At 48.3% G+C, this 144,179-nt stretch overlaps 4 protein-coding genes and 2 pseudogenes across 5 annotated transcripts; 1 reads left to right on the forward strand and 5 right to left on the reverse strand.

Moving 5' to 3' along the window:
* Positions 1-9,451: 9,451 nt before the first annotated feature.
* Positions 9,452-66,694, reverse strand: GASK1A (golgi associated kinase 1A). Its single transcript, XM_055414511.2, has 5 exons — positions 66,390-66,694; positions 27,775-29,061; positions 11,825-11,947; positions 10,641-10,744; positions 9,452-10,061 (listed from the first exon to the last, which is right to left on the reverse strand). Exons 1-5 carry the CDS (start codon positions 66,390-66,392, stop codon positions 9,851-9,853), a joined length of 1,728 nt encoding a protein of 575 aa, XP_055270486.2. The 5' UTR covers positions 66,393-66,694; the 3' UTR covers positions 9,452-9,850.
* Positions 66,695-94,051: 27,357 nt separating this feature from the next.
* Positions 94,052-108,019, reverse strand: ZNF662 (zinc finger protein 662; annotated as a pseudogene).
* LOC129547630 (enolase-phosphatase E1 pseudogene) lies at positions 100,400-101,179 on the reverse strand (annotated as a pseudogene).
* A 7,862-nt stretch (positions 108,020-115,881) lies between the features above and the next one.
* On the forward strand, positions 115,882-117,381 carry CYP8B1 (cytochrome P450 family 8 subfamily B member 1). The gene has a single exon (XM_055414529.2). It carries the CDS (start codon positions 115,882-115,884, stop codon positions 117,379-117,381), a length of 1,500 nt encoding a protein of 499 aa, XP_055270504.1.
* A 2,040-nt stretch (positions 117,382-119,421) lies between these two features.
* Positions 119,422-122,064, reverse strand: LOC148774052 (atypical chemokine receptor 2-like). Its single transcript, XM_088831606.1, is given in 2 exon segments — positions 119,422-121,887; positions 121,889-122,064. Coding segments are annotated over 2 exon segments (1,140 nt in total). The 5' UTR covers positions 121,964-122,064; the 3' UTR covers positions 119,422-120,822.
* A 12,495-nt stretch (positions 122,065-134,559) lies between these two features.
* Positions 134,560-141,702, reverse strand: LOC129548095 (atypical chemokine receptor 2). Of its 2 annotated transcripts, none has more exons than XM_088831607.1 (2): positions 141,616-141,702; positions 134,560-135,791 (listed from the first exon to the last, which is right to left on the reverse strand). In XM_088831607.1, exon 2 carries the CDS (start codon positions 135,760-135,762, stop codon positions 134,632-134,634), a length of 1,131 nt encoding a protein of 376 aa, XP_088687733.1. In that variant the 5' UTR covers positions 135,763-135,791; positions 141,616-141,702; the 3' UTR covers positions 134,560-134,631. The 2 variants fall into 2 exon arrangements, with proteins under 2 accessions (XP_088687733.1, XP_088687734.1); XM_088831608.1 differs by having other exon boundaries at positions 134,560-136,776; positions 141,616-141,701.
* Positions 141,703-144,179: the final 2,477 nt, after the last annotated feature.

A 144,179-nucleotide genomic window follows, 5' to 3' on the forward strand; every position in this document is an offset into this window, starting at 1 on the left:
GGGTGAAATGGGTGAATGGAGTCAAAAGATACAAACCTTCAGTTATAAAATAAGTCATAAGGCTGTAATGTACAGCATGGTGACTATAGTTAATAATACTGTACTGCATATTTGAAAATTGCTAAGACAGTAGATCTTAAAAGTTCTCATCAAAAGTAAAAAAATTCTGTAACTATGTATAGTGATGCATATTAACTAGACTTATTGTGGTGGTCATTTCACAATATACAAATACTGAATTATTATGTTATACACATGAAACTAATATAACTTTGTATGTCAATTATGCTTCAATAAAAAATTAAATGCTAAAAATAGGGAAGGATGTAATACCTAGTAGATGACTTACCATCTGTGGTATGAGGGAAGAGGTACTATCATACACTACAGATGAGAATATAAATCAATGTGAATAAGTCAGGGACTACATTGGGCTATTAGCAGCAGAGGGCAGACTATACATACATACATACAGTTGCTAAGTTGTGTCCAACTCTTGCGACCCCATGAACTGTATCCCACCAGGCTCCTCTGTCTCTCCAGGCAAGAATACTGGAGTGGGTTGCCATTTCCTTCTCCAGGGGATCTTCCTGACCCAGGGATTGAACCCAGGTCTCCTGCATTGTAGGCAGATTCTTTACCTCTTTACTGACTGAGCTACAAGGGAAGCCTGGTGTAGTTTAAAACAATTAAGACTTTGTTTGCTCAAGTCTGAAAAACAGCCCAGAGCTGTTTGAAAGCTCTAACAGGGCTTTCAAGGACCCAGACTCATTTGCCCTTCTTGCTTCCCCATCCTTAGTACACATCGCCTATCCTCAAGGTCATAAGAAGCCTGCTGCAGCTCCTACCATCACAACAGAGATCCATATAGGAAGAGGAAAAAGGACAGGAAGCAAAAAAGGACTTTCCCAGAAGTCTCATTCAAAACTTCTGCTTACATCTCATTGGCCACTCCATCAGCATGGAAGGCCCCAAAATGTAATGTTTTGATTATTAAGGGAGTTAGGGTGAATGGATATTGGGTAGATTAGTTGCAGTCTCTGCCATGAGGTGCAGCCTTTTTGGAGGACAATTCAGAAATAGCTATTAAAATTTTAAAATTTAAATGTACTTACCTTGACTCACAAATCCCCCTGCTAGAAATGTATACTGTAGATGTATTCTCATATGTGTGCAACTGCTTACACACCACAGGTTGTTTCTTCCAGCAGGAAAGGATTCAGGGACATGCATTTTCACTAAGGTAATGTCTCAGTGAATATCAGGCTCTGACCCATAATTTAGCAAGTTCTCTTTCCAAGGAGGAGGTGGGTAGAGACAGGGAACAGGAGAGTAGGTCGTGAATGCGGAGTGGCGGGGGGGTCCATCTCTTAGCCAAAGCAGTGAAGTGGATAGGAATCTGCCTTCCAGTGCAAAGGACACAGGCTCGATTCTTGGTCTGGGAAGATTCTATATGCTGCAGAGCAACTAAGCCCATGAGCCACAACCACCGAGCCCAGGTGCTGCAGTTACTGAAACCCAAGTGCCTAGAGCCCATGCTCTGCAACAAGAGAAGCCACTGCAATAAGAAGCCTGCACACCCCAACTCAAGAATAACCCCTGATCCCGCAACTAGAGAAATTCTGCTCACGGCAATGAAGACCCAGCACAGCCAAAACTAAATAAAATAGTTTTTAAAAAACTGGAAGAGTTCCTCTTTCATTTTTCTTCCTGTGGTCCATTTCACTTCTCCTGGAGTGTCTTTCTGTGAAAAATGACTCACTTCACTCACCACTGACTCTAGGGCAACCTGGAGCCAGCCCTTTATGGGACTCCAGAGTTGTCTGTTGTTCTTGACTTGGTTTCTGCTGCGTATCTCCATCTGCCTTCACCAAATTTTGATCCACTGTCCAGAGGCAGCACGACTGAAGAATGCATTACATACAGGTGAAGCCTCAGAAACTCAGCAAGACAGATAACGCCTCTGCCTTGCAAGGATGCCCTGGGTGAACTCACTTGCTTAGTTACCCAACGAGACTCTATTTTTTCTTTTCAAACTACCTAAACAATCCATGGTGTACCACATACAAATTCTAGCCAGAGAATATCTGCTGACGAGGACAGTAGGTGATTGGAGGAGGTCCAGCTACAGGCAAGTTGAGTTTCACCCAGACGCTACGTGGAACAGCGCTGCTCACAGATGGGAGTCTCCTACTGAAGCTCAGGGGAGCTCTGGGTCTCTGCTTCTACAGGGGGAAGATCAGAATTCAACAATTCCCTTCCTTCAGCAAATACTCTGTGCAATACGTCGTTTGGGGTATGTATCAGCGTTCAGGGTGGATCTTCAGTGTGTGTTTTCAGACTACATAACCTCAGAGAAGGCATCTGGGCCAAGTTCCCTTCATCAAAGACAAGACTGAAGGCTTGCTGGCTTTGCTTCCTTTAATTTTGGAAAAACCCTTCTAGCCTGACTGAATCTACCTGATTCATAGCCAAGCTGGAAGGGGACAATCATCTGATAGACATTCTAAAGAATTCTGGAGGAGAAGATCTGTTTGTCCTGCTCTCATCAGACTCCCATCACCCACTCTCTCGTTCCCAGGAGGAATTGCCAGTCCTGGGCCGGATCTGGGATGAGAGAGTGGAGGCCATACCCTTGAACTTACTGGGTTCCGTACTTTGTTCTTCTGTCAAGAACTTGATCCTGGCTTATGAAAGAAACATTTTGCAAGAGCAGGAAGAGTACTGAGGCTGACGTCAGCAACGTGACCTGAAGGGCAGGTAATCTGTCTCACTGGCACGTGAAGGGTCATCACGCTCAGAGAAGGGAGATCATTCCTGAAGATGACGGAGGAAATTCTTGAAACAAATCAAAGACAGCTTGTTGGAGCAGAGAAGTCATTCCATTCCTGGGGCAGGGAAGGAAATCCAACACAGCCTGCTCGTTTCACACTCCTGCCTGTAGGGTTTGCACAGAGAGCTCCCTCCTTTGTTTCTTCTCCAATGTCAGACTGCGGAAGCCCAGGGAACACACTGGAAGCTGCATGGATGATTTGGATCATCCCCACCTACGGGAATCTGCCACTCCCCTATGACATTCATTTGCTGTATCATTCTCTTAAATCAGGTTCCCCCAAAATAAGAATTTGAGGGAAAGCAGTTTGAGAAGTGATACTAGGAAGCTCTAGCCAAGGGTTGGGGAAGTGATACAGGGAGGTAACAAAGATAATATGGGGAATTATTAATCACACCACCGCTGTGGGAATCAGTGGCTGAGTCCCACTGGCGACCTCTGGAGACTGAGGAGAATCTGCCTCCCAGTCATCTTGAGTGAGAGGGGTGTGAATGGAGGCTTTAACTCTTCACCTCCTATTCATTTTGCAGGAACTGCTTCTAGGAGTCTCAGAACCTCCTTCTGCCCCACATCTGTGGAGAAAGACCTCAGATGGAGAATCCCAGGCACTTTTCTTAAGAAGCTTTCACTGTACCAGGGCTGGGGGGGTAAGGATGAGGGGTTGTGGTCAGCCTCCGCTGTGCTTTTCCTTCTTTATTCACTCACTCATCACCCTGTATGGAGCCCTGTGCCAGTTCCTGGAGCTGCAGTGGAGAACAAGGCAGACACTATCTGCCATCCCCTGGAGCTTAAAGTCCAGCAGAGAAATCCAATGCTGATTAAATAAGCATGTAAAGATGTAATAAAATCACATCCCTTGAAAAGGGAGGTGGAATAAAAGAACTGAGAGCTCTGGGAAAGGACAGCAGGAAAACATATTCTGGTTGGCGATGTCATGGAGGGCTTCTTTGAGGAGGATGTGAGAGTTATCTAACTAGAGATGGCAGAGATATGGGAAGAGAATTTCAGGCAGAAGAAATAGCATGTGCAAAGGCCCTGAGGCACCAGAGACCATAGTAATAAAGTTAGAGGTCAAAGAGCAACAGGAGGAGTTGGAGGTAAGTAGAGCTGAAGAGGGGAGCATGAAAGATACCGTGCAGTGCTGTGTGAGCTGTGCTCAAGCCAGAGCTGTGCTCTATTCTGGAGCAGTGGGAGCCACTGAAGATTGTTAAGTTAGGAAGTGACATAATCAGACTTTAAAATTTAAGAGATAGCTTAAAAAAAAAAAAAAAGAAGAAGAAGAAGAAAAGATAGCTGTTGAGCAGAGAGTGTGTCAGAGTGAGAAAAAGTGGGAGAAGTCATGAAGTCAAGAGCTGATGTTAGGATTTCCGCTGCAGTCCAGAGTAGCAGGGACTGGATTTATCCTCCAGCCTGAAAGAGTTATAAAATTGGACAAAGCATATGAAACAGTGGTTTTGAAAACATCAGGCATGCTTAATGATGCACAGTGAGAATAAAATAAGCCAGAGTTTACGATTTCCCCAGCTTACTGCATGGAGAGTTTCTAGTCCACACAGCCAAAGAAAAGAAAACAAGGCTGAGTTCTGAGCTGAAAGAGCTGAAAGTCTTGGTAGTCAGAGTAGCCAGAGTTAAAAGGGCAGAGTACTGGAGAACAGAGATCTCAAACAGAGAGCGTTCCAGCCGTAAATAAGAATGAAATGATGCCATGTGCAGCAACACAGATGGACCGAGAAACGACCATACTAAGTGAAGTCAGACAAAGACAAATCTATCACTTATATGTGGAACCTAAAAAAAAAACGACACAAATGAACTTATTGACAAAACAGGAAAAGCTTCACAGAGAAAACAAACTCCTGGTTACCAAAGGGGAAAGGGGGAGAGGGATAAACTGGGAATTGGGGATTAATGGATACCCACTACAATATATAAAATAAACAAGGATCATCTGTATATGGATTCAATATCTTGTGATAACCTGTAATGGAAATATCTGAAAAAGAAAAAATATATATGCATATATCACTTTACTGTATTTCTGAATCACTGTAAATCAACTATACTTCAATTTAAAAAATAATAAAATAAAGGGGGAAAAAGAGAAAGTTCCAGAGCTCAGGAGAGGGTCCCCCCCTTAAATTTTTGGTTGAATATTGATCAGTGTATGTGTATGAGGAAGCTCCCAAAGGCCAAAGAAAGAACCACCTAAAGGGACTGAAGGGAAGAGTACCCAGAGCTCTCACGGGGCTGAGAGATTTCAAACCTCCCTCTGAATAATTAGTACAACAAGAGAAGATAAAATCACTGACAATGTAAAAGACTTGAATATGTAATAAAAATGTAGAAGATTAATCAGTAAAGATGTAGAAGACAACCAATTTGATCTAACTGATATTTAAAGAATACCCCCAAAGAGTAGAATATTCATTTTTTAAAATGCACACAGACCATTTATCAAGTCAGACAACATTTTGGTGCATAAAATAAGTTAATAAACTTAAAAGGATTCACGTTAAAAGTAGGTTCTCTCACCAAAGTGAAATTAAATTGGAAACCAATGATGGAAACATACTTGGAAAAGTCCCCAATTTTTGAAAACTAAATAACACATTTATAATTAATTCATGGATCAAAAAGTAAATCAGAAAATATGAATGAATGAAAACAATAACCCAACATTCTAAATTTGTGAGATGTCACTAACAGTAAAGAGAAATTCATAGCACTAAAGGCCTAGGTGTTTTTAAAAATGTTTTCAAATTGATGACTTCAGTGTCTACCTTGAAAAACTTTTAAAAAAATGTACAAATTAAACCAATAGTAAGCAGATGAGAAGGAAATTGTAGATCAAAAAGCAGTAGAAATAGGAATAGAAAACAGAAAAACAAGAGAGAAAAACCAGTGAAAATATGAATAAAATTGGTAAGCCTTTAGCAAAACTGAGCAGTATAAAAATAAAAATTAAAAGATTACCAATACTATGAGAGAGGTGACATCATACAGATTTCACAAATATTAAAAGACTGATAAGCAAAAGTTGGGACTTCCTGGCAGTCCAGTGGCTAAGACCCACACTCCCAACACAGGAGGCCTGGATGCAATCTCTTGTCAGGGAATTAGATCCCACATGGCACAACTAATGATCCCACATGGCACAACTGAAAATATCTCGCTTGCCACAATGAGCTAAGACCTGGTACAACCAAATAAATATAGTTTTAAAATAAGGGAGAGTTACGAATAATCTAATGCCAATAAGTTAAAAACCATAAAAACTTGAAAGATAAAAAAGTATCAAAATTCTAGAAGAATAACTTGGAAAACCCTATAAAATATCTAAGACAGAAATATTAATAATTGGACCTAATCAAAACAAAAAAACTTTTACTCTTCAAAAGTCACTGTTAAGAACATGAAAAAGCAAGTCACAGATTGAGAGAAAATATTTGAAAACAAGTATTTGACAATGGACTTGTGTTTAGAATATAAGTATGCATGCTCAGTTGCTTAATCATGTCCAACTCTTTGTGACCCCATGGACTGAAATTCACCAGGCTTCTCTGTCCATGGAATTCTCCAGGCAAGAATACTGGAGTAGATGGCCATTTCCTCCTTCAGGGGATCTTCCCGACCCAGGGACTGAATGCACATCTCCGTCTCCTGCATTGGCAAGAGGATTCTTTACCACTGTGCTACCTGGGAAGCCTTTTTAAACATAAGACATGATACCATAAAACTCCTAAAGAAAGCACTGGCAAAATATTCTCTGACATAAATTATACCCATGTTTTCTTAAGTCAGTGTCCCAGGCCAATAGAAATAAAAACAAAACTAAACAAATGCAACCTAATCAAACTTACAAGTTTTTGTACACCAAAGAAAACCATAATAAAAATTAAAACGCAACCTATGAACTGGGAGAAAATATTTGCAAATGATGCAACTGACAATGGCTTAGTTTCCAAAATACAGCTAATATAGCTAATATAACTTAACAACAACAAAAACAACCCAATCAAAAAATGGCAGAAGACCTAAAAGAACATTTCTCCAAAGAAGACATATAGATGGCCAAGAGGCAAATGAAAAGACGCTCAACATTACTAATTATTAAAGAAAGAAATGCAAATCAAATCTATAGTGATATATCACCCACACCAGTCAGAACAGCCATCATTAAAAAGTCTACAAATAACATGCTGGAGAGGGCGAGGACAAATGGTAACTCTCCTACACTTGTTGGTGGGAATGTAAACTGGAACAGCCACTATGGAAAGCATGGGCCTTCAAAAACTAAAAATAGAGTTGCCATATGATCCGGCAATCCCACTCCAGGGATTCAGATAAAACTATAATCCCAAAAGATACACGCACCCTAGTGTTCATAGAAGCATGATTACAATAGGCAAGAGATGGAAAAAATCCAAGTGCCTATCAATTGGTGATTGGTTTCATGTGATAAATAAATGCTGCTGCTGCTGCTGCTGCTAAGTCACTTCAGTCATGTCCGACTCTGTGAGACCCCACAGACGGAAGCCCACCAGGCTCCCCCATCCCTGGGATTCTCCAGGCAAGAACACTGGAGTGGGTTGCCATTGCCTTCTCCAATGTGTGAAAGTGAAAAGTGAAAGTGAAGTTGCTCAGTCGTGTCCGACCCTTAGCGACCCCATGGACTGCAGCCTACCAGGCTCCTCCATCCGTGGGATTTTCTAGGCAAGAGTACTGGAGTGGCTTGCCATTGCCTTCTCCGGATAAATAAATGCAATGGAATATTATTCAGACATAAAAAAGAATGAAATATTTCCATTTGCAGCTACAAATGGACCTAGACGATATTATGCTTAGTGAAGCAAGCCAGAGGAGGAAAGATAAATATTATATCACTTATATGTGGAATCTAAAAATTAACACACAAAAGAATCTACATATAAAACAGAAACAGACATAGTAAATATAGCCAACATAGTAAATAAACTTACAGATAGAGTAAACAAACTTATGGTTACCAAAGAGGAAAGGAGGTGGGAGGGATAAATTTGGGATTAACAGATACAAACTTTTATACATAAAACACGTAAACGACAAGGATTTACTGTATAACACCGGGAATAATATTCAATATCTTATAATAACCTATAATGGGAAAGAAGCTGAAGAAAAAAATATATATAACCGAATGACTTTGTTGTATACCTGAAATCGATACAGTACTTAAAGACAGTAAATCAACTATCCTTCAGTAAAAATTAAAAATCGCTTTCCCTATCAGATGAATAAAAACAATAAGTTTGAGAACATCAAGTGATAAGGAGGTGTAGTGAAACAATTAGTCCCCTACCCTCTGGTTAGGAATGTAGACTGGCACCACCATTTTGAAAGGAATTTGGCAGTTTCTTTGAAAATAAAGAATGACCATTAGCCCATTTCTACTAATGCAGAAATCCACTCATGGAAATATAGCAGGCAGAAACACCTGCACATCATGCAAAGATGTTCATGGCAGCATTGTCCAGAATTGGTGAAAAGTTAGAGCCATCTAAATGTTCACCATGATGAGAACAGCTAAATGAAATATAATATGCCCTGCATGGGAGTTCCTTGAGATCATAAGTAAGAACTGGGTCAACGAGACGGCAAATACAGGACATAGTATTGGGCTGCAAGTTCATTCAGGAAGTGCCAAAGTAACGTCCCTCCGGATGCTCTCACTTTTTATCCTGTTCAGTTCAGTTCAGTTCAGTCGCTCAGTCGTGTCCGACTCTTTGCGACCCCACGAACCACAGCACGCCAGGCCTCCCTGTCCATCACCAACTCCCGGAGTTTACTCAAACTCATGTCCATCGAGTCGGTGATGCCATCCAGCCATCTCATTCTCTGCCATCCCCGTCTCCTCCTACCCCCAATCCCTCCCAGCATCAGACTCTTTTCCAGTGAGTCAACTCGTCGCATGAGGTGGCCAAAGTATTGGAGTTTCAGCTTCAGCATAAGTCCTTCCAATGAACACCCAGGATTGATCTCTTTTAAAATGGACTGGTTGGATTTCCTTGCAGTCCAAGGGACTCTCAAGACTCTTCTCCAGCACCACAGTTCCAAAGCATCAGTTCTTCGGCGCTCAGCTTTCTTCACAGTCCAACTCTCACATCCATACATGACCACGGGAAAAACCATAGCCTTGACTAGATGGACCTTTGTTGGCAAAGTAATGTCTCTGCTTTTTAATATGCTATCTAGGCTGGTCATAACTTTCCTTCCAAGGAGCAAGCGTCCGCTTCTATTATTTATGAATTTGTTTTTAGTGAGCATGTATTACTTTTACAATTCTTAAACCAAAACATAAATGAACAAAAATTGAACATCTAAAGGCTATGGAGTCAAAAGGTTCAGGGTTCCACTTCTAGGAGCTGAGTTCACTTTCAGCCGCAGTTCTGGGCCACAAGTACAACTCACTCAAGATCCTGGATGAGGCTCATATCACGTGTGCACGAGGCAGGTCCACATACCATGCATACATTCCCACACACCCACACACCTACACACACACACACACACACACACACACACACACAGTGGTCCAGCTCTGCGTGTGCATGTGCAATGCATGACTTCACAGTATCTGGAGCAGTTCATAGAACATATTTGTGTATTTATTGGTGCAGGAGAGTAAACAGACAGCTGAGCTGGCAGAAAGGAACGTGATGAGATTTAAAACCCAACACCCACCACCTCCTCCACCAGCCCAAGCAGGCGACACATCCCACGGCGTCCATGGTGCCCTCCTGGTTTCTGACTTTTCCCTTTCGTCTTCGAGACATTTTCAACACAAGAAATTGTGGCCATGAGGATGGGCACTTATCCCCTCAGGTCATGTAGTGAGTGACTCGCCTGCAGTGAGGTGAGAGTCGCGCCAGGACAGGGACCGGGGTGGAGTGGGCGGGGCTTACGAGTCCCCCCAGGACGTGGGGTGGGACTGGGCGGGGCTTACGAGTCCTGCAAGGACACGGGCTGGGTGGGCGGGGCTTACGGGCCTTCGTCTGGGAAGACTGTCAGGTTGTGCGTCCGGATGTGGTGCAGCAGGACCTGTGCTCGCTGCTCCAGGGTTTGGAGGACTTGCTGCAGGCCCTGCCGCCCACCTTGGCTTTCCCAGAACACTGGGTCCGTCTGCAGAGACTTGAGCAGCATATTCTGTAGACAGCCTGATTCCAGAACCTTCATGACAGGCTCAGGAAACCTGGAGGAAGGTCCCCCAACCCCGGAAAGAAAAGAAGGGCAAAAGCTGGCTTAGAGAGTTTCCATGAACTTGCACAGCTGAGGACCCACAAAGTCCCGGGGACCACCTGCTGACTAGTTGTCCGGGGACCCTTCCACCCACTCTGCTGTGACAGCAGACTTGGGATGAAGCTTTTGATGGGTCCCAGCCCCCCAGGAGGGCGAATCCACTCTGCTGGCCTGAGCAAAGTGAGAAGGAGCCCTGGGAAGGGCGAGGTGCAGCAGGACTGCGCAGGGAAGGTGGCTACCCGGCCAGCTCCCTGCCAGGCAAGGGAGCCTGCCCACTCAGCCTGCCCACTCCCCAGCAGGGCAGCTCATGCTGTGCTCTGGATACCGGGGAGCGGGCAGCCCATCCTGGACTCCAAGGGCCCACTGACCGTTAGCTTTCCCAGGACTCCCCACATCCGGCTGAGGCTCATCAAACAGCTTCCATCTGTTGGGCAATGGATTTCTTGGGAGCCATGGTTCAAGGCCCGTGGGGTCTACGACAGGGCCCCTCAGCTCAGTCCCTGAACCTCTGCCCAGCCCCTTCAATACTCACCCATCGATGCCCTCGAGGAGCCGGAAGTTCAGCTTGTGCTCCGGGTGCTGAAGGCGGCCAGCATTATCAATGTAGACCAGACGAGCGGGGTCACTGCTCCGGACCTCGGGGAAGAAGATGGACAGGGACAGAAGATGGACGCGGTGCCCCAGGGCTCTGTCAGAGTGCAGCGGCTCAGGGGCCCCTAAGCTGTCAGTCACACAATGCACCCTGCTCCTCGCCCAGTCAGTTCCCCCACCGCACAGAGCAGTGAGCTCTTTCCACCCGGTGCTGTGCTCAGGGCGGCCGGGCACCATCTCTGATGAACCCGCCCAGCAACCCTGGGGCGAACGGCCACTGATACCAGCCCCATTTTACAGCAACAGAGGCAAAAAATGTCAGGTAATTTGCACAAGGTCACACAGCTAGTAAATAGCTGGTTGGCTCAAACCTGGACCCGTAGCCCCATGTGGCAGCACCATCGGTGAGACCACAAAGTGGAGGCAGTGATTCCTGTTCTGGTGACTGAAGGGGTGAGGAGCCTGAGGCCGGGCGGCCTGACGCTCAGTCCCGGGCACCATCTGATGGCTCTGCTCCGTGGCCAAGGGGAGGCAGCGAGCACACCAGCCTCACTGGGGGAGACAGAGCAGCCCTTCCCCAGGGTGGTGCTTTGCCCCGCCTGCAGGAGCAGCGGCTCTTCTGCCCCACCAGCCCCTCGCTGATGGTCTCAGCACATGGCTTCCCACCCTGGGTTCTAGTTTTCCCTGGAAGCAGTGTTTCCCAACACCCCCAGCCTGTGAGCCGATAGGGTCCATGACAGATCCCTGTCACTGCCACCAACCAGACATGCAGCCTTGGAGGGCCCCTCCCCCGCTCCAGGTCACAATTTCCACGCTTATTGGCACAATGAGGATGCCCTACTAGACGCACACATTCCACCCTCAGCTGCCAGGACCCGAGGGCGTCCCTGGAGTCTTTAGGGGCTGGTGACACTGGCTCCAGCCCATCCCATCCTCAGCCACAGACTCCAAGCTTCATTTCTGTCCCTTCTATATATTAAGGCTTCCTGGAAACATTCAAAGGGTTCTGCTGCCGAAAAGAACAGGATTGTGACACCCAGAGTCACGTGACCTCTGACTCTCACCACCAGCATCTGCTGATGGACAGACAGGAAGACCCGAGTCTGGGGTGACCCAGGGACATACCAGGATGTGGACCAGCCGCAGCTCCCCGGGGTTCCGGCATTTCTCTCGGAGTCTCTCTTCCACACAGGGGTCCGAGGGCTCAGGCTCGAAGCCGCAGCAATAGCGATCCAGGCGGTCATGCACCTGTGGGGGCACCGTCCTCTGAGGCAGGGGGGTCTACCACGTCCAGCACTCGGGCCTCTTGAGCCCTGGGGCCACCCTGAGGGATCTCGGCCCTGGTGAGCTCGGCTGCTGGCCCCCAGCTGTGATGGGCTTCTGCTTGCTCCTCTGGCCAGCTCACCCTGCACTGGGAGGGCTTACTCACACTGCATGGATTTCCACCCAACATGAGGCAGGTGGGATCTTAGTTCCCTGACCAGGGGTCGAATCCACTTCCCCCTGAAGTGGAAGTCCTGCTGCGGTTTAACCTATACTACTGGCCCTGAGCTCCAGCCTGGGGCCTCCCAGTGCAGACTATCTGTCCACCTGGGGAGACTCACACGTGACCACTTTTTCTTGAAGAAGCAAATGCTACTTTAGGGATTCCTCCTTTTGGGGGGATAAAAAGATTTTAATGACCGTCCAGGCAGCTCCTGACTCTCAAACAGCTCTTCCACCCTGCAGGAGGCCTGGATCAGAGTCAGGAAGGACAGCATTCCTTTTCCTGACTCACCTGACACTGGAGGCCTAAGGTGGCAACAATGACAGAGTCTCTCCCTCAGAGATGATCATGAGAGATGGTCTCTGTCCCTGGTTCCTGGCACAGAGCTCATAAAACCCCTGCAATTGGCTCTGTGATACGAGTGCATTTTGATATTCATAATAAACCCTCCGACCACATCAGAGTTTAATAAGATGACTCATGGGGCCCTGAGATGACTTCAGACTGATTGTCAGATGGACAAAGAATAGAGAGTGGGAGCTTTCCACCTGACCCTCCAACCTCAGAGAAGAGTAGGGGAGCTGCAAACTGGGTTACAGAAACTTCTGAACTATGTTCTAGGGAGAACACACCCACACACCAGGAGGGTGATGCTCCCCAACTCCACATACGGGGTCATGGACTTGGGACCTTTCCAGACTTCACCGCACACACCTCTTCTGCTGGCTGTTCAGTGACATCCTTTGTAATAAATCAGATCACTGAAGTAGTGTTTTCCTGAGTCCTTTGAGCCATTGTAGCAAATTACTGAACCCGGGGATGGGAGAGTCATGAGAACCCCAGATTTTTAGCCAGTCGGCCAGAAGTATGGGGGGCTCAGGACTCGTCACTGGCATCTGAATCAGGAGTCCTGTGGAGCTGAGCCCTTAGCTTGTGGAATCTGACATTGACTCCAGCTGGATAGAGTCACCCAGCTGGGGGTGGAAAGTTGGTGGGCTCAGAAGAAGGCATCACTCAGAGGACCAGCAACATCACTGCATCTCTGTCTCATCCAATTCTCACTGCAGCCTTGCAAGGGAGGCATTATTGCCCCAGTAATACATGGGGACATGGACCCCAGACCTCCCCAAGGTCATCAGTCCAGCTGGGGTTTGAACCCAGGTCTGCCTGGCTGGAGCCCAGCACTCTCGGATGTCCTCCACTGCCTCCTGAAGGTCAGGGAGAGGGAGCCACTTAGAGGTCAAGTGAGGTCCCCATCATTACACTCATTAAGGCTAGAGAGGAGTTTTCAAAACAGTGAAGGAAGAAAAGAAGGAACCGTTAAATCTCAGAGCCCACTGTCCTCCTGAGGCAGCAGCAGGCAGGCACCAGAGCTGTTTGTATGGTCCTTATTCATCTTCTGGGGTCGCCTCTCAGCCAACCCAAGCCGCAGCCCCGGTCCAGCTTTGGCCAGCACCACTGTCCTGTCTCCCTTTGCCAACCTCTCTCCACACATGGCAGAGGGGCCAGGGCCAGGGAACACATAGACGACAGACCCCAGGATGCTGCATTCATCAAAGCCAGGCCAGCCACCTCGCAGTCCACTCAGCTCAGTTCAGCGCTGGCCAGTGGAAGGTCTCACTCCATTTCCATATCCCTTTGGAGGTAACTCTTGCGTGTTCTGAAGAAATACAAAATTGATTTCCTTCTACACAAGCCAGAAAATAACTATAGCGCTATTCACCAATCAACCTCATGAAACCAGACGTCCAGAAATGAGACAGTGTTGAACAGTCCCAACTACTATCCCCAAACATTATTTTCCCCGTTTCACAACAATTCAGTGCGGAGAAGTCACATCCCGGGCCTAGACCATTGCCCCAGACAGGCTGAGGGCCTTTCTCTAAGGCCGCATCATGAGTGTTTCCAGGGGCAGTGGACCAAGGACATCACTGACACCACTGAAAAGGCATGTTTAGCCTGGAGGACCGGCCTGGCTTGGCCATGATACAAACAGCCAGAGCCCCATCCATGCAACGAGCCTGTTAAACAAGCCCCTGAGGTGGACAGTCACTGCTTTAGCCTCCCGGACTTTGAATAACAACAGCTACAAGTTAACAGAAAATTCTGGTTGGAAGTGACTTTAACCATAGGGGAAATTAAGATCTACAGCAGGAAGTCTCAAGAGCCTTGCAATAGGACAGGCATGGGGGGCACCTTTAAGCAGTTCCTATTGTCATGATTGGAGAAGGCAATGGCAAGTCACTCCAGTACTCTTGCCTAAAAAATCCCATGGATGGAGGAGCCTGGTAGGCTGCAGTCCGTGGGGTCGCTATGGGTCGGACACGACTGAGAGACTTCACTTTCACTTTTCACTTTCACACATTGGAGAAGGAAATGGCAACCCACTCCAGTGTTCTTGCATGGAGAATCCCAGGGACGGGGGAGCATGGTGGGCTTCTGTCTATGGGGTCACACAGAGTCGGACACGACTGAAGTGACTTAGCAGTAGCAGCATTGTCATGATAAGGACTCGGTTTCTTTCTACTCTTCATTCTACCTCACAATGTTAAGGACATCCCTGTGTTGTCTCAGAAAATCTGTAGGTGGCTCCTGTGGGTATGTTTTTCCTTGTGAGGGTAGTAAGTCACTTCAGTTGTGCCCGACTCTTTGCAGCCCCACGGACTGTAGTCCGCTAGGCTCCTCTATCCATGGGATTCTCCAAGCGAGAATACTGGAGTGGGTTGCCATGCCTCCTCCAGGGGATCTTCCCAGCCCAGGGATTGAGCCCGTGTCTCTTCTGCCTCCTGCACTGGCAGGAAGCTTCTTTACCACTAGAGCCACCTGGGAAGTCCCCATGTTTTTCCCTGTTCATGTCCAAAGAGAAGGAGACAGAGAGAGAGAGACAGGAAGGAGGGGAGGGGAGAGACAGAAGACCTCCCCCAACAACCATGGAACAGCAGTCCTTCCTTTCAGTCTGATTGGACCAAATCTGGACACAGGCCCATCCCTTGTCCAGAGGCCACCACTGGAAGATGGTGATGTACTGACCTCTGAGCCCAGGAATGGGGAGAAAGGCAATCACACCAGGGCCCTGTGCAGAAGAAACAAGAGCGCTCCACTGGGTCCACCAGAGCCCCCACGTCCTCACTGTGGCTCCTACAGAAGTGTTGACAGGACGGGGCTGAGGACAGAACCCTGTGGCACGCCCCCAGAGACCTCCCAACCTCCCAACAGTTTTTACGTCCACCCGAAGGTAGAAACACGCCCGTATATTTCTCCATATTGTCCTAGAACTCGGCAAGGGGTGGGGTCCTCCACGCATTCCAATGCACACCCGTCCTCAGCAGGAGCCCTCCAAGGCTGCCAGCACAGAGGTTTAGAGCAGAGATCAGCAAGTTTTCCCACAAAGGGCCAGACAGTAAATATTTTAGGCTTTGCAGCCCATACAATCTCTGTCACAACTACCCGACTCTGCCTGTGTTGTGCATATTGTACATATTCTAGATAATATGCAAACAAATGGCCATGGCCATGTTCCCCCCCCAAAAAAAAAAACTATTAACATACACTGAAATCTGAACTTCATAGAATTTTTAGATGTAATGATATATTCTTTTGATCTTTTCAACCATTTGAAAATGCTAAAACCATTCTTAGCTCATGGACTGTACCAAAAAAAAAAGAGAGGGGAATTTGGCCTGAAATCTGGGCCATGTCTGTGACCCTGGTTTGGAGCTCACAGGATCTGGGGGTGAATCATGGCTCCACTATGTCCTAACTCTATGACCCGAGGAAGTTATTTCACCTGATACTCCCTCAGGGCCTCACTGAGGACCACACAAGGTGAGGGTGGTTGTCATGGAGAGACCTGGAAGGGACAGGCCTAAAGGCCTGGAGGAATCTCAGGGATAACTCCCTCTGAAAGCCCTGGCCATAGCCCTGTGAAGCAGTCTAAAATAAAGCTGTGTCATGACAGTCTAGCCACTCTCCTCTACGTGTGTGCAAGGCCTGGTTTCTGGAGCCCAGACAGATCTGTGAGACGGAAACCACCTGCCGAGTCATCTCTGGTTGGGAGAATAAATGCCAGGATGGTTCTAGCAGGACTGAAATCCAGCGACTGCTCCGATCTCACGTCATGTCTGATGGCACAGCCAGCCAGACCCCCTTCCTCATGCCAAACTGCCTGTCGGCAGGCCATTCTGTGCGAATTTTAACTGGGTGTGGTGCTTATTTCCAGAAGAAGCTACAAGGACTGTTGGGCCATATGACAGGGGCGGCACTGGTGCCCCCAGATGTACACCCGTTTGAATGTTGAACAGGGAGGGGCTGGCCAGGCCCAGGTGCCAGTGTGAGTAATCTGTCACACTGTCTGGGAACTTTTTTCCACTGAAGAGCAATTCAGTTGAAACAGTTGAAACAGCAGCAGCCAAACAGGACCAGGCTTAGGTTTCATTCCCACATCCTAAGGCATCAGGATTTCTTCTTCCCCCTTTTTGACAAAATGAGCAGTTACCAAGAAAAAAATCATAATCTTTGGCAGTTTTGGCCTTCTAGCAGTGTCGTGTGCTCATCAAGTTTGTGTTTAATTTGATTTAACAGTCGTGAAGCCCTTACTCTGTGCTGGGTAAGGCTCTGGATGCTTTACCTATCACAGCTCATTTAACCCTCCCAGCAGCCAGGAGGCAGGTACAGTTATTATCTCCATTTCAAAGATGAGGAAACTGAGTGACAGAGGCTGGAAAGCATGCCTAGGGCCCACAGAGTGAAAGCGGTGATGCCTAGACTCAGACCCAGGCAGTCTGGCTCTGGCCACTGAGTTGGACTGGGTGGCAGGCACATACGTGACACTAGAGGTCACAAGTGCCTCGACACAAAGATGCAGTTCACCTGGACCCCCAGCTCCTAGCACTTTCTCAGTATGGGACCCAGCTAAGGTTTTCTGAGTGCAAGAATGAAGGAACGAAGCGCGTGGCTGGCTGACAGCAGGAAGGACAGTGGGGGAGGCCTCCACATGAGGACTGGCCACTGAAAGCCTGCCCCTCGCATGAGCCTGACAGGGGGAGGCCTGCCTTTGGGGGCCCCCGAACAGGACATCTAGTGGGACAAGACACTGCAGTTTGCTAAGAGGGACACCAGGCTGAGCTGTGAGGTGAGGACGTCTGGGAGTTGCCCAGCACAGGGCTCCAGGGGTGACCCAAGTCCTCTCACCCATCCACCAGGCTCCTGGGCCAAGACTTCAGCCAGTGCCAGATCCGAGTCTGGTGGATTCCAGAAGAACCGCCTGCTGCCCCTGGTGGCCCGGGCCCCCTGTGTAGGACCCTCCCCCACCTGGGGACAGTCACAGGCCCAGGGTCTTCTGGATTGAAAGGGTGGCTCTTGGCTGGGTCAGCTCGCTGCCAGACAGCCCCAGGGTGGCAGCATCTCTGTCCGAGGAGGGCAGCATGCTGGCCCTGCACTGAATTCTGTTAGAGAATTCGTGAGGCTCTGAGGAGGTGAGGGTGTGGGGAGGAGTGGGTTACTTCACACTGACTCTTACCATCCTCTGATGACTCTCTCTGCAGTACTCCCCTTGTGTCCTGACAGAGGGTAGCCTCCCCGGAGGCCCTGGGCAGGGGGACCTCTGGATGCCTCATCTGCCCCAAGCCGGAGGCCAGAGGTCACAGCACCAGCTCTGGATGTGGGTGAATATACCAGCTGGTAGGCTTTGAGGAGATGGTCTGAGAATTATTATTTTAAAAGACAGGCGTGCGTGCTAAGTTGCTTCAGCCGTGTCTGACCCTTTGTGACCCCTCTTGACTATAGCCCACCAGGCTCCTCTGTCCATGGGATGCTCAAGGTGAGAATACTGGTGTGGGTAGCCATGCTCTCCTCCAGGGAATCTTCCCGACCAAGGGATCGAACCCACATCTCTTACATCTACTTGCATTGACAGGTGGGTTCTTTACCACTAGTGCCACCTGGGACGCCCCGCTAAAAGGACTGCTGCTGCTGCTGCTAAGTCACTTCAGCGTGTCCGACTCTGTGCGACCCCATAGACGGAAGCCCACCAGGCTCCCCCGTCCCTGGGATTCTCCAGGCAAGAACACTGGGGTGGGTTGCCATTTCCTTCTCCAATGCATGAAAGTGAAGGCGCTCAGTCGTGTCCAACACTTCGCGACCCCATGGACTGCAGCCCACCAGGCTCCTCCGTCCATGGGATTTTCCAGGCAAGAGTACTGGAGTGGGGTGCCATTGCCTTCTCCCGCTAAAAGGACTAAATCACTCTAAATTTTAAACATCAACACAAAATCCAGCACCTGTGAAATGATGTATAGACCACAGCAAAGTCCAGTTCCAACCAAGAAAGCTACAATGAGTCACCATGGGAAGACCTTTTCCAGAAGTCAGTCCCCACATCAATACATTAGACGGAGGATGTGTGTAATCTGTGACCTCCTACACTGATACTCAAAAGGCATCTGATGTAATGTTTACATCCATTCTCGACAAGAAAAACTCTTAATAAGGCAAGAATAGCAAATAGTTCTTCAGCCAAAAGTCAGCATGATGTTTAATGGTGAAATACTAGAAAGTGTCCCAAATCTGTAGAGACAAGTCATGTCCAGCGTCCCATTACTATTTCCCATTGCTCTGGAGGCACCATGCTTGTAGTGAGGTTAAGAAAAATGAAAGATGAGGCAATGAGAACACAAAGTGCATTCGTTACAGAAGAAATGACCATATACTTGGAAAACCCAGGGCAACTGTGAGAAGCATTATGAAGTGAATGAGTAATCAGTAACCAAAATATGATTTGAAAACAATATCCTTCACACAGACCAGGAGCTACGGGCCAGAATGTGTTGAGACAGGCTGGGACCCTTTTCCAGAGAGCTTGCGCTTGCACCTGGACAAATGCCTCCCCAAAGAACGAGCAACGGAACTCAAAGAAACTATAAGGGACTCAGGGACTTCCCAGGCGACCTGGTGGCTAAGACACCATGCTCCCAATGCAGGGGGTCCAGTTTCAATCCCTTATCAGGGAACTAGATTCCACATGCCGCAACTAAGATCTGGCTCAGCCAAATAATTATTTTTTAAATAAAGGAACTACAAAAGATTAAAACTAACTGCTCACAGGCCCAATGGGGCAAATTATGAACAACAAAACACATAAAGGTCACAAACAAACTGCCACTTCTGGGGAGCTGGGAGCAAAAGCGAGGTACTGCTGTGATCCCTGCTCACACCACCACGGAGGGAATGGGCAGGGCAGGTAAGCCACATCTTCACTCTCACTCCCTTTCAGGGACCGGCTCGCCTCTGCCTTGGGAAGTGAGCCAAGGCAACAATTTCTTGTTTTCACTCCTGAGCTACAGCTTGAGCCCCAGTAAAGCCGTACCTGAACTTGTCAGCCAACTTCTTATCAATTTTTGTTGATCAAAGAGTCCAGAAACCTCGGTTAGCAACAATATAATAGAAGGAAAAGATGCCCTTTTCAGTGGTCACAAGATGAAATATCTGTTTCATCCCAACCTGAAAGCGAAGATCCAGCTCAGGAAAACATAAAGATGCTTCTGAGGAACAGAAATAAAAGGAAAGACACAGCCTGCTCTTGGCCTAGAATGACCCTGTATCTTAGGATGTAAATTCTCTCTATATTAGTCCACACAGATTTCATTTGATTCCAGTGGAGTCCCAGGAGGACTTGGGAAGGCAAAGGAAGTAACAAGCTGACTGAGAAGAGTATGCAGGAGTATCGGGAAAAATCTTTAAAAAGAGCAAGGAGACCAAGCACTCCCAGTCATTAACATAAAATATAAAGTGTGATAATTAAAACAGTGTGATTCTGGCACACAAATAGACAGACCCTTTACTGGAACAGAAGAGTCCACAAATAGACGTGCGTACATATGGAAATTGCCTATATGGAAAAGGCAGCATTTCAAATTGGGGGAAAGAAGGATTATTCAACAAATGGTGCTGGGACATGTGGGTTGCCATCTGAAAAAAAAAAAATTATTTTGCACCTGATCTCTTACTCCAAAATAACTTCCAGATGGATCAAAAATATATAAAAACACATGGGAGGATTTTTAAAAAATAACCCTGAAATGAGGATGGCCCTTAAAAACATAATACACTAACCTAGAAGTCATGAAAAATAGCTTGATAAGTTTAACGGCATAAAACAATTTTTTAAAAATTTCTGCACAGCAGAAAGACTAGAAACAAAGTTTTATGACAGTTGAGCCTGAGAGAAATACCAGAACTCAATGAAAACAAAAGACTGATTTTCTTAATCTATAAAAAAGCTCTTAGAGTCCTTAAGAAAAAGACCAACAATCCAACAGAAAATAGAGCAAAGAATATGAACAGTTGGAAAATAAAGATTTTTAAGAAATCTAAGCAGAGGCTAAGGCAGGAGGAGAAGGGGACTGCAGAGGACGAGATGGTTGGATGGCATCACCGACTCAGTGGACGTGAGTTTGAACAAGTTCCAGGAGATGGTGAAGGACAGGGAAGCCCGGTGTGCTGCAGTCCATGGGGTCGTGAAGAGTTGGACACGACTGAGAGACTGAACAGCAACAAAGCAGAGGCAGGAAGAGGGCGAGGCAGGGAAGTGCTGTCGGCTGTCCGGATGTGCAGAGCAGGCTCACCTGACATGCGCACTCCTGAAGGTGTTTGCACTGGAGGCCCCTCCCCTGCCACGTGAACTCATTTTCTATGGCCACATGCAAATGACCACCAGCTTAGTGGCTTAACATAACACTTACTAGCTCACAGTTCCTGTGGGTCGGGAGTCCATCCCTTTCTGCCGGTACTCTACCCAGGGTCTCAGGCTGAACTCGAGGTGCTCCATTTTTTTTGTAACTCAGGCTTCTCTCCCGTGCTCAGTCAGGCTGCTGGCAGAAACCATTCCTTGTGGTTGTAAGGAGATCTCAGGATCCTTCCAGAGGCCTCCCTGACCCATAGCAGCACATAGCCTGGCTGTTTACTCCTCAAGGCCAGCAAGAAAATCCTGATGCTTCATCTTTGAAAGACTCTCCTGACTGGTTCAGGCCAATGGGAGAGTCTTCTTTCTGATTAACTCCAGATAAACTGATGAGTACCTCAATAATAATGTAATAACTTTGTATGGTGACAGATTGAAACTAGACTTATCTTGGTGATCATTTCATAACACACAGAAATATTGAGCCATTAGTTGTGTACCTGGCACTAACAGAGTGCTGTAGATCGATTATGCTTGCTTGCTTGCACGCATGTTCTTTTTGACCCCATGGACTGTAGCCTGCCAGGCCGCTCTGTCCATGGGATTTTCCAGGCAAGAATACTGGAGTGGGTTGCCATTTCCTACTCCAAGGGATATTTCAATCGAAAACAAATAAAAATACCCAAAGATAACTGATTGGTAACTTAATCACTAAAATAAGATTCCATCTTATTTACAGGTCTCATTCATTCTCAAGGGCAGGAGTGCACACTAAGGGGCTGGGTATCTTGGGGACCATCTCTGAATTCTGCCGATCACACGCGTCCTAATCGAGGCCCTGCTCTTAAGTATATGTAAAGATGCTTGATGTCGTTCCTAAAAACCCCTGTCTGGTGGGCTGCTTCACCTTCCGTGACTGGCCACACCACCTGTGCAGAGGAAGGAGCTCTGCACCCGTCTCTTGGGTCTGCTGTGGGACTTGAAGGAGCTCATACACGGGCACCCCATAAAGGTGCTACGATTACATTTCAGGTCTCCAGCTGGAAGCTTGAGAGGTCAACAGAGGTCATGGATCTGGGCTCCTCTCTAACAACACCTGATGTTCAGGAAGGCCAAGCCAGAGAAGAACGACGTGAACCATAGATTTGCACTCAAAACAAGAAACAAACACAGGATCACAAATGACTGAACCTGGCCCCCCAAGAAGGAAATGGGCCAGCCTCATCCAGAAGAGACCCAGAAGAAATGACTTTTCCAGAGTCAGCTGAGTCAGCAAAGAGGGCAAAAGCATGCCCTTTATGGCCAAACTGAGGCGGATCTGATCCCAGCTCCAATGCTTAAGGCTGCAGATTACTATGGGCAAGTTCCTTAGCCCATCTAAACCTCAGTTTCCTTATCTGTGGAACGGAGCTAAAAAATACTGTCCCCTCTCAGGGCTGTCACGCATCAACACATGCGAAGTGCTGGCACAGTGCCTGATGCGGAGGGTGACAGGCGACGTCATATGCCATCATCTGTTCTGGAAGCATGAGTTAATTACATGCCCGTTCAAGGGCTGGACAAACGATTGTCACAGTTTTCCACCTCTATATCTATGGGACCCGAAAAGAAAAGGAGAAGGTTTTGGGATTCTTTTTAGTCTAGAGGAAGGAGTGGTATTTGAGCAAGCAGAACACAGCAGCACCTAAAGAGGAACTCAAACAGAGGGCCTGGATTCCTCCATTCATTTGTTCATCCTTCCACCCACTCGTTCAAAAGGTGCTTCTCTAGGATCTAACCAGGAGCTTGGCCCCCTGCTAGGCACTGCAGATGTGAACAAATCAGAGAGACAGAAGTGACCAAATACATAAAATAAAGCTTACTGTGCTGGGAGTCAGAAAGGACATAGACAGTTCAGTTCAGTTCAGTCGCTCAGTCGTGCCCGACTCTCCGCGACCCCATGAATCACAGCACGCCAGGCCTCCGTGTCCATCACCAACTCCCAGAGTTCACTCAAACTCATGTCCACAGAGTCAGTGATGCCATCCAGCCATCTCATTCTCTGTCGTCCCCGTCTCCTCCCGCCCCCAACCTTTCCCAGCATCAGAGTCTTTTCCAGTGAGTCAACTCGTCGCGTGAGGTGGCCAAAGTATTGCAGTTTCAGCTTTAGCATCAGTCCTTCCAATGAACACCCAGGATTGATCTCCTTTAGAATGGACTGGTTGGATCTCCTTGCAGTCCAAGGGACTCGCAAGAGTCTTCTCCAACACCACAGTTCAGAAGCATCAGTTCTTCGGCGATCAGCTTTCTTCACAGTCCAACTCTCACATCCATACATGACCACGGGAAAAACCATACAGGACAGCATGAAGTAAAAAGAGGATAACAACAGAATGTGGAGGTCGGGAGAGTGGAGGCCTGGGGAAGAGAGTGAGAGGCTTGTCTGAGGCGCCGCACCTGAAGAAACTAACCAAGGCCACATGCCAAGAGGCGGGGCTGAAGACAGCAGACAAGGATGGATCTCTGGGTCCCTGGAGCTCCTGATATCAAGGGCACTGAGATGCTCTGCCTTATTCTAGTGGAGAAGGGACACAGTCTGACTTATTGTGCTCTCTGCCTGAATAGCTCTATGTGAACTTCTGAGGTCTCCCTCTAACTTCCAGCTGCTATAGGCTCTGCCTGGGGGCTTTCTCCAAATGCCATGGAATTAACACCTCCAGGAGCTGCTGCTGCTGCTGCTAAGTCGCTTCAGTCATGTCTGACTCTGTGCGACCCCATAGACGGCAGCCCACCAGGCTCCCCCATCCCTGGGATTCTCCAGGCAAGAACACTGGAGTGGGTTGCCATTTCCTTCTCCAGGAGCAGCCCTCACCAAAGACCAAGGGGAGATCTGGCTATCAATACCACGTGTCCCTCACCTCTTGGTGGGCTAACTCTGCACGTGTATTTTATACCATTTCTCAGAGTCTTCCCATGGATCAAGCCCCAGTCACCCACAGCGGTGCCTTGTTTGATGACATGCCCTCTGCTCATCTTCCCAACGAGTGTTTCCTGGGGTCCCCTCCCAGAGGAACTCCCGCACTGGACCCTGGTCTCAGGGTCTGCCTGGGGGGAATGGAAACCAAGACATCACTCCAGCTTCTGTAAGGAGACCTGGTTGGAGGGGACGAAAGTGGAGATGTTAGGGAAGAAGAGTCCAGGTAAAAAAGGATGGTGGCCCGCACCAGGATGGCGGCACCTGAGGCTTTCTGGGGTCTGGATTTTCCAGAACGTGAAGGCCTTGCATCAGCGGAAGTAGCAGGATGACTTCCATGAGCCAACACACCCTCTCACTGTCTTGAGTTCTCCGCAGCTGCTCACCCCGGGCAGCCAAGCACATGCCCTCCAAGATGAAGCAGGGCGTGAGAAAAAACAAGCCTCTCTAGAAGGAAAAGAGACAAACGTGCCCATTCCTGTCCCCACCCCCCACACACACGTCCTTCCCACCCTCTGGCCTCTGGGCAGAAGGCCCTCTTGAGTCCAGGCACGACTGCCCACTGATTGTTCCTGGCTTCTGCTCAGTAGGGACCTGGGTTCCTGGGCTGGGAAACCCACAGCCCCTCCTCACTCCAGCCTGCCCACGGTTTCTAGGAAGGCAGCATCCGCCAGCCAGGGGTGTTTGACTTGCCTGGTGCTCGGCAAACCCAGGAAGAGGCGGCACGAGGCCAGCTGAGTGGTGTCCACACGCCCGCCTGTGTGTGCTCTGGCGGCTGAACCGTCCATCCCACGGCTGCACTTGGCAGCTGAGGAAGCGCTTCACACCGCAACCTCCAAAGACAGACAGAGGGGCTCTGTGTGGGCAGAAAGGGGCTGCGTGCACATCAGCTGGATGGGGGGTCACAAGGAGGGGCCTCAGGGCTCAAAGTCCCGGATGTCCCAACAAGCACCCCTTTTTCCTGCCCTCCCCCATGGCCGGCTGAAGAGGATGATGTGAGGAGGAGGGTGAGCTCTGGAGCCAGACCATCCAGGCTGGGTCTCAGCGCCACCGGCCATGAACTTAGCCAAGTCACTTAACCACTCAAGACCTCAACTGTCCACCTTCAAAACAGGGAGAAACCGAGTATCTCTCTAGCAAGGCTACCATGAGGACTGGAGGAGTTAATTCCTGTAAAGTGTTGGGGGCAGTGCTTGTGTATTACTGAGCTTGGGCCATCGCCAGGCGCTGTATTAAATATATTACATGAATGACCCTGTATGCAGAAACCACACAGGGTCAGTGGTGTCATCTGATGGAGGCCAGGCTCCCCCAGAGACAGACCTCAGCCAGGAACTCAGAGCGAAAGCAGTTGATCCATCAGCTAATTCAAAAACATAAGCAAGGATCGGGAGAGGGAGACAGGGAGGACCGGCAATGAGCTCTGTGGGTGACCGTGGCTCAATCCTGGTAGGGGACTCTGAGAGACACGTGGAACATGCCCTACAGAGCCACCCCAGCCAGGGAACCAGGGCCCTTACAGACCACCTCCCATCAGTCATAGGACGGCTGTTCCTGAAGGGAGTGTGGCCAGCTCTTCAATTTACCCAGGACTGTAGTCTGTGGTCTGGGAAATGCCTCCCTCCCAGGCTAGAGAACAGGTCACGCTGTCTGGAGGGCACTAATCCCTAGCCCTCAGCCTGTCACACACAGGCACAGCAGGCTCGGGGCCCAGAGCAAGCCTGCATACAGGAGCTGGTGATTAAGAGCTACCACATACTCAAGGGGCAGAAGGCAGGGACACCCGGTCCCGTTTAGAGAGAAGTGAAGTTCAAAAAGGCCGGCTAGTCTGCTCAGGGTCACATGGTGGGACCTGGCCAGTGGGCAAGGGGGTTCAAACTCAGATCTGTCTGGTGTCAAAGCCCATGCCAACCACCAGGCCCCATGCTCCTCCCTCCCCAAAGCAGCCACTAGACACAGACTCGAGGAGCTGGAAGTATTGAGGAAGGCCAGCTGGTCCAGTGACAGGAGACAAATACCCACAGGCAGACAGATAACATCCAAGGTTTGGGGGTGGGTGTCAGACAACAGGGCTTCCCAGGTGGCTCAGTGGTAAAGAATCTGCCTGCAATGCAGGAGATGCAGGAGACACAGCGTAGAACCCTGGGTTCTAGAACATGGGTTCAATCCCCGCGTCTGGAAGATGCCCCTGGAGGAGGAAATGACAACCCACTCCAGTATTCTCGCCTGGGAAATCCCATGGACAGAGTCTGGCAGGCTACAACAGTCCGTGAGGTCGAAAGAGTCAGACTCGACTTGGTGACTAAGAATGCACACAGTCACACCAGACAACAGGAGGTGTGGTCTTTGGCAGAAAGGGGTGCATGGTAACCTTTAAAGGGTCAGCGGCCATTTAGCTCAGGCTCATTTCTGCTGCGTGGGAATGGAGGCCCCATGTTACTAAACCATCCAGTGTTTCAAAGGAAGTGGGATTTTCATGAGAAATCTCAAAGTATTAAATGTGGTCTGAGAACCTTCTAAAATACATTTCCAACCAAACGTGTTTGAACCACACAGGGAGCATCAGTCCCTGGCTACCAGTTATGACGTTGAACTTGACCCATGGCTCATCCAGTCACCCCAGCAGGTAAATTTAGGGCGAGTATTGATCTCTTCCCTCAACAGAGGTCCCTACAGGAATGGGGCTCCCTTTGTGTGCATACGTATCCAACCACTGTGTGCTTGAATCTTTTTTGTCTTTCTTTCTGGCCGCACTCCCCCACTCATGTCTCCACAGCTGACATCCAGCTCATAGGTCCCGGAGCAGCCACATCAGGTGTCAACAGGCCACTCAGTAAATATCTGATGTCTGCAGTCCCCCTGGTAAGCCCTGTGCCCTAACTGCCCAACCCCTTCCCTAGGACACCCAAAAACTCCAGGGTTAATTTCTGGCACAGCAGGGACCTCAGCTGGCCCTGTGGTTTCCTCCTCTCTCCAGGGTCCAAGCGGGTCCAGCATCATCCCTTTACTTCTCCCCTCTCTCATTCTCTCTTTCCTCCACCTCAACTCTCTTTTTTGAATTATGCAACCAGCTTGAATCCTTCTTGATTCGAGGATAAATGTTTAACTACCAGCTCTCTGGCAGTAGGGAGGAGTCCTGATCTGTAGAATTCCCTGATTCCCAAGGTATAACTACTCCTGCCTGCATGCGTGCTAAGTCACTTCAGTTGTGTCTGACTCTGTGTGACCCTATGGACTACAGCCTGCCAGGCTCCTCTGTCCATGGGATTCTCCAGGAGAGAACAGTGGAATGGGCTGCCAGCCTTCCTCCAGGGATCTTCCCAGCTCAGGGATTGAACTTGTGTCTCTTATGACTCCTACATGGGCAAGCAGGTTCTTTACCACTAGCACCACCTGGGAAGCCCCATAAATACTCCTACCCTGGCCTGTTTCAAGCTACCAACAGGCATGAATGTGGAGTCAGCAAGAGACATGCGGTAGCTCAGCACTACACAGTATTTACTAGGTAGATGCAAAGAACCTCAAGAGCTCAGATAACAATAAAATGTAAAATAATTGTGAAGTAATGGGTTCAGAGTATTGATTACCTTTGTTTCTAATATAACTTATTATATTGTTGGTTTACGTAATTTCAACTTTAATAATGCCTGTGTTTCACAACAGGATCATAAAATGCCTGAAATTCAAGAAAGAGTCCATACGAACTGGCTTTCAGCACACCAATGGATGAATGAACACAAGGCAGAAAAATAACAAAAAAAGGGTGCTGGGTGGTCAAAAGACAAGGATTAAAATAAAAAGTTAAGCATAAAAAAAAAAAGGTAAACAAACAAACGAAAGCAGAAGACAAGGGTTAGGGCGAGAGTCACCATCCACCCTCACGCAGGCCTCCAATGTCTCAGCTCACCTAGAGTCCTCGCCTCCGCGGCGCCCCGCCCACCCCTCCAGGCCCCGCCTACCTGCAGCAGGAAGTCAAAGAGGGCCAGGCGTGCCCACTCGGCGTGGTGGATGCCCAGGCATGGGGCATGGTTGGGTCGGCCACAGCCACGTGCCAGCAGGGCCTGGTACTGCAGCCAGCCCAAAGCCAGAGAGTTCTGGTCATCCTCCGGGTCACCCAGGTGCTGCACGTCAGGCGCCCACCAGATGACTGGCCGGGCGCCGCCGTCCGTGTAGCGGTAGGGCAGCAGCGGGCTGTGGAAGTGCCTGGCCACCGCGGGCAGGCTCCGGCGCAGCCCCAGCACGCGGTCTACGTGGAAGGACAGGACCTCGGACAGGTCCCCGCGCCTCTTGATCAAGCCACAGAGCCCCTGGGAGCAGAGCTGACTGAGCCCAGGAGCTGCATCCTGAAGGACCCCCTCGCTGGAGAAACCGACTAGCAGCACCTGCCCATGGCCGGGCACCCGGGCTTTGCCCACCACCTCCCCCTGGGCCAGAAGCTGGAGGGTCTGCACATCCTGCTCTGTGAGCCACGGGGGTACCTGCTCGCCGGTCCTGAAGCCACTCGACAGCCCAGGGGTCTCAGTGTCACACCAGACAGACCCTTGCAGCTCCCTAACAGAGCCAGGCCACCAATGAGCCCCTTTGGTAGGGGCAGGACCCCTCACTTGTTGGCCACCAGTCCAGGCTCTGTTCCCCACTCCTGGCAGACCTCCACCTTCTGGAGGAGGCTGGAGGGTCAGTCCAGCAGTAGCTCTCCGAGTCTGTAAGGCTGACATGTCATGCCCTGTGAGGAGGCCACCGGGGGTGCTTGTTTCATTTGGTGCCTCCGGGAGGGGACCGTGGTGCCAGGGTGGGTCCACGTCTTTGACTCCTGGACCCCTGACTGCCTCCCCCTGCAGGAGCACAAGATGCCGGGTACTGAGTCTCAGGTCTTCTGGAGGTGCCAAAGTAATGTCAGTCCCGATCCTCCCTGGATGGCTGCTCTCCTTCCCTGGGGACGGTCTGCTGCTGTCCACGTGCCCTCTGTGGCCGTGCTCCTCAGCACACACAAGGCTGGAGCTCCCGGGCAAGGCCCAGCTTCTCCTCAACCTTCTTGCCTGCTGCCTCCAGCTGGAGCTCAGAGCCTGCCGACTCTGGGGGGCAGGGGCGTCAGCCACCCCCTGGGGCTCCATGGGGCCAGGGTCTGGGCCAGTGGCTGGGCGCTGTGGGGGCAAGCGGGTGACAGTCACCACAGACAGAGTCGTTAAGAGGCAGAATGCCATCGCCAACCGCCTCTTGCCACGCAGCTTTCTCCAGAGCCAAGATGCCTGGGGGATGAGGGTAGAAAAAAAAAAAGCTTAGGACCTCGAAAACATCAGCCCTGACCCGCAAAATAATGGGATGGTGAATGAAGGAACATCTTGGGCGAACAAGGAGGGAGAAGAGTGAAGCCTGGGCCAGGGGGTGGAGGCCGTGACACCCAGCTTTCCTCAAGACAGGAGCGGGCGGCTGCGCTCCTGCTTCAGCGCTCAGCCCTCTCTGTCTCCCAGGACAGGCCTGCGGGGAGACCAGGCTTCTCCCCTCTGAGTAAACTGCTCCTATGACTCAGATCTCCGAACATGGTAAGAGCATTTCCCTATCTGTTCCCCACGCCGAGTGCTGGCCCCTGTCTTCTCGTCTCCACGTCATCCCCCTCTGTGGGCTTGCAGTGTCTCCCACAAACATGCCCGTCCCTTTCCGGGGCACACAGCCACCCGGCTGCAGATGGCCTTTCCCAGCCTCCCTGGCAGCCAAGTGTGACCCTGGGACTAAGTCCTTGCCCAGGGCCTGAAGCAGCCACTTTTATTCGCCCCATCTGTTCAAAAGGAAGTTGGCTGCCCTGGCTCGCCTCTCTGGGCCCATGTGTGGCCGAGTCAGCTTGAAACGGTTGGCAAAGGACATATCCTGGGGCAGTAGTTTTTCAACACGTGGTCTCAGGACCAGCAGCGTCAGTACCACCTGGAAACTGATTTGTGGGCACCAAGGGGCCACCAGAAGGAAGGAGCTTGGGAGCTTGCGTGAGCCCATGGGGGCAGAACTGGCAAGGGTTGTTCAAGCCACTGTACTCTGGGGCCCCTGTAACTGTGAGCCTGGAGCACCACCTCCATCCACCCCCCGCCCCCCCCACACACACACTCCAGCAGTGACATCAGTCCAGGCACCCTGACCCTGGACCAGAGCTGATGGGGCCACCCAGGACCCTGACCTTCACAAGGCCAGACAGCCCCTCAGCCCCTACCCTGCCCCCAGGAACCAGAGCTTGTGACAGGTCAGCAAGGTTGACTTTGTTCTGGTCATGAACCTGAGGTCAGGGGCACATGGCAGACCAGCTACCGATGACAGCACTGACCACAGTCTACTGTGAGTGAGTCTGCAGGGAGAGAGGACAGACAGCCCCAAATCAGACACCAGATGGGAGGGAGCGCCTGCCCAGCCACCGAAAGCTTCCGGTTCCTGTTCCGAGCCTGGCCCAGCTCTGTGTTCTTCTCTCACTGGGTGGATTTAGCCCAGTTCCATCACTTGAGATTCCATACATGTTTAGTCTTTGTTCTGCCATGATATTTCATGGTATATTTTCTGTATTTATAATTTTTGAAGTCTTTCACTATGTTTTCAGTTACCTTGACTTTTTTCATGGTGCATATTCCTTATGACATTTAAGAAACTTTTATTTGAATCCTAATAATTGGACCCTTCATGACTATATACCCTTAAATGTCTGGTTCTTTAAACACCAGCTCTTAAATCCTAGTAAGAACGATTATAAAATTAGCATATTTCCTCTTCCCCATTCCCTACCATTCGATCGCTATTCAGTTTTCATCATTGTGCTGTGCTTAGTCACTCGGTCATGCCTGACTCTTTGTGACTCCGTGGACGGCAGCCCGCCAGGCTCCTCTGTGCACGGGATTCTCCAGGCAAGAATACTGAAGAGAGTTGCCATGCCCTCCTCCAGGGGATCTTCCCAACCCAGGGATCGAACCCAGGTCTCCAGCACTGCAGGTGGATTCTTTACTGTCTGAGCCACCAGGGAAACCCTTTAACCATTAGTATTATCTTTTTAAATGTTTGCCTTTGTACAATTAAAAATGCTTACATTTCGACTATATTTTGTCAGCTTTAAATGACAGTCTTTGGCTCATGAATAGCATGTTTATTGTTTCTCCCACCTTTTCCTTCATTCACCTTCCAAAGTTTTATATTTGTGTCATTTCTGTATTGTTAGGATATAAATCATGTCCCTCCTACTCTATTACTCCAATATACATATTTCTTTGGTCTTAGTTCTTCAGTTAGGTATATTCTTTGCATACTCCTGTCCCCTTTGCCCTAGTTTTTCATTATTTATTGGTTGATTGAAGTTAAAACTCCATAATTTTCTCAAGAAGTACTCATGGGAACAATAGTCTCTGGGTTCTTACATGTTCAAAACTATTTTTCTATTGCATTCGTACCTTAAAGAGTTTGGCGAGATAGAAAATACTGCTCACAATTACCTTCTTGGAATAGCTTGTAGGTCCTGCTCTACAGTTTTCTAACATCAGATGATGCTGTGGAGAAATCTAAGATTCGACTGGCTCCCTGCCTAGGAGCCCTAAGAATTCTTTCTTTTTCTTCCTTTTTTCCCCCATTGTTTCCCCAGCTTTAACGAGGTATAACTAACAAAAAATAACAACTGTGTATATTTAAGTTATTGAACATGACGATTTGATACACACATAGACTGTGAAATGTTCACCATAGTTAGTTAACACGTCCATTCCTTTACACAGACCTTTTCCTGTGTGTAGTAAGAACGCTTAAGATCTACTGTTTTTGCAAATATCAAGTAAATGATACAGTATTACTAACTACAGTCACCATGCTGTACATTAGATCCTCAGAACTTATTTTATAGCTGAAAGTCTTTTTTTTTAAAAAAGATTCTACCTGGCGTGCTGTGATTCATGGGGTCGCGGAGAGTCATGACTGAGCGACTGAACTGAACTGAACATACAAATGATACTACACGGTATTTGTCTTTCTCTGTCTGGATTATCTCACTTAGCTCAATGTCCTCCAGGTTTATCCATGTTTGCTGCAAATGGCATGACTTCCTTCTTTCTTTCATAGCTGAATAATATTGCGTCATATGCATGTATGCATTTTCTGTATCCATTCATCCATTGAGAGATGCATAGGTTATTTTCATGTCTTGGCGACTGTGAATAAGGCTGCAGTGAACATGGCAGTGCTGATATCTATTCAAGATATGATTTCTTTTCCTTCAGATATATCCTCAGCAGGGCTCCTCCAGTTCTGGAGATCTTCCTTATTTGGGGCTCCAGGGGCCTCCTCTCTATGGAAGATGCTTTTGTGCCCTGTGTTATGTTCCCCTGGACCCCTGGCTGATGCCAGCTTCCCTCACAGTGGACAGTCCCCCCTGCACATTGCCAGCTTCCCACCTCAAGCCCCAGAATCATTCCCTGCTTTCTTGCCCACTATCAGGGAGGCACAGAGGAAATTAACACCTTTAGGGACAACCCTCAACCAACAGAGGACAAAAGTCAGTGGCTAGGGCTTCCCTGGTGGCTCAGTGATAAAGAATCCGCCTGCCACTGCAGGAGACTGGTTCAATCCCTGGTCCGGGAAGATCCCACATTCCATGGAGCAGCTAAGACCATGTACCACAACTAGTAAGCCTGGGCTCTAGAGCCAGGGAACCACAATTAGTGAAGCCCGTGCACCCTAGAGCCCGTGCTCCTCAACAAGAGAAGCTACCACAAGGAGAAGCCCACACACGCCAGCTACAGAAAGCCCAAGCAGCAACAAAGAGCCAGCACGGCCAAAAACAAATGGATTTTTTAATGCTATAAAAAAAAGTCAGTGGGTAAACACCCAGCCTCCATCCTTCAGAGAGACAATTCTGAATGGCATTCTATATATTGCCACAGGATATGCCCCCAAGGGATTGAGCCTCTAGTCTATAAAACAGATGGCCCTTGTCTCTCTCTAAGATGCCTTTCTTTAGTGGATGATCCTTTTGAAGTGAGAGTCTAAATTGTTGTCCTTATTTATTAGATATGTTTTAATAAGGATTTTATTACTACTAAAAGCACACAGAGATGTGTAATACACTTCCCAGGTGGCCCAGTGGTAAAGAATCCATCTGCCAATGCAGGAGCTGCAGGAGAGGTGGGTTAGATCCCTGGGCTGGGAAGATTCCCTGGAGGAGGAAATGGCAACACAACTCCAGTATTCCGACCTGGAAAATTCCATGGACAGCAGAGCCTGGGGGTCGCAAAAGATTTGGACACGACTGAAGCGACTGAACATACATGTGGAACGCTTGCATAGAGAAGCACTGTGAAAAACGGAAATAATGCAGCTGGTCCTCCATAATCATGGGCTCCACATCCCCAGATTCAGCCAACTGCAGGTCCCATTACTGATGTTAACTTTTCAGTTGGTTATGAGTTATTCTCTCCTTTAATCCGTAAAACAATGTAGGGAAACGGGAATGACTCAATTCCTATTGTACAGAAGAGAAAACAGAAAAGTCCAAAGTGCTCACTTGCCCAGAATCACAGGCTGGCCAGAACAGCATTTTTAATTAAAAGTAGGAGTGGCCATGGACAAAGAAGTCTGCTTGGGTTTCTTTTTCTCCCTTCTGAAAAGAAAAAAAAAATAGGTTTTCAAGTTGGATTCATAGTCTAGATTCTCAAAGTTCTGGATGCCACTAGGGAAACATAAATCATCTTTTTAAAATGTTTCAAGAAGACAGGCTGTTTTGATCCTTCTCTTGGCCTCACTTGGCCTTGGACAACCTGGGGAAAGCTGGCAATTGTGCAGTTGTGCAGAGAGAAAGGTTCAAAATGACTGTGAGCAGATGTCCCTGCAGGGCCACCCAAGTAAAGCTTGGGGGGAAAAAAAAATACCTGCTTTGACCGAACTGTAAAAACATCCTCTGAGGAGAAATATTCAGCTGAAAAATACAGAGCACATCAGAGAAAGGCGTAAAGAGAATGATGCCTCATGTCCTAGAAAGTCAGCTGATGGAACCTAACCGCCCCCACCGCTGCACACGCGCCAGCGGAACCCGCCCCCCGCCAATCTAATACATGATGGGAGACGCGCTCGCGATGCTGGCGGCAGGAGGGAAAGAAGATGGTTCTACAGTTGCTCTGCGTCTCCTCCTCAAATCCTCCCACCCTTTCACCAAGACTCCCCCTTGATTCCTCAGAGAAGATGCCCTCTTCCCCAGCAGCCCCACCCGCTCACAGCTGCAGAGGAAGAGGGGTGGAGAAAGAGAGGAGCCAGAAAAGCTCTGGGGAAGACACATTCAGATTCCAGATCAGCTTGTGGCCCTTCTGGGCTGTGTTACAATCGGTAAGATACACAGCCGCTCTGCCCTATTTCCTCCGTTATAAAACGGGGGAAAACGAGATAATCCCTCCTTACAAAGATTGACATGAGGAAAATAAAAGAGTCAAAATATAGAAAGGTCCCACTACATGGTTTGGTACATTTACATGGTGGGATCGGGGTTTCTGTCCCCGCTTTCTGAACTCCTATTTTCCAGCGATCTGAAAAACATCCAGCACCACTCCTTCCTGGAGTTTGGCATATTGCAATGGGGACATTTGGGAGCACAGCTCAAGGTAGAGACAGAAAGAGAAACTCTTGCATCATAAAGCCACAAGTGTAAGCTAGGAGAAGGCCACCTGGGCAGTAAGAAAGGTCTCGCGCTGCAAAGCCTCCGTCCAGAGATAACCCAGGATGGGACAGGAAGGAATCACTTGGGTTTAAAGTGTGTGGGGAGCTGAGGAGAGAAAGGGTGGGAGCTAGGAAGGACACATGCACGAAGGCTAAAAGGAACGACAGAGATTTGGGGTTCCCTAACAACTGTAGGGGGGCTTCCCTGGTGGCTCAGTGGTAAAGAATCCGTCTGCCAATGCAGGAGATGCCAGAGACGTGGGTTCAATCCCTGGGTCAGGAAGATCCCCTGGAGTAGGAAATGGCAACCCACTCCTGTATTCTTGCCTAGGAAATCCCATGGACAGAGGATGGTCCACGGGGTCACAAAAGAGTCAGACACGACTTAGTGACTAAACAACAATAGTAGGAAGGGGATCCAGGGGAGTAGTGAAGGGCCCAGCTCCGTGAGAAGCTGCGCTGGGCTGGACACAGGAGTCACCACCAAACTCCCCATCATCGGCTCCATGAGGCGGTGAGACGGCTCTTCAGCATGAAGTAAAAGACGGCATCACAGATGGAATCGCTTGTTCCCTATTCTTCCTCCTCATCCTGCCACGGCTTCTCTGAATGTGGGACATACTTCTTCACTGTCTTTGACCTTGGTCGTGTGACTTGCTTCTGCCAGTGGAATGCAAGTGGACAAAACACAGGCTGCGTCCTGCTGGCGGCTTCGCCTGTGCTTGTGTGGTGCTAGCCACCTTGCAGACTCGTGCTCCACCATGACAGGAGCATGTCCCAGGCGAGGCACCGGAGCAGACCTGAACCCAGTGCCCAGCCTGGACCCAACCCAGCCACACCCACTGGGCCCGGTGAACCCACAGCCCTGCAACCAAGATGAGGGTGTACACCGTTGGGAACCATCGCGACTGTGGGCTGTTTGCTATGCAGCGTGATCAAAGCGAAGCCTAACTCGTTCAGATCCTTGGGTGACTTCTTTGGGGCTCAGTGTGTGCCCTTGCTCAGAAAGCAGGAAAGTGGTTTAATAATCAAGCAGGGCGCCCTCCCCTTGACTAGTAAGGGCAAGGCGGTATCACTACAGAGGCATGGCTGGCTCTGACGATGATGACAGTGCAGCCAGGTCACAGACATATTCCATGATCAGTGTCCCCCCATGACATGGGCAGATGGCCCGGAGGACCCCTTCAGTCAAATGAAAACTGGAGAGGCCTTTTGAGAAGAACTTTTGGGAAAAATTCCAACATATGCTGGTAGCCTTTGCACAGACACAGTTTGAGAAGCCAGAAACATTTGGGGAAAAGGACTCGATTACAGTTTGTACTGAAACCACCAGCGGGAGACTCTTTCTCATTTCTGACGGGCCACAGGGAAAGAAATTCCCTTCTACTTTGGGAAAATTTGTCAGGACTTGGCCTCACTTTGGGGCCCTACTTATCCCGTCCCCAGACCACCTCCCAGAATGTCCTGCTGTGAACCCTGACAGCCCAGGGCTGTCACAGGAACTGGCTGGCAGGGATGGAGGCAGAGCCATCTTTTCTCAACTCCCAGAGGTCAAAAAAAGATGACAAAAACCCGGTCCTGTGCTGAACTGCCATGGCAGGTGGCATAACACGCAGGGCAGGGCCAGTGGGGAGAATGTAGAGACTGCGTGGTCCTCTCCCCAGCACAGCAGACAGAATCGCAGAGCACCTGCGAAGTGCTTCTCGATGGAGGTGTCCTGGGTGGGAGAAGGGGTGGAGAGAAGCCACATGATGTACGTGTATGCAGGGAGGGGACGGATAAAAGTCACAGTTGGCCCTGGTTTAGTCTCCACCAAAGGAATGACAGCCCCTCTGTCATTTCCCCCGACCTCTCCCCTCAATGACACAACCCCCCTGGCTGATCGCTGGTTCACCACGACTCAGACTTTGGCTGAGACTGGCAGAGATTTTGCAATGTGGAATTTCTGTTCCATTTTTTAAAGATCAGCCAAATGATTTTCATAACAAAACCATGGCCGGGGTGAGAGGGAATACATAAGCATATTTTCAGAGGGCTGGATTAAAACCACATGTTGATGCTGTGAGTATCACCGCAGGCTGGACCTGCTCAGATTCTGCTTCCCTTGGCTGAACTCAGAATCTAACCCCAGGAAGGGAGAGCTGGGTGGGCACAAGACTCTGGGGGCAAAGCGACAGGCAGGGCTCACTGGACCTTCCCGGCACACAGCCTCCCTCTCCCAGGGGATCTCTGGGCCATGGAGGCTGGAAGCATTTGTTCCACTGTGGGCAGAACCCCAGGCTGCCTAGCTCCTAAGCCACCACCCCGCCAGGCCCCTTGCTCAGCTCCTTTGCAAGCTGTGATTTTCCCTCCACATCAGCAACTTCAAGATAAGAAAGGACTTCTGCCCCTGTAATTTCTGGCCCGGCCAATCTCCAGGAGGGGGAAAACCCAAAGGAATGATAACTAACATTTATTCAGTGTTCACTATGAGCCTGGGACTGTTTGGAGAACTTTACTTCTATTAACTCATTTAATCTGTATGCCAGTCTTATGAGATAGGTATGAGGATTATTATCCCATTTTACAGTGAGGAAAACAAGGCACAGAGAATTGAGGGGACCCAACCCACTCCAGTGTTCTTGCCTGGAGAATCCCAAGGACGGGGGAGCCTGGCGGGCTGCCGTCTGTGGGGTCACACAGAGTCGGACACGACTGAAGTGACTTAGCGGGAGCAGCAGCAACGCTGACAGACAGCAGCATCGTGAGGTGAACCCAGGCCAACTGGCTCCACAGCCAGTGACCTAGTAGCCGGGTCACCCTGGAAGGGGGCTGCCGTCCACAGCCCTTGCCCCAGTCCTGATTCCGGGGGACCACACGGGGCCTTGGGGGTGGGCCCTGCTCTCAAAGGCTTAGCTTTTTGGGACTGGTCAGCTCAAGTGTAAAATGAGGCGTGAGTGAGGTCAATGCTAGGTGTCAGCCTTTTTGCACTGGTTAAATTGAGGGAAAAGACTCTGATGCTGGGAAAGGTTGGGGGCGGGAGGAGAAGGGGACGACAGAGAATGAGATGGCTGGATGGCATCACTGACTCTATGGACATGAGTTTGGCTGAACTCCGGGAGTTGGTGATGGACAGGGAGGCCTGGCGTGCTGTGATTCATGGAGTCGCAAAGAGTTGGACATGCCTGAACGACTGAACTGAACTGAACTGAAAGTGCTTTCAGGCTATATTTAATTTTCTTTCAAAATGAAAATAACTTTGTTGTGTCTCATGTCCTACTTTAATAAACAGAAGAATATCAGTTAGAAAATGCCACCATTTGACCCACTCCAATCTGGGCATATTTGAGAGGTAACATCAGAAGCGGGTTTCTAATAATCTGTTATCCTCAAATTAGGTCTAGGGCTTCATCTCAGAACCACGCAGGTGGTTCTCCTGCCCCTTCCAAAAGAAGATGGTGCCAGAGTTCCTTTCAGCTCAAGCATTCTGAAGACTGTAGCCAGGAAATTGAACATATCTGACTTGAGAAGTGAATGTAGCAGACCTTATCAACAATAGCCACTTACCAAGCATATACCATGTACCAAGCACACTCAGAATCTCACAAAGTATGTCCTAACATGATGAATTTGAAACTGCAGAAATTAAGAGTTACAGACTTCCTGACTTCAGACTATACTACAAAGCTACAGTAATCAAAAGAGTACGATACCAGCACAAAAACAGAAATACAGATCTATGGAACCGGATAGAAATTCCAGAAATAAACCCACACATCTGTGGTCAATTAATCCATGACAGACGAGGCAAGAATATGCAATGGAGAAAAGACAGTCTCTTCAATAAGTGGTGCTGGGAAAACTGGACAGTTACATGTAAAAAAATGAAATTAGAACATCTAACACCATACACAAAAATGAACTCAAAATCAATTAAAGACCTAAACCAGATACTATAAGACCAGATATTATAAAACTCTTAGAGGAAAACACAGACTGGACACTCTTTGACACAAACTGTAGCAATATCTCTTTTGGGTTCACCTCCTAGAGTAATGGAAACAAAAACAAAAATAAACAGCGGAACTTTATTAAGCTTAAAAGCTTTGGAAACCATAAATAAAATGAAAAGACAACCTACAGAATGGGAGAGAAAATTCACATATGACACAACTGATAAGGGATTAATCTTCAAAATACACAAACATCTCATACAACTCAATACCAAAAAAAAAAAAAAATCAAAAAATGAGCAGAAGATCTAAACAGACATTTCTCCAAAGAAGACATGTGCTATGCTAAGTCGCTTCAGTTGTGCCTGACTCTAAATGATGCTATGGACTGTAGCCTTCCAGACTCCTGTGTCCATGGGATTCTCCAGGCAAGAATACTGGAGTGGGTTGCTGTGCTCTCCTCCAGGAAAGAAGATATACAGATGGCCATAAAGTACATGAAAAGATGCTCAACACTGCTTATTAGTATTAGAGAAATGCAAATCAAAACTGTAATGAGGTATCACCTCACACTGATCAGGATGGCCAGTTACTTACAACTGCCTGCCTGGAAACCAGCACGATATTAGAGCGCTGTGAAGCGGAGGATGCAGGGAGAGTCAGGTGCTGTCAGTCTCTCCTGAGACCCTTGGGGCGCCAGTGTGGGGTTTCAAGGCACCTAGGGCAGGCAACTTCCTCCAAAGGGATGGTGGCATCAAAAGGGATGGAGGCAGGCAACTTCCTCCAAAGGGATGGTGTAGGGCTGTGGTATGGAAAAGTGCTCCTCCCTAGACAAAATCTGCTACATCACAACCTTAGCCTTTTATTCTGACCACCCCTATCGGCCAGGCGCTGGACCAGGAGACAGGGATGTGAACGCGAAGAAGGCTTGGCTCTGTCCTTAAGCAACTCACTGTCTCACGGTGCAAATAATACAATTATTTGCCCTCAACCAGTTTTGACCACCCAAATTCTTCCACAGAACTGGCCTTGCCTACTTCCAGGGCATCTATCTACCTAAGCTTGAAGGGGTGCAGTCAGAGTACGGAAAGCCAAGGAGCAGCTGGTTGTCACTCCCCAAGGACTCCACCACATCACTCATCTCACACTTGTTTAGTGTTTTCCACTACGTGGTGAGAAGGATGCTGTTCCCAGACATTCTCACAACCCTGGAAAGGAAGGAGGAATTCTCACCATGCCCATTTTTTACAGATGAAGAAATTGAGGTTCAGAAAGACTCAGTCATTTGCGCCAGGTGGCATACCAACTAATAAAAGAGCAGGGATTCCAACTCTTTTGGAATCCCAAGTGCTTTCCCAGCACACAGGAGCCAGGCCTGGGAATACGGGAACACAGGACAGAAGGATCAGCTAAGGCCCTCGGTGCTTATCCAAAAGCATTCCTGATGTTCCCAGATGACATGGGGAAGCCAGTTCCAGGAAAGGGCTTTAGAAGACCTGAGGAATTCCTGGATCTGTCTCTTCGTTACACGAGCTGGGAACCTGATCCCAGGTGAGACACAGGGGATGATGGGCTTCCTTCTCCCTCGGTGAGTACTTAGCAAAGAAAGGCAGGGTCCTGAAGGACACCCTGGAGGAGCTGGACTCTCTTGGTCCAAACACCGCTCCATCACTAATGAGTGTGTTACATAATGTCAGTTTCCTCCCCTGAAAAATGGGTGTGACAATGGTACCGACCCCAAAGAGTTGTGGTGAATTTTACTAAAGTGCTAAAAACAGGGCAGTGCGTGTATTTTGATAGCGATTACGTAGCACTATTCTTTAGCCCCACAATCATTAAATGCCTGCAGCACTTTGCGTCTCCAGCACCTTCTTTAGGTAGCTCTCCATTACCTCTGTCGCTCCATCTGCGCACAGCCAGTAATGGTTGGGCCGCAGCACTCTGAGGACGGGTAACACGGCTGGCTGAGAGGAAGGAGCATGAGGAGGTCTCGGGAACTGATGCCTCCTTGGAGCTACCACTTGCTCAAGTGACCAAAGCGCAGCCTCTGGCTCCAGTTCTGCAGGCCCAGTGTGACTTCTGCACATCAGCTGTGGAGCCCTGGAGACAGTTAAGCTCTACTGGAGAGATGCCTGCCATGAGGAGAGCTCAGCCATAAAATGCCTTTAAGACTGGTCCTCGGGAGGGCTACAGCAAAGCTACCCTTGGAATCAGGCTTCTCAGCTAAAGAATCTGCCTGTAACGCAGGAGACACGGGTTTGCCCTCTGGATCAGCAAGATTCCCCAGAGGAGGGCATGGCAACCCACTCCAGTATTCTTGCCCGGGAAAATCCCATGGATAGAGGAGCCTCATGGGCTATAGCTCCATGGGGTCACAAGAGTCATACATGCCTTAGCAACTAAACAATAACAAACCCTGGACTCTGAAATAGAAAAATTAAACCTTTAATTTTGCCTTTAGCAAGTTTATCAGATGGGCAATCTGTGGGTTGAATAAGAAATAAAGGGGCCTTGCCATGGCAGGGGGAGTGGGGATGTCATGGGACATTTCCTGACAATCACGGGGCATAAAGTCCATCCCAGCAGGTTGCCTGGGTCTCAAGAGGATGAGGGAGGAGCTGGGCAGCCAAGCCTGTGGCAGGGATGGAACCGTCTTGGAGGCACAGAGGCCCTCCCTCCAGGAACCTCCATGAGGTCATCTGTAGCCAACATGATGGAGCACCTCCTGTGCCTGGTCCATGCCAGCTATTTGACCCGTGACAGCTCGTCTACTCCCAGCAACCTCCTGTAGGGAAGGCATTGAGGAAACTGAGGCCCAGGGAGTTCAGGTCACGTCCTCACAGCTTCATAGCTAAGTGGCAGAGGTGGGATTCAAACCTGGGTGCAGCTGACCACATGAGTGTGTGAACCAGACTTCTGTCCCTGCTGCTACAGAAGCCTCAGAGAACAAGAGTTATTTCTGTCTTCACCACCATTCTCCAAGCAAGAAAGTAAACCTGGAAAGTTGGCCTCTTCCTGCCAAGAGAGAATAAAAGCCTCTGCTTTCAAAAGCCAAGGCTTTCAGAGGTGAGTTAAGCTGGGCTTTCTATCTGATGTTGGGTAACTGACCTGGGGGCTGGCTTGGAGTCAAACAATTCAGTTTAGAAAAGCAAAGCTGTGTTCATCTAAACATAGTGGATGAAACACCGGTCATTCCTCTCCGCCTCACAAAAAACAACAGTAAAAAGCTCTTTAAGGGACAAACTGATAAGGATAAAGAGAACTGGACAGGAGGCATTGATTAGGTAAAATTTGGGAAGTTAGAAAACAGATGAGTGAGTGGCAATGGCCTTAGGGGACCACGAAGTCTGAATTCTAAATGGAAGGAGAAGGGCAAGATTTATCATGATTTACCCTGCAGAAGTCACCCCAACACATCCTGAAACTGGTGCTACCAAAGCACCTTCAGAGGTGGCGGTGAAGGTGAATCAAAACAAGATGATTGCTGGAAAGTCTACTTCAGAAGAAGCTAGTCTCCCAGATCCCTGGTTGCATGCTGCTTGGCACGTCTGCACCCCGCTAGAGATCTGGGGAGAGAAAGCCAGGGGATCTGGATGTGGGGAGAATCTGGCCCAACGGATGGCGGGGAACTGTACTGAAGACAGCAGTTTTAAGACAGCATTTACATACTGAACATTGAAAGGTTGTAGGGTTCGGGCTACAGTCCATGGGATCCCAAAGAGTCGGCCACGACTGAGGCAGTAATTGCACATGCGTGAACACGTGCGCACACGCACACACACACACACACACAAGGATCCCCCAAGCAGCCAAGGACTCCTATTGTAGTGAACTCAAATATCTGCAATTCCCTCCCCACCCAGACACAGACACTCATTTGCATTTCGATGGATCCACCCTAGCGTGGCCTGGCCTTTCCCTGAGGTCAAGGAGACAACTTGTGGCTGCAGACATTAAAAGTCGAAGCTTCCACAGCAGGGGTTACTTGAGGCTCTCTAAGCCACCAATTTTTAGAAAAGGCAGAGGCACCAGAGATCAAATTGCCAACATCTGCTAGATCATGGAGAAAGCAAGAGAGTTCCAGAAAAACATCTATTTCTGCTTCATTGACTATGCCAAAACCTTTGACTGTGTCGATCACAATAAACTGTGGAAAATTCTGAAAGAGATGGGAATACCAGACCACCTGACCTGCTTCTTGAGAAACCTGTATGCAGGTCAGGAAGCAACAGTTAGAACTGGACATGGAACAACAGACTGGTTCCAAATAGGAAAAGGAGTACGTCAAGGTTGTATATTGTCAGTTCAGTTCAGTTCAGTCGCTCAGTCGTGTCCAACTCTCCACGACCCCATGAATCACAGCATGCCAGGCCTCCCTGTCCATCACCAACTCCCGGAGTACACTCAAACTCATGTCCACAGAGTCGGTGATGCCATTCAGCCATCTCATTCTCTGTCGTCCCCTTCTCCTCCCGCCTCCAACCTTTCCCAGCATCAGAGCCTTTTCCAGTGAGTCAACTCATCGCATGAGGTGGCCAAAGTATTGCAGTTTCAGCTTTAGCATCGGTCCTTCCAATGAACACCCAGGATCGATCTCCTTTAGAATGGACTGGTTGGATCTCCTTGCAGTACAAGGGACTCTCAAGGGTCTTCTCCATCACCACAGTTCAAAAGCATCAATTCTTCGGCGATCAGCTTTCTTCACAGTCCAACTCTCACATCCATACATGACCACGGGAAAAACCATAGCCTTGACTAGACGGACCTTTGTTGGCAAAGTAATGTCTCTGTTTTTTAATATACGATCAAGGTTGGTCATAACATTCCTTCCAAGGAGCAAGCGTCTTTTAATTTCATGGCTGCAATCAGCATCTGCAGTGATTTTGGAGCCCAAAAAAATAAAGTCTGACATTGTTTCCACTGTTTTTCCATCTATTTCCCATGAAGTGATGGGACCAGATGCCATGATCTTTGTTTTCTGAATGTTGAGCTTCAAGCCAACCTTTTCACTCACCTCTTTCACTTTCATCAAGAGGCTTTTGAGTTCCTCTTCACTTTCTGCCTTAAGGGTGGTGTTATCTGCATATCTAAGGTTATTGATATTTCTCCCGGCAATCTTGATTCCAGCTTGTCCTTCTTCCAGCCCAGCATTTCGCATGATGTACTCTGCATATAAGTTAAATAAGCAAGGTGACAATATACAGCCTTGATGTACTCCTTTTCCTATTTGGAACCAGTCTGTTGTTCCATGTACAGTTCTGACTGTTGCTTCCTGACCTGCATACAGGTTTCTCAAGAGGCAGGTCAGGTGGTCTGGTATTCCCATCTCTTTCAGAATTTTCCACAGTTTATTGTGATCCACACAGTCAAAGGCTTTGGCATAGTCAATGAAGCAGAAATAGATGTTTTTCTGAAACTCTCTTGCTTTCTCCATGATACAGCGGATGTTGGCGATTTGATCTCTGGTGCCTCTGCCTTTTCTAAAACCTGCTTGAACATCTGGAAGTTCACGGTTCACATATTGCTGAAGCCTGGCTTGGAGAATTTTGAGCATGACTTTACTAGCGTGGGAGATGAGTGCAATTGTGCAGTAGTTTGAGCATTCTTTGGCATTGTCTTTCTTTGGGATTGGAATGAAGACTGACCTTTTCCAGTCCTGTGGTCACTGCTGAGTTTTCCAAATTTGCTGGCATATTGAGTGCAGCACTTTCACAGCATCATCTTTCAAGATTTGAAATAGCTCAACTGGAATTCCATCACTTCCACTAGCTTTGTTCGTAGTGATGCTTTCTAAGGCCCACTTGACTTCACATTCCAAGATGTCTGGCTCTGGGTCAGTGATCACGTTATCGTGACTATCTTGGTCGTGAAGATCTTTTATGTACAGTTCTTCCGTGTATTCTTGCCACCTCTTCTTAATATCTTCTGCCTCTGTTAGGTCCATACCATTTCTGTCCTTTATCGAGCCCATCTTTGCATGAAATGTTCCCTTGGAATCTCTAATTTTCTTGAAGAGATCTCTTGTTTTTCCTATTCTGTTGTTTTCCTCTATTTCTTTGCATTGATCACTGAGGAAGGCTTTCTTATCTCTCCTTGCTATTCTTTGAACTCTGCATTCAGATGCTTATATCTTTCCTTTTCTCCTTGGCTTTTTGCTTCTCTTCTTTTCACAACTATTTGGAAGGCCTCCTCAGACAGCCATTTTGCTTTTTTGCATTTCTTTTCCATGGGAATGGTCTTGGTCCCTGTCTCCTGTACAATGTCACGAACCTCCGTCCATAGTTCATCAGGCACTCTATCAGATCTAGTCCCTTAAATCTATTTTTCACTTCCACTGTATAATCATAAGGGATTTGATTTAGATCATATCTGAATCGTCTAGTGGTTTTCCCTACCTTCTTCAATTTAAGTCTGAATTTGGCAATAAGGAGTTCATGATCTGAGCCACAGTCAGCTCCTGGTCTTGTTTTTGCTGACTGTATAGAGTATCTCCATCTTTGGCTGCAAAGAATATAATCAATCTGATTTCGGTGTTGACCATCTGGTGATGTCCATGTGTAGGGTCTTCTCTTGTGTTGTTGGAAGAGGGTGTTTGCTATGACCAGTGTGTTCTCTTGACAAAACTCTATTAGCCTTTGCCCTGCTTCATTCTGTGCTCCAAGGCCAAATTTGCCTGTTACTCCAGGTGTTTCTTGACTTCCTACTTTTGCATTCCAGTCCCCTATAATGAAAAGGACATGTTTTTTGGGTGTTAGTTCTAAAAGGTCTTGTAGGTCTTCATAGAACCGTTCAACTTTGGCTTCTTCAGCTTTACTGGTTGGGGCATAGGCCTGGATTACTGTAATATTGAATGGTTTGCCTTGGAAACGAACAGAAATCATTCCGTCTTTTTTAAGATTGCATCCAAGTACTGCATTTCGGACTCTTTTGTTGACCATGATGGCTACTCCATTTCTTCTAAGGGATTCCTGCCCACAGTAGTAGATATAATGGTCATCTGAGTTAAATTCACCCTTAGGAGAAACGTCTGTGCCACAGACACGAGAGACGCCGGCCCCGGGCGCAACCGACCACGCAAAGAGGCGTGGCCTTGAGGAGCTACCCCACGTCCAATAGGTGGTGTCTGCGCGGGTGCAGGAGGGCCGAGAGGAGCTACTCCACGTTCAAGGTCAGGCCTTGAGTAGATACCCCTCATCCAAGGTAAGGTGCAGCGGCTGCACTTTCTTGGAGCAGCTGTGAAGAGATATACCATGATCAAGGTAAGAGAAATCCAAATAAGACGGTAGGTATTTGCAAGGGGGCATCAGAGGGCAGACACACTGAAATCATAATCACAGGAAACTAGTTGATCTGATCACATGGACCACAGCCGAATGTGGTCCACTGGAGAAGGGAATGGCAAACCACTTCAGTATACTTGCCTTGAGAACCCCATGAACAGTATCAAAGGGCAAAATGATAGGATACTGAATGAGGAATTCCCCAGGTCGGTAGGTGCCCAGTATGCTACTGGAGATCAGTGGAGAAATAACTCTAGAAGGAATAAAGGGATGGAGCAAAAGCAAAACCAATACCCAGTTGTGGATGTGACCGATGATAGAAGCAAGGTCTGGTGCTGTAAAGAGCAATATTGCATAGGAACCTGGAATGTTAGGTTCATGAATCAAGGCAAATTGGAAGTGGTCAAACAGGAGATGGCAAAAGTGAACATAGACATTCTAGGAATCAGTGAATTAAAATGGACTGGAATGTATATTATCACCCTGCTTATTTAATTTATATGCAGAGTACATCATGAGGAACGCTGGGCTGGAAGAAGCACAGGCTGGAATCAAGATTGCCGGGAGAAATATCAATAACCTCAGATATGCAGATGACACCACCCTTATGGCAGAAAGTGAAGAGGAACTAAAAAGCCTCTTGATGAAAGTGAAAGAGGAGAGTGGAAAAGTTGGCTTGAAGCTCAATATTCAGAAAACAAAGATCATGGCATTTGGTCCCATCACTTCATGGGAAATAGATGGGGAAACAGTGGAAACAGTGTCAGACTTTATTTTGGGGGACTCCAAAATCACTGCAGATGGTGATTGCAGCCAAGAAATTAAAAGATGCTTGCTCCTTGGAAAGAAAGTTATGACCAACCTAGATAGCATATTAAAAAGCAGAGACATTACTTTGCCAACAAAGGTCTGTCTAGTCAAGGCTATGGTTTTTCCAGTGGTCATGTATGGATGTGGGAGTTAACTGTGAAGAAAGCTGATCGCCGAAGAATTGATGCTTTTGAACTGTGGTGCTGGAGAAGACTCTTGAGAGTCCCTTGGACTGCAAGGAGATCCAACCAGTCCATTCTAAAGGAGATCAATCCTGGGTGTTCATTGGAAGGACTGATGCTCAAGCTCAAACTCCAATACTCTGGCCACCTCATGCAACGAGTTGACTCACTAGAAAAGACTCTGATGCTGGGAGGGATTGGGGGCGGGAGGAGACAGGGACGACAGAGAATGAGATGGCTGGACGGCATCACCGACTCGATGGACATGAGATTGAGTGAACTCCGGGAGTTGGTAATGGACAGGGAGGCCTAGCGTGCTTTGATTCATGGAGTTGCAAAGAGTCAGACATGACTGAGTGACTGTACTGAACTGAACTGAAGCCACCAATAGGTACATCCTGACAGCCTAACCTCAGGTTCTCTGTCGCTCACCATCCCCTGCCCCAGGCCCCATGACTAGCAGGCGTGTGGTACCCAGGAGTATACAACCTGGAAATACAGGGCAAACTCAGGGCAAGCGGAGCCAATTTTGATCGCCGGGAAACTGAATCCAGGGGATAAATTCAAGCAGTCCTGAATCAGTTTGTGCAGCGTCTTGGTAGGTCTATAAGATCCTGCAATCAACTGCACTTAGCAGCACTTGGGCTTCCCTGGTGGCTCAAACAGTAAAGAATTTGCCTGCAGTGCAGGAGACCTGGGTTGAATCCTTGGGTCGGAAAGATCCCCTGGAGAAGGAAATGGCAACCCACTCCAGTACTCTTGCCCGGAGAATTCCATGGACAGAGGAGCCTGGCAGGTAACAGTCCATGTGCTTGCAAAGAGTAGCAACTTTTCACTTCCCTAGCAGCAGCCAGCTTAATCAGTAACGGATCCTCATAGCGTTCCTCCCTGCTTCTCTGTGTGTTCACTGAGATGGCACTCGTCTCCAATGAAACAGCAGCACAAAAGCCTTCTGCCTCAGGCTCAGCTACTGGGAAACCAGGAGAAGACAAACCAAGACACATACTTGTGAAATTTCAGAACACTGGGGGAAACACCCTACAAGTTCCCAGAGTGAAAGAAAAAAACCAAAACGGGTTTTCTACAAATAATCAAAGGTAATCAACAAATCAGAATGGCTCTGGTCTCATTACTGCAGTATTGGAACACAGCTGAGCAAATCCTTCAAAATCTGACAGAAAATTGTTTCTGGCTTAAAATGTATATTCTGGTTTAGATTATATATATATATATTCTGGTTTAGAATTTTATACCCAGTCATACTCATTGGTAAAGACCCTGATGGTGGGAACAGTTGAAGGCAAAAGGAGAAGAGGGTGGCAGAGGATGAGATGGTTGGAGAGCATCACCAACTCAGTGGACATGAACTTGGGCAAACTCCGGGAGATAGTGAGGGGCAGGAAGGCCCCGAGTGCTGCAGTCCATGTGGATGCAAAAGGTCTGACACAACTGAGCCTCTGAACAACAACCACCCAGTCACACTATCCATCGATTGCGAGGGTGAAATAAAAGCAAGTTTACTCCTCAGCAACTGTTTGCTTGAACCAATGTGGCTGTCAACACAGAAACAAAGTCACGCCTAAAAACCAAAGTGCAGTGGGGTTCTGACTGCTGAGGCAGTTAGATTCTGATGGAGTGAATTAGGCAAAACTGAAGTCTAGATCAACATTTCTTTTGAAAATTCCTTAAGAAAGAAATTTACACACATCCATTTTTCTCCACCCTTAGAACAGAGGCTGAGTCTTTAGTCTCCAGCAAATAAAACCAAAGAGTTGAGAAATTCCCGTAACACACTCAGCCTCTGAGACCATTGGTCTTGAGAATCACCTGGACCATCTCACAAGGGATTCTGGGAGAAGAGAGTCTGAGAACAGACCCACCTAGCTCCATTCGCAATTGGAAGAACTAGCCATCATGGTCAACAAAAGAGTCCGAAATGCAGTACTGGGATGCAATCCCAAAAACGACAGCATGATCTCTGTTCGTTTCCAAGGCAAACCATTCAGTATTACAGTAATCCAAGCCTACGCCCCAACCAGTAATGTGGAAGAAGCCGAAGTTGAACGGTTCTATGAAGACCTACAAGATCTTTTAGAACTAACACCCAAAAAAGATGTCCTTTTCATTATAGGGGACTGGAATGCAAAAGTAGGAAGTCAAGAAACACCTGGAGTAACAGGCAAATTTGGCCTTGGAGCACAGAATGAAGCAGGGCAAAGGTTTTGCCAAGAGAAAGCACTGGTCATAGCAAACACCCTCTTTCAACAACACAAGAGAAGACTCTACATATGGACATCACCAGATGGTCAACACCAAAATCAGATTGATTATATTCTTTGCAGCCAAAGATGAAGAAGCTGTATACAGTTAGCAAAAACAAGACCAGGAGCTGACTGTGGCTCAGATCATGAACTCCTTATTGCCAAATTCAGACTTAAATTGAAGAAAGTAGGGAAAACCACTAAACCATTCAGATATGACCTAAATCAAATCCCTTATGATTATACAGTGGAAGTGAGAAATAGATTTAAGGGACTAGATCTGATAGATAGAGTGCCTGATGAACTCTGGACAGAGGTTCGTGACATTGTACAGGAGACAGGGATCAAGATCATCCCCATGGAAAAGAAATGCAAAAAAGCAAAATGGCTGTCTGAGGAGGCCTTACAAATAGCTGTGAAAAGAAGCCAAGCAAAAAGCAAAGGAGAAAAGGAAAGATATAAGCATCTGAATGCAGAGTTCCAAAGAATAGCAAGGAGAGATAAGAAAGCCTTCCTCAGCGATCAATGCAAAGAAATAGAGGGAACAACAGAATAGGAAAAACAAGAGATCTCTTCAAGAAAATTAGAGATTCCAAGGGAACATTTCATGCAAAGATGGGCTCGATAAAGGACAGAAATGGTATGGACCTAACAGAGGCAGAAGATATTAAGAAGAGGTGGAAAGAATACACAGAAGAACTGTACAAAAAAGATCTTCATGACCAAGATATTCATGATAGTGTGATCACTCACCTAGAGCCAGACATCTTGGAATGTGAAGTCAAGTGGGCCTTAGAAAGCATCACTACCAACAAAGCTAGTGGAGGTGATGGAATTCCAGTTGAGCTCTTTCAAATCCTGAAAGATGATGCTGTGAAAGTGCTGCACTCAATATGCCAGCAAATTTGGAAAACTCAGCAGTGGCCACAGGACTGGAAAAGGAAAATGGAAATCTTCATTCCAATCCCAAAGAAAGGCAAAGCCAAAGAATGCTCAAACTACTGCACAATTGCACTCATCTCCCACGCTAGTAAAGTCATGCTCAAAATTCTCCAAGCCAGGCTTCAGAAATACATGAACCGTGAACTTCCAGATGTTCAAGCTGATTTTAGAAAAGGCAGAGGAACCAGAGATCAAATTGCCAACATTTGCTGGATCATGGAAAAAGCAAGAGAGTTCCAGAAAAACATCTATTTCTGCTTCATTGACTATGCCAAAGATTTTGACTTTGTGGATCACAATAAACTGGAAAATTCTGAAAGAGATGGGAATACCAGACCACCTGACCTGCCTCTTGAGAAACCTGTATGCAGGTCAGGAAGCAACAGTTAGAACTGGACATGGAACAATAGACTGGCTCCAAGTAGGAAAAGGAGTATGTCAAGGTTGTATATTGTCATATTTAACTTATATGCAGAGTACATCATGAGGAACGCTGGGCTGGAAGAAGCACAAGCTGGAATCAAGATTGCCGGGAGAAATATCAATAACCTCAGATATGCAGATGACACCACCCTTATGGCAGAAAGTGAAGAGGAACTCAAAAGCCTCTTGATGAAAGTGAAAGAGGAGAGTGGAAAAGTTGGCTTGAAGCTCAACATTCAGAAAACTAAGATCATGGCATCACTTCATGGGAAATAGATGGGGAAACAGTGTCAGACTTTATTTTTTGGGGCTCCAAAATCACTGTGGATGCTGACTGCAGCCATGAAATTAAAAGACACTTACTCCTTGGAAGGAAAGTTATGACCAACCTAGATAGCACGTTAAAAAGCAGAGACACTACTTTGCCAACCAAGGTCCGTCTAGTCAAGGCTATGGTTTTTCCAGTGGTCATGTATGTATGTAAGAGTTGGACTGTGAAGAAAGCTGATTGCCAAAGAATTGATGCTTTTGAACTGTGGTGCTGGAGAAGACTCTTGAGAGTCCCTTGGACTGCAAGGAGATCCAACCAGTCCATTCTAAAGGAGATCAGTCCTGGGTGTTCATTGGAAGGATTGATGCTAAAGCTGAAGCTCCAATACTTTGGGCACCTCATGCGACGAGTTGACTCACTGGAAAAGACTCTGATGCTGGGAGGGATTGGGGGCGGGAGGAGACAGGTACGACAGAGAATGAGATGGCTGGATGGCATTACCGACTCGATGGAGGTGAATTTGAGTGAACTTAGGGAGTTGGTGATGGACAGGGAGGCCTGGCGTGCTGTGATTTATGGGGTCGGAAAGAGTTGGACATGACTGAGCGACTGAACTGAACTGAACTGAGCAATAATTAACCAGATTTCTAATCAGCAGAGTTTCCAACTTGTGTATATGTGTCCACGCACTCGGTCATGTCCGACTCTGTGGGACCCCACAGACTGCAGCCTGCCAGGCTCCTCTGTTCATGGGATTCTCCAGGCGAGAATACTGAAGTAGGCTGCCATGCCTCGTCAAGGGGAACTTCCTGACCTAGGGCTTGAACCTGCATCTCTCACATCTCCTGCATTGGCAGTTGGGTTCTTTACCACTAGCGCCACCTGGGAAGCCCAGTTTCTGGTAATCAGAAGAATCCAAAAAGGAGAGAAGGGTGTGATGTGTGACCTTAAAAAAGGTCAGGGAGCTGCCTCAAGGGCAGCTGGGGGCCTTGAGGGGACCCACAGCCTCAGGCAGGAGAAGGGTGTCTGAGGAGAGGCGGCAGCCTGCAGGACAAGATGAGGAAGTGAGCTGACAGTCCAGCTGGCAGGAGGCCTGGAGCCCGCAGGTTCCGTCTCCAAAGTAAGCGTGGCTGCCCTCTCACTGGTCACATAAATTTTAAAGAGTAATATCGCCCCAGATGCCCCCAGTGCCAGCCCTCTCATTACAACCCCAGAGCCCCACCTGCCCCCACCTTACGGTTACCTGTCACCTCCCTCACTCCTCACTGAAACTCCTGGCAAAATCAGGTGTTCCTGGAAGTCAGGAGCCGTGGCCCCCGACCCCACCTTAAATCCCAGCTCTCCTCTTTGGAAGGGATAAAGTCACCCGGTGCCTCCCCCATCTGCACTTTGTGTTCACGAACAAATAAGCAAATGCCGCAGCCCCTCCCGCACACTTGCTAACGGCTGTGTGAGCTCGCTCAGCACCGACTCTTGTTTCCTAACATCCGTCTCCTTTTCCTTGGCTCTGACTGGCCAAGCCCTTTTCAGGCTGGATGTGACCACATGCTGTTTGCATTGAGCTCTACCCAAAATGATCCCTTATTCTGGACCATAGATCACCAGGTTCCACCGAGAGAAGCAGCCAGAAGGGCTACGTGCCTCTCCTCTGCGTCCTGACGTGGAACTTCAGACGGTGCCTACCCCAGGCAGGCAGGCTTTCTAGGCAAGCCCCCAGTGCCAGAGCCCTGTTAGAGTTCTGCCACGGCAAAGATGTGGTGCTGGGTGTTCCCAACACTGGGGCACCTGGGAAGCGTATCTGATGGACAGACCGGGAGAAGGGCAGAGGTGGGGAAAGGGAAGAGGAGCCAAGCAGAGGGCGTTCCTAGGCAGGGAAGTGTGGATCAACTCCATCTCTCTCACGGGACAGGCGTCCCCTGGGTCTCTCACCAATGTATGATGGCACCTTGGGGTCTGAAAGAATGTGATTTCCCCCGTGTGCAAGGAAGCATAAATTTTAGTAAGGGAGGTATGTCCCGGGCAAGACTTTAAAAGGTAAAGCTAGCAAGGAGGAGAAATTAGTCTTCGAAGGCCTTATGCCCCCATTCTACCCACTACATCTAAAATGAAATTGTCTATAACCTCAGCCATTTGTTGGATGGTTATACAGTTCATCTCTTGGGACCAGCACTCTCAAATAAGGAGTGTAGGAAGGACAGTGTTTACAAAGTATTAATTCTTGCTTGCATTCCAGCCTCCCCCCGCCCCTCCCACTCCCCACTGCAAGACCCTGAACTGTACTCTTATTCCTGTATCTGGGAATGGTACAGAAGAATGTTACCAAAATGTTACAAAAAGATGCAAAAAGTTAAACCTTCCAACTTCTGACATGTGAAATAGAATGTAAATACACGGACTTGTAGATGAGGCTACTGTCTCTGGGCCCAGAGCAAGACAGCAGCTCACCAGGCTCACCCACCACCAGCCCCTGGATGATACACAGGTTCAGAGCCAGGCTGCGAGGATGTTGATCCCAGCTCCACTGCATCCTGGCTGTGTGAACTTAGGCCTCCACTTCCACATCTGTCCCAAGGCAATACGAATGGCACCCCTCTCAGAGGGTGGATCATTCATTACCGCATTGGGCAGATAGTCCTGAGCCAAGCCCTGCTCCAGGCAGGAGTGAAACATCAAGAGCAATGGTGACATTCTGGTGGGGAAAGAATGTGACTTATCATTTCAAAGAATAACATCACTCCTAAGTGCTGCGAGAATTGTATGAGCTATTGTGTGAAAACATGCAAGATAGGAGCTGAAATATAATTATGTTTGCTCATAACTGATCATGGGGCTCCTCAGGTGGCCCGAGTGGTAAAGAACCCGCCTGCCAATGCAGGAGACATAAGGGACGTGGTTTCGATCCCTGGGTCAGGGAGATCCCCTGGACAAGGGCATGGCAATTCACTCCAGTATTCTTGCCTGGAGAATCCCATGGACACAGGCTCCTCTGCCCATGGGGTCGCAAAGAGTCAGACACGACTGAAGCGCTGAGCATGCACACATGCATAACTGATCATACTTTTCTAGCAGGACCCTCGGGGTTACCTCCGTGGCAGGGTTCCTAGCACCTGCATTGAGAACACATGCCTGCCTGATCTGCTCCCAAGGGGCTAAACAATGTGTCCATTATCCCCCCTCCCTGCTGCTGGTTGCTCTGCTCCAATCTCTACGTTGATTGTATGTTGGGGTTTTCCTAGCCCTGCCGGCTGCCCCAGGAGCCTTCTCCACACCCCTGACTGAATTACCATTTTGTTCCAGCTCACAAGAGCACTAGTGTGGAAACACCGCAGACCAGATGGAATTTTCGAGACCCTGTCATTTGTCGGAAATTTTCTCTGGCTGCCTTGGTATTAACGGCCATACAGTTTTGCTCTCAGGCCTGGGAGTGGGGAATGAGGCTGAAAAACGAAAGCAAGTTTCTCTCTGGGCCATTCTGTTCCAGCCTTCCAGAGATTTCTATTCTCTGGCTGCTCAGAGGCCAGGAACACGACCCCAGAGAAGAGTGGGAGAGGGGGGCAGGTCTGTGTCCTACATACACACTTGCCCCCAATTCCAACCAAGCTCCTGGCAACAGGGGCGCTGAGCCAATTACGGCCACTGAGGGGAAAATCCACCTGACGCTGCTTTAAATCCATCCCAGTCACGGCAGGTCGTATGGACTTCTCCAGAATCAGACCTGGAGGAGAGTTCGTAAACCGGGATCCTTGGGCTGAATCTGGCCTGCAGATGTGTTTTGTTTGGCCTGAGAGGTTTTAAATAAATTTGAGCCAATGTTTTAAAACCCAGGATACTTCCCATAAAAATCCAGATTTCCAGCCTCCTGTGAAAAGGGAGAAGTTGAGCCACAGCCTGGGCTGGAGCGGAGGGTGGCTCCCTCTCAGTGATCGCGCTCTGCCATCCACCAGGGGCTCCTCCGTGCCCTGACATGTCTCCCAGTTGCCTTTGGAGTCTCACGTGCTTCGCTGTTTTTCCAAGAATGTAAACACTTCCCTGAGCACAGCTCAATACAACCGAAGAAAACAAAACGTAGCTGGGCCCTGTCTCCATTACACCCAGCCCACTTCTGCCGCTTAAGCCACCAGCCTGGGCGTCATCGGACCTTCCGCTGATACTTCCTGGGCCAGATCGGCGCTGTCCAATACAAGAGCCATGAACCACCGGTGGCTATTGACATTGAAACTCGTTAAAATTTAACATTTCCATTCCTGGCTTGTACTCACCCCGTTTCAAGTACTCAGCAGTCACCCGGGAGTGGTGGCCAGCGAGGTGACGGCGCAGAGTAGAACGTGTCCATCTTCTCAGAAAGTTGTACTGGACTGGGCTCTGGGGACACTTGCTGAGTTCTAGCTTGGGCCGCCCTGGGCGCCCTGGGCGCCCTGGGGAGCTGCCGCCTTGCAAAAGGTTCACTACCTAACCAGGGAGAAAGCCATTGCCCGGGACAAGAGATGAGAGGAAGCACCCCTCAGTGTCACGGGGACCCTCTCAGAGCCAGAGAAGAGGAGCAGGTCTGTTTTCATGATAAAAGAGAACACTCTAATAGCCCCTCATGTCTCTAGTCCTAGGTAGTCTCCTCAGAAGCTTCCAGAAAGGGGGACTCCTTCAGCCCCTCATGGAGAGGCTGCTTTGATGTCTGCTGCAAGCTCTGGAGGTGCCCCAAGTAAAGCACGGAGTCAAGATGGGCCTCCAAGCTGGCGCTCCCTGGCAGGACTTCTCCCCCCAGCGCTGGCCTTCCCCATGCCCAGCCCCAGCTCCGACACACCCTGCCGCCTGTATCTCCTAGCCTCATTGCCTCACGGCCCTCTTCACCCTCTCCCCGAATCCATTCTCGCCCGTGACCAGGGCTCCTGCTTCCAGCCCCTGCCCTTCCCGCCCTCCCCACCCAACCCGAGTCTAAACAAGACACTCCTGGGACCCACACCCTCCGGTGACACGCTACACAAGAAACTCATTTCCAAGAATATTTACTTGTAACAGAAAATTTCCACAGATGCTACCAAAACAAAACAGCTGCGAACTAAGTGGTAGAATTTTCAGGTTGATCGAATGGAAAGAGACTCAGGTTTGCGGTTGCAGTTGCTGCTCAGTCGCTCAGTCGTGTCTGACTCTTTGCGGCCCCATGGACTGCAGCGCGCCAGGCTTCCCTGTCCTTCAGTATCTCCCGGAGTTTGCCCAAACTTAAAGTCCATTGTAGGGCTCACCTTGAAGTCCTTCATATATATGAACTGCATGACTTGGCAGTTAGAGCATCGCTGATCTCTAAATTACTCTATTTACTACTCTCTAAATTGGATCCAATGATAGCAGCCTTAACACTTGAAGGATTGAAGATTCAACACGATAATGGAGAAGAAGCTACAAAGCCCAACACAAACATTTGTTGTTATCAGTTCTAAGGTGAATGATCTCACAGCCAGCACAGAGGCCAGCACTCACTAGAAGTTTGCTGAAGGTTATTTTTTAATGACCTTGGAGTAGAAGCTGAGGAAAGACATTTTTTAGACAAAGGGGGTTCTTGGCATATTTGAATATCAGATTGCACAGACAACCATCTATACAGAAGCAGAGTTTCCAAATCCTTTTAGCACCAAAGATTAGTGCTACTTCAGCCACCTGGTGAAGCCATGGCTTTCTCAGGATGCTTTTTTTTTTAAATGTACAAATAAAAACCAGAGGGTTACAAAGGCAATCAATTATACTGAAATATAGTCATCAAAATATTCCAAAAAAAACAAATCTGTGATATAATAATACATGTGCTTCTTTATTAATGCATTAAATGATGAGATCTATCAACTCATCTAATAACAAATGCAGTTTCAAAGTAGTGAAGAGTGAAGACTATATTTCAGAGAATCTGCTTCCACCTCATGACATAAAATCTCTGTGATTCCTCTTGGTGACTAAGTCACAGGTCTTGCTAACGCCACGGTGGTTAGCGCCTACATTCATTCTTGAAGAAATGCTGAATTTCAGTTAGAGACCAGTGAAAATAAAGATGGAACTTTTCATTATCCAAGTTTAGGGCTCTTTTGCATTCTAGGCATGGACCACGTCAAGACTCCTTGAACTGGTACCATGTGATTCTGCCTTTTTCCGGTTCACCATCATACGGAGAGACCCACCTGGCTGATACAAAGGCAGGCCCTTTACAGTACCTGTTCCCTAGGGGGAACTAGGGAACAGGGATCCCCCCAACACCTGCTCCCCTGATGCACGGAAGGTTCCTACTAACAGTCCTAGTGGCCCAGGCCTTTATACATCTCCAGCCCTATCTGTTGTCCAGAGACAAAATAATAATCACAGCTCCCACTGAGCACTTACCCTGTGCTGATGACTACTGTATGATTTATGCTCATGATAGCATTAACACACGATCCCACAAGGAGGTGGTGTTCTCTTAGGGGAAACTGAGGCTGAGAGGTAAAAGGATCACTGACTTGCCCCAGGTGGTAAGCAGGGTTTGAATTCAGTTGTTCCGGTTAGAACTCCCCTCTGAACCCTTCATGCTTTCATACCAGGCACTGGTGCAGGCCCTGTGACAATTACAGTTTAAGCCCAGGGGACGGATGAGTGTGAGCAAGGAACAGGTGAGTGTGAACAGGAGCCTTTCCTGACACCCAGAGAGGCGACCGAACAGGGTGGCATTGCCCAGACATCCCTACCCTCTCCCCAAAGGGAAATGAGGGGATTTTAACTAGAGTTTCAGGAGACTGTTCTGAAAGGAAGGAATACAATAACATCTTTGTAGCTGCAAGAAGATCTCTGGGGCAGCAGGAACTGTGTGGAGAGCAGGGGGCGGGGGTGAGACTGAGCTGGGCGAGCTGGCTTGTGCAGGGCCTGCAGACCGTGGCCGGGTGTGCTGTCCAGGAGGCCACCACTGCCGGCGGCCAGTCCCCCAGCCGGGATCCGGGTCCCCCCACAGGTACACACTGAGCTTCTGTGTGAAGAGACAACAGAGCCGCTCTGTCCTGGAGAAAGAGGCCTGTGTGTCCCACCCACCCTCCTCCCTGCACGGGGATGAACATCCGAACGGCCCATTCATAGGCCATCCCAGCCTCCCGCCCTCAAACGGGCCACAGCCTCCACCTCCACGGGCCCAGACATCCCAGGGAGCGCGACCCACAGCCCTCAGCCCACCTTGGACAGCGCGAGTCCATCACTCCTCCCCACGCCCCTCCTTTCCACTTGGCTGGAAACCCATCATCACGTGACCCCTGGGGCTGAGGTCCCTTCATTTCCTTTGGAGGAAAGCATGAAGGGGGTTGTGAATCCTGTCACTTTTGAAATTTTGACCCTCTAGGGTTACAGGTTTGACTGCAGGTCGGTCTTCCCTTTCCACCTCAGATAAAAGGCCCCAAGCATCTAAAAGTGCTCGAGCTATGTTTTAAATCGTGGCCAGAACAAAAAAGGAAGGCATGGCCTCTGCCTTTAGTCTACAGTCCAGACAGGAACATGACCACAGACAACATTCCTCACTGAGTAACTAGCTGGGCTGTATTAATAGATGTTTCTGCGGGAGGTGTAAGTCGCGGCATGTATATATGAAGGAACCTTGGCACGGAGGAGTGGGCACATATGGATCTTCTCCTTTCAGGACACGTGGAGACTGAGACAGAAGAGACGGAGTGTCTTGAGAATTCTACTAGTACATTGGAAGGCACCTTAAAGCACTGATGCAAAACCAGTCTGGACAGAAGCAAGGCAGCTGCTGGACAAGCCAAGTTTGCTCTGCTGATAAAGCTCCCCCAGCAGGACCACCAGGCAGACACGGGACACAGGAAGCGCAGAGAGGCGGTGGCATCAGCCCTTGGCTGCCAGGCCAGTGCAAGCGTCACTGCTCTGCCGCACGCTGCTGAAACCCAGCTTGGAGCACCGTGCCCAGCACAGCCCAACCCCGTGTCCCCCGGCTGGCATGCTCAGACTTCGAGGGGCACCTGTGGGCTCCTGCAGGTCCCCAGGGGTGAAAGGGCCTCCCTGGGGCCGTCCCTTTTGTCTTTGAACCCCAGTCTCCTCATGTGGCATCCATAAACCTCCGGCTCTTAACGCTGATCTTTTTTTCTCTCCTTTTCTCTCCTTTCGTCCTAACCTCTCAGCTGTCTTTGGCCAGTTCTTTGACTGATGGCATTTCTGGAAAAAATCCCTCCATTGGCTCCTGAACATGGAACCATGAACCTGCTGCCCCAGCCAAGATGGAAGGATGTGATTTTTCCAGATGGTTCTGGAAGAGGTTGTTTGCTCACTGCAAGCAAACGCCCTTGAAAGCCAAACAAAAACTGCCCGCGAATAAACAGCATGGGACTCAGCCCCTTCCTGCGGCCACTTAGCAGAAACCCAAGCCCGAGCCCGAGCCCGAGCCCGTGGCAGGCGGGGCAGTTGGGCCAGGTGCAGCCCTGCCCACCCTCCAGCAGGACCTGGGGGCCACAAGGAAGGGGACCCTGGTGGCTGCGCTAGCTGAGAGGATGCCAGGGTGTTGCAGGCAAGGTGGGTATAGTGGCATGAGTGACACTGTACTCATTTTCATTGCAATTATCTCTCCTAGTTTTATGATTATAATGGCAAAACCAATTCAGAGGATTAAGGGAGAAATGTCAAACACTTCACCGTGACTCTAAGAATATACCATAGTGATCTATTTTATAGAACTGAAATGATTAGAATCATTTTTAAATAAGTTATTTCTATATCCCGTTACTCCTAAGGGTGGCTAGTTATAGGACCCCAGTGTTCTTTTTTTTAACGTGTCAATTTATTTGGCTGCACCAGGTCCTAGTTGGAGCACTCAGGATCTTTGATCTTCACTGCAGCATGCAGGGTATTTAGTTGAGCCATATGGGACCTAGTTCCCTGACCAGGACTTAAACCCAGGCCCCTTGCATTAGGAGCTCGGAGTCTTAGCCACTGAACCACCAGGAACGTCCCAGGACCCCATTGCTGTCAATCAGTCGCTAAGTCATGTCCAGCTTTTATTGTGACCCCATGGACTGCAGTACGCCAGGCTTCCCTGTCCTCCACCCTCTCTCGGAGTACGCTCAAATTCACGCCATTGAGTCGGTGATGCTACCTCATCATCTCTTCCTCTGCCGCCTCCCTCCTCTCCTTTTGCCTTCGATCTTTCCCAGCATCAGGGTCTTTTCCAATGAGTCAGCTCTTCACATCAGGTGGCCAAAAGACCCCATAAGATAAGGGGTCTTATCTTTATGACGAAGAAAGAGGAGCAAGGCACAGAAGCCTCTGTAGGCAGATGCCCGAGCAAGAAACGGAAGTCACTCTTGACTTGCCCTCAGGTTGCCAAGGGCTGGAGGTTCTCCTGCCCGAATATCCCCCACACTTGCTGCCTCCAGCCACGCCTCCCTCTGGTCCACCAGGGTCAGGGGTCACGACTATTCCCAGACGCTGCCCCTCTACCCGCCCCCTACAGCCTCGCCTCCCTGGGAAACCGCTCTCTAAAATGCAAACACAATCCCACCTCGCCAAGCTCAAAAGCCTTCCCCTTGCCTCCTCTGTTCTCAGGGTGACAGCACAAATCCCGCCTCTGGCTGGGGGGCCCACTCGTGTCCCCTTTCCAGGTTCTGCCTCCAGCCCCATTTCCAGAAGGTTCCCCCCAGCATCCTCCCGACCAGCTTGGACAGCTCACTTTTGCCTTTCGGGCCTTGCTTATGCTGTTCCTTCTGTTAGACTGCTTTTCCCTTTTCTTGTTGTTATTTTTTTAAACTATTTTTTAAATTATTTTTTCAGTAAAACTAAAACTTTTGTATCCAGTTCTATGAGTCTTAGCATGTGGATAGGACCACCACCCACCACAATCAGGACACGACAGTTCCATCACTGCAAAATCCTCCCTCGAGAATTCCACAGCCACCGGGAGTGACAGTCAGGCCCTGGCCCTGGAGACCCGAGTTCTTTCAGAACCGCTCAAGGCCTCGAGGCCAGCGGAGGCCCCTACAGCTTCCCCATCCTCCACATCCTCCCTCCTGGCCTCTCACTCTGGCCCGGCTCACCCCACAGTTCGCCAGCTGCCGCCTTACAGCCCCTTCTGGCCCCTCTCGGCAAGCATTTACGGAGCCCCCAGGCCACTTCCAAGGATATGTGTACATGGTGTGCGGGGCATACAGGGAAGGAGGCAGCCTGGGGGTCGCCCACAAACCTGGCTCCATCCTCACCTCGGCCCAGGTGGCCCATCAGACACAAACCTGTGCAGTAGGCACATCCAGACGACACAGGGACTGCACCCTGAGCACCCCAGGTGGAAACACTTTAGCAGTCATATCAGAAAACTAAGCCAAGCAAAGACAGCCCCACTGGCTCAGGGGCCCAGGCCTCAAGGAAACAGGAAGCGCTCTGCTTCGACATCAGCACCTGGGTGGGGAGGGAGGGCTAGCCCCCAGGCCTCTTCTGGGGGACAGTCAGCATCTTGGAGGAGGAGCTGGGGCCCATTTCTCCCCCTTGCCCCTGACACTAAGAAGGACGTCATTTCTCGTGAGGCCTATCCCCTCCTCTAGACTATCCCTTCCAACCACTGCTTCTGGACCAACTCCTGCTTGGGCTGGTTGGGGCCAGGGGTTGTTTAAAGCCTCTGTTTCCCGGGCCAGCCCTGCAGAGCCTGGTTTCTGTATGTAGCAGGAGCTGCTCGGTGAGCCGGGTGCCCACAGGACAGGGTATCGAATTCCCCGCAGGTTCCAAGGAATGGAAGTCCTGATTCCCAGTTCTGATTCCAAAACTGGTTTAACTGCTTCTCCAGCTGAGCCTGAGAACCTGAAGGCTTCACCCAGACCTCCTGCAGGGTCATCTGCCAGGGCGCCCGGACCTTAGACCTCGGGGGCTGCAGCTGAATGGGGCTGCCTGCTCACCCAACCAACACTCAGCAAGGAGGCCCAGGGCACACAGACACGGCAGGCATCTCCCAGGGACTGGGTATCGGTGAGAAGAGAGATCTAAAAGGAGCAAGAAGACTATCACAGGTTAGAGAAGAGTCCCAGGAGCACCTCCTATCCAATAGTCGGCATTAGATAAAACACATCAATGACTTCCTTACTGTTTTAGGTCCTGACAAAAAGAAAACCTATTTTTGTGGGCTCCTTATACCCATTTGTATAGCACCTTTGGGGTACCATGGGGTTTCACCTCTGAGATTACTTTGCTCGTCATAGCAACCCCTAGGTATAAGCCCATTTTATAAATGAGGGGCCTGAGATTCAAAGCACTGGAGTGCTTACTCAAAGCCACACAGTAGCCTGGTCTGGCACAAGCCTCATTCTGATTTCAAACCATGTGCCTCACAACCCCCCCACCCCCCCTCCCCCGCAACTCCAAGCTGCACCAGAGGCCTCAAGGATGTGACGAACGGGGAGACCTGGAGACCTGGAGAAGGTCACACTGCTTCTCCAGCCCTAGCCCCTTCACCTAGAGATTCCCTTCCAGGTCTTAACCTCTAAGGACAGGAGCTCTTGGTTCTTCCAAGGAGAACTGAGCCGTGCGTGGGCTTCCCTGGGATGCCCTTCTCCCCATGACTGCCTGATGACATGCTCATAGCAGAGGGAAGACAGACAAGAGCAAAGTCCTCCCACACCCACACTTCGGGTCCTCGAGGGTGGCTGCTGTAAAATCGTCGATGAAGAGTCTGAATCAATTTGCTCTTGTGCGACTGTTTGATTCCCATTTCCATGGATGATCAGAAGCTGGCCCCAGGCCATCGAAAACAACCCCAAAGTGGAAATGACCTCAAGTCCACAAGCAAGGAGAAGATTATCAGAACCACGGTATTGAGAATTCCCTGGCAGTCTAGTGGTTAAGAACCCACCTTGCAATGCAGAGGGTGCAGGCTGTATCTCTGGTTGAGGAACTATGATCCCACGTGTCACAGAGCAATTTGGCCCATGTGCTGTGCTTAGTCGCTTCGTCGTGTCCGACTCTTTGCGACCCCATGGACTGTAACCCACCAGGCTCCTCTGTCCATGGGGATTCTCCAGGCAAGAATACTGGAGTGGATTGCTGTGCCCTCCTCCAGGGGATCTTCCCGACCTAGGGATTGAACCCAGGTTTCCTGAATTGCAGGCAGATTCTTTACCATCTGAGCCACCAGGGAAGCCCAAGAATACTGGAGTGGGTAGCGTATCCCTTCTCCAGGGGAACTTCCCGAACCAGGGATCGAACCCAGGTCTCCTACATTGCAGGTGGATTCTTTAATGTCTGAGCCCATACAGTGCAACTACTGAGCTCACGCACCCTGGAGCCCACTCTCTGCAACAAAAGATTCCACGTGCTGCAACTAAGACTTGACACAGCCAAATAAAGAAACAAATATTACAAAAATAATAACCACGGTACTGAGCATTGAAAGTAGGGTGATGAAGACCTTTTTAGAGATGTACACATCGCAAAAACACACTTTTTGGATAGAAACTGAGGTAAGACAGATTGCAAAACTGCATGTTCTGTATACAAGTCTTAAATAATACTCAAAGAGAATAGAGGATACACCAAAATGAGAACCATAGTTACCTGTAGAAGTTGGCAGTGTGACTGTTATACAGAATGTACTGTATTTCACATATATTGTTATCACATGTTTTTTTATCCCCAAGGACCAAAAAGAAAAAAAAATTAAGTTTGCAGTAATTAACTCCTATCAATATTTTTCATCCAAGCTCAAAGTCTTCAGCATACACCAAGTCTGCCACCATCACTGTAAGGAAAGTGGCAAGGTGGCAAGCATCGCACTCTTAGCTTTAGAAATAGACACACCAACCCCTGGCTGAGACTCACAGCCCCTTCATGACAATCAAAAATGCCCTCACAGGTCCCACAGTTCAGTGTTCACTTCTGAAAAAAGGACATTCGAGGATTCCAGACATTTAGTTTACATTTCTAACACAGACTTTCCCATTTTATGTACCTTGAGTGATCAGTAATATGATAGTGTTCAAAAATTACTGAATATACAAACAAGCTGGGGGAATTCACATTTCAGCTTTAATGAATTAAAAGAAGTTTCTCTGTGGGAGGATCCTCCAAGAAAGGCGTATAACATATATCGTTTCCCAGCTGAAGTTCACTGAAGCCTTCTATTTTAGGACTGTCTCTAGGAGTAGCACTTCCCTGGTGGCTCAGGTGGTAAAGAATCTGCCTGTGATGCGGGAAACCCAGGTTCGATTCCTGGGTCGGGAAGATCCCCTGGAGGAAGTCATGGCCACCCACTCCAGTATTCTTGCCTGGAGAATCCCATGGACAGAGGAGCCTGGAGGGCTATATAGTCCATGGGTCACAAAAGAGTCGGACATGACTGAAGCGACTTAGCATGTACGAGCAGCAGTTCTACAGATGCAGGGACAGCTGCTGCTGCTGCTGCTAAGTCACTTCAGTCGTGTCCGACTCTGTGTGACCCCATAGACGGAAGCCCACCAGGCTCCCCCGTCCCTGGGATTCTCCAGGCAAGAACACTGGAGTGGGTTGCATAAGCGCAATTCCTCTTCCCTTCAGTCCTTAAGCCCTGTGGTCCTCAGTTCTGGGTGCACAGTGGGACCATCCAGGGAGGCTTCATTTTAAAATATCCCTTGGTCTGAGTCCCACCTTGGATTTGGTCTAGGAGGGTCAGGGCTGAGTCAGGAGTACATGAAGGTGAGGGCTGAGAATGACTTCCCCCACCTTTTAGCTACCCACACTAACAGGAGGTCCACACCAGGGCTGGGATCCAGTCTCAGAATTATTTAGGCATCATCCATTTGGGGAGCTAAATGGCACCTCAAAGGGCATCCAGTTCAATCTCTCACTTTACAGAGGAGGAAATTGAGGCCCCCAAAGGACTCACCCCTGCCCCCGCCTTTACTGACTCCTGCCAATGCCAGATTGCTCTCAGGCTCCCCCAGGCCTCTGGACCACAGGACCCTTCAAATCTCCAAGCCCATTCTATTACCCTGGCTGACCATTAGGCTCCTCTCTGGCAAGTGGACCCCAGCACAGACAAGTCCCAATTTGAGTTCTGGTCCCGACGTGCCCCAGAACTGAGGGTGAGAAGCCAGGAGCCCGCTGGCTCACAGGAACAGGAAGCCTAGCCCGGCTGTGGAGCAGTCATCCTACCGGGTTGCCCAGAGGCTGCCCGAGCAGAAGCCAAGTATCTGCTCCCTCCTCACGGCCTCCACTGCAGGACGCCCCAGAGGCTCTGCCATGGACAGAAGACCGCTGTCCACAGCAGTACCGGCCTGAGTGGGTGGCCTTGGCCTTGCTCTCTTCTGTAAACACTCCGGCCCCTGAACAGGGAATTCTGTGGTTAAAAAAAAAAAAAAAGAAATCTCCACACTTTTCACATCCTGTACCTCTGATCGCTCACTCCCCTTTTCCAACCTTAAGACTCCATTATTAATTTCTCTTTCTAGTTTTGAGAGGGGGTGGAAATCTCTGAGGATTGGGGAGAAGGTGTTATGCAAGGTAAAGTGAAATACACAGACACATACACACACACACACACACAGCCTCCCAGGCCTGTTCCCTGAGCTCCCAGCTCATGGTGACCAGCCCTCTACCTCTGGTCCTGTCACTGCCAGGACATCGGGGCCCACAGGGAGCTATTCTTCCAGAGACCATCCATCCTGCAGAGGAGTGTCTAGGGGCCTTCTAACTCCAGGCCCACAGCTAAGCTCCTTGAGAAGTATCTCCACTGAGCTCCAAACTGCTCTCTGTGAGTATAGCGTGGAAAAGCTGTGCATGGAAGCAGACAGGAGAGCCCCTCCGGGTTCAAACTCATCTAGTAGCTGACATCCCCTAGGGAAGGCCAGCGAACTGAAGGAGGGTGGGGTGGGGGCTGCAGGCAGCTTCTGTGTGTGTGTTCAGTCTCTTCAGTTGTGTCCGACTCTTTGCGATCCCATGGACCGTAGCCCGCCGGGGTCCTCTGTCCATGGGATTTCCCAGGCAAGAATACTGGAGTGGGTTGCTGTGCCTTCCTCCAGGGGATCTTCCCAAGCCAAGAATCAAATCCATGTCCCCTGTATCTCCTGCACTGCAGGCAGATTGTTTATAGCTGAGCCACTGGAAATAACCTGCGGGTAGCTTCTAACCTGGAAGCAGAGCTGAGCAGCCAGTGCTGAGGGAAGCCCCTTTTCTGGGGCTGCACCTGTGCTTTAGTTAAGCTGCCTGAATCATATTCTTTAGGGTCTGTATATCCTGCTTGTTAATGTCTGTGAGCTTTATCAATGGGAGGGCTGCTGTTCACGAGGTCCCCGACTTCATGAATGATGCCCTCCAGTGCACCCACATCTGTCCTATGGTCCTGGGAGGTGGAGCCAGGTGGGGATCTGGGAGACAAGCATCAGAACTTTACCAGGGCAGATTTAATTCTATGATAGTAAGGGCAAGGCACTACTTCTTAAAACATGACTCACACAGAAAGAAGCTAACAGAAAATTCACATGCATCTTTCAGAGGAGTAAAGCGATTTCAAAGGCGTCTCACCCCTCAGAGGCTGCCTCGGGTGCCTCAGGGAATCCTCTCCCTGCGCTGCCCTGGGGACTGGATGGAGCGAGCGCGCCGGTGCCAGAAGCTTACGGTGCAGCCAGGATGTGCAGGTCCAAAAGGAAAGCCGCCGGATCACCGTCTTCCCCGCCAAGGGAAGCAGAAAAGCCGATCGCCCCTTCCTAAGTCCCCGCCCTCCTGCAACTTTCAGGGAACAATTCAGGCCCCAGGAAGCCGCGCCGGCTCCGCGCGCCCGGAGCGGGTGCGGTGCCCGCGGCCACCTGTCTGGGTGCCCACCTTCCCACCCGCCCGGCCGCGCGTCCCCGCCCGCGATTCCTACCATGTCCCCCGCGGAGGCTGGAGCGGCTCCGGGGCGCACTCAGCCCGCTCGCCAGCTCATCCCACCGGCCCGGCCCGCCCCTGGCCCCGTGGATCTCGGGGCTGCTCTGGACGCGGGTTCGGGACCGAGGGGCCACAGCTCTCTAGCGGCCAACTCCGGGGCGGGCGGGCGCGGCGGGATGCTCTGCGGTTAGGCTTGGTACAGGAGGTCTGGGCCAATGCACACGCGGGATCTGCGGTTCTGCGCGACCCTTCCCGCAGCCTCGAGCCCTCCGGGATCGGCTACGGACGGCCGCAGAGTGTGCGAAGTCCGTGCCTCGCGGTCCGGCCCAGCCTCCCCACTTCCCCGAAAGCGCGGGAGGGGGGGCGCCTTTCACAATAAAAGCCCTGCCTGGGGCTCGGGCCGCCGCCGCCGCCGCCGCCTGGAGCAGGAGCCAGGTGCTAGGGAGGACCGGGCCGCGCCGGCCGCCGGTGATGGGAGAGGGGCGAGGGGCCCTGCGCCAGGCCCGGAGCATCGCCTCGATCTCGCCTCCAAGGGGTGCGGTGTCCAGTGAGCCCGAGGCAACCTGGCGGGGTTCCTGCGCAGGGTCGCCCAAACTATCGCCCCTGCAAAGCCTCAGAAAGACAACTTTAACTGGCATCTCTTAGCCTTGTTTGGGCCGGGTCCCCACGGCTGATTTGGAAGGAAAAAAGGAGCATCCCTTGACTACTTCAGGTCATTAAGGAACAGTTAATCAGTGCTTAAGTCCCTGCAGCAAGCCACTGACACCCACCTCTCCGCGAGGGATGTGTACACAGTGCCTTGTGTCCCTTGGACCATCCATGGCCAGCTGTGGCGCAGTCCAGCAGGACCGGAGGATCTGTGCTCCCTGCTGGGGCGATGACTGGGCCCGGAACCCTCAACCCCCTCTGTTCATGGCTAAGTGACCTTCTACCTGTGTCTGGACCTCTTTGAGACCAGTGTTCCTAAGCAGCCCAATGCTTGCATCCCGGGATTCTTCGCAGCCTGCGGGCAGGAAGGTGGAAGGTGGGGAGGGAGTCAGAGGAGGACTCAGAGAATCTGGGAACCAGGCTAAAATATTACTCTCCAAGACAAAATGGTAAGAGTCATCATGAGATTGACAGAAACTGGGGTCTCCCCAGGAGTTCCCCGCTACACAACGCTTTGAGGTTGTCACTAATGACAGTCTCCTTAAATTGGGGGTGTGTGGTGGGGATACAACAGATGGAAAGGAGTGTATTTCTTTCAGTCCTTAAGTTCCAGATGTTTTCCAGAGGTTATTTTATTTCACCATCACAAGCAATCCTAACAGAGAGGATTTATTACCACCTTTTTTCAAATAAGGAAACTGAGGATTAAGCAGTTGAAGTCACTTTCCTGAGGCCAGTCAGTTAGCAGTTTAGCAAACCAAAGCCTATCTGTGAGAGCTCGCGAGAAAGATGAAGAAATGGATAAGCCAGGCAGGAGGCTGGATGCAGGGATGAAAACCGCAGTTTGTGTCTAGGGAGGATGGGGAGAACTGAGAATCTGAGTGCAGGCTGAGGAATGTGGAGGAAGAGGGAGTGGGACAGACAGTATAAACTTTTTTGTGTTTTGTCCAGATGTCTGGGGAGACAATGTGGTCTTCTGAGTCTCCTTTTCTGACTGTAACCCATGTGAGACGTACATTCTTTGTCCTGACTTTTTATACAAACATATATGCATAAATGTAACTAAAACAAAATTTTATAAATCATTATTACATGTGGTGCACTCCAATATTTTCTATTCTATTCCACCTTAATTATTTTTAGTGGTGGTCTCTAATCAGTACTGGGTTTCCCAGGTGCCTCCGTGGTAAAGAATCCACCTGCCAATGTACGAGACACAGGTTCGAAGCTTGGGTCAGGAAGATACCCTGGAGAAGGAAATGGTAACCCACTTCAGAGTTCTTGCTGGGAAAATCCCATGAACAGAGGAGCCTGGCGGGCTATGTCCATGGGGGTCGCAAAGAGCTGGACACAACTGAGCGCACACACAGTAAGCACTATATCCCCCAGTATCCACTAATGGAAAACACTGTGCTTCAGAGCAGAACACACACTTCTTTCTGCTGCCAGAGTTCCGTGGTTCTTTTACAGAGCGCACCTATAGTATAGAAAAGGAATTCTAGAGGCTCACACTGGTCAGAACATCCATCCTTAAAAAGTCAGAAAATAAATGCTGGAGAGAGTGCAGAGAAAAAGGAACCTTCCTGCATTTTTGGTGCGGATGTAACTTGGTGCAGCCAATATGGAAAGCAGTATGGAGGTTCCTCAGAAAATTCAAAATAGAATGACCGTGTGATCTAGCAAGCCCTCTCCTGGGCATATACGTGGACAAAACTATAATTCAAAAAGATCCTTGCACCCCTACACTCATAGCAGCACTGTTCACAATAGCCAAGACACGGAAGAAATCTAAGTGTCCATCAACACACAAATGGATAAAGAAGATTCGGCACATATATACAATGGGATGCTACTCAGCCATAAAAAAGAAGGAAATAATGCCATTTCCAGCAACAAGGATGCAACTAGAGATGATCATGCTGAAAAAGTAAGTCAGAAAGAGACAACTACCATACGATATCACTTATACGTGGAATCTAAAATCTGAACTATGGCACAAATGAACCAAACAACAAAACAGAAGCAGACTCACCCACATAGAGCAAACTTGTGTTTGCCAAGGCGGGGCCAGGGAGGGATGGACTGGGAGTGGGGGCTTGGTAGATGCAAACCATTACATTTAGAAAGGATACACAACAAGGTCCTGCTGTTCAGCACCGGGAACTACATCCAATCTCCCAGGATAAACCAGAATGGAAAAAGAACGTGTGTATGGGTATAACTGAGTCACTGTGCTGTTCCCCACAGACTGACACAACATTGTAAATCAACTATACTTCAATTTAAAAAAAATACGTCCTTTAACCCTCTTTCTCAGTGAGGTCTGAGTCATACTGGCATTGGTAGGATAATCATTCTTGTTTTTATTATCTGATCTCTTAGAAAACATGATATTCACAATGTCAAAAATTAGACCAGCACTATCTCAATACAAATGGAATAGTTAATCCACAAGCAAAATGAAAAATAGACTGTTACTGCTCAAGGTTGCAACACATTTAAGGTGGACCCACAATGAAGTCTCCATTTCTGTGAACCGTAAATCATGGCTGCCAACATCGATGGTAAGGGGGAAAAAATAATCAACAGCAACTACAGAAGGCAGGTAATCTATGCTAGATCTATTTGACAATAAAAACATTGTTGCTTTTACCCCCTATTTTTCAGGCAGCCTTACATTCTCCCCCAAACGTACTGCAAGGAGATCCAACCAGTCCATTCTAAAGGAGATCAATCCTGGGTGTTTATTGGAAGGACTGATGCTAAAGCTGAAACTGCAATACTTTGGCCACCTCATGTGACAAGTTGACTCGCTGGAAAAGACTCTGATGCTGGGAAAGGTTGGGGGCGGGAGGAGATGGGGACGACAGAGAATGAGATGGCTGGATGGCATCACCGACTCTGTGGACATGAGTTTGAGTGAACTCCGGGAGTTGGTGATGGACAGGGAGGCCTGGCGTGCTGTGATTCATGGGGTCGCGGAGAGTCGGACACGACTGAGCGACTGAACTGAACTGAACTGAACTGAAACTTCTATAGTCATTACCAAAAACTGGGACTTTTTGTGTCTAGAGGAGGGGTTTCCTGGGATGCTAAATTGCAGTGCTAAAACTGAGACAGTATTGAGCAAACCCAGGAGTTAGTCAACCCTTTGCCTAAAGGAAGCTCAGAGTCTGTATCAGGTATGTCAGCTTCCAGAATGGATGAGTTCAACTAGTAATTAGCTACACTTACTGAGCACCCACATGATAAGGTATATATAGTCCAAGGTCTTTATATGTGCATTTAATTTTTAAAGAACATTTATGACAGTCCCACAAGCAGCGGTTACAGTCTCCATTTTACAGATGGAAAAACTGAGACTGAAAATCCAGGCTCCACCACTCATGGACTTGAGGAAAGCTGGGAAATGGATTTTCGTCCTTGCCTTGGCTGGAGCAAAACCATATTTGAGTAAACTAAGGGTCAGACACACTGGCAAAGAGGAGAGAATCTGGTAAGTCGAAGGGAAAAACAACGGATTACCGAGGGCTGAGTTAGGGCCTGCCAGTCCCAGAGTCCTTCACTCCCTCCAGATGGCTCCTTTAGTTTCTGGAACATTAGGACTTTGTTTTATTAAGAGTTGCATCCCTTATGTGGTCATTCTTAAACTTGTTTTCTAATGGCAGGTCAGAGAATATTTAGACTCAAGGCACATGACCAGGGAATTAACTCATTATTAAAATGTTTAAATATGTTTCTGACCCTGTATTCCAAAATTGTTGTCTGAAATTACTGCTCCAGAAAGCAGTGACTATTGGCCAGCTATTTAACAGTTACATTACTTGTAAGATGCCTTCCCTCTCTATTCTGTAGTCTCCGTGAGAATTGAGAAGAAATAATTTACATAAGACACACTCTTTAAGTGTATTACTATTGGGGCTGTCAAGGAGCCACACTTAGTTTACTACCATGGATAAAAAAATTGTGTCAATACTGTATTCTTTTCTGAAATTCTATCACTAGTTCTCACTTATAAAACAGTCACAGCTCAGCCAAGTGGGACATATCATATGCAAAGGCTAATTTCCTGGCCCAGCCCAAGGAGTTAAAGATAATCAGTATCTCATTTTCATACTTATTTACCTTGTTTTCCAGGTGTAGGCAACAAGGTAAGTGTTGGCTATTTCAGATTTATTATCTCCTCATCACCATAGCTGGAGAAGGAAACGGCAACCTACTCCAGTATTCTTGCCTAGAGAATCCTAGGGAGGGCGGAGTCTGGTGGGCTGCCGTCTATGGGGTCACACAGAGTTGGACACGACTGCAGTGACTTAGCAGCAGCAGCAGCAGCATCACCGTAGACCTGAGTAATCCTGTAATGGGGAACACAGCGTCATCACTCATGTTTGATGGCTAAGAGCTCTCAAGCCCTTTCCCCTCCTCTCCTATGGCCCCACACCTGGACAGGGCTGCAAGAAACACTGCTAGCTCACTCCCTTGGGGCCGGGGGAAGTCCAAACCATGCCAGCTCCTGCAGGTGCATGACTTCCCACACAGAAAGAGTATCTGAATGGCTAAGAAGGATATGAAAATGCTCTTCAACATCATTAGTCAATATGGAAACATAAATTAAAGCCACAATATGGGACATCTATGCTAACACCAGAATGGCTAATATCAGAAACTACGGAGCAGGAGACTGTAGACTCTCATACACTGCATGAAGGAGGATACATCATTATAACTACTCTGTGAGGCTTTTGGCAGTTATCTGGTAAAGCCGAGACATGCCTAACCTATGATGCAACAATTCCACTCGTAATTAATTAATTAATTAATGCAAAATTATATAAACCTATCTATCTATAGCTATTCAAGAGACATCCATGAATGTGAAAGTGAGAGTCGCTCAGTTGTGTCTGACTCTTTGCGACCCCATGGACTGAATTCTCCAGGCCAGAATATTGGAGTGGGTAGCCGTTCCCTTCTCCAGGGGATCTTCCCAACCTGGGGACTGAACCCAGGTCTCCCCGGATTCTTCACCAGCTGAACCACAGGGGAAGCCCAAGAATACAGGAGTGTGTAGCCTACCCCTTCTCCAGCGGATCTTCCCGATCAAGGAATCGAACCAGGGTCTCCTGCATTGCAGGCAGATTCTTTACCAACTGAGCTATCAATAGGTCAGTCAAAAGATACAGATAAAAGAATATTCGTAGTAGCTTTATTTACGAAAGCCCCAGATCTGAAACCACCCAAGTATCCATCAACCAGTGGTACATCCAATCAATGGAATGAACAGGAATCAGAAACTTTAAAAAATAATATCCAGTTCTTTATTACTTCAATTTATTTTTTATTTCTTGGTCATGCCAGACAGTATGTGGGATCTTAGTTTCCCGACCAAGGACTGAACCCGTGACCCCTGCAGTGGAAGCACAGAGCCTTAACCACTGGACAGTCAGGGGATTCCCAGTACTCAGCAACGTTAAAAAGCCTCTGCAGACTTCCCTGGTGGTCCAGTGGTTAAGAGTCCACACTTGCAATGCAAGGAGCCTGGGTTGGATCCCTGGGTGGAGAAGTTTCACATGCTGTGTAGCACAATACAAAAAAAAAAAAAAAAAGAAAGCCTCTGCTAAACGTAACAATATGGATAAATCTCACTGACAAAATGTGGTAAAAGAGCAGAGGCTGAATTATTCTATTTGTAATCTACGCTAACCTACAGTAATGGCTAACCCTCCTTGGGAGGCGGTGTGCTGGAAGGAGACACGAGGGAGCCCTCTGAGCTGTCGCTGGGTCGGAGGCATAATGTTAAAGCTTTCCTCCACTGGAGCCCGCCTTGCTATGCTCAGGCCTGCTTACTCTTACATAGCAATACACTGCAGCCATTTCTGTACCAATAAAAGTAGTTCTCTTTCATCAATTTTAAGTTGCTGTCACCTCTTTAATTATTCAACATACTTTCAGGAATCTTGTCTCCCTCAGGGCAAGGGCACATTCTTACAAATCACATGAAGAAATAGAATTTGCAGCTCTGGAGACAGTCAGATCCTGGTTTAAAACTGAATTTCAACACTTTGGTCTAAATAACCTTAGACAAATAACGTACCATCCAGCCTCACTTTCCTCACCTATAAAATGGGGATATAATGCCTACCTCGTGAAGTTTATTAGAACAGTTTTAAACAGACAATGAACGTAAGGAACTTAATACCTATTGGGCACTCATCGAATGACAGCAGCTGTCTTCTCTTCCAGCTGCACCAAGGCCTTGCTCACATAGCCTTCAGAAGAGCTTCGATCATTCTCCTACCTTGTTCCTGAAACCAAGAGGCAGTCCAGAGGATAAATGTGGGGCAGCACCCAATCAGCAGGCTTCCAAATGCCAACTGCCTCTTCTTGAGGTCATGAGACAATGTTTCAGTTCAGTTCAGTTCAGTTCAGTCGCTCAGTCGTGTCCGACTCTTTGCGACCCCATGAATCACAGCACACCAGGCCTCCCTGTCCATCACCAACTCCCGGAGTTCACTCAAACTCAGCTGATCATATTGAAGACCTGGGGAAGGGGAAAAAGAAAATTCTAACCAAATAAACATATTAAACATGAAAAAAAAAGACCTGAGAATGAATTCCAGTGAAGTATGGCCATGGGTAACTTGATTGCCCTTGCCAGTCATGTACAGCAAGCCCCTCAATGGAAGAAAAATGACAAAACACACTGAACTCTGAAGCTGGCAGGTGGAATTTCACAGAGATCATCTAGGCTGGTACCGAAATTGTGAGTATGACAGAAAGGTTTTAAATAATGAGGATGTGAACAAGTAATAGCACCATTCCATATGGAAGCTGTTCTGGGCTTTGATTCAGCCTGGAGTTTTTCCGAGTTACTGGATGATGTCCTGGCAGCAAAAGGGTGGAGAAGAACAAGACGCTAAGGGAAAGAGGCAAAGTTGGGCCCACAATCTCGAAAGAAAAAGATTCAAGGCTCTGAGATTGCTGTGTCTCTAGGGTCTACAAACTTCACAACAAGCATGAGTTCGGAAACCTCTTCTCACAGGCATTTTAAACACCTGAACCTGAAAAACACTCAAAACACGGTACAATGAAGAAAGGAACATATAATCACAAAACGGGAGAGGGAAATTAAAGGAAAAAATGTGAGGAAACGGTGCCTTAGATTTCTTTTGGAGATGGGAAATGTGTCATAGCAACCACAGAGAACAGCATGGAGGTTCCTTAAAATCATAAAACCGGAGCAAACAGTATGTCTGGTAATGCCATTACTGGCAAAGTATCCGGAGAAAATATTAATTCCATGACACATGCACCCCAGGTTCGGTGCAACACCGTTGACATAGGCCAGGACATGGAAGCCACTGAAATGTCCTTGGAAAATGGAACAGATACAGGAATTTCAGTCCATAGGCACAATGAACTACCACTTAGTCATAAAAAAGAAAACTGAAGATGAATGATGTCATGGAATCCATAGAACCATGGTGGAGCTACACGTGATCATCCTAACAAAATTAAGACACAAATAGAGATAGACAAGAGCTGATATCACACACAAATCATATGGGAACTCACATACAAGCTCAATTACACACTGAGGTAGAGTCCCGGAACAAAGAGAAAACCTATATTTAAAAAGGGGAAGTGTAAAAGGAAGGAATAAACTAGGTGCTTTGGATTCACACATCAACACTTCTATACATTAACACAAAGTTTTGCTGGGCACTCTGGAGTATTCCTCCTGGAATAAGAAACAGAAAAATAATTCCCATTTCCAAATGTAAAAATGAAGGAAGGATCTATCCACCTTAAACCAAAGCAACGATGAAAATACCGAGATACCAGGAAAAAATAAGATTAAATGCAAAAAGGAAAGAAAGAAAAATGACTACCATCTCTACTAGAGGCCTCCGGGTTCTAGGCTGGCGTCACATTTCTGGAGCCTGAGCCACCTGGACCCTGCCGGGGCTGAGGGAGCTGAAGAGGATGCGCAGGCAGGTGGGAAGCCAGGACCAGCGGGGTCTCTACCATCAAACTGAGAAGCCAACCTGAAAATCCAGACGGGTCGACCTACAGCAAACCCATGCCAGGTGCACCCAACACCTGGCGGCCCCCCTGGGCTGCAAGAGCTCTTAAAAGTCCCCGCTCCACCTGTCCTGAGAGTGGGGCTTCCATCTCCCATCACCATTCTTAGAGTTGCCCCGCCTACAAGCAGCAGCATCCTCAGCACGGCGTTTTTGAAGCGGTTGGGATATGGCTTCCAGGGTGAAGGGGGCGCGTAAAGAGGCCAGGAGACACAAGCCCGTGAGTCTCTGTGCTGGCACATTGCACTCTAATTACAACCCACAAACAGGCCTTTCACTAAGGCTCTGGTTGCCTGAGCAAGCCGAGGTGGGCTGGCAACGTGCTGCCGCCTTGTGGACACTTTCCGGAACTGCAACCTGGCACCCAGGGCTGATGGATGCGGCATTCACAAGGCGTTTTTAGGGGCTGTCAGTGTCACCTGCGGAGAAGGCAATGGCAAGCCACTCCAGTACTCTTGCCTGGAAAATCCCATGGATGGAGGAGCCTGGTAGGCTGCAGTCCGTGGGATCGCTAAGGGTCAGACACGACTGAGCGACTTCACTTTCACTTTTCACTTTCACACACTGGAGAAGGAAATGGCAACCCACTCCAGTGTTCTTGCCTGGAGAATCCCAGGGACGGGGGAGCCTGGTGGGCTTCCGTCTATGGGGTCGCACAGAGTCGGACACGACTGAAGTGACTCAGCAGCAGCAGTGTCACCTGCCCTCAAGACATCAGCAGAGATGGGTATCCGAAACAGGATTCGGAAACGGCAGATATGCCAGAAGCCCACTGCAACAGGTAAACTGACTCACAGCGTTTACTGAAATATACAAACACGGGAAAACAAACTCAAACATGCTCATCCTCAGGGAAACGCCAATCAAAACACCACCAAGGGCTTCCGGGGTGGCTCACTGCCCAACAATCCGCCTGCAAGGAAACGCCAATCAAAACACCACCAAGGGCTTCCGGGGTGGCTCACTGCCCAACAATCCGCCTGCAAGGCAGGGGACACCGTATCAGTTCCTCATCTGGGAGACCCATATGTCGGGGGTCAGCGAAGCCCGAGACTCACAACTACTCCAGCCCCCCGCCCTAAAGCCAGGGCTCCCCAGCAAGAGAGGCCACCACAATGAAAGCCTGCCCACCGCAAGGACAGAGGAGCCCCCGCCTGCCGCGCCCAGGGAAAAACCCGGGCAGCAAGGAAGACCCAGCACAGCGATGGAATCAACTGCCTAAATAAATAAACACAGAAGAATTCACCTCTATAGAACAAATGTATTTTTCTGGGGAAAAAAAAGAGAGAGAGAGAAATGTCATCTCTTATCAGTCAGAATGGCCATCTTCAGATTGTCTACAAGCAAGACATGCTGCCGAGGACCTGGAGAAAAACGTGCCTCCTCAGCTTTTCCAGAGATGCAAACTGGTCATAACCACCAGAAAGAACAGGATGGAATTTCCTTTAAAGTCTAAAGCGAGAGCCAGCAGATCTGGTAATCTGACTTTTGCCTGAATCCCCGGAGAAAATCTTAATTCTAACACACCTGAACCCCAAAGTTTGGTGCAGCCCTGGACTTAGGGGAGATCATGGAAACCATGCAGATGTCCTTTGACACTGGAACAATACAGGAATTTCTGTCTATAGAGGCCCTGGACTCTCACTCAGCCCCAAGAAACAAATGTGACAAAGAATGACATAATGACATTTGCATGGACATGGTGGACATGGTGGAGCTAGACATGGCCACGTTAACTGAATTACTGCAGAGAGAGAGACAAATATGATACCAAGTCATTTATTGAGAGAATATGAAAATTGTCACGTATAAACTCTTTATACACCAAGCCTGGAGAATCCCAGGGATGGGGGAGCCTGGTGGGCTTCCGTCTATGGGGTCACACAGAGTCGGACACGGCTGAAGTGACTTAGCAGCAGCAGCAGCAGAGGGTCCCAGAACAAAACAAAAAACCTCTGGTTACAAAAGGGGAGAGGTAAAATGAAGGGATCAAAGAGCTGCTCTGGTGACATATGCAAACTCATATATTCACAGGAAGCTCAGCTGGCTGCTCTGGACTATTCCTAATGGAAAAAGGACGATAAAAAATTCACAATGCCACTAGAAAAAGTGCAGCTGCAATTCCCCTCAAACCAAAGCAATGATTAAATCACAAAGGTGCCAGTAAAAAAATAAAAGTTAAATGAGGAAAGGAAAGAAAGAAAGAAATATCTAATATACTCTCGAGGCCTCCGGGTACCTGGTTGGCATCACATTTCTGGAGCCTGAGACCTCTTGGATCCTGAGGCTGGACCCTGAGGGGGCTGAGGGAGCTGAAAAGGATGCCCAGGCAAGTGAGAACCCAGGACACGCAGTGCCTCTTGCCCTCCAGCTGGGACCCCAACCTGCAAATCCAGACGGGCCAACCTACAGCAAACCCATGCCAGGTGCACCCAACACCTGGCGGCCGCCCTGGGTTACAAAAGCTCTTAAAAGTCCCTGCTCCACGTGTCTTGAGAGTGGGGCTTTTACCACCAGCTTCCATCCTTAGTGGAGAAGGCAATGGCAAGCCACTCCAGTACTCTTGCCTAGAAAACCCCATGGACGGAGGAGCCTGGTAGGCTGCAGTCCATGGGGTCGCTACGAGTCAGACATGACTGAGCGACTTCACTTTCACTTTTCACTTTCACATATTGGAGAAGGAAATGGCAACCCACTCCAGTGTTCTTGCCTGGAGAATCCCAGGGACGGGGGAGCCTGGTGGGCTGCCGTCTATGGGGTCGCACAGAGTCGGACACGACTGAAGTGACTTAGCAGCAGCAGCAATCCTTAGAGTCACCCCACCTACAAGCGGCAGCATCCTCAGCACAGCGGTTTTGCAGTGGTTGGGATATGTCTTCCGGGGTGAAGGGAACGGGCAGAGAGGCCAGGAGACACAAGCCCGTGGGTCTCCGTGCTTGCACACTGCACTCGAATTTACAACCCATTAACAGGCCTTTCAATTAAGGCTCTGGTTGTCTGAGCAAGCCAAGGTGGGCTGCCAACATGCTTTCGCCTTGTGGACATTTGTGGGAACTGCAACCAGGGCTGATGGGCACTGCGCATTCCCAAGGCGTTTTTAGGAGCTGTCCATGTCACCTGCCCTCAAGACATCACCAGAGGTGGGTAATCGAAACAGGATTTGTAAACCGCAGACTTGCCTGAAGCCCGCTGCAACAGATAAATTGACTCGCAGAGTTTAGTGAAATATAAAAACACGGGAAAACAGGCTCAAACACAGGGAAATGCCTATCAAAAGACCACTGAGGATTTCCTGGGTGGTTCACTGGTAAAAAATCCACCTGCCACGCAGGGGACACCATACTGATTCCTCATCCATGAAGATCCCATATGGTGGGGATCAACAGACCCACAACTACTTCAGCCCCCCACCTAAGAGACAGTGCTCCCCAACAACAGAGGCCACCACAAGAGAGTCTGCCCACCCCAAGTACAGAGCCCCCGCCTGCTGCCGCTAGAGAGAAACCTGGGCAGCATAAAACACCCAGCACTGCCGAAAGAAGTCAACTGAGTAAATAAATACACACAGAAAAATTCAACTGAATAAAAGAAATGTATTATTTTGAAAAAAAGAAAAAGATAAAGAGAGAAAGACATGTAATATCTCAGCAATCAGACTGGCCATCCTCAGATTGTCTACAAGCAATAAACGCTGCAGAGGGCCGGGAGAAAACCGTGCCTCCTCAGCTTTTCCAGAGATGCAAACCCGGTCACAACCACTAGAAAGAAGAGGGTGGAATTTTCTTTAAAGTCTAAAGCCAGAACTAGCACACTCCTGGTGGTCCAGTGGTGAAGAATCCGTCTGCCAGTGCAGAGTATATGGGTTTGATCCCTGGTCCAGGAAGATTCCACATGCTTCAGGGCAACTAAGCCGGTGTGCCACAACTACTGAGTAATATTGATCCCAACACACCTGAACCCCAAAGTTTGAAGCAGCCCTGTTGACATAGGTGAGAACACAGAAGCTTCCTAGATGTCCTTGGACACAGGAAGGATACAGAATCTGGCTCTACAGAGGCAATGGACTCTCATTCAGCCTTGGGAAGACAAGTGAAATTATATCTAATGACATTTGCACCAACATGATGAAGCTAGACATGGCCATCTATCTGATCTAATGCAGAGAGACAAAGCCAAATATGATAGGATACCACTCTGAAAAGTGACACATATAAACTCGTTATACATCGAGTAAAGGGTCCCAGAATAAAACGGGAAACCTATGGTTATGATAGGGGAGAGGTTACAGGAAGGGATCAAAGAGGTACTTTGGATTCACATATGCAAACTCAAATATATTCACTGGAAGCTCTACTGGGCACTCTGGAATATTCCCAATGAAAGAAGAATCTGACACCAAATCCACACTTGCACATGAAGAAAAAAATATCAAGTTGCTGTTCACCTCAAACCTCAACAATTAAATCACCTAGATGCCATCAAAAAATAAATGGTTACATGAGGGAAGGAAAGAATGAAAGAAATGCCTACCATATTCCCCTGAGGCCTTCAAGTACCTGATTGGTGTCATATTTCTGGAGCCTGAGCCCTCTAGGATCCTAAGGCTGGACCCTGCGGGGGCTGAGGGAGCTGAAAAGGATGCCCAGGCAAGTGGAAACCCTGGAACAGGCAGTGCCTCTTGCCCTCCAGCTGGGACCCCAACCTGCAAATCTAGACGGGCCTACCAACAGCAAACCCATGCCAGGTGCACCCAACACCTGGGGACCCCCTGGGCTGCAAGAGCTTTTAACAGTCCCTGCTCCACGTGTCCTGAGAGTGGGGCTTCTGCCTCCCAGCTGTCATCCTTAGAATCGCCCCACCTACAAGCAGCAGCATCCTCAGCACAGCAGTTTTGCAGCGGTTGGGATATGTCTTCCGGGGTGAAGGGAACGGGCAGAGAGGCCAGGAGACACAAGCCCGTGGGTCTCCGTGCTGGCACACTGCACTCGAATTTGCAACCCATAAACAGGCCTTTCAATTAAGGCTCTGGTTGCCTGAGCAAGCCGAGGTGGGCTGGCAACGTGCTGCTGCCTTGTGGACATTTGTGGGAACTGCAACCAGGGCTGATGGGCACTGCACATTTCCAAGCGTTTTTAGGCGCTGTCCATGTTACCTGCCCTCAAGACATCACCAGAGGTGGGTAATCGAAACAGGATTCGTAAACCGCAGACTTGCCTGAAGCCCACTGCAACAGATAAATTGACTCGCAGAGTTTCAGTTCAGTTCAGTCGCTCAGTCGTGTCCGACTCTCCGCGACCCCATGAATCACAGCACGCCAGGCCTCCCTGTCCATCACCAACTCCCGGAGTACACTCAAACTCATGTCCACAGAGTCGGTGATGCCATCCAGCCATCTCATTCTCCGTCGTCCCCTTCTCCTCCCGCCCCCAACCTTTCCCAGCATCAGAGTCTTTTCCAGTGAGTCAACTCGTCGCATGAGGTGGCCAAAGTATTGGAGTTTCAGCTTTAGCATCAGTCCCTCCAATGAACATCCAGGATTGATCTCCTTTAGAATGGACTGGTTGGATCTCCTTGCAGTATAAGGGACTCTCAAGAGTCTTCTCCAGCACCACAGTTCAAAAGCATCGATTCTTCGGCGATCAGCCTTCTTCACAGTCCAACTCTCACATCCATACATGACCACGGGAAAAACCATTGCCTTGACTAGACGGGCCTTGGTTGGCAAAGTAATGTCTCTGCTTTTTAAAATACTATCAAGGTTGGTCATAACTTTCCTTCAAACATGGAAAAACAGGCTCAACACAGGGAAATGCCAATCAAAAGACCACTGAGGATTTCCTGGGTGGTTCACCGGTAAAAAATCCACCTGCCACGCAGGGGACACCATACTGATTCCTCATCCATGCAGATCCCATATGGCAGGGATCAACAGAGCCCGAGACTCACAACTACTCCAGCCCCCCACCTAAGAGACAGTGCTCCCCAACAACAGAGGCCACCACAAGAGAGTCTGCCCACCCCAAGTACAGAGCCCCCGCCTGCTGCTGCTAGAGAAAAACCTGGGCAGCATAAAACACCCAGCACTGCCGAAAGAAGTCAACTGCGTAAATAAATACACACAGAAAAATTCAACTGAATAGAAGAAATGTATTATTTTGAAAAAAAAAAAAAGAGAGAGAGAGACATGTAATATCTCACCAGTCAGAATGGCCATCCTCAGATTGTCTACAAGCAATAAATGCTGCAGAGGGCCGGGAGAAAACCGTGCCTCCTCAGCTTTACCAGAGAAGCAAACTGGTCACCATTACTGAAAAAAACAGGATGGAATTGACTTTAAAGTCTAAAACAAGAGGTAGGACATTCCTGGTGGTCCAGTGGTGAAGAATCTGTTTGCCAATGCAGAGGACACAGGTTTGATCCCTGGTCCAGGAAGACCCCACATGCTCAGGGCAACTCAGCCTGTGCCTCACAGCTACTGAGTCTGCACTCTCCATCTGGTGCGCCCCGACAAGAGAAGCCACCGCAACGAGAAGCCCATGCACCAAACGCTAGAAAACCAAGGTGCAGCGTCAGCAAAGACCCAGCGCAGCCAAAATAATAAAGAAAGAAAGAAAAATAATAAAGAAAACCAAACCAAGGAGATCTGGTGATCCAACTTTTACTAATGTCTCTGGAGAAAGCATTAATCCCAACACACCTGAACCCCAAAGTTCGGTACAGCTCTATGGACACAGGAGAGAACACGGAAGCCTCCAAGATGTCCTTGGACTGGAACGATACAGGAATTTGGCTCTACTGAGGCACTGGACTCTCACTCAGCTCCAAGAAAGCAATGTGACAAAGAATGAAATCATGACATTTGCACGGACATGATGGAGCTAGACATGGCCACACTAACTGACCTACTGCAGTGACGAGAGAGAAAAATATGACAGGCTCTCACGCACTGACAGACGATGAAAACTGGCACATACAAGCTCCTGTACACCAAGTAGAGGGACCCAGAATAAAGCAAGATGAAAGGCAAGAGGCAGGGGTCAGAGAGTTGCTTTGGATTCACATATGCAAACTCATATGTATTCACAGGAAGCTCAGCTGGGTGCTCTGGAATATTCCTAATGGAAAAAGAACTTGAAAAAAATCCACATTTCCACTGGAAAAGGAAAATGGAGCTGCTGTTCCCCTCAAACCAAAGCAATGATTAAATCACCTAGATGCCAGTAAAAAATAAAAGTTATATGAGAAAAGGAAAGAAATGCCTACTATATTCCCCTGAGACCTCCGCATCCTGGCTGGCATCACATTTCTGGAGCCTGAGCCCTCTTGGATCCTGAGGCTGGACCCTGTGGGGGCTGAGGGAGCTGAAGAAGATGTGCAGGCAAGTGAGAACCCAGGACAAGCAGTGACTCTTGCCCTCCAACTGGGACCCCAACCTGCAAAATCCAGATGGGCCGACCTACAGCAAACCCATGCCAGGTGCACCCAACACCTGGCCGCCCCCCTGGGCTGCAAGAGCTCTTAACAGTCCCCGCTCCAGGAGTCCTGGCAATGTGTGGCTTCCACCTCCAGCAGCCATCCTTAGAGTCTCCCTGCCTACAAGCAACAGCATCCTCAGCACAGCGGTTTTGCAGCAGTTGGGATGTCTTCTGGGGTGAAGGGGATGGGCAGAGAGGCCAGGAAACACAAGCCCGTGGGTCTCTGTGCTGGCACACTGCAGTCTAATTGCAACCCACAAACAGGCCTTTCACTAAGGCTCTGGTTGCCTGAGCAAGCCGAGGTGGGCTGGCAACGTGCTGCCGCCTTGTGGAAAATTTTTGGAACTGCAACCTGAGACCCAGGGCTGATGGATGCAGCACATTCACAAGGCGTTTTTAGGGGCTGTCAATGTCACCTGCCCTCAAGACATCACTGCAGCAGGGGTAACCGAAACAGAATTCAGAAGTGGAAGTCATGCCCGAAGCCCACTGCAACAGGTAAACTGACTCACAGCGTTTACTGAAATATACAAAAATGGGAAAACAGGCTCAAACATGCTCAACCCCAGGGAAATGCCCATCAAAACAACACCAAGGGCTTCCGGGGTGGCTCATTGCCTGCCAATCCACCTGCAAGGCAGGGGACACCATATCAGTTCCTCATCTGGGAGACCCATATGTCGGGGGTCAGTGAAGCCCGAGACTCACAACTACTCCAGCCCCCCGCCCTAAAGCCAGGGCTCCCCAGCAAGAGAGGCCACCACAGTAAAAGCCTGCCCACCGCAAGGACAGAGGAGCCCCCGCCTGCCGCGCCCAGGGAAAAACCCGGGCAGCAAGGAAGACCCAGCACAGCGATGGAATCAACTGACTAAATAAATAAACACAGAAGAATTCACCTCAATAGAACAAATGTATTTTTCTGGGAAAAATAGAAAAAAAAGAGAGAGCGAGACAGAGATGTCATCTCTTATCAGTCATAATGGGCATCCTCAGACTGTCTAGAAGCAATAAATGCAGAAGACGTGGAGAAAACCGTGCCCTCCTCAGCTTTTCTGTGAATGCGAACCTGGTCGCAGACACTAGAAAGAACAGGATGCAGTTAACTTTAAAGTCAAAAACCAGAGCCAGACTTCCCTGGTGGTCCAGTGGTGAAGAATCTGTCTGCCAGTGCAGAGGACATGGGTTCGATCCCTGGCCCAGGAAGATCCCACTTGCTTCAGGGCCACTAAGCCCGTGTGCCACAACTACTGAGCTTGAGCTTCCCAGTCAGTGCTCCATGACAAGAGAAACCAATGCAACGAGAGGCCTGTGCACCACAATTTTAGGAAGCCAAGGTGCAGCAGCCATGAAGACCCAGCGCAGCCCCCCAAATAAATAATTTCTTAAATAAACAAATAAGTAAAACCAGAGCAGGCAGACCTGGTAATCCGACTTTTGCCCACGTCTCCAGAGAAAACGTTAATTCCAACACACAGGAACCCCACAGTTCGAAGCAGCCCTGTGGACATAGGTGAGAATGTAGAAGTCTCCCAGATGTCCTTGGACACGGGAAGGACACAGGAATTTGGCTCTACAGAGGCAATGGACTCTCACTAGCCTTAGGAAGAGAAGTGAAATTGGACCTAATGACATCGGCACCAACATGATGAAGCTAGACATGGTCACGCTACCTGATCTAACGCAGAGCGACAAGACCACATACGATAGGACGCCACACGTGAGAGAATATGGAAAGTGACAGACTGGTTATACACGCAGCAGAGGTTACCAGAGAAAACAAGAAACTTTTTGCTACAATAGGGGAGAGGTTAAAGGGAGGGATCAAAGAGGCGCTTTGGGTTCACATATGCAAACTCAAATATATTCACAGGAAGCTCTGCTGGGTGCTCCAGAATAGTCCCAATGGAAGAAGAATCTGACAACGGATCCACATTTCCACATGAAGAAAAAAAATCAAGTTGCTGTTCACCTCAAACCAAAGCAACGATGAAATCACCTAGATGCCACCACAAAATAAATGGTTACATGAGGAAAAGAAAGAAATGCCTACTATATTCCCCTGAGGCCTCTGCGTCCTGGCTGGTGTAACATTTCTGGAGCCTGAGCCCTCTTGGATGGTAAGGCTGGACCCTGTGGGGGCCGAGGAGCTGTAGAGGATGCCCAGGCAAGTGAGAACCAGCAGTGTCTCTTCCCTTTGGACTGGGATCCCAACCAGTAAATCCAGACCGATCTGCCTACAGCAAACCCATGCCAGGTGCACCCAACACCTGGCGGCCCCCCTGGGCTGCAAGAGCTCTTAATAATCCCTGCTCGACGTGTCCTGAGAATGGGGCTTCCATCTCCCATCACCATTCTTAGAGTCGCCCCGCCTACAAGCGGCAGCATCCTCAGCACATTGGTTTCGCAGCGGTTAGGATATGTCTTCCGGGGTGAAGGGGACGGGCAGAGAGGCCAGGAGACACAAGTCCGTGGGTCTTTGTGCTGGCACATTGCACTCGAACTCACAACCTACAAACCGGCCTTTCACTAAGGCTCTGGTTGTCTGAGCAAGCCGAGTTGGACTGGCAACGTGCTGCCGCCTTGTGGAAAATTTCCGAAACTGCAACCTGGGACCCAAGGCTGAAGGGCACTGCACATTCACAAGGCGTTTTTAGGGGCTGTCAATGCCACCTACCCTCAAGACATCACCAGAGGTGGGTAACCAGAAGCCCACTGAAACAGGTAAACTGACTCACAGGGTTTACTGAAGTATACAAACACGAGAGAGTTCAAGAGACACAAGCCGGTGGGGCTCTGTGCTGGCACACTGCACTCTAATCACGACCTTTCTCTAAGGCTCAGGTTGCCAGAGCAAGCCGAGGTGGGCAGGCAAAGTGCTGCCGTCTTGTGGACATCATGCGAAACTGCAACCTGACGCCCAGGGCAGAGGGGCACTGACTATTCTGTCAATGACACCTGCCCTCAAGACATCTCTGGAGGCGGGTAACCAAAACAGAACTCATAAGCCGCACACTTGCCTGAAGCCCACTGCAACAGGTAAACTGACTCAGGGTTTAATGAAACATAAAAACACGGGAAAACAGGCTCAAACACGCTAATCATCAGGGAAATGCCCATCAAAATACCACTGAGGGCTTCCTGGGCGGCTGACTGCTAGACAATCCACCTGCCATGCAGGGGAAACTATCCATTCCTCATACAGGGAGATGCCATATGCCGGGGATCAACAAACCTGAGACCCACGACTAGTCCCGTCCTGCACCCTACAGCCAGTGCTGCCCAACGAGAGAGGCCACCACAATGAAAGCCTGCCCACCGCAAGTACAGAGAGCCCCAGCCTGCCGCTACTAGAGAGAAACCCAGGAAGGAAAAAACACCCAGCACTGCCTAAAGGAGTCAAGTGACTAAATAAATACAGAAAAATTCAACTAAATAGATGTACTTTTTGAAAAAAAAGATAGACAGCAAGAGATGTCAAATCTCACCAGTCACAATGGCCATTCTTAGACCGTCTCAGTTCAGTTCAGTCGCTCAGTTGTGTCCGACTCTTTGCGGCCCCATGTCTACTAGCAATGAATGCTGGAGAGGGCCTGGAGAATACTGTGCCTGCCTCAGTTTCTCCAGAGTTGGGATACCGGTCACAACCACTAGAAAGAACAGGGTGGAGCTTAAAGTCTAAAACCAGAGCTAGCAGAAGATCTGATAATCCAACTTCTGGCCACATCTGTGGAGAAAATGTTAATTTCAAGATACAGCACCCCAGGTTTCAGTGCAGCCCTGTTTCAGTGAAGCCAGGACATGGATTCTCCAAAATGTCCTCTGTGTACAGAATGGAAACTGTAGTTTTTCAGTTCAGAAGTTTAACAGGCGGAGAAATCAGTTGCTACTCCTAGGGGAGCTATCGGACACACAGTTCCAATAGCTGGTTCCAACTGGTGTTGGAACGTTGTCCAATAAAACAAAGTCTCTAAGGACTTCCCTGGTGGTCCAGTGGATAAGACTCTGTGCTCCCAGTGCAGGGGGCCCGGGTTCGATCCCAGGTCAGGGAACTGATATCCCACATACCGCAACTACTGAGCCCACACAATGAAGACCCAGTGAAGACAAAATAAATACATAAAAATAAATAAATAAAACAAAGTCTGTAGCAGACAGGAAAAACACCTAGGCATTCCACATGATCTGACTTTAAAACACAGGGGAAAGGGGAAGCGCCATATTCACACAGGTAGGGGAGGGGAGCCTGGAAGTTACCTCAAAGAGATAGGAAGTTATCCGTTGAAGAATCTGGAATTGAGAGCTGATTTTCATCAAATTTGGAAGGTATGTTACAATATGACAAACAGTCCCATGGGATTCATGAAATTAAGGTTATGGTGTAGAAGGCACCTATTTTGACACTCAACCTCCAAGCAACTGAGATGAAATACAAATGAGGAGCTTATGTGACAACTAAGAGAAAATGTGATATTAAGGTGCTATCCAAGAAAACAGTGCTTTCAAATATAAGCCAGGATCAGTATGATTAATTTTCAAATGACAGAAAACCCAAATCTACGTAGTTTAACTAAAGATGTTTATGGGCTCACATGACTAATAAGTTGAGAGGTAGGTCTCCATCAGGTAAGCCTGGGCTAGTGGCTCAACTGATGTCACAAGGGACCCAGGATCTATTTCACCACTGTACTCTTAATATTGGCTCCATCCTCATGACCCATATGCTGGACCCCGGAAGCCCAGGCTTCCCCTACCCCTATAGAAAAACTGTGGATACAATTCCAGGCCTCGTACCTTCTTCCTACATATCCTACAAAGGAGGATAGAGAACATCTCCAGTGGTTGTTCTTAAAAAAGAAAAGCCTCTCTCTTTCAGAAGGCCCAGTAAATATCTCCTCAGATCTCACTGGCTCTGTAGCCAAGGGGATAGGCAGGTTGATGGACTTCAGTTAAACAGGATCCACTCGTGAAGCTGAAGGTGGAGACAGAGCTGAGCAGAGTGGATGAGAAAGGATACTTTCCCCAAAAACATTTGGGTTACTCTTCCCAGAGAAAAGGGGAATGGATGCTGGGAGCCGAATAAAAGGTGAATGTTACAGAACCCTGGCTGAGAAACCACAAGACATGCTCAGAATTGCAGATACTGATTTACACTTGGGCTTCCCGGTTGGCTCAGTGGTAAAGAATCCACCTGCAAATGTAGGAGACACGAGAGACACAGATTGGATCCCTGGGTTGGGAAGATCCCCTGGAGGAGGAATAGGCAACCCACTCCAGTATTCTTGCCTGGAAAATTACACGGACAGAGGAGCCTGGAGGGCCAGAGTCCACGGGATTGCAAAGAAATCAGACATGATTGAGAGCACATGTGCATTTACAACTAAGTAGCTTCTCACACAGGCACCTTTGTAACTAGCTCTGGGTGGCAAAACAGGAGGGTCTTAATTATTCATTCTGCTAAGAGACTCCTGGCAGGCCAGCTAATTTTCACTGTGTGGAAAAAAAAAAAAAATCTATTCACTATTTTTCCATTCCCTCACTTTTCAGCCCTAGTCTTGAAATTTTGAAGACAAAATTGCACCATAATCAATGACTTTTTAATATTTGTTAGCTGCAATTTATTAGAAATTATCATCAACTTTTAAAGATAAACCCTTTCTATTTCTCCAAAATTTAAGAACTGAATATAGTCCTCTATCTGTGGATTCAACCAATGGTAGATCAAAAAATATTAAAAAAAAAAATTTACAACTTTCCCCAAACAAAACTTGAGTTTGCAGTGCACCCAGAAACTACATAGCATTTACATGGTATTTACAACTATTTACAAAGCACTTACATCATACTCAGTACAGGAGGATGTGCATAGATTATATGCAAAACCATGGTATTTTCTTTAACTTTATCAGCCATGCCACTTGGCTTGTGGGATCTTAGTTTCCTGACTAGGGATCATACCTGTGCCCCCTGCAGTGGGACTCCTCATCACTGGACCACCAGGGAAGTCCCCCATGACATTTTATGTAAGGGACTTGGACATATGTGGATTTCTGCATCTCTTGGTGGTAGGTGTCCTGGAATCAATCCCACGTGGATACCAAGGGACAACTGTATTAATTTTATTCCACTTCTGACTTTGAGATGTGTGCAGTGTCACTAGAAATTGATGGGTCTTCCATGTTGCAAATCCTTCACAACAGACTATGGAAACTTTGACATCGGCTATCTCTGGGCCTCGGGTAAGGAGAAGACCAGTGATGACTTCTCTCGGTGGGGCCATCTGCCTCCGCGTGCTATTTCTTAGTCCTCCTGGAACACCTGTCTTTTGCTCATTCTCTCATTGTGACGCTTCTAAACGTTGTCTTGTCATTCCATTGCTCTGCCTACGTCATTTCCATCTTTGAGTTTCTAGGGTTCATCAACTCCCATGATGCTCTTCTGGAAGTCCAAACTGTTCCATTTCCATGGGTTCTCATTCCTATCCATTCCCTCTCTCCTCCAGCTTAAGGTACTGACCTCATCTAACAATATGTATCAACTTCACTCTGGGAGCTTTTGAATATTTAGGATTTTAACAATCTCTGTAGTCCTAGTTGGAAAGTCAACGTTATTACAGCTGCTGCTTGCATAAAGTATCCACAGGTAAATGTTGCCAATTGCTCGGTAACTGCTCTTTTCTTTTAAATACTTATTTATTTGGAGGTGCCAGGTCCATTGAAGCATGCAAACTCTTAGTTGCAGCATGTGGGATCTAGTTCCCTGGCCAGGGATTGAACCTGGGCCCCCTGCATTGGTAGCACAGAGTCTTAGACACTGGACCATCAGGTAAGTCCCTGCTTGCTCTTTCTTAGCATTTATTCCTGTGCTTCTACCTGTCCGATTCCCTACATATTGAGTCTTATTACCTAAGACTTCATCCTGGGTCCTCATATTTTGCTGTACTCTCTCTGGGGGCAGTACCGTCCAACAGACCTTTCTGCAAAAATGAAAATGTTCCACACCTACACCATTTAATAAGGTAGCCAAATGCCACATATAGTTACTGTGTGTTGGAAAGCTGGCTGGTGTGCCTAAGGACCTAAATTTTTAATTTAATACCTATATGTAGCTAGTGGCTACAGTATTAAATAGTGCAGCTCTAGGAGATTTCATTCATTTCTTCCCATAGCTTTAAATACCTTCTGCTCTTTTGACCACTCCCAAATGCACAGCTCTAGGTATGACCATCACTTCATGGCAAATAGATGGGGAAACAGTGGAAACAGTGACAGACCTTATTTTGGGGGGCTCCAAAATCACTGCAGATGGTGACTGCAGCCATGAAATAAAAAGATGCTTACTCCTTGGAAGAAAAGCTATGACCAACCTAGACAGCATATTAAAAAGTAGACACATTACTTTGCGACAAAGGTCTGTCTAGTCAAAGCTTTGGTTTTTCTAGTAGTCATCTATGGATGTGAGAATTGGACTATGAAGAAAGCTGAGCGCCGAAAAACTGATGCTTCTGAACTGCGGTGTTGGAGAAGACTCTTGAGAGTCCCTTGAACTGCAAGGAGATCCAACCAGTCCATCCTAAAGGAAATCAGCCCTGAATATTCATTGGAAGGACTGATGCTGAAGCTGAAACTCCAATACTTTGGCCAGCTGATGCAAAGAATTGACTCATTTGAAAAGACCCTGATACTGGGAAAGATTGAAGGCGGGAGGAGAAGGGGACGACAGAGGATGAGATGGTTGGATGGCATCACTGACTCAATGGACATGAGTTTGAGTGAACTCCAGGAGTTGGTGATGGACAGGGAGGCCTGGCGTGCTGCGGTCCATGGGGTCGCAAAGAGTCGGACACGACTGAGCGACTGAACTGAACTGAGGTATGACCATCCAGAACTTCAGTCCATATACAGAACCATCTACTTGAAATTTCTAATTGCACATCTCACACATAGTGCAAATGTTAGTATTAAATAGAGTGTTAGATTTTTCCATCCCCAGACCTATTCTCATTCCAGTAAATGGCACCACTAACTCAGCTGTTCAAGCCAGGAAGCTACCCCTGACTCCTCCCTGTCCATTATCCTTGCATCTAATCCATTAGCAATTCACTGGTTTTCTTTCCAAAATATATCTTCAGTCCACCTTCTCTTCACTTCCATTATCACTGCCCTCTCCAGGCCACCATCATCTCCAACTTGAGCTGCTGGCAGTCTCCAACATGCTCTCCACTTCCACTTTGGTCCCCTTATAACCCATTTTCTCTCAGCAGCCAGAAGTTCACCGTCATCTTATAATAGGAATCAAACACGCCATTTCTCCACTGAACACCCTTCAGTGACCTCTTCTCACTTAGGACGAAATCGAATGATCTGGCCCATCGATCTCTACACTCCCAACTGGTGCCACACATGCCCTGATCATTTTGCTAAAATCTTGTCTTCTCTAATATGCCAAGCTCTTCACGCATCAGGCAGTCTGCACAGCTCTTCTTGATATAAGAGGCTCTTTCTCATCCTTCAAGTCTTAGCATTGATGTTACTCTTAGGACAGGCCTTCTGTGAGCATCTGTAGAAAGATGCCCCCCCTTTCTGATCTTGTTCATTCTCTTCATAGCACTTAGCAGCCTTTAATGATTTGGTTCACTTGAATTTTCTCAGTTGGTCCCTTTAATCCTCTCTAGGTTAATATTCCGGAGAAGGCAATGGCACCCCACTCCAGTACTCTTGCCTGGAAAATCCCATGGATGGAGGAGCCTGGTAGGCTACAGTCCACGGGGTCACAAAGAGTCAGACACAACTGAGCGACTTCACTTTCACTTTGCACTTTCATGCATTGGAGAAGGAAATGGCAACCCACTCCAGTGTTCTTGCCTGGAGAATCCCAGGGACAGAGGAATCTGGTGGGCTGCCGTCTATGGGGTCGCACAGAGTCGGACACGACTGAAGTAACTTAGCAGCAGCAATAGCAGCAGCAGGTTAATATTCCAGGAAGGCAGGGCGCAGGTCAGACTTCTCATTCCTTGGCAGCACCTGACATGGTGGTTTGAATACAAGCAGTTGCTCGGTAATATCTGCTCCTCAAAACACTTGTTCACGTTACTCATTTCCCTTTCCTGGTTCTGTGTAGTATAAAACAAAATGCTATGCTAAGTCACTTCAGTCGTGTCCGACTCTGTGTGACCCCATAGACAGGCTCCCCCGTCCCTGGGATTCTCCAGGCAAGAACACTGGAGTGGATTGCCATTTCCTTCTCCAATGTGTGAAAGTGAAAAGTGAAAGTGAAGTCGCCCAGTCGTGTCCGACCCATAGCGACCCCACGGACTGCAGCCTACCAGGCTCCTCCATCCATGGGATTTTCTAGGCAAGAGTACTGGAGTGGCTTGCCATTGCCTTCTCCGATAAAACAAAATGCTTACTGCTTATTAGAGGTGCTCTAGCTGGACAATGTTAGGCCAAGTTCTGAAGTTATCAGTATGTTTGTGCTTTTCAGGAAGCAGAAGTTTTGTCCAAGCAGGCCTCTGGCTTCTGTTCCTTACTCCTTCAACAATTATATTCACTGGCTGGGAGTTTATAAAAGTGAGATTTAAATAGCAGTGGGGCAAACTGCAATTTGGAGAATGGCTCTAAAGGTGGAGAATCCGGAATGAATGTTTCATCTGTGTTGGCCAGCTTTCTGCTTCTCTGAATCAGGCCTTTGGCTATCTGATCCTTTAAGATGGTTCATGATATTCATTCGGAGAAGGCAATGGCACCCCACTCCAGTACTCTTGCCTAGAAAATCCCATGGATGGAGGAGCCTGGTAGGCTGCAGTCCGTGGGGTCGCTAAGGGTCGGACACGACTGAGAGAGTTCACTTTCACTTTTCACTTACTTCACTTTCACTTTTCACTTACTTCACTTTCACTTTTCACTTTCACACATTGGAGAAGGAAATGGCAACCCACTCCAGTGTTCTTGCCTGGAGAATCCCAGGGAAAGGGGAGCCTGGTGGGCTTCCGTCTGTGGGGTCACACAGAGTCGGACACGACTGAAGTGACTTAGCAGCAGCAGCAGCAGAATGCTATTCATTAATATCCTGCATTTCTTCACAGTTAATACTTTAACAGCCTGCATCCCCTTTTCAAAATATTGTCTTACTTTATAGACTCGATTTGAAGTATAGTTAATTCTGGAATCCTTCACTGTCCCCTTACTTGCCGCAGAGAAGCTAAGCATTCCTAGCATTTGTCTTTGATCCTGGACCTCTGCAGGGCATTTGTGACCCTGACGCCAAGATACTTGATGATACTTCCACTGCTGACTGACTGAGGATACCCAACAGAAAGGGAACCCTCATCAGACAGTGACCATTTCTCCCGCCTTTAGATGGCCCCACAGCTGACTTCAGGAGGTGGGTGCTATGGCAATGAGAAGGGGACAGACTAGGAGAGAATTAGGAGAGTGGTGCTGTGACAGGGATTGTAACTATACAAATATTTATGAAAAAAATATTCCACTTTATTTACATTTTCCCAGTCCCAGAGTACTCTCTCATAACACAAGGGCAATCAAGTCTCCCAAGACTGCAGGACCCGGACCATCTCCACTGCTTTCCTTAAGTCACCTCAGTGGTCTCAAGGAGGATCACAACGTCTGAGGAAGAGAAGGTCCTGGAGTTGGCAATGTAACAGCAATATCATCATAGCAAATACAGTTTTAAGTGGCGTAGACTTACAGAAAGCAGTATTAATAAATGCTTTGTGTGTGTGTACCCAGAAAGGCACAGAAATAAGATATTGTCTCTGAGGAGGACTGAGAGACAGGAAATGACAAGAAACATTTGAACCATTTCAATTTTTTCATCATGAGCATGTTATACCTAGTCAAAAGTAAATATGCCTCAAAATTTGAAAGACAGAAAGAAATGCCATGATCCAGAGAGTGTTTATAGCTGAACTAACAAGCATGAGACTATTACAAAAATATAAGACAGCACATAATTAAATACCAACTTGGGTGGTACTGACTACCATTAGAAGAGGAAAAGAGGCCTGTTCAATGGAAGGAGCTGGGTCTTAGATGAGGAAGGGAAACTTTTAGCCCAGGAAAACTTGAAAAGTAAAAACAGGCAAGAGTAGAAATTTGCACAAAGAACAGTAGATCTAGAGTCAACTGGGCCTGGTTCCAATCTCAACTCTAAAGTTTACTAGCTGACTGTACTTGAGTGAGTATTATAACCTCTTTCAACCTCATATTTCTGATTTATAAAATGAGGATAAGGATACCTACATTACAGGATTAAGAAAAATTAAGGAAAGTAGGTAAAACAGTTAGCACAGTACCTGACACAGAGTAGGTGCTCAGCTAAACGTTGCCTAGTATGAGCATGGCTGAACAGGGAGACCAGTCTTGCTAAAGTACAGGGTATTCACTCAGAAGGGGTGAGATAATACTGGTTGTTGCAGTCCAGCAAACTGTGGGCCATCATTTCATCTTGTGGTTGGGGTTTCTGTAGTGTAAGAATTATAAACAAATATCACCATTACGCATTCTCTACTGTTCTAGAAGGTGAGAAGTCTGACGGTTATAGGGTTTCTCTCTAGCACGGCACCTTTGATGCATAATCAAAACAGGATTCTAACTGAAGGCCTTCCCACAGCTGTTACATTCTCAGGGTCTTTCCCCCGTACGGAGTCTCTGATAACAAGTGAGAAGTGCCTTGCAAATAAAGCTTTCCCCACGGTCAGTACATTCACGAGGCTCCTCTCCAGCGTGGGCCCACGGGTGCCGAGCAAGACCGAGTTCCCCATGAAGCCTTTTTCAAAGCCCTTACATTCGTAAAGTTTCTCCCTGGTGTGAATTCTCTGAAGTCGAAGAAGGACTGGGTTCCAGGTAAAACTATCCCCACATCTCTTACAGGTGTGGAGCTTCTCTCCACACCAGGGAGAAGCCATGTACCTGACACTGTGTATGGCTTGTGTTCTGACTAAAGCCCTTCCCACAGTCCTTACATGCAAAGGGTTTCTCTCTGGTGTGAATTCTCCGGTGCTGAATCAGGTTTGACTTCTAACCGAAGGCTTTAGCACATTCTTGACATACGCGTGGTTTCATCCCAGTGTGAATCCTCTGGTGTACAATGCAACGCGATCTAAAACTGAAATTCTTCCCACATTCCTTACATCCATAGGCCTTCTGTCCATTATGAACTCTCTGATGTTGATCAAAGTCTTCCTTTTGCTCAAAACGCTTGCCACCTTCTTCACGTATATAGAATGCCTGTTCACTGAGGCTTTTCTGATGGACAAGGTGAGTATTAACAGCGGTGTCCTCTGAACGCTCTTCTACTAAGATCATCTCATCTTTGACAATCACTGCTGTGATGTCATGCGTAGTGTTCTCCACACTTGCCCTATCTAGGGTAGTCAGGCCATCTCCCTACAGTGCTTTTCTCCCCGTCACAGGTTTTTCCAAACCAGAATTCCTGGGAGCCACGGAACTGGGGGCCACTCAACAGCACCGTGTGGTCCTGTGCCTGCTCGTGAATGTTCTCCTTCAGGATAAAATGTTCTTTCTCACTCTTCAACACCCGCTCTGAAAGAAGAAAACAGAGCTGCAGATGTCATCTGCACCCATGACAGAGAAACTAAAGTCATCAAGCAGTATTAACATGTCCATTTTTTTTTCAAGTGCCACCCCTGTGTCTAAGCAGGAGGGGAGAATGAAGGTTGGGGGAAAGATTGCTAACACAGATGACCTGAAACTTGAGAGTAATAAGAATATAAAGGACAGGAAAGAGAGGTTCAGGGAAGTTGCGATTCCATCAGTTCACCCAAATACAAAAACTTGTCATTCATTTTAAAAAGTCAAGAAGAAAAAGGAAAGACTAAGGTCTCTGCACCTGCCCCTAGGAGCTGAAAGCCAATTCATATAGAAAAGTATCCTGATAGAATTTCAAAGAGCTGCTCCTGAGGCTGTGCTGGGAAATCACCATCTCTTACTTCCCTTCCTTCCTATCCATCATAGCCTTCTCTTTTTATAAGGGTCAACAATGAGTCTTTCTATGGCATCCATAAAAAGGGCCTCATAGCCTCACTCAGCCATTTCCAGAAGTCACTTCTAACTCTAATGATAAACACCTAAGGATAAAACTCTAATGATAAAAATATGTAAAGAACATATTTACAAAGGTCCACTCTAATAAATTCAGAATTAGTTAAGCTCTGTCTCTTTGTAACTTCCATCCAAGCCTGTAGAACTGTAGATCAATTCTACAATTTCCAAGGGAAACTGAGTAGGGACATGAGCTCCAAGAAGGTCTACTGCAGGTCAGGGAGTTCGGGTTTTGCTCAAGGAATAACCTAGCTATTAGCTTTCTGTCTAAAGCAGAGGTGGGATATTCCCTTGAGTGGTGGCAAGAATAGGTACTGAGATCCTGAGAGAATCTAGAGGACACTGCAGTTCCCTCCCTACATCCATTCTCCTCCCCCTCCCCGACTAGGGAGTAGCCAGGCCCTTTGGGTGGGAGTAATCTGGTCCCATCACTTCATGGGAAATAGATGGGGAAACAGTGGAAACAGTGTCAGACTTTATTTTTTTGGGCTCCAAAATCACTGAGGATGCTGATTGCAGCCAGGAAATTAAAAGACGCTTACTCCTTGGAAGGAAAGTTATGACCAACCTAGATAGTATATTAAAAAGCAGAGACATTACTTTGCCAAGAAAGGTCCATCTAGTCAAGGCTATGGTTCTTCCAGTGGTCATGTATGGATGTGAGAGTTGGACTGTGAAGAAAGCTGATCGCCGAAGAATGGATGCTTTTGAACTGTGGTGTTGGAGAAGACTCTTGAGAGTCCCTTGGACTGCAAGGAGATCCAACCAGTCCATTCTAAAGGAGGTCGATCCTGGGTGTTCACTGGAAGGACTGATGCTAAAGCTGAAACTCCAATATTTTGGCCACCTCATGCGAAGAGTTGACTCACTGGAAAAGACTCTGATGCTGGGAGGGATTGGGGGCAGGAAGAGAAGGGGACAACAGAGAACGAGATGGCTGGATGGCATCACAGACTCAATGGACATGAGTTTGAGTGAACTCTGGGAGTTGGTGATGGACAGGTAGGCCTGGCGTGCTGTGATTCATGGGGTTGCAAAGAGTCGGACACGACTGAGTGACTGAACTGAACTGAACTAAATCCCAACTCCAGCTTCTAGCATAGGCCCCCACTGATATAAGCCAAGCAAGCTTTCCCATCTGACTCACTACATGAGAGACCCGTTCAGGGACCAGCAATCCAGGCCAAGTCAATCAGTGCACAGCTTCCACCTGGCTACGGGACCAATTTAGAGCCAAGATAAGACTTAAGATGGTGCAACAGAGCAACAGGTGAAGTGTGACTCACAATGGTTAGAGCCTAAGGAAGGCCTGCCCTGTTCCTCCCCACTAGGTGTGAAGAAGCACAGTCTGGTTACAACTACTAATCACCTTACAGCCCTGAGAGGAGCCAGACTGTACACAAACTAACATATGAGGAGACAGAAGAGCAGAGACTGAAGTTCTGATCAAAATCTATGCACTTCCCAATTACACAAAACAATAAGTTCCTCTTTAATATTTAACCCAGTGTGAACTGGGTGATTACTTGCAATCAAGGGTATCCTAACATGGAAAGACTTCCAGACACAGGAAGGAACTGTGAGAATGGGAAATTGGAGAGCACCGCTCAAGTCACACTGTGTCCACGCAACAGCCTCTGTGGGAAGAAGATGAAGCGGGCCCGGGGAGGCAATAAAAGGACATGGTTCTTAGCAGGAAATTAGGAGCAGGAAAGCCCTGTGTTGGGCCAAGACAAATGGTAGGCTTTCCTGTGCTGGGCCTAGACAAATGGTAGGCTTTCCTACCAGAAATCCCTGAGCTGGCTCAGGGTTATTTAGAATGCTTGATTTCTCATGATAAAAATGGACATGATACCCTCAAAGGGCAGTCAGAATCTTCTGCTGCAAGATTATAAGCAGGCCAGGATAGATTAAAAAAGGGGGGGGCACCTCAGATCAGAAAGCAAACAGAAAAGTAGTCAGGGAGTGAGGATAAATGGTGGTCCTGAAAAGAACAGGGGAGATGGGGAAAAAGCAAAACAGATGCATGCAGATGGCAGAGAGGAGCCAGGATGAATAAAGCAAGGACTCAGGAAGATGGAAAACCACGGGAACACAAGGAAAACAAGGAATCCCACCGGTGTCGACAGCAGCAGGTTAAGAGAACACACTCCTAGAACAACTTAAAGCTCAAGACAAGGGAACTGCTCAGATGACCGGCACATGTCCTCTCTCACCTAGGAAGATGCCCCTGGGGCTCTCTCCATTCAGAGCTTCCCGAGGAGCCAAGCTCCAGGGTGTCCCCCTCGCTCCAGCTGGAAAATCAGAGCCAGTGTAGGAAATGGACACGCTGCCTGTCGGGAAGGAATCGGGACAGGCAGGTAAGCAGGGTGACACAGAGCAACCCCAGGGCTCCTCCCAGGCCTATCTTCAGGGGTGGGATGGGAAAGAAGGGTAATTACTAGGGGGAACAAGAAAAGAAAATCCAGGGAAAGGGGCAGGGGTACTCAGGTGAGAGGGATCCGGAGGCTCCCAAAGGTCAAGGAAGCAGACAGGAAGCGATGCTCAACAACAGCGTGAGAGAGCAGAGATGACTTCCCTCATCAAGAAACACGCACCTATGGACACCTTATCTTTGACAAAGGAGGCAAGAATATTCAATGGAGAAAAGACAATCTCTTTAACAAGTGGTGCTGGGAAAACTGGTCAACCACTTGTAAAAGAATGAAACTAGAACACTCCCTAACACCATACAGAAAAAATAAACTCAAAATGGATTAAAGACCTAAACGTAAGACCAGAAACTATAAAACTCCTTGAGGAGAACATAGGCAAAACACTCTCCGATATAAATCACAGCAGGATCCTCCATGACCCACCTCCCAGAATATTGGAAATAAAAGCAAAAATAAACAAATGGGACCTAATTAAAATTAAAAGCTTCTGCACAGCAAAGGAAACTATAAGCAAGGTGAAAAGACAGCCTTCAGAACGGGAGAAAATAATAGCAAATGAAGCAACGGACAAAGAATTAATCTCCAAAATATACAAGCAACTCCTGCAGCTCAATTCCAGAAAAATAAATGACCCAATCAAAAAATGGACCAAAGAACTAAACAGACATTTCTCCAAAGAAGACATACAGATGGCTAACACACACATGAAAAAATGCTCAACATCCCTCATAATCAGAGAAATGCAAATCAAAACCACAATGAGATACCATTTCACGCCAGTCAGAATGGCTGCTATCCAAAAGTTTACAAGCAATAAATGCTGGAGAGGGTGTGGATAAAAGGAACTCTCTTACACTGTTGGTGGGAATGCAAACTTGTACAGCCACTATGGAGAACAGTGTGGAGATTCCTTAAAAAACTGGAAATAGAACTGCCATACTACCCAGCAATCGCACTCCTGGGCATACACACCGAGGAAACCAGAACTGAAAGAGACACATGTACTCTAATGTTCATCGCAGCACTGTTTATAATAGCCAGGACATGGAAGCAACCTAGATGTCCATCTGCAGACGAATGGATAAGAAAGCTTTGGTACATATACACAATGGAGTATTACTCAGCCATTAAAAAGAATACATTTGAATCCGTTCTAATGAGGTGGATGAAACTGGAGCCTATTATACAGAGTGAAGTAAGCCAGAAAGAAAAACACCAACACAGTATACTAATGCATATATATAGAATTTAGAAAGATGGTAATGATAACCCTGTATACAAGACAGCAAAAGAGACACAGATGTATAGAACAGTCTTTTTTTTCTTTTTTTTTGAGTGAAGAAGAAAATGCTTTTATTTATCACATGAAAGTGACATGACATCCCATTAGGCTGAACCAGGATAAATAACGCTGTTATAAAATTTACATTTCTTGCATCCATTTCATATTAGATATCAGGGCTCTAGGTCTTTTGGACAAATTTCAGTAAACCATTCATTTTTTAATAGTAAACAGGAATTAACATATGTTCTCAAACTGTGCTACGAAGTAGTTAGCTGGGTATCTCTGAAATCTGTAACAACGGGCAGGATCAGGGCTGTCTGGTTAAACCTTCGGAAGCACAGTTCTATTTTAGCTATTACATTAGTGCATCTTTTCCACTGGTAAGGCAACTGCTCGCTGTGGGCACCACAATGATCAGCAAGTTTCTTAAGTAATAAACACTTGGTTAATCAAGACTCACATGCATTTTCTTTCCCAACTCTGCTCTCTTCTGGAGCAGAAACAAACAGCTTTGTCATTCGTAAATAGAGAGATTAATATAGTTTCAAATTAGGTTGTTGTAATCTTAAGCTCACAATTTAAAAGGGGAAGTAGATTATTATTAGGAATGTCTTTGAAATACTTCTAGTTTCAAAATAACAAGGCTTCTGAGAAACCACTCAAACCAACCTATTTTGATCCATGACTTGATAAACATTAACACATTTGATCTGTTCAGTCATAATTTCTTCTCTCAACTGCACGTCACCCTCCATAAGGGTTAGAATTGTGGTCCCAAACAATTTCTACATATAGAGCATCTTTAAAATAAGTTTCCTTTTCACTGAACTGAGATTCTTTTCTCCACTTACGTGCTTGTGAAAGGAAATCTGAACATACACACACTTAACAAAACTTCCGTGCATGTTTATCTGTATTTTTTAAGCAAATGCCTTTTACCATTAGAGCAAAACTAGACGACAGGGACGATGCTGTGCAGACAGTCCGGTTCCTCGGGCCCCTCCTCTAGATTGAGGAGGGCAGGCGCAGGTCACTGAAGGACTCGATGAGCTGAAGTGGCTCTTCTCATCATCAGTTAACCCCGCGGTGCCCGGCCTCACCACCACAGCGACATGCCTGGCCGCCTCCTCTGCAGCGCTGGCCTCTCGGGAAACATCCCTCAGAAACAAGTTGTTGGTTGAACAGCCGATGCTGCTGGCGATCTTTCGGTAACTCTCACTCTCCACTTTGTGTCCAATCTTGGTATCAAAGTGACCATCCACAAACTCAAGAATATCTCCCTCTGTAGAATGCCCATATAATAGTTTCTGTGCCTCCACGCTCCCTGAAAAATAGATATACACCTTCATTCCAGCCTCTCGCCACTTCTGACGGCTGGAACCACGTCTTCAAAGAACTCTGCTTTCACGTGCCCAGCCTTGAACGCCTCCCTCCACATGTGGCCCTGCAGCTGTTTCAGCGCCCTGGTCTTCCGGTCCAGGGACATCTGCCAGCACACAGTGTCCACCACGGCCTGGATCATCCAATGCGGGTCGTCCGCCCCAATACCAGAGGCTGCCGGATCGGAACAGCCCAATCCAGGTGGGAGTCCTCTTCAGCCTGTTTCCTCAAAAGACTGACATCCTGTTGGCACTCCTCTTCCTCCCAAGGTGTCTGCAGATACTCTTGAACATTTTCTTTGACGTAAGGAAACAAAATGTCCTTCACGAAAGCAATCGGGGTTGTGGTACCTTCTATATCTAACAGGATCACAGTGACTTCGGCGGGCACCGAAAGCACGACCATTTCCCCACCGCCCCGACTGCTACCAAGAGAATCGGCCCACTGGTAAGAGAGGGCGGAGGGCGGCGCCGGCAGCGCCCCCAGCAAAGGGCTGGGCTTCTGGTGGCCCCGAAAAAGGGTCCCGGAGCGGATAACCGCAGCGCGGCCTGACGCACGAGGCAGAGAGGGCTGGTCCGCGCCTCCGGACGTGGAGAGAAATCCGCAGCCCAAGGACCCTGAAACTCGCCCTAGAACAGTCTTTTGGACTCTGTGGGAGAGGGTGAGGGTGGGATGATTTGGGAGAATGGCATTGAAACATGTATATTATCGTATGTGAAACGAATCTCCAGTCCAGGTTCGATGCATGATACAGGATGCTGGGGGCTGGTGCACTGGGATGACCCAGAGGGATGCTATGGGGAGGAAGGTAGGGAGGGTTCAAGATGGGGAACACATGTACACCCGGGGCGGATTCATGTCAATGTATGGCAAAACCAATACAATACTGTAAAATAATTAGCCTCCAATTAAAATAAATAAATTAAAAAATAAATAAATAAAAAATAAAAAAATAAACTGGGCTTTCTTGGGCCCTCCCTCCCTAGAGCTCTTGAGTTCAAATGTCTGCGTGAGAATGCTTACTATTGGGTTGCATCTCCTAAACTGAGATGCCAGGGAACTGAGGGCTCAGAGGGGCACGAGGAATCGTCTCTCCATCTGTTGTACCCACAGCACATGGGTTAGAAGGTCAGAGACTCTCAGTCGGGGATAGGGATGTCCTATATGAGACCCAGAAGGATGCCAGGACTTCCTGCTTCGCAGCTACCACTAAGGTTGTGTCATTAAGAGCTCAGGAGCTTGAAGTTGCCACTCAGCTGAGGGTTTGTTACCAAAGAGTACTAAGCTTTTGAGGAAGAAGGAGCCAAGAAATCCCAAAGGGTATAGGCAGAGTCCAAAGGGAAAGACCCTTACCCAGGGAAGCCACAGCCCCATAATTCTCCAGTATCACCTCCCTCTGAGTAGAGGCCAGGTGGTCCATTCACTCTCAGAGAAGTAGATGACCACGTCCTCAAGGGTCACTGACTCCTGAAACGACGTGTGTTCAAATGCCACAGGACAGTCCTAGGACCCGGGCCTGGAGTCAGGGTAGAAGAGGCACTAAGAGGTACTGGAGGGGACGCCCACTGAGTTTCCAGATTCTGAATGTTGAAGGAACTCTCAGCAGATTTTTGCCCCCTACTTATAAAGATATAAGGGATCAGCCACCAATCTTCTCACGTCTCTTCATTTTTACTTCGGCAAACATTCTCTCTTCTTCTTCATGAGTCTCTGCAAGTTTTCCCTTTTCATTCCCACATGAGCTCTGGGAGCCAGCCTTTCTCCACCACGTGTCCTGCTCCTGCAGAGGTCACCAAGCCTGGATAAAAAGACCAGCTACCACTGATTGAGCCTGAGCCAAGCACTATACACACACTACTCTGAGTGTGTCTCATGGCCCACGAGGAGGGTGTCTGATCCACCTTACAGATGAGAACCTGAGGCTCAGAGACTAACTCTCCCCCGACCAGGTTACAGAGTTCTGAGACAGAACTCAGGCCTGCCTGGCCCTCTGGCTCTTACCTGCCATAGCACACTGCCTTCCACCCTCACTCCTGCCAGTCCTGCTGCCCTGCGTGGGTCTCTCGCTCGTCCCTCCCTCCCAGTTACTTCCAGCAGCCAAAGAGACAGCTAAGGACACCTCAGACACTCAGGCTGCTGGAGAGGCTCTACTCAAAAGGGCAGAGCCCAACTGTGACTACTCCCTGCACATTCCCACCCAGTACCCTCCCTAACACACTCAAAGACTTCGGCTGGCTCACCTTTGCCTACGGAAAAAAGTCGAAGTCCTCTGCCGTACAGACAATTCCAGTCACCGTTCAGGGACCCAGCTGACTTCCCAAGGATCATCTCCTGCATGACCACCCTCATGCCCGATCCTGTCACCATTCAGTTCTGAACCCAAACATTTTCCTTGTCCAGCTCTGTGCCCTTAGACCTGCAGCCTCCGGCCCCCAACGCTTCCTGAAGATCCAGATCCTCCCTCGTGTTCATCTAAAAGTGTTAAGTGAAAGTTGAAAGTTGTTACTGGCTTCAGTTCAGTTCAGTTCAGTAGCTCAGTCGTGTCTGACTCTTTGCGACCCCGTGAATCGCAGCATGCCAGGCCTCCCTGTCCATCACCAACTCCCGGAGTTTACCCAAACTCATGTCCATCGAGTCGGTGATGCCATCCAGCCATCTCATTCTCCGTCATCCCCTTCTCCTCCTGCCCCCAATCCCTAACAGCATCAGAGTCTTTTCCAGTGAGTCAACTCTTCGCATGAGGTGGCCAAAGTATTGGAGTTGCAGCTTTAGCATCAGTCCTTCCAATGAACACTCAGGACTGATCTCCTTTAGGATGGACTGGTTGGATCTCCTTGCAGTCCAAGGGACTCTCAAGAGTCTTCTCCAACACCACAGTTCAAAAGCACAATTCTTCAGCTTAGCCGTGTCCAGTTCTTTGTGACCCTATGGACTGTAGCCCGCCAGGCTCCTCAGTCCATGGGGATTCTCCAGGCAAGAATACTGGAGTGGGCAGGCAGCCATTCCCTTCTCCAGGGGATCTTCCCAACCCAGGGAACGAACCCAGGTCTCCTGCACTGCAGGCAGATTCTTTACCATCTGAGCCACCAGGGAAGCCCGTTCATCTCAAGACCCACCTCAAACAAAAGCAGCTCTGTAAAACCAGTCGTGGAAGTTCTGTCCATTCATCCCGCGCACAGCGTTCTGTGGACACCTCTACACCAGCGCTGGTTCAGGCCTATGCATCCGCTTCCCCTGCCGCCGCAAGCCTGGGGGATGACGGATCCACTCTCCCTGTTCCTCGGGTCCCTCCACTCAGGACTGTATCCCAATTTTCCCGTCGCCTCACTGCCTGCTTTCCACCCCTCATCTGGGCCTATAGCCAGCTTCCTGGCATCCGCTCACCTTTGACAACATGGCTGTCCCAGCAGCAGGTGGAGCGCTGGGCTGAAACGGGCCCCACTTCCCAGGGCCACCGGCCGCTGGCCGAGTCAGACCGGGGGCGGCCGGGTGTCTGGGAGGAAGGTTCCAGAACCGCTCGGGGCTGACGTACCAGCCATCGGCCCGGGAGCGGACCTGAAAGATGCAGCCTCACGCTCCAGCCAGCCCCATGTGCAGCTCTCCACGTTCTGCGTTGGCCAGATCGCCGCACTCGACAGGTGGAGGCTGGCGCACTCCTGCCTTTTCTGCTTCTCTAGGATGGAGGAGGGCTCCACGACTCTGTGGTCCTCCGCCGAGCGCAGTAGGAGAGGCCAGGAGCCCAGCTCTCCCAGAGACACTGACGCTGAAGAATTCTTCTCTGGCCCATTTCTTCCCACTGACCATGCTTCTCCATCTCCTTGCACCTTTGCAGGATAGATGCTGATATAACATAGCCCACACTTGCCTTGATTAGGCCTCTTCACAAATCCTACTGTGTGCTGGATATGCTCACCTTTGTGTCTCTAATATCTGCCCCAAATCTAGCACTTCTTAGGACACAGTTTCTTCAAGTGCCATAGAATGTCTGTTGAATAAAAGGATGATTAAACGTTGAACCAGTTTTTCAGTTGAAGTAAGGCCCAAAAAGAGGAAACGACTTACCTACAGTCAGAGAGTATGCCGGGAAGCTAAGCTTTTAAAGAAAGTTGTGGAAATAAAGGAAAACCTCAGAGATGAGAACAACCAATGGCTATTTATTCAGAGATCAGCCGCCATACTTGCATTTGGCAGAGAAGTGGAAAGTTTAATAGCAGGGAAAAAGGAAGGCTTCAAGTATGTGCTGAGTAAATATTCTAAGTATAAGGCCTTACTAGAAGCAAAGCATCTTATGTGACTGGTTAGGAGGCATTATTCAGACTCTGGCTGTTTAGGGATGATTACTACAGGGATTACTTTGGCTTCCTGGAGTGATTGCTACAGACAGTAGTTTGACCTCTTGGATTGAGTATTGCCAATAGTGTATTGGTTTTCTGGACAGGCTGCTGCAGATTGAGAGTCAGAGTTCCATTTTTCTATATGGTCTGGCCATTGTCCATTTGTATATTCAGTGTCTATGACAAAGCCTTTAACTGTGTGGATCACAATAAACTGTGGAAAATTCTGAAAGAGATGGGAATACCACACCACCTGACCTGCCTCTCGAGAAACCTATATGCAGGTCAGGAAGCAACAGTTAGAACTGGACATGGAACAACAGACTGGTTCCAAATAGGAAAAGGAGTATGTCAAGGCTGTATATTGTCACCCTGCTTATTTAACTTATATGTAGAGTACATCATGAGGAACACTAGGCTGGAAGAAGCACAAGCTGGAATCAAGATTGCTGGGAGAAATATCAATAACCTCAGATATGCAGATGATACCACCCTTATGGCAGAAAGTGAAGAGCAACTAAAAAGCCTCTTGATGAAAGTAAAAGAGGAGAGTGAAAAGGTTGGCTTAAAGCTCAACATTCAGAAAACTAAGATCATGGCAATTGGTCCCATCGCTTCATGGGAAATAGATGGGGAAACAGTGGAAACAGTGTCAGACTTTATTTTTGGGGACTCCAAAATCACTGCAGATTGTGATTGCAGCCATGAAATTAAAAGACGCTTACTCCTTGGAAGGAAAGTTATGACCAACCTAGACAGCATATTAAAAAGCAGAGACATTACTTTGCCAACAAAGGTCCGTCTAGTCAAGGCTATGGTTTTTCCAGTGGTCATGCATGGATGTGAGAGTTGGACTGTGAAGAAAGCTGATCGCTGAAGAATTGATGCTTTTGAACTGTGGTGTTGGAGAAGACTCTTGTGAGTCCCTTGGACTGCAAGGAGATCCAACGAGTCCATTCTAAAGGAGATCGATCCTGGGTGTTCATTGGAAGGACTTATGCTAAAGCTGAAACTCCAATACTTTGGCCATCTCATGCGAAGAGTTGACTCACTGGAAAAGACTCTGATGCTGGGAGGGATTGGGGGCAGGAGGAGAAGGGGATGACGGAGAATGAGATGGCTGGATGGCATCACTGACTCGATGCATGTGAGTTTGAGTGAATCCTGGGAGTTGGTGATGGACAGGGAGGCCTGGCGTGCTGTGATTCATGGGGTCGCAAAGAGTCGGACATGACTGAGCGACTGAACTGAACTGAACTGAGGGTGAATAAAGTAGGAAGATGTCTGCTTCACAGGAATTCAAAATCAGTTTCAGGTACCTCAGGAACTGGAGCTTACAGATACCATACCTATGGAAAGTTACAAAGAAGCCCTCATATGAACTCCCTGGTTTATTAGTTGGTTGGTTGGTTTGAGAATACTGGAGTAACTCATAAAAGGACAATAGCTGATAGTCTGCGGGTACTGAGAAGGAAGCAAAGACTCTTAACTTGGGGAAGATCATTATGAAAGATGCTGGCATACAACAGTTTGTTGTATGTTCACCCCATGATTTTCCTCAGGACCAGCTGGAGAAAACTGAACTGGTGACAAAACAGTTGTGGGAGTTGTAGCTCAGAATAAGGAGCCCTCAAATACCTGATTTACCAAGTTATGGTCCACCTGAAAAGAGGTATCTTATGGCTATGATCAGTGTTTGGTTCATATTTTTTTTAGAAAACTAAAGAGGCAAGGAAGAGTCTGTCACATTTAATCCCATATTTTTAGTCTATTATTCTTCTCTCAAACACATGGCAGCAGGCAAGGTCAAGGCCAAGTCCTAATTGATTTGGCCAGTAAAGATGATCTGTCATTTTGAGATCCATATAATGTATTAATTACAAAAACAGCAAAAGGAAGAGTAGGCAAACATCCCAATCCCCCAGGTCCTTGTCCCACACGCCAAACACAATGACACGAAAACAAAAGGGGGCTGGATGACTGCAACATGGGTTGTGGGATACACTTTGCTGAGGAGTCAATTTTAGACTGCAGCTAAACAGTGCTGTGTTGTTGTTGTTCAGTCACCAAGTTATGTCTGACTCTTCACGACCCCATGAACTGCAGCACTCCAGAACCCCCTGTCCCCAACCATCTCCCGGAGTTTGCCCAAGTTCATGTCCATTGATGCCATTCAACCATCTCATCCTCTGTCGCCCTCTTCTCCCTCTGCCTTCAGTCCTTCCCGGCATCAGGGTCTTTTCCAATGAATCAGCTGTTCACATCAGGTGGCCAAAGTATTGGAGCTTCAGCATCAGAACTTCCAATGAGTTTTCAGGGTTGATTTCCTTTAGGATTGACTGGATTGATATCCTTGCTATTCAAGGGACTCTCAAGAGTCTTCTCCATCACTACAGTTCAAAAGCATCAATTCTTCAGCGCTCTGCCTTCTTTATGGTTCAGCTCTCACAACTGCACATGACTACTGGAAATTAGTTACAGTGTTATAGTCTGCAGTAAACCAGAGAAGAATGGGAGAGAAAGTCCCATTACTTACCAGAATCTGGAAGGCAATGAGAAACTGTCTCATAACAGCCTCCCACAGGGATAGGGACAGAAGTGGCAGATGGGCTGAAAAGCTTGTAAAGATCCTCTTATGTTCTGGAAGGATCACAAGGTGATCTGCCAAGACTCAGATTAGCTATAGTTCAAGGCTTTGCCTGCATGGCCTATATATTGGCCAAACCAATAGATATGAGTGAAACTGCCAGGGCACCATGGTAGAGCCAATTCTCCTACAACTTTACCTCTTAACTTTTTGCCATGCAACGTGTGCAATTTTAGTTCCCTGACCAGGGATCAAACCCATGCCCCCTGCATTGGAAGCATGGATACTTACCCACTGGACCACCAGGGCAGTTCTCAGAAGCATGTCACCTGTAGGTCACCAAATACTCTAATTCATTGTACTGAGAGAGGACTGAGCCGAATAGATTCCATTTGTCTTGGGCAGCATTGGACAAGAGTGACCGTGATTGTGACTCACAGTAGTATAACCAGGCTTACTGTAGGAAAGACCATGGTGGGGCTCCACATCCAGAACTAAAAGTGTCATTAATCCATGTGGGACAAGAAAAATTGGCAATGGCACATACCTCAGCTAAACTGGCCAGTGAGAAATCCTGGGCAATACATTTGTCCATCATCATTCATGCTAGAGAATTCAAGAAAATCAGTGCTCTGTGAAAAATGTACAAGAGACTCCAACAGTAACTGTATAAAGCTACAGGGAATTATGTCAATGACTAGAAAGTTAAATCTGTTCTGCTGTTTTTTGATGAGGCTGGTCCTTTCTGGAGTCAGTGGCTGTTGGGTGGATTCTGAGAACTTTTAAACTAAGATCATTTACTGGCCAGTATGCTTTTGAACTGTGGTGTTGGAGAAGACTCTTGAGAGTCCCTTGGACTGCAAGGAGATCCAGCCAGTCCATTCTAAAGGAGATCAGACCTGGGTGTTCATTGGAAGGACTGATGCTAAAGCTGAAACTGCAATACTTTGGCCACCTCATGCGACGAGTTAACTCACTGGAAAAGACTCTGATGCTGGGAAAGGTTGTGGGCGGGAGGAGAAGGGGACGACAGAGAATGAGATGGCTGGATGGCATCACCGATTCAATGGACATGAGTTTGAGTGAACTCCGGGAGGTGGTGATGGACAGGGAGGCCTGGCGTGCTGAGATTCATGGGGTCGCAAAGAGTCGGACACGACTGAACGACTGAACTGAACTGAACTGAACTGAATCAAATTGAGGGTAGTGGCAAAAGCCTGGGTTAAATTGGCCAGATATCCTACAGACAAAAGCTAAGATAGATTAATGATCTCTGCCTCTGCTCCTGACTTCCCAGAGTCTAAGGTGTTTTTGTCTTCCAAACCAGAATTGCTCCTCTCCTTCCACAGCCATAGGACCATTACACCCAGTCTCTGGAACAATCACTTCACCTTTCCCCCAGTCCTCTCCACGACTTCTCATACTATATGCTACAGCTCATCCCTAGTTAGCTAAGAAGTTCCTTTCTTATATAATGCATAACACGCAAGACCATCTCCCACCGTCTGACGTGTGAGCCATGCCAAGACCACATCAGAATTATCACCTTGTAAATTCCTGATCACTCTTTGTGACCTCATGGACTACATAGTCCATGGAATTCTCCAGGCCAGAATACTGGAATGGGCAGCCTTTCCCTTCTCCAGAGGATCTTCCCGACCCAGGGAGCAAACCCAGGTCTCCCGCATTGCAGGTGGATTCTTTCCCAGCCGAGCCACTAAGGAAGTCCAAGAACACTGGAGTGGGAAGCCTATCCCTTCTCCAGGGGAATCTTCCTGACCCAGGAATTGAACTGGGGTCTCCTTCATTGCAAGTGGATTCTTAAACAGCTGAGCTACCACGGAATCCCTACAATTACCTATAATTGCCCAAATCTAATTACATCTGTAATTTTTCATCTGAGTACTAATTTCACTATATGCTGGAACCTTTGGTTTTCATTTTCATTCATCTCAAGGTATTTTCTAATTTATCTCGTAAATCCTTCTCTCAGGAAAGCATTAGGAAGCTTGTACATAGATTCTTGCAGACTCCATGTGTGTCTTTTCCAATGATGATTTGGCTATGCATCTTTAACACACCACTGTAATTTTAGTTATGAGTAAAACTATAGGCCAAGTTCTCTGAGCTCTTCGAGGCAATTCTCTGAATGTGATGGTGGACCTAGAGACCCATGACATGGGTTATGGGAACTAGATTTCATAACAGATGTTAAGCATTTCGCTTAATTCTTGACTCATGAATTCTTGACTCAATTCTTAAAATAAAAATGGTAAAAATCTTAAATGGTAAAAATGTAAGTGGTCATGGTGGCAAGAGCCATGACCAGCAGAGGGCCATGAACAGGACAGAGACCCAAGCTCCCAGATTTACTGCCATAGAGTGCCTCCAGACTGAGGACCCCCAAAGCGCCAACCTAAAGTCGCCATTCAGTTCAGTTCAGTTCAGTCGCTCAGTCGTGTCCGACTCTCCGCGACCCCATGAATAACAGCACGCCAGGCCTCCCTGTCCATCACCAACTCCCGGAGTACACTCAAACTCATGTCCACAGAGTTGGTGATGCCATCCAGCCATCTCATTCTCCATCGTCCCCTTCTCCTCCTGCCCCCAACCTTTCCCAGCATCAGAGTCTTTTCCAGTGAGTCAACTTGTCGCATGAGGTGGCCAAAGTATTGCAGTTTCAGCTTTAGCATCAGTCCCTCCAATGAACATCCAGGATTGATCTCCCTTTAGAATGGACTGGTTGGATCTCCTTGCAGTCCAAGGGACTCTCAAGAGTCTTCTCCAACACCACAGTTCAAAAGCATCGATTCTTCAGCGATCAGCCTTCTTCACAGTCCAACTCTCACATCCATACATGACCACGGGAAAAACCATTGCCTTGACTAGACGGACCTTGGTTGGCAAAGTAATGTCTCTGCTTTTTAATACACTATCAAGGTTGGTCATAACTTTCCTTCCAAGGAGCAAGCGTCTTTTAATTTCATGGCTGCAATCAGCATCTGCAGCGATTTTGGAGCCCAAAAAAATAAAGTCTGACACTGTTTCCACTGTTTTTCCATCTATTTCCCAAAGTCGCCATTAGGTGCAGGAAATGCGTCACCGGCCTTCAGGCCCCCAGGCCTGATGTCCCTCTAGCGAGCCCTGAGGACACCTCTGCAGGTCGCTGATCTTCCCAGTTCAGTTCAATTCAGTTCAATCACTCAGTCGTGCCCGACTCTTTGCGACGCCATGGACTGCAGCACACCAGGCCTCCCTGTCCATCACCACCTCCAGGACTCTACTCAAACACATGTCCATTAAATCAGCGGTGCCATTCAACCATCTCATCCTCTGTCCTCTCCTTCTCCTCCTGCCCTCAGTCTTTCCCAGGATCAGGGTCTTTTCAAATGAGTCAGTTCCTCGCATCAAGTGGCCAAAGGTATTGGAGTTTCAGCTTCAGCATCAGTCCTTCCAATGAATATTCAGGACTGATTTCCTTTGGAATGGACTGGTTGGATCTCTTTGCTCTCCAAGGGACTCTCAAGAATCTTCTCCAACACCACAGTTCAAAAGCACCAATTCTGCGGCACTCAGCTTTCTTTATAGTCCAACTCTCATATTCATACATGACCACTGGAAAAACCAAAGCTTTGACTAGACTGACCTTTGTCGGCAAAGTAATGTCTCTGCTTTTTAATATGCTGTCTAGGTTGGTCATAACTTTTCTTCCGAGGAGTAAGTGTCTTTTCATTTCATGGCTGCAGTCACTATCTGCAGTGATTTTGGAGCCCCCAAAAATAAAGTCTGTCATTGTTTCCACTGTTTCCCCATCTATTTGCCATGAAGTGATAGGACCCGATGCCATGATCTTAGTTTTCTGAATGTTGAGCTTTAAGCCAACCTTTTCACTCTCCTCTTTCACTTTCATCAAGAGGCTCTTTAGTTCTTCTTCACTTTCTGCCATACGGGTGGTGTCATCTGCATATCTGAGGTTATTGATATTTCTCCCAGCAATCTTGATTCCAGTTTGTGCTTCCTTCAGCCCGGCATTTCTCATGATGTACTCTGCATATAAGTTAAATAAGCAGGTGACAATATACAGCCTTGACGTACTCCTTTCCCCATTTGGAACCAGTCTGTTGTTCCATGTCCAGTTCTAACTGTTGCTTCTTGACCTGCATAGAGATTTCTCAGGAGGCAGGTCAGGTGGTCTGGTATCCCCAACTCTTTCAGAATTTTCCACAGTTTATTGTGATCTACACAGTCAAAGGCTTTGGCATAGTCAATAAAGCAGAAGTAGATGTTTTTCTCGGAGAAGGCAATGGCAAGCCACTCCAGTACTCTTGCCTAGAAAATCCCATGGATGGAGGAGCCTGGTAGGCTGCAGTCCGTGGGATCGCTAAGGGTCGGACACGACTGAGCAACTTCACTTTCACTTTTCACTTTCACACATTGGAGAAGGAAATGGCAACCCACTCCAGTGTTCTTGCCTGGAGAATCCCAGGGTTGGGGGAGCCTGGTGGGCTTCCGTCTATGGGGTCACACAGAGTTGGACACGACTGAAGCGACTTAGCAGCAGCAGCAGATGTTTTTCTGGAACTCTCTTGCTTTTTCGATGATCCAACAGATGTGGGCAATTTGATCTCTTGTTCCTCTGCCTTTTCTGAATCCAGCTTGAACATCTGGAAATTCACAGTTCATGCACTGTTGAAGCCTGGCTTGGAGAATTTTGAGCATTACTTTGCTAGCATGTGAGGTGAGTCCAATTGTGCAGTAGTTTGAGCATTCTTTGGCATTGCCTTTCTTTGGGATTGGAATGAAAACTGACCTTTTCCAGTCCTGTGGCCACTGCTGAGTTTTCCAAATTTGCTGGCATATTGAGCGTGCACTTTCACAGTATCATCTTTTAGAATTAACTGGAATTCCATCACCTCCACTAGCTTTGTTTGTAGTGATGCTTTCTGAGGCCCACTTGACTTCACATTCCAGGATGTCTGGCTCTAGATGAGTGATCACATCATTGTGTTTATCTGGGTCATGAAGATCTTTTTTGTATAGTTCTTCTGTATCTTCTTGCACCTCTTCTTAATATCTCTGCTTCTGTTAGGTCCATACCATTTCTGTCCTTTATTGTGCCCATCTTTGCATGAAATGTTCCCTTGGTATCTCTAATTTTCTTGAAGAGATATTTAGTCTTTCCCATTCTATTGTTTTCCACTATTTCTTTGCATTGATCACTGAGGAAGGCTTTCTTATCTCTCCTTGCTATTCTTTGGAACTCTGCATTCAAATGGGTATATCTTTCCTTTTCTCCTTTGCATTTCTCTTCTCTTCTCAGCTATTTGTAAGGCCTCCTCAGACAACCATTTTGCTTTTTGAATTTCTTTTTCTTGGAGATGGTCTTGATCACTGCCTCCTGTACAATGTCACTAACCTCTGTCCATAGTTCTTCAGGCACTCTATCAGATCTAATTCCTTGAATCTATTTGTCACTTCCACTGTATTATCGTAAGGGATTTGATTTAGGTCATACCTGAATGGTCTAGTGGTTTTCCCTACTTTCTTCAGTTTAAGTCTGAATTTGGCACTAACGAGTACATGATCTGAGCCACAGTCACCTCCCAGTCTTGTTTTTGCTGACTTATGTATAGAGCTTCTCCATCTTTGACTCCAAAGAATATAATCAATATGATTTCGGTGTTGACCATCTGGTGATGTCCATGTGTAGAGTCTTCTCTTGTGTTGTTGGAAGAGGGTGTTTGCTATGACCAGTGCGTTCTCTTGGCAAAACTCTATTAGCCTTTGCCCTGCTTCATTCTGTACTTGAAGGCTCCCAGACTGCTCTGCAAATCCATTGTGATGCCGCCCCTACCCTGCCCGGAGCTGCGGCTGGACTGTGTAAGGCTGAGACTTGCCACAGGATTGCAGTGCACACTCTGGACCGCTGGGTCCCAGCCACTCCAGAGGGTTGGGAGGCAGCGCCTGGGCCAGTACCCTGAGGCAGGCCACCCTTCAGTGGCCCTAGTGGGCTGGTCCCATACGGAAGGGTGGCTGGACCCGCTGGCATGAGAAGAGTTCAGTGCAGCGGTGATGGGTCAGAGCTCAAATTCACACTGAGCTGGAAACTCCTCCCGCTCTGAACACTGTGGCAACACTGGCTCTCTTGGGATGACCCTGCCACTTGCTTTAGAAGAATGTCCCCTATATCCTTACACACAGTACACATTTGCCTGGTCTTGCCATCCTCCACTAATGACCTGCTGATCAGTGCGACCTCCCTGATTCCCCCCACCTCCTTCCTATTCTGCCCTTCTTAGTAGCACTTAACACAATTGTGGTTATATCCTTCTTCGGTGGAAGCCATAAACTCCAAGAGGGCAGGGACCAGGTCTGTCTCATTTAGGGTTGTAGCAAAATCTCTGGTTGAAGTGCACATTAAGTATCTGTTGACTGGATAGGTGGGGCTGTGCCAGGAAAGGAAGGAATGGATGGATGAGTGGGTGTGAGAGAATGAATAGGTAAGCGAAGGAGAGAATGAACGCAGGGGGTGGTGGTTGTATAGTTGCTAAGTGGTGTCTGACTCTTTTGTGACCCCATGTCCATGGCATTTTTCCAGGCAAGAAAATTGGCGGGGCTTGGCATTTCCTTCTCCAAGGGATCTTCCTGACCCAGGAATTGAACCTGTGGCTCCTGCGTTATAGATGGGTTCTTTATTGCTGAGCCACTGGAGAAGCAAGGTGGGGCTGCCATCCATTAAAAACTGAGGGACAGGGTCTTCCCTGTTGGTCCAGTCGTTAAGACTCCAAGCTCCCAAACAGCAGTGTGGGTTTAATCCCTGGTAGGGAAACAGATCCCACACGTCAAATGGTACGACAAATAAACCCAAAAAACAGAACAAAAAAAACAAATCCCAAAATACAAAAAATATACTAAAGGACAAAGTTCAGCTCTTTGGACTTGACCTACAGTTTCTGACCTTTTTCTTTTTTTGGCGGAGCCTCAGCCTGTGGGGTCTTAGTTCCCTGACCAGGGACTGAACCTGGGCCACAGCAGTAAAAGCACTGAGTCCTAATCACTGGGCCACCAGGGAATTCCCTGACAATATCCTAAGGATGGGGAGAGTTGTTAGAACTGAGTACTTGCTGTGGTTGCCCTGAGCAACCAGAAAGGACTTTGTGGATGCCGAGTGTGGATATTTTCAGCTCCCTGCTGGGAGGAGCGGCACACAGGCACTCACTCAAGAGAAATCGTATGATTGTCTGAAGAGACAAAGTCCCTGTTTGCAGGTCATTTCAGAAGTTAAAGAGTAACTTGAGCGCTGTCAACAACTGGATGAATTCAGTCTGAACCTCACATATTGTAACAATGAGCTAGGCTGCTGAACTAAAGCCTTAAGAGTCAACAGTACAGTTTTCTCCTTCTTGGGCCTGCTGACAGGGTTTTGGCCTGACATGTCACTGAAGGTCCTCAGTAAATGGTGAACTCACCTCACCCAAGCCAGGGCCACTGTCAGAAAAAGTCCCTGCTACACTCTGAACCTAGATCCTTCTTGTGAAGTAAAGCAGTTGGTTTGAAGTCCCCATCATCTCTGACATTTCATAATTCCATGATTCCCACTCTGTATTTGTTGGTAGAGAAGTGTACAAGCCAGTTGGCGAGAGACTCACAGACGCAAGTCTGAGCCTGTGCTTGAAGGAGCCTCCATGTGGGAGAGTCTGTGCGTCTTTTAAAGAATGAGGAGGAGGTGGATGTGAAACTTAGTAAGAACTTGGTCCATTTCTGTTGAAGGAACTAGCAAATTAATGGATATATGAAGTCAAGAGTAAATAAAGGAGCGAGTGGTCAGTAAATCACAAGGGTGAGGGTTGGGTCAAAGAAGTCTTGGCAAAGAAAATGCTGGAGCTGTGTCAGGAAAGGCTGGAACAAAGTCTGAAGCTCGTGCGGGGGCTGTGACCATAGCAAGAGGCTTCCTTCTGGCCTTCTTCCTGTTCCCTCCCACCTGCTCCTCTCACATGACTAGGTCCTAACAAACTCTAGGGGAAGGACTTGCTCTCGGGCACTGTCTCACCAGGTTTATTTACAGCAACTTGCAGCCACAGGGCAAGGTCCAGGTGGGAAGACCTTTCTAACCCCACCTTGTCCTCCCAGACCCTCTGGCACCCAGAGAACAGCACATCCAGAGCTCAGCCTGGAAGAGATCAGCCATGGTGCTCTGGGGTCCGGTGCTGGGAGCCCTGCTAGTGGCCATTGTGGGATACCTGTGCCTACGGGGGCTGCTCCGGCAACGAAGACCCAAGGAGCCCCCTCTGGATAAGGGCCCCGTGCCCTGGCTGGGCCATGCCATGGCTTTCCGGAAGAATATGTTCGAATTTCTGAGGCACATGCAGGCCAAACATGGGGACATATTCACGGTACAGCTAGGGGGCCAGTATTTCACCTTTGTCATGGACCCTCTCTCTTTTGGCCCCATCCTCAAGGATGCGCAGAGGAAGCTAGACTTTGTGGAGTATGCGCAAAAACTGGTGCTAAAGGTATTTGGATACCGCTCCGTGCAGGGGGACTATAGGATGATACACTCAGCCAGCACCAAGCACCTCATGGGGGAAGGCTTGGAGGAGCTCAACAAAGTCATGTTAGACACCCTGTCCTTGGTTATGCTGAGGCCCACAGGCCCCAGTCTAGACACCCACTGCTGGCGTGAGGATGGCCTCTTTCACTTCTGCTACAACATCTTGTTCAAGGCTGGCTACCTGAGCTTGTTCGGCTACACAAAGGACAAGGAGCAGGACCTGCTGCAGGCAGAGGAGCTATTCCTGGAGTTTCGAAAGTACGACCGCCTGTTCCCCAGGTTTGTTTACTCCCTGCTGGGGCCCCAGGAGTGGCTGGAAGTGGGCCGGCTCCAGCGTCTCTTCCATAAGGCACTCTCGGTGGAACACAGCCTAGAGAAGTGCGGTGTAAGCAACTGGATCACCTACATGCTTCAGTTTCTGAGGGAGCAGGGCGTCTCCCCGGCCATGCAGGACAAGTTCAACTTCATGATGCTCTGGGCCTCCCAGGGCAACACAGGGCCGACCTCTTTCTGGGCCCTCTTGTTCCTCCTGAAGCACCCAGAGGCCATGCGGGCTGTGAGGGAGGAGGCCACCCGGCTCCTGGGGGAGGTCAGGCTGGAGGCGAAGCAGTCCTTCAGGTTCAGTGCCCTGCACCGCATGCCCGTGCTGGACAGCGTGATGGAGGAAACTCTGCGGCTGAGGGCCTCGCCCACCCTCCTCAGGGTGGTGAACGATGACCAGACCCTGCAGATGGCCAGTGGGCAGGACTACCTGCTCCGCAGTGGAGACATCCTGGCCCTCTTCCCTTATCTCTCAGTGCACATGGACCCCGACATCCACCCCGAGCCCACCGCCTTCAGGTACGATCGCTTCCTCACCCCCAGCGGCAGCCGGAAAGTAGACTTCTACAAGGCAGGCAAGAAGATCCGCCACTACACCATGCCGTGGGGCTCGGGCGTCTCCATCTGCCCTGGGAGGTTCTTGGCCCTCAACGAGATGAAGCTCTTTATCCTGCTCATGGTCATGAACTTTGACCTGGAGTTGGTGGACCCTGACACACCTGTGCCACCTGTGGACCCCCAGCGCTGGGGCTTTGGCACCACACAGCCCAGCCATGAGGTGCGATTCCGTTACCGCCTGCGGCCTGCGGAGTGAGCTCTGTCCAGGCGGCCGAAGTCTGGCTGGGGAGGCTCCCCTGGGTCTCTGCCTCCTCTCACCCACCCATCTAAAGCCCCAGACCACACCCCGCCTCTGTCCTGCTTGTCCTGCCTGCTCTTTGGCATCCTTCTGGTCACCTCACAGGCTGCTGCTTCTCTCTTGAAAACACCGTCTCTCATGGCAGATGCCGCATAACTCGCCTCTCACAGGAAGTCCAGGGAAGGGGAAATATCTGAGGGCAACTCAGTTCGGGGGATAATACATGCCATGACAAATCTCACCCAGTACAGACACCAATTACAGTGAGTCATGTAGCATCTTGCAAACACTGGTCTCCACCCTCCCACTCCGCTTTGCTTGTTTTCCTCAACACTTACCCTGTGGGATTCAGGGTCTAGAACAGTGTCATCTGATAGCCATATGAGGCAAGCCACAAGTGTAATTTTTCATCTCCTAGCTGATACATTTTTTAAAGTAAAAAGAAACTGGTGAAATCCATTTTTCTTGTGTATTTTACTTGTCCTGATGTATCTAAAATATTAGCATTTCAACGGGGAGTCAGTACCAAAGTACTAATGAAGTATTTTTACATTTCTTTTTCCCTCCAAAATCTGGTCTGCACTTTTCAACCCTTCACACTGAGTGCTCAATAGCTGCGTGGCTTCTGTATTGGACAGAGCAGCTCTAGAGAAGGGTGGCCTTTCATGGAGGAGTTATGCAAGGTCCCTCCTCCCTGCCCTCCTCTCTCTTCAGCACCCCCACCTTGGGATGATTTCAACCCCTCTCTTGATTTCCACAACCATCGCTGAGCTCAGAACTCTTTCCTACCTCCAGACCCCCAATCTCCTCACAGTGGTCTCACAGCACCTCTGCTTCAGTTCGGCCCACACAGAACTCAGCATCTGTCCCCCGCACCTCTGCCCTGAACCACGCCCATCTCCTGAATTCCCTGCCTCTCTGCTCAGGACAGCACCATCCACCCCATCCCCTTAGGCAGTTACAGAGGACACACCCTCAGTCTCTCTCTTTCTCTCCCCCACAGGGAGAGAGCTCTGTCATCTGAGCCCTGCGGTGCCACTGAACCATGTCCCCACTTCCCCACCCCCGCTACCCTTCTTAGAGCTCAAACTCAGCATCTCTCTCCATGTGGGGCCTCTGGACTCTCTGTTTACCCTATTGCCAGAGACTTTTTTTCCAAAAGCACCTCTGAGCATCCCCTTTTTACTTTTCTGGCTCCTCATCACCTCCCCGCAGTTGATATATAAGTTTTGCCACATGTAGTCCCCAAATTTTCAATCCAGTGCAATTCAACTTTGACAACTTTCTCCAGTGGAACTGTCCATACAGTGCTTGTTTTCACTCTTAGCCCCGGGGCCGGCTATTCCTGGAAGCCTCTTGAACCTCACCCATCCCATCCTCTGGCCAGAGATGGCCTCCACCCCACTCCCTCCCTGGAGCACCCTACCACTGTGTGTGTCACAGCCCATCTGTCATGTCATTGTTTCCTGTGTCCTGTTTTCTGCCTCCTGTGCCTGCTTCAGACTGCAGCCACAGGGCTTGGTATCTTATTGCTTCATCTCTGACCTCAATTCCCTAAATGTAGATTAAATTACAGAAACCTGACTTCCAGTCTTCTCTACTTTGGCTCACGCCCTCCTGACCCGCATTTCATCCAGCCAAAAATTTTGTTCTGAGCACTACTATCTGCCGTCTTCTGTGCTGGGTTTTGCAGGTGGCTCTGGGAGGTGGGCGGAGAAGGCAATTGCACCCACTCCAGTACTCTTGCCTGGAAAATCCCATGGACGGAGGAACCTGGTAGGCTGCAATCCATGGGGTCACGAAGAGTCAGACACGACTGAGCGACTTCACTTTCACTTTTCACTTTCATGCATTGGAGAAGGAAATGGCAGCCCACTCCAGTGTTCTTGCCTGGAGAATCCCAGGGACGGGGGAGCCTGGTGGGTTGCCATCTATGGGGTCGCACAGAGTCGGACACGACTGAAGCGACTTAGCAGCAGCAGCAGCTGGGAGGTGGGAGAAAGCAGTGATGCTTTAGAAGCTCAGGAAGAGAGAGACGCTTCCTGAGAGAAGCTCAGGAAGAGGGCTCCCTGGGAAAGGCTTCTCGGTGGACGTGTCGGTGCACAGGGAGGATGCCGACCGTGGGAGACATGGAGCATCCAGGCAGGGCATATCCATCGGGAATCTTTAGGTCACAGGTAACAGAAGACCACCACCCCAAACTGAAAAGACATCCATTGGTTCATGTCACTGTCAAGTGCAGGCTTGGGATGTCCTTCAGCCGGGCCTTGATTCTGGGGCTTTGGCATCGACCCCAGGATCTGCTCACTCACTGCTGTCATCTCCCCTTCTGAAGTTCGAGCTGATAGAGGAGCAGACCTAGACCCCACAACCCCCTGGCTTCAGTTTCATGCCTCTGTTCTAGCATGTTCTAGTCGAGTTGCCTTTCACAAGCTCTGCCTGGGCCTGGGCCCATCCCTAAATGAATCACTGTGCCAGGGAAACGTAAAGCCAAAGCTGGCCCAAGACCCATGCCCCACCCAAACACCACCCAAAGCACAGGGCAGAGTGAGCCTGGGGTGGTTTCCCAGAGCAGGTAGGACTCAGTAACATAACAAGGGTGAGGGGATACTTGGCTGGAAAATGACCCCTGTTCCATAAGGGAGGCAACCAGCACAACAGCAGAGATGGGAACGTGAAGGAAACACAATGGGTGTGGCGCCCAGGAAATGAAAAGCCAGGAGAAGGAGAGTGTAAGGGTGAAACGGTGTGTGGGATTCTGATTGTGAAAAGTCCAGCCTTAAGACTGGACAAAGGTCCTGGATTTGATGGTGTAGGCTCTGAGGGACCCCTGAAGGCTCCTGAGTGAGGGCACAGGAGGCAGAAGGAGGGAGAAGCTCCTGGACCACCAGAAACATGTGTTTACTCTGCCTCCCACCTGTGGACTCTCATGGGTGGAGCCCCTCCAGCCCCTCCTGACTGCCAGCCCCTGGAGCCAGCATCAGGGCTGCGATATTAAACAAAACTGCGATAATATTTTCACAGCTGAACTTCAGGGAAAGGGGCAGCCTGGTGGGTGGCAGACATCTGGCTACTCTGCAGAGCGTGGGAGTGATGGCTGAGGGTGCTGTGGTCAGTGGCTGCTGGGTGCAGATCAGATGACATGTGAGTATGAGGAGCAGCACAGAGGTCAGCTGTTAAACTAAGGCGGCCATTCAGGCACGTGAGTACGGACTCCGGGAGGGCAGTGAAGGAAGAGGAGGGTGAGGGCGGGAGACAGCAAACGCTGCTGATGGCTGAGGACTGAGAACTGACCAGTGGGATCAGCAAGATGGTCACTGAGGCCTCTGAAGGGAAGACTTCGGTGGATGCACCAAGGAGCTGGGTCCCCTCTGCTCTCATGGACTGTGGTGTGACCACTCAGGCTGAGTTTTTCCCTGTGTCCCCCTTGTCAGGGGAGCTCTCAGCCCGCCTCTCGCCGAGGTCACTCATGCCCATTACATCTTCCTGGGCAGTGAGCATGCTACTCTCAGAACAGCTGGACGGCAGGGCCTGCTGCCTTCTGAGCACAGTGGCCAGCAAAGCCTTGAGGCACTGGCGGAAGCGGTGGCCGGAGAAAGCGTAGAGGACGGGCGTGAAGCAGCAGTGCAGGAAGGCGATGCTCTCTGTCACCTGCAGCGCATAGTCCAGGCGCTGGCTGACCCTGCAGTCCCCAAAGACATGCAGGTCCAGCAGTGAGTGCAGAAACAAGGTGAGATTGTACGGGAACCACAGCACAAAGAAGGCCACCACCAGTGCTACGGCCACTCTCAGGGCCCGGCCCTGGCCCGGGGGCCTCAGACTCACCAGCACAGAGCCAATGCGGGAGTAGAAGAAGATCATGGCCAGGAGCGGGAGGAGAAACCCCAGGAGGTTCTGCTGGAAGCGGAGGAAGAGCTTCCAGATGGTCCCGTGTCCCCCAAAATCCGCATAGCAGTCCCACACACCCGGCGAGCTTTCGTGCGTCCTCACAAAAACCATGTCAGGAATGGAGACCACCAGGGCCACAGCCCACACAGTGGTGGCAAGCAGCAGGCTCTTGGCTTGGGTTCTCAGTCGGTGGTAGGGCCGAGCGCAGACGATCTCCAGGTACTTGTCCAGGCTCATGCAGCTGATGAAGAAGATGCCACTGTAGAAGTTCATGGTATAGAGGGTGCTCACCGCCTTGCATAAGACGCTCCCAAAGACCCAATGCCATGCCACAGAGATGCCCCAGAAGGGCAGCGTCAACACAAACAGGAGGTTGTAGATGGCCAGGTTCAGCAGATAGGTCTCGGTCATCCGTCTTCGAGGCACAAACCAGAGCAAGACCGCTAGGAGGAGGAGGTTTCCAACCAGGCCCAGCACAAAGATCAGGCTGTAGAAGAGAAGCAGAAAGACTCTGCCAAATGACAGCACCTCGTCCTTCCTGCACAGCATGAAGGTCACGTCCTCCAGGTAGTACTCAGTCATAGAAGGAGCTGCTGTTCTCAGAACTGACCACCTGGGTGGTGCGTGGCAGAGGGGAGGCGGTGGAGGCCATGGTGGGAGGATGCACCCAGTCCTGGAGCTCTGTGGGCCAGAGAGCAGTGTGAGCCACAGGAGACAGATCCAGGACATCCCGCCCTCTCCAAACCCACTGGAGCCCCTTTTCTGGGGTGTCCAATAGACTCTCCACATTTACACCAGTACCTGTAGGCTAGTGACTAGGAGTACAAGTGCGGGCAGTCCAAGGCGACCCCGTGACAGTGAGGTCATCTTGGGTAGGTGACATAACCTCAAGTGTTCTCACAGTATTCACTTCTCTTCTTTATTGTGTCCCTCATCATTCATAAAGACTGAGAAAGTCATCTGTGTTTTCTTTATTATTGAGGGATACCAATTCATCTGGGCTTCTGAGGTGGCATAAGTAGTAAAGAACCCACCTGCCAATGCAGGTAGACGTAAGAGACGCGAGTTCGATCCCTTGGTTGGGACGATCCCCTGGAGGAGGGCACGGCAATATTCTTGCTTGGAAAATCTCATGGACAGAGGAGCCTGGCAGCTTGCAGTCCATAGGGTTGCACAGAGTCAGACAACACTGAAGCGACTCAGTACACACCAATTCACCTATTTATTGTGTCTGTGTATCCTTCCTCATGTGTGGCTTAAAATTAATCTTCTTTGTGTGGTTTGTATTTTTTTTTTATTTAATGGCCATGCTACACAGCTTGCAAGATCTTAGTTCCCTGACCAGGGACTGAACTCACACCCCTGCAGTGGAAGCAAGAGTCTTAACTGCTAGACCACCAGGGAATTTCCTTTTTGTTTTTTTAAATGAGAGCTTCTCTTCAGTGGGCTTGGTTCTTCTATATTTAGCTAGTGTGTCCACTCTGGTTTAGAGCTCTCTTTACTTCTGTCACTTGAGGATTGCCCTTGCTTTGGTTATTTTAAAAAGTAGTTTTGGGAGAATAAGATGGTGGAGGAGTAGGCAGACATGGAGTACATCTCTCTCCATGGATTCATCAGGAATACGCCTTCAGACACAAGATCTTGCAGAACACCAGCTGAGAGCAGGCAGGAGTACTTGACCACTGGAAAAGAATATATAGAACCATGCAAAATGGAGCCGGAGCCAGAGGAATCAACCATCCTGACTACAGGCTATACTACAAAGCTACAATCATCAAGACAGTATGGTACTGGCATAAAAACAGAAATACAGACTAACAGAACAAGATAGAAAACCCACACACCTATAGCTACCATATTTTTGACAAAGGAGGCAAGAATATACGATGGGGCAAAGATAGTCTCTTCAATAAATGGTACTGAAAAAACTGGACAGTTACATGTAAAAGAATGAAATTAAAACACTTCCTAACACCATACACAAGGAGAAGGCAATGGCACCCCACTCCAGTACTCTTGCCTGGAAAATCCCATGGATGGAGGAGCCTGGTGGGCTATAATCCATGGGGTCGCTAAGAGTCGGACATGACTGAGCGACTTCACTTTCACTTTTCATTTTCATGCATTGGAGAAGGAAATGGCAACCCATTCCAGTGTTCTTGCCTGGAGAATCCCAGGGACAGCGGAGCCTGGTGGGCTGCCATCTATGGGGTCACACAGAGTCGGACATGACTGAAGTGACTTAGCAGCAGCAGCACCATCAGTTCAGTTCAGTTCAGTTGCTCAGTCGTGTCTGACTCTTTGCGACCCCATGAATCACAGCACACCAGGCCTCCCTGTCCATTACCAACTCCCAGAGTTCACTCAAACTCATATCCACAGAGTTGGTGATGCCATCCAGCCATCTCATTCTCTGTCATCCCCGTCTCCTCCTGTCCCCAATCCCTCCCAGCATCAGACTCTTTTCCAGTGAGTCAACTCATCACATGAGGTGGCCAAAGTATTGGAGTTTCAGCTTTAGCATCAGTCCTTCCAATGAACACCCAGGATTGATCTCCTTTAGAATGGACTGGTTGGATCTCCTTGCAGTCCAAGGGACTCTCAAGAGTCTTCTCTAGCACCACAGTTCAAAAGCATCCATTCTTTGGCGCTCAGCTTTCTTCACAGTCCAACTCTCACATCCATACATGACCCTGGTTGGCAAAGTAATGTCTCTACTTTTTAATATGCTATCTAGGTTGGTCATAACTTTCCTTCCAAGGAGTAAGCGTCTTTTAATTTCATGGCTGCAATCAGCATCCGCAGTGATTGTGGAGCCCAAAAAAACAAAGTCTGACACTGTTTCCACTGTTTCCCCATTTCCCATGAAGTGATGGGACCAGATGCCATGATCTTTGTTTTCTGAATGTTGAGCTTCAAGCCAACCTTTTCACCCTCCTCTTTCACTTTCATCAAGAGGCTTTTGAGTTCCTCTTCACTTTCTGCCATAAGGGTGGTGTCATCTGCATATCTGAGGTTATTGATATTTCTCCCAGCAATCTTGATTCCAGCTTGTGCTTCTTCCAGCCCAGCGTTCCTCATGATGTACTCTGCATATAAGTTAAATAAGCAGGGTGACAATATACAACCTTGATGTTGCAACATCACACACAAAGATAAACTCAGAATGGATTAAAGACCTAATTGTAAGACAAGAAACTATAAAACTCCTGGAAGAAAACATAGGCAGAACCCTCTATGATGTAAGTCACATCAAGATCCTCCACGACCCACCTCCTAGTGTAATGGCTATAAAAACAAAAATAAACAAGTGGGACATAATTAAACTTAAAAGCTTTTGCACAGCAAAGGAAACTATAAAGGTGAAGAGACAACCCTCGGGATGGGAGAAAATAATACCAAATGAAACAAGTAGCAAAGGATTAATTTCCAAAATATACAAGCAGCTCATACAAGTCAATACCAGGAAAACAAAGAATGCAGTCAAAAAGTGGGGAAAAGACTTAAACAGATATTTTTCCAAAGACATAAGATAGCTAATAAAAAAAATAAAAAATTAAAATTAAAAAAATAATTAAAAAATATAAAAGATAGTTAATAAATACATGAAAAGATGCTCAACATCATGCATTATTCAGTTCAGTTCAGTTCATTTCAGTCGCTCAGTCATGTCCGACTCTTTGCGACCCCATGAATCACAGCACACCAGGCCTCCCTGTCCATCACCAACTCCCGGAGTTCACTCAAACTCATGTCCATCTAGTCGGTGATGCCATCCAGCCATCTCATCCTCTGTTGTCCCCTTCTCCTCCTGCCCCCAATCCCTCCCAGCATCAGAATCTTTTCCAGTGAGTCAACTCTTCGCATGAGGTGGCCAAAGTATTGGAGTTTCAGCTTTAGCATCAGTCCTTCCAATGAACACCCAGGACTGATCTCCTTTAGAATGGACTGGTTGGATCTCCTTGCAGTCCAAGGGACTCTCAAGAGTCTTCTCCAGCACCACAGTTCAAAAGCATCAATTCTTCAGCGATCAGCTTTCTTCACAGTCCAACTCTTACATCATTCATTATTAGAGAAATGCAAATCGAAACTACAATGAGATATCACCTCACACCGGTCAGAATGGCCATTATCAAAAAAGCAACAAAGAATAAATTCTGGAGAGGGTGTGGAGAAAAGGGAACCCTCATGGACTATTGGTAGGAATGCAAATTGATACAGCCACTATGGAAGATAGTTGGAGATTCCTTTAAAAATTAGGAATAAAACAACTATATGACTCAGCAATCGCACTACCAGGCATATACCCTGAGGAAACCAAAACTTAAAAGACACGTATACCCCAATGTTCACTGCAGCACTATTTAGAATAGCCAGGACATGGAAGCAACCTAGACGTCTATCAACAGATGAAAGGATAAAGAAGTTGCGGTACATATATACAATGGAATATTGCATGTGTGCGTGCCAAGTTACTTCAGTCGTGTCTGACTCTTTGGGACCCTACGGAATGTAGCCTGCCAGGTTCCTCCATCCATGGGATTTTCCAGGCAAGAATACTGGAGTGGGGTGCCATGCCCTCCTCCAAGTGATCCTCCCCACCCAGGAGTCAAACCCGCATCTCCTGCGGCTCCTGCATCTCCTGCATTGCAGGCAGAATCTTTACCCCTGAGCCACCAGGGAAGCCCACGGTGGAATATTCCTCAGCCATAAAAAGGGATGTGTTTGAGTCAGTCCTGAAGACGTGGATGAACCCAGAGCCTATTATACAGAGTGAGGTAGATCAGAAAGAGAAAAACAAATACCATATACTAACGTATATGGACATTACTTTGCCAACAAAGGTCCGTCTAGTCAAGGCTATGGTTTTTCCCGTGGTCATGTATGGATGTGAGAGTCAGACTGTGAAAAAAGCTGATCGCCGAAGAATTGATGCTTTTGAACTGTGGTGTTGGAGAAGACTCTTGAGAGTCCCTTGGACTGCAAGGAGATCCAACCAGTCCATTCTAAAGGAGATCAATCCTGGGTGTTCATTGGAGGGACTGATGCTAAAGCTGAAACTCCAATACTTTGGCCACCTCTTGCGACGAGTTGACTCACTGGAAAAGACTCTGATGCTGGGAAAGGTTGGGGGCGGGAGGAGAAGGGGACGACGGAGAATGAGATGGCTGGATGGCATCACCGACTCTGTGGACATGAGTTTGAGTGAACTCCGGGTGTTGGTGATGGACAGGGAGGCCTGGCGTGCTGTGATTCATGGGGTCGCGGAGAGTCGGACACGACTGAGCGACTGAACTGAATGTATATGGAACATAGAAAGATGGTACTGATGAAATTATTTGAAGGGCAGCAGTGGAGACACAGACACAGAACAGACTGATGGACGCTGCGGGGGAGGAGGAGGAAGGAGAGCATGGGATGCATGGAATACACGGAGCGAGTAACACGGAAACATACATCACCGTGTGCAAAACAGACAGCCAACGGGAGTTTGCTGAATGACTCAGAGAACTCAAACCGGGGCTCTGCAACAACCTAGAGGGGTGCAGTGGGGAGGGAGACGGGAGGCAGGTTAAAGAGGGAGGGGACATAGGTATGCCCATGACTGATTCACGTTAACGTTTGGCAGAAACCAACACCATACTGGAAAGCAATTACCCTTCAATTAAAAGTAAATTTATTTTAAAAATATTTTATGTAAAAATATTTAGTTTTATGTCAATAATTTCACTTGTAAATATTGAATATGTTAAAAATATTTTATCCCCTCCTAGGTTTGCAGCAGAAAGGTATGAACCATCATACCTACAAACCTACTAATTCCTCACTTTTCCCATCTTTAAAATGATATTAATAATTGTGCCCATTTCATGGGGGTCTTGTGAGTCTTAAACGTGATAATTCAGGCAGAGCATTTCAAGCTCTATGAAGAATACCCAGGACGTAGGAGGCACTCAGCACACATTCGCTTAAATTACTGCTTTGCCCAGAAGTGAGTTCACCACCTTCCAAATCAGCCTCTTTTCCTCTAACTAAACACCTACCACCAGCTACTTGGTCTCCTAAGACTGAACTGTAAGAGACACCGCAGACCCCTTCCTCACAGCCCCCATCACCACACTGCATGTCTCAACCTCCTCACTGCTGTCCTCAGGTCCCATAAAAATACACACGTGATAAAAATACAGACATAATCCTCTTTTAATAAAATTAAGACAAATGAAATATATATGTGTTTATATATATATAAAACAGCCTCACAAAGTATATAAGCATATGCTATGAAGGAGTACAAAGAGATCAAAGGCAGGTGAAAGACAGGCAGAGGACTCACGATGCCGGCTGCCTGGGTAGGAGAAGCCAGAGACACAGGATGGAGCAGGTCATTGTTCAAGGTCAAGGTCCCCTGGACAGCAGTTTCCCAGGTTTCAGTTGTACTATTAAACATAATTTTTAAAAGAAAGCCTCACGTGAACAAGTGAAAAAACCCTGTCATGAACCAAGGAGTATGCTCAGTCCTGTTCCGTGTTCTACAAGGAGAGAAACTTCATGTTCAACACACTAAATTTTTCACCGATGGAGACAGGAAGGAGATAAAAAAGAATTCGTTGGCCAAACAGGCACCCATGTGCAGTCACCAGAATAAGGCCTGTAGGCAGTTAATGATAATGGGCCACAAACCCAGAAATACAAATCAACTCCACCTTGTACCTCTGCATTTTAGTTTTTGTTCTTTCAGGGGAGGAGGAACTGTACTGCATGGCTTGTGAAATCTTAGTTCCCTGACCAGGGATCAAACCTGGGCATGCAGCAGTGAGAGCGCTGAGTCCTAACCACCAGATCACCAGCAAATTCTCTATTTCTTATTCTATGGCTGTCAATGAGGTTTAACTTTTTAATATGTTCAGTGCCAGTCTGTATTTCTTCTGTGCATGATTTATTGTTTTAATGGGTGGGATTCTCATTTTACAAGAGCTTTTCTATAGTAAGATTTTAGCTTTTTGCAGATATACTGGAAATATTGTCCCCAGTCCTTTCTGGTAGAAATTTTGCATGTTTTTTTTTCTTCCAGGTAGAATTTTGAAGGAAATGTTGATTCAGGTCCTCGGCTGACTCTTCTAGTATCCATGACACTGTGACCCTGTGATGGAAATACGCATTCTTCGGAGGCTGAACCTCTCCCAGGAGCCCTCCTACTCCTTGAGCCTCTGCCCCACCCTTGGGCTTCTGTCAGCTGGCCTCTGGGCCAGAGACTGGGGAAACATAAACACCCTATCCCCACCCCAAGGCCTCAGCCTGGGCGGCTTTAACTCGGGCTGGGCTCTGCTCCTGATTGGACTTGAGAACTTGGCCCTGAGCCTTCATTCCTGGTCCTCCACTCCCTTCCTGAGCATCTGGGGTCTCCTGTGTGTGAGCCCCTGACTTTCCTGGGCAGCAGTCATGACATCCTCCAGCACATGGCTGGTTTGCGAGTCCGAGTTTCTGGGGTTGGGAGGAGGCACTGTCCTTCTGCACGTGGGCCTGATTAGGGTTTTTAGTCAGGTATTTGTTGTTATTTAGTCGCCAAGTCATGCCCAACTCTTTTTTGTGGCCGCATGCACTGCAGTCCTCCAGGCTCCTCTGTCCATGCGATTTCCTAGGCAAGAATACTGGAGTGGGTTGCCATTTCCTTCTCCATGGGATCTTCCCGACTCAGGGATCAAATTTTTGTCTTCTGCATTGGCAGGCGAATTCTCTACCACTGAGCCACCAGGGAAGCCCAGTCAAGAGTTACCACTGATTAAATAACAGCTCTTCTAGTCTGTCAGCACTGACCTTGATCCTGATCTGGCTTCTCAAAGTCCCTGTCTTTTGCTTTAATAAACAACCAAATCTGATGATTGCTTTGATCAAAGCCAGAGGTCAGGGTCAGCATGCCCCAGCTGGACCAGATCACCTTTACAAGGCTCCCTTTACCTGGAACGCTCCATTCTTTTTCTCTGGGGGCCACTAGCCTCCTGATCTTTCACCTTGGGACTCTCTCCACATTCTCTTAACCTCTGGGGCCACAGCCCCTCCCATCCCTTCATCAATAATACCAACAAAGATGACATCAGCATCCCTGTACTCACTTGACAACTGGCCAGGCATCTTCTTATCAACTGTGGTAGTCCTATAAGGCAAACCAGGAAGGACCCACCAGCCCCGCTTAACCCAGGAGCAAAGTAACTTCAGCACAGTCCCACAGGAAGTCACTGGCTGAACTGCATCTGGATCCGAGGTCTTCATCCTCAGCAACAGTACCGTGGCCCTAGCCCCATCTCATTCTCAGCCTCTCTTTTGCCCTGTCTAGCAGTTATCAAAAGGGGCCACTTGAGAGAGGTATGATTTGAGCTCAGGAGGTCTTGGCTGCCTGGGGTTCACCCTCACTGGCTAGTCTTGCCTTTGTAGATTCCACCATTAATCACCAGAAGGCTTTATAGAGCCTCCTTGGGAAACATAGCTTTTCTATAGTCAACGGAGTGGCCTCCCCAAATATCCACATCCTAATCCATGAAACCTGTGGATATGTTACCTTATACATAAGAGGGACATGACAGATGCGGTTAAGGACCCTGAGTGAGGGAGAATACCCTGGATTACCCAGGTGGGGCCACTGTAACCACAAGTGTCCCTTATAGGGGAGGCAGGATCTTCCTGGGTCGGGAAGATCCCCTGGAGAATGGCATGGCAATCCCCTCTAGTAATCTTGCCTGGAGAATCCCAATTGACAGAGGAGCCTGGCAGGCTACAGTCCATGGGGTCACAAAAAGTCAGACACGACTGAGTCACTTTACTAAGCACAGGAGTGTCCGAAGCAGAGAAGGGAATGTGACTATGGAAACAAGTCAGAGGGATGGGTTCTAAGACAGTGGGTGCTGTTGCTGCTGCTAAGTCACTTCAGTCGTGTCCAACTCTATGCGATCCCATAGACAGCAGCCCATCAGGCTCCTCTGTCCCTGGGATTCTCCAGGCAAGAACACTGGAGTGGGTTGCCATTTCCATCTCCAATGCATGAAAGTGAAAAGTGAAAGTGAAATCGCTCAGTCGTGTCCGACTCTTAGCGACCCCATGGACTGCAGCCAACCAGGCTCCTCCTTCCATGGGATTTTCCAGGCAAGAGTACTGGAGTGGGTTGCCATGGCCTTCTCCAAAGACAGTGGGTACAGATAGCCTCTAAAGGCTAGAAGAGGCAGGGAACAAATCCTCCCCGAGCCTCTGGAAGGAACACGGTCCTGATGACCCATTTTAAGACTTCTGACCTCCAGAACTTTAAGATCATACATCTGTGCTGTTTTAAGCCACTGAATTTGTGGTAATTTGACACGATGGCAATAGGGTCACTTCCTGTGACCCTCGTGTGCCCTCTGAATCTCAGACTGAGGGAGTGAGACTGCACGGTGTCTACCTCCTCCAGCTTACAGATGGGGAAATGGAGACTCACTGAAAGGGAACTACTTGTGCAAAGCATACAGTGAGTCATCAGTTGCTGCGCTGAGCCATGGATCCCATGTTTCTGACTGCCCTTCATGTCTCTGTTACCCCACTCCTAACTGTCCCTCCAGCCCTGTTCTGTTTTCCGTTTTTCTGTGTTTTCACTTTTCCCTATCACCTGAACTCATTTATTTGTCTTACCCAGAAACACTTTTGAGATGAACGAATATGGACGTCAATTATTCACATCCTAGTATGAATTAGCAGCCCCAGATGAAGCTTTGCAATAAAGCCTTTGGGGAACCCAGAGAACTAGACAGAGAGGCTTAAAGGGCAAGGTCAGCTGAGCTTCCCCTATAATGAAGCCAAGGGCACAGGGGCAAACGACAGCTTGTCTCTGGGGTGGTAACATCACCCTGAGGCTGCTGGCCGCGGCTGGCTCCAGCTTTAACTTTAACTATTATGATTCCCATTTTCCAGATGAGAAACTGAGGCTTCTTGAAGAGGTAAAGCCCAGTTGCCCACAGCTTCAGATCAGCAAATGATGGACCCAGGATTGGATGGCCTTAACAATACAAGGTAGAGATGTAACAGAGAAGAACAAATCTGACTCCACAATGGCTCTGTTGCCAAGGCATGCTGGTTCTGCACCTTTGTCTTTAAACAGTAAAAGAATGATGCTTATAGCCTGAAATGCACATAATAACCCTTTCTCAAGACTCTACCTTTCAGGCTTGACCATTTAAAGGCATAACACTTTTCATTCATATAGAGACAAAAATTTATGGATCCGAAAATAACATGTGTCTTGTTGAAGGTTTACAGGAACATCTGAGCAATCCCATGTGGATAACTGCAAGAACAAAGCATTACCCTGTCCCCACCGGGGTCTGGCTGGCACCCAGATGTCTGCAACATCCAGTAACACCGCCTCCCCTTTGGGTGTAAAAGAAGCCTGAATTCTAACTCAGGAAAGATGGTTCTTTGCGATACAAGTGGACCATCTTCTCGGTCTGTTGGCTTTTTCTGAATAAAGTTTCTATTCCTTGCCTGACACTCTGTCCCCTGTTGTCTGCGGGAGCAGCACAAGCTCAGACTCGCTAACAGAACTGGTGATGCCCGTTTCCCCCAGCTCCCCTTTTTAACATGAACCAAACTTGAATTTGTAGGATGAGCTTCCAATAGGGGGACTTCTGGCCTCATCAAGGGGTGGCAGAGGGGATTCTAAGTCAGCCATATGCTGGGCCTGGCTTGTACTGGCATGGCGAGAGCCAGGCAACATGTGGGAGGCCTTCAACAAACGATCATGGAATTAACCAATTCCACTTTCAGTGGTAAGTCAGTAGCTTGAAACTGGTTATGGTGGGAATGTTTATATCATGGCAAATGCCACATATTGGGCCTTCCCTTCCCTCGCTCGCCACTGCTGAGAGTTGGTTGTTAAACCTCTACCAGGACCCCGATCTGGACCCCATGGAGCCTGGCCAGACCTGCCTGTCTTGCTGTCTCCCTGTTTGCATCACCCACCACCTCCCCTTGTCCCCCTTTCCCATCAGCCCCACAGCTGCCCTCCTCCCCAGCCGAGGGCCCTGGAGGTCAGGGTCACAGGCAGGCCCCTCCCAGGCCCCCAGAGCACTCCCATGCTGGGTGCTGCCCACAGTGCAGCCGAGACCAGTGAACAAACAAACAAGATCAAACGTGACCCCAAGAGGCCACACCAGCTTTCATAATAGAAAACAAAGAGTAACACTGGAGATCACTTCAAGTGGACACTAATTCTGCTGGCTCCCCTAGAAAAGGATTTGGAAATTATAGCTTTTAAAAAGGCCACCTTAATGCTCCCCTCCCAGAAGCCTGCCTGGGCCTCCAGCCTGGTGAAACCCCCTCCCCGGCCCCGTAAGCACTCATAGAAGGTTGCTCCTCCGCCTCAAATCCACCTCCCCAGGTGCAGAGTCGCCTTGTGAGGATCACCTGCCTCCTTTGCTGGACTGGGGATTCCCAGAGGTTGGAACTCCCTGGCACAGGCTAGCATCTGAGAGGCATTCAACAAATGACCATGGAATTAATTAGCACAGTCACGCCTCTCTCTCCCTGCTCTGCCTCTTTTCCTGGCCTGCTTCCCCCCTCCCCCACTAGTGCCCTGCATACAATGGAGCCAAAAGTCTCCTTTCATTAGTTATTAATACTTCCTCAGCCTGGGCAAGCCCTGCCTCAGTGACCTTGGGAGCCGGTGACCATGGAGTGTTACCAGCCCATAGCCCCCACTGTTTCCACTGTAGCCAAGTTCAAGGCCAATTCCAGCTCCCTGTGACCACCACACACACCTCTCCCCATGCCCCCTCCTCTCTCTCAGAAGTCTCTGACTGCTTTGAGAGGACAGTAGAGATGGAGTCCCAAGGTCTGGACTCATCCTGGCTCAGCTAGCAATAGGACCCCTGCCTGCACCCGACGATAACTCCAGCATTCCCAGCCTGCCTTCCTGGCTCAGCTGTGACTGGAAAAGCTGAGCCTGGGGTTGGGAGGTGACTCACACTCTGACTGCAGTGTCAGGCTGTGGAAAGTGCTCTGGGGTTGGGGAACTGGTAACTGCATTGGGATCTCTATTTTCTTCCTCCTGGGTTCTGCAAAACATCAGATATTAAACTCTATTCTATATATAACCACCACAGCAACAACAACAATACCCACCACTTACATAGCACTTACCGTGGGCCAAGCTCTGTTCTTAGAACCTTACAAGCATTCATTCATTTCAGCCTTGCAATACCACTCTGATACTACTGCTATCTCTATTTTGCCTGTGAGGAAACTGAGGGAACATGCCCGAGGCCACACAGCTAGTCAGTAGGGGAGTGGGGATTTGAACCCAGGCCCAGAGTCTGGGCTAGCTCATTAAAAGACAGGGGTGAAGGCTGGGGACTAGAGATGGGAAAGTGACAGGAGACCATGCTGCCATGGCTCAGGATGCCTGAATGGAAGGCTGCTTGTGGGGCTGATGGTATGTGAATGAAAAACAGGAAAAGGAACTGGGAGCCACACAAGGACAAGAGGAAAAAGGTCCAGGGCCATGGGAATGGCATGCAGGGAGAGAATTCAGGAAAGACCAGCTCAGAGGGTGGGGTGGGCCTCTGCTCCACTGCACAGTGTGGGATGCCTTTGGGCTTAAACCTTCAGGCCCTGCAGCCACAAGACCAAGTCAGGGCTTTATCCAGAGCCTTGAATTCCACGAGGCTGTTTTCTCAAGGATTCCATGGGATTAAATGTGGTACAGCTATTATAGCAGCTAACACCATGGACGCCTGACAGTGTGCTGGGCGCAGGAACAAGGAGCTTCACATACATTAACTCATTTAATCCTAATATTTACCTTATAGAAATTAAACATGATTATTAGTCCCGTTTTATAGCTGTGAATACCGAGGCACAGAGATTAGGGAGCTGACCCAAGAGCAAGTGAGTAGCACAGCAGAAACTAAAATCCAAAATTCATGCCTGTCTTTTTTTGGACCACGCAGCATGGCTTAGCTCCCTGACCAGGGCTGAACCCATGCCCTTGGCAGTGAAGGTGCAGTGTCTTAACCACTGGACTGTCAGAGAATTCGCCAGAGTCCTTATTTCTAAAAGCCAAAATTACATTCCCTCTCAAAGAAAATAACAAGTGAGTTGTAGTCCCACCCACCCCCAACTTCATCATCAAGTTTTATGTGTGTTTCTGTACATACTAACCTCATAAAGAATTTTTGAGACAAGCACTATTATTATTTTCATTTTACAAATGATGAACTGAGGCTCAGGGAGGGGGAGTAACAATCGCAAAGACACACAGCAAGTATACTGCAGGATTAGGAATCAAGTCCCAGCAGTCCGCTACAGACCTAGAGCCTTGTCGGGGGAGCTCTCAGCCCGCCTCTTGCCGAGGTCACTCATGCCCATTACATCTTCCTGGGCAGTGAGCATGCTACTCTCAGAACAGCTGGACGGCAGGGCCTGCTGCCTTCTGAGCACAGTGGCCAGCAAAGCCTTGAGGCACTGGCGGAAGCGGTGGCTGGAGAAGGCGTAGAGGACGGGCGTGAAGCAGCAGTGCAGGAAGGCGATGCTCTCTGTCACCTGCAGCGCATAGTCCAGGCGCTGGCTGACCCTGCAGTCCCCAAAGACGTGCAGGTCCAGCAGCGAGTGCAGAAACAAGGTGAGATTGTAGGGGAACCACAGCACAAAGAAGGCCACCACCAGTGCTACGGCCATTCTCAGGGCCCGGCCCTGGCCTGGGGGCCTCAGACTCACCAGCACAGAGCCAATGCGGGAGTAGAAGAAGATCATGGCCAGGAGCGGGAGGAGAAACCCCAGGAGGTTCTGCTGGAAGCGGAGGAAGAGCTTCCAGATGGTCCCGTGTCCCCCAAAATCCGCATAGCAGTCCCACACACCCGGCGAGCTTTCGTGCGTCCTCACAAAAACCATGTCAGGAATGGAGACCGCCAGGGCCACAGCCCACACAGTGGCGGCAAGCAGCAGGCTCTTGGCTCGGGTCCTCAGTCGGTGGTAGGGCCGAGCGCAGACGATCTCCAGGTACTTGTCCAGGCTCATGCAGCTGATGAAGAAGATGCCACTGTAGAAGTTCATGGTATAAAGGGTGCTCACCGCCTTGCATAAGACGCTCCCAAAGACCCAATGCCATGCCACAGAGATGCCCCAGAAGGGCAGCGTCACCACAAACAGGAGGTTGGAGATGGCCAGGTTCAGCAGATAGATCTCAGTCATCCGTCTTCGAGGCACAAACCAGAGCAAGACCGCTAGGAGGAGGAGGTTTCCAACCAGGCCCAGCACAAAGATCAGGCTGTAGAAGAGAGGCAGAAAGACTCTGCCAAATGACAGCACCTCGTCCTTCCTGCACAGCATGAAGATCATGTCCTCCAGGTAGTATTCATAGTCATAGAAGGAGCTGCTGTTCTCAGAACTGACCACCTGGGTGGTGCGTGGCAGAGGGGAGGCGGTGGAGGCCATGGTGGGAGGATGCACCCAGTCCTGGAGCTCTGTGGGCCAGAGAGCAGTGTGAGCCACAGGAGACGGATCCAGGACATCCCGCCCTCTCCAAACCCACTGGAGCCCCTTTTCTGGGGTGTCCAATAGACTCTCCACATTTACACCGGTACCTGTAGGCTAGCGACTAGGAGTACAAGTACGGGCAGCCTATGGCTACCCTGTGATAGTGAGGTCATCTTGGGTAGGTGACATAACCTCAGGTGTTCTCACAGTATTCACTTCTTTATTGTGTCCCTCATCATTCATAAAGACTGAGAAAGTCATCTGTGTCTTCTTTATTACTGAGGGATACCAATTCATCTGGGCTTCCCAGGTGGCACAAGTGGTAAAGAACCCACCTGCCAATACAGGTAGATGTAAGAGATGCGAGTTCGATCCCTGGGTTGGGACGATCCCCTGGAGGAGGGCACAGCAATATTCTTGCCTGGAGAATCTCATGGACAGAGAAGCCTGGCAGCTTGCAGGGGTGCACAGAGTCAGACACAACTGAAGCGACTCAGCACACACCAGTTCACCTATTTATTGTGTCTGTGTACCCTTCCTCATGTGTAGCTTAAAATTATTCTTGTGTGACTTATAATTTTGTTTTCACTTTAAGGTCATGCTATATGGCGTGGGAAATCTCAGTTCCTTGACCAGAGACTGAACCCACACCCTTGTAGTAGAAGCACAGAGTCTTAACCGCTGGACTACTGGGGAAGTCTCAAATTTTTTTTAAAAGAGCTTCTCTTCAGTGGGGCTTGCTTCTTCTGTAAATAGCTGGTGTGCTCACTTTGGCTTTGAGTTCTCTTTACTTCTGTCACGTGAGGATTTCCCTTGCTTTGGTTATTTTAAAAGTATTTTTGGAATAACAAGATGGCAGAGAAGTAGGTGGACGTGGAATACATCTCTCTCCACGGATTCATCAGGAATACACCTTCAGACACAACAGATCTTGCAGAACACCAGCTGAGAGCGGGTAGGAGTACCTGACCACTGGAAAATAATATATAGAACCATGAAAACTCAGTAAGATGAAAGTAGTAAGGGGGAAAAGAGGAGAGTGAGCAGGACTGGACCTGCACCTGGGGGGTGGGAGAGCTGAAATAGGGTCAGAGCCTCACATCCAGGCAACTGTTTAGGACAGAGAAGCATTTGAGGCTGTTGGAAAGTGAAGCAGCTGAGTTGTGTGACAGTGTGAATGGAATGAGAATTACACAGACAATCCTTGCTGTAGCCATACACACCCTGGACAGTGACGCAAGTCCCCTAGAAAATACAGGAGATGGGAGTTGGAACGTAGAGATTGTGAAGCAATCCCAAAGCGAGGTCTGCTGTTGACTGCAGGGAGACGGACCAAGGTGGCGTGAGGGAGGAGATCTCAAGGGGAAATCCCTGTGGAGGAAAACCAGGCAACCTTGGAGGCAAGGTGAAACTGCAGAGTCATGTGCAGGAGGTGGAGCCAACGCTGTAGTCTTTCTCTCCCCACGCGCCAGCACTGACAGCTAAACAACAGAGAAGCTCCAAAGAGGCTGGCCCTTTAAGTGCTGATGCACCAAGCAACAGAGAAGGACCAGCCAAAGAGGCTCTCTGATCGCCTGCTGCCAGAGGCTAGAAAAAGACTCTGTGAGGGCCAGAGCTCTAGGAGGCCTTCTGGGTCTTCACAGAACTGATCAACTTCAGCTTCCTCACCATCAATGGTTGGGGCATAGACTTGGATTACTGTGATTTGCCTTGGAAACGAACAGAGATCATTCTGTCATTTTTGAGACTGCACCCAGGTACTGCATTTTGGACTCTTTTGTTAACTATGAGGGCTACTCCATTTCTCCTATGGGATTCTTGCCCACAGTAGTAGATATAATGGTTATATGAATTAAATTCACCCATTCCCATCCATTTTAGTCACAGATTGCTAAGATGTCGATGTTTACTCTTGCCATCTCTTGCTTGACCATGTCCAATTTACCTTGATTCATGGACCTAACATTCCAGGTTCCCATGCAATACTGTTCTTTACACCATCGGATTTTACTTTCATCATCAGACACATCCACAACCAAGCTTCGGTTTCAGCTTTGGCCCAGCCGCTTCATTCTTTCTGGAGCTATTAGTAGTTGTTCTCCACTCTTCCCCAGCAGCATATTGGACACCTTCCGATCTGGGGCGGGGGCTCATCTTTTGGGGTCATATCTTTCTGCCTTCTAAACATTTCATGGAGTTCTCGTGGCTAGTATACTGGAGTGGTTTGCCATTCCCTCCTCCAGCAGATCCCATTTTGTCAGAACTCTCCACTAGGACCCATCTGTCTTGGGTGGTCCTACATGGCATGGCTGATAGCTTCATTGAGTTATACAAGCCCCTGCACCATGACAAAGCAGTGATTCTTTAAGATCTAGAAGACCTTCGAACTAATACCAAAAAAAAGATGTCCTATTCAACAAAGGGGATTGGAATGCAAAAGTAGGATATCAAGAGATAATTAGAGTAACAGGCAAGTTTGACCTTAGAGAACAAAATGAAGCAGGGCAAAGGCTAACAGAATTCTGCCAAGAGAGTGCACTGGTCATAGCAGACACCCTTCTTCATCAACACAAGAGATGACTTTACACATGGATGTCACCAAATGGTCAATGCCAAAATCTCTTTTGGTATTTGGTCAAAATCAAAGAATGATTACATTCTCTGCAGCAGAAGATGGAGAAGCTCTGTACAGTCAGCAAAAACAAGACCTGGAGCTGACTGTGGCTCAGATCATCAGCTCCTCATAGCAAAATTCAGGCTTAAACTAAATAAAGCAGGGAAAACCACTAAGCCAGTCAGGTATGACTTAAATTCCCTATGAATATACAGTGGAGGTGACAGATTCAAAGTTTTAGATCTAGTAAACAAAGTGCCTGAAGAACTATGGACAGAGGTCCATAATATTGTACAGGAGGCAGTGAACAAAGCCATCCCAAAGAAAAAGAAATGCAAGAAGGCAAAGTGGTTGTCTGAGAAGGCCTTACAAATAGCTGACAAAAGAAGAGATGTGAAAAGCAAGAGAGAAAGGGAAAGGTACACCCAACTAAATGTAGAGTTCCAGAGAATAGGAAGGAGAGACAAGAAGGCCTTCTTCAATGATCAATGCAAAGAAATAGAGGAAAACAGCAGAAAGGATATGACTAGAGATCTCTTCAAGAAAATTGGAAATATCAAAGGAAAATTTCATCCAAAAATGGGCACAATAAATGGCAGAAACGGTAAAAAACCTAACAGAAGCAGAAAAGATCAAGAAGAAATGGAAAGAAGAGCTGTACAGAAAAGGTGTTGATGACCGGGATAACCACAGTGGAGTAGTCTCTCACTCAGAGCCAGACATTCTGGAGTATGAAATCAAGCGGGCCTCAGGAAGCACTGCTATCAATAAAGCTAGTGGAGGTGATGGAATTCCAGCAGAGCTATTTAAAATCCTAAAAGACGACGCTATCAAAGTGCTGCACTCAATATGTCAGCAAATTTGGAAAACCCAGCAGTGGCCACAGGACTGAAAAAGGTTAATCCTCATCCCAATTTCCAAGAAGGGCAGTATTAAAGAATATTCAAACCACTGGACAATTGCACTCATCTCCCATGCTAATAAGGTTATGCTCAAAATCCTCCGAGTTAGGCTATAATAGTATGTGAATCAAGAACTTCCAGATGTTCAAGCTGGGTTTAGAAAAGGCAGAGGAATCAGAGATCATATTGCCAATATTCTCTGGGTCATAGAGAAAGTAAGGGAATTCGAGAAAAACATCTATCTCTGTTTCATTGACTACGCTAAAGCCTTTGACTGTGTGGATCATAACAAACTGTGGAAAACTCTTGAAGAGATGGGAATACCAGACCATCTTACCTGTCTCCTGAGAAATCTGTATGCGGGTCAAAAAGCAACAGTTAGAACCCTGTATGGAACAACTGACTGGTTCAGGATTGAGAAAGGAATACAAGACTGTTTATTGTCACCCTGTTTATTTAACTTAAAATGCTGAGCACATCAGGTAACATTCCCAAGGACACATAGCAAGTGTACTGCAGGATTAGAAATCAAGTCCCGGCAGCTGGCTCTAGATCTGGAGCCTCAAACCATGCAGTGGGAACTGCTGGGAGCCCTCTCAGACACACAGAATTGACAGTTGCCCCCTGTATGGCCCCCCTTGAGAAGCATGGCATTTGGATTCACAGCAATGTATAAAACACAATGAAAACAATACAAACCAGTCCTGACAGTTATGGGAAGCTTTCTTATACCCTAATGCTTGCAGGTCTTCCTGGCTTCCCTGTGAGAAGGGGAGCAGGTATGCCCTCCCTGGTTTCACAGGAAGCCCAGGGCCATACCACAAGCCAGGCAGAGTTGACCCTAGAGCCCTGATCACTGAGTCCTGGACCACTGCACACACGATCCCTCTTTGCTTTTTTATTTTTTTATTTTTTTTTTTCCTCTTTGCTTTTTTAATATGCATTTTTTCTGATTACCAAAGTAATATATGTTCAATGTAAAATGTTAAAATAGAAGAAAAAATAGAAAAGAGACTAAAAATCTCTCCCTGCCCCCTCCAAAGTAACCCTTGGGAACATGCTGGTATATTTTTTCTTTTCCGTGCCCAGAGCCCCCATCTGCCGCACTGATCTTTCCTGGGTGTGTGAGTCACCTGCTGGCTTCCTGGCTGGAAGAGAGTGGCCTTGTCCAGTCCCCATGGAGTAGGGGGCCCACTGCAGCCACGTGATAGACATGCCGTCTCCTGTTCCCTGGGATCCGTGAGGCCCACCAACTCCCCACACTCCCTGGGACCCCACATTACTCAATGTTTCCTGGCTGTTATCAGGAAACAGGGATGTTTGTGACATTGATGAAATCACAACAACCCCTCCACCCAAAGTTTCCTTCAATTAATAAAAACTAGGTGATTGTAGAACCCGGCTCCTCAAGGAGCTGCTGCGGAAGATTTTCACATCTTTCTTGAATCATTTTTGCTCCCCACTCCTTTTTTTTTTTTTTTTTTGCTTCTCTTGTTGCCTGAACTTTCACCACTTGAGCTCCTTGTTTTCATTTCAGCATTATCCTGGGATCAAAATGAAACGCACACCCCACTGCCACTACCCCCAGGGAGAGAGGTATACTCAGCATGGTGCAGCATAGAGGGACAGACAGCTGGTTCACTTCACGGCTGAGCATCCCTGAGCGAATTACTTTACCTCTCTGAGCCTTAGTTTTCTCAACTCGGAAATGCTTCCCTGGTGGTGTTTCTATAATATTAATTAATAATTTAAAAAGTGCCAGCATATGACTATTGGTTTCCCCTCCAGGCCCTAAAATGACACTTGGCTCAGTTGGGATGGATAAAAGGATATCCTGGGACTGTTTGGGACAGATGGAGGGGTTGAGATCTTGTCAGGTTTTGGGGATAAAAAGAGGATGTGGGCTTTTAAGAAGAGAGTGTGGATGCGTGCTGGGAACCTCAGCCCTGGGAGTGGGGCCCCTTAAAGGCTATCTCATCTGTCTCCATCACAGTACAGCCCAGAGAGCAGAGGGAACATCTGAGGTTACCCAGTCTCGTCTGATACCAACCCTCAGGGATTTCCCAAACCCACAAGAGCCAGAGTCAAGGGCCTAAGGGGCCAGCAGGCCACCTTCCTCCCCGGCTGCCTGGGCCACTGCTCCAACAGCTGTCCCTAGAAAGAGAGTGCCATGCTCATCCTACTTAGCTTCTCTCCCCCTACACTTGTCCCTTCTCCTGGCCACGGGATCTGGTCTCTCCCTGTGGCCACTACAATGGGCCCACCCACCCCATTCCCAGAATGGCTGAAACCTACCAGAGCCAGACCCACTTGCCTAGGGACGTCCACCTCGCAACCAGGAGGAGAGCAGCAGCGTCTGTGTCCCTCTTCCTCAGGGAAGCATGGAGGGAGTGACTCTTCTTTAAAAGCTCTTCCCCTCCCCAGACAGCTTCCTGCCCGCATCCTCTTTGCATATCCCTTGTGCCTGCCCCAGCCCCACCTCAGCTGCATACTGAACTCATTGAAAGAACACCACCCCCAAAGATACACTAATTATTTTAGAAAACATGTGTCCCCAATCACACTTCTCTGGAACCATTCTCCTGCGGCTGGAGCCAAGGACACGAAACGCCTCAGTCCAGGCTTCCAGGCTTTCACTTACTCTTGTCCCCTATCTTAAGCAGCCTTCCCAGTCTCCGCACAATCAGAGCTGTGTCTGGCTCACCCATAGAGACATCGATTCTCTCATCTACTAGACTTTTCAGAGCAGCTTCCCTCTTTCCCCTTCCCTGCTCCCCCCGCCAGTCCCATCACAGCACGAATCTCTTCAGAGCTAGCTGTCTGTTCACACGTCTGCTCAAGGACCATATGTGACCCACCAGGCTGAGCCCAGGGCCAGGCAAGAGCAGACTGAATGAACAACACATGTGTTGAACACACTGCCCGTCATGCGCTCGGCAGTATGAGGGTACCTCTCCGCCAGGATGTCTCAGCTACCTTCATCTCCAACCCCACTGCCAGCCTGACACACAGCAGATGCTTGGTGAATGCTCACTGCCCCTATCTGAACTGAGCAGTTAACAGAATAATGGCAGGCGGTTATAGGCACTGGCGATAGGGTCACACAGAGCTGGGCTTGAATCTGGCTATGCACGTGCTGTGTGACCTAGAGAATGTAGCCTCACCTCTCTGAGCCTTGGTTTTCAGATCTTTTTGGGGAGGTGGGGTTGGTGTCTCCCTCAGACAGGCATGAGAACTAAATGTCCCCAGAGAGGTGGACAAAGACAGACACTTGCCTTTCTCTGGGGTCCACAGGCCACAGGAGGCCAAGCCTGTGATGGGTTCCACCCCCAACAGCGGGGAACAAGGGACCTTCCTCGTGAGTGGGTTTCCAAGTCTCTCTGGGGCAAATGTTAATTACCAATAGGGAGAATAAGGCCACAGAGTCCTGGTTCCATCTAGGGGAAGAGCTAAGTTCTACAACTTGGGCTTCTTCCTCACCACCCCTTTTTTAATTTTTTTTAATTAAATTTATTTTAATTTTTTAATTTAAAATAATTTTTAGACTTGCAAAAATTGTGCATAGAATTCTTGTTAATATATTACATAATCATAACACAATGATCTAAACCATGACATTGACACCGACATAATATCATTAACTGGACTTCCCTAGTAGCTCAGTGTAAAGAATCCACCTGCCAATACAAGAGACATGGGTTCAGTCCCTGGGTCAGGAAGATCCCCTGGAGAAGTAAATGGCAACCCACTCCAGTATTCTTGCCTGGAGAATCCCATGGACATAGGAGCCTGTAAGGCTACAGTCCAAGGGGTCACAAAAGAGTCAGAGTCAGACACGACTTAGTGACTAAACAACAATAATACCTCAGCTAATCCACAGATCTACTCGAATGTCACCAACTGCCCCACTAGTGTCCTCTCTGGTCCCGGATCCTAAGCAGAACCCCATCCTGCATTTGGTGGTTGTGCCTCCGTGGTCTCCATTCTGGGACAGTTCCTCAGCCTTGCTTTGTCTTTCATGACAAACCATGTCTTTCATGCTTTGTCTTTCATCATTTTGAACAGAACTGTAGAATGAACCTAAATTTTGGTTTGATGCTTCTTCACGATTAGATTGAGGCTATGCATTTTGGGTAGGAACATGTGTGCCAGAGAAGTGATGTGTCCTTCTCACTACATGATACCAGAGGTAACTGATTTCAATATGGCTCATTAATGACCATGCTAACTTTGATCACTGGGTAAGCTGGCTTCTGCCAGGTTTTTCCTCAGCAAAATTACTAATTAACCCTTTGTAATTAATAAGCATCTTGTGGGGAGGTATTTTGAAACTATGTAAATATCCTGTATCTTCTTATACTTTCATTATTAATTTGAGCACCCATTGAATGATGCTTTCTGACAACAATTATTTCTGTGGTGTTTGCCAAACGGTGATTTTCTATTTCCATCATTCTTTCTACATTTATTAACTGGAATTTTACCATTAAGAGTTGGTCCTTTGTCCTACTTATTTATATATATCAGTAGAGACTCATGAGTACTACTTTCATTTCATTTTTGATGTTCAAATCATCTCATGCTCTTTTGAAATATTTCAACCCATCTGCTTCCTGCTGACTTGATTTCCTAGCCACAGTCCATCATGGTGGGCAGGGCAGGATACTGGGGCAGCTGTCTTTGCATGAGTGGCCAGGTTTCCCTAAAATTCACTCAGGCATCTTCCCAGTAAGAGCTGGGCCTTTTCCTGGAATAGGCAGGTTCCAGTCAGAGGAAGTCAGTCATGGGCTCCAATGCCAGGAAGGGCTGACCAGGTAGGTCCACATCCTTCCACTGCTTTCCAGTCCATCACCCTGCTC

The sequence above is a fragment of the Moschus berezovskii genome, chromosome 24 (genome assembly GCF_049115385.1).
Source record: "Moschus berezovskii isolate FMDL1 chromosome 24, NW_MosBer_1.0, whole genome shotgun sequence".
NCBI classification, from domain to species: Eukaryota; Metazoa; Chordata; class Mammalia; order Artiodactyla; family Moschidae; genus Moschus; species Moschus berezovskii.

Excerpts from the sequence above, each read along its gene's own strand:
- CYP8B1 (XM_055414529.2), top strand. The coding sequence starts at position 115,882 with ATGGTGCTCTGGGGTCCGGTGCTGGGAGCCCTGCTAGTGGCCATTGTG.
- GASK1A (XM_055414511.2), bottom strand. Across the intron at positions 11,948-27,774 it reads TCTTTGACTTCCTGCTGCAG|GTGCATGACCGCCTGGATCG; the intron begins GTAGGCGGGGCC and ends GTGCCCCCACAG. Across the intron at positions 10,745-11,824 it reads TGCGGCTGGTCCACATCCTG|GTCCGGAGCAGTGACCCCGC; the intron begins GTATGTCCCTGG and ends TTCTTCCCCGAG.
- LOC129548095 (XM_088831607.1), bottom strand. The coding sequence starts at position 135,762 with ATGGCCTCCACCGCCTCCCCTCTGCCACGCACCACCCAGGTGGTCAGT.